At 38.0% G+C, this 144,179-nt stretch overlaps 1 protein-coding gene across 1 annotated transcript; it reads right to left on the bottom strand.

Moving 5' to 3' along the window:
- Positions 1 to 52,772: 52,772 nt before the first annotated feature.
- Positions 52,773 to 115,408, bottom strand: LOC149150692 (Tetratricopeptide repeat (TPR)-like superfamily protein). The gene is made up of 4 exons (XM_089439121.1): positions 115,178 to 115,408; positions 53,831 to 53,964; positions 53,485 to 53,731; positions 52,773 to 53,146 (listed from the first exon to the last, which is right to left on the bottom strand). Exons 1-4 carry the CDS (start codon positions 115,290 to 115,292, stop codon positions 52,923 to 52,925), a joined length of 720 nt encoding a protein of 239 aa, XP_089295247.1. The 5' UTR covers positions 115,293 to 115,408; the 3' UTR covers positions 52,773 to 52,922.
- Positions 115,409 to 144,179: the final 28,771 nt, after the last annotated feature.

Raw genomic sequence — 144,179 nt, 5'->3', positions numbered from 1 at the left:
CATTAAATATATTATGTGTGTGTGTGTGTTTATTTTATTTTCATGTTTTTTTAATATATATATGTGTGTGTTTTTTGATCATTATATATATATATATAGGTTTAAAAAAAACTTTTATTTATTTATTTTTAGGATTGAATTTCCATATTTTTATGGGCTATTTTGGTTATTTAAAAAAAAATGTTTATTATTATTTTTGGAGTTGTTTTATAGAATTTTTGAGTTTCACGTAGATTTCTGCCCGAATCCGATGAAAAAAAGTTAGTCAAATCTTGATTCTGTTGTTTAAACTGGTTTTTTTAACTGCATATATGGATTCAACACCTTGAAAAGTCTTTGGGGCACTTCAATTGTATAGAGTTGAATAGTTGAACTTGTGATTTCAGTGAATCCCTGTTAGATTCTAGGCAAATTAGATCAGAAAATAAATTGAAAAACTTTTCAAAATGTCACACTTAAAGACAACTCGATTATTTTTTTTTTTGTAATAATTTTTTTTTATTAATTTATCTTTTTTCAATGTTTTAATTTTATTCTAACTTATTATTGGTTTATCCTTATTTAGTTTTTTTATTTTTTGTTTTGTTTTTTTTATTTATTTATTTTTTGTTGTAGAGATGTGTCGATGTTCGACTAGCAAACTAACCCGAATACATGTCAATTTGATAGTTGATTTTTCATTTTTCGTTACAATGAATCAAGTTCGCCTCCACTAGTGTAATGTTATTATTTTATTGTATTTTTAAGTTTTCAAAAAAAAAACAATGCCAAGATGCCCCCACTATGTGTCTATTTGATAATTGATTTTTAAGTTTTCATTGCAATGTACCAAGTTGTCTTAGCTATTTTTAAAAGAACTATATTTTTAGTATTTATAATCTCTTTGATTAGAGATTTATTTTTAAAGTTTTTTTTAGTCATCATATTTTATCTCTAAATATGTTGAAAATCTAAGGTTTGTTATAGTCATGATATTTGTTTTTAATTTCTTAGCAAAAATTTAAAGGTTTTTCGTTGTCATAATATTTTATCTTTAACACCATGGTTGAAAAATGCGAAAATTTTAATGTTTTTTAGAGTCATGATATTTATCTTTAATGTCATTGTTGAAAATTTTAGGTTTTTTGGAGTCGTGATATTTTACCTTTAACATATTATTGAAAACTATTGGAATTTTAATGGTTTTTGGAGTCATGATATATTTCTAATGTTATTACTAAAAAATGTTGGAATTTTAGCCCAAAAGAATGTTGATGCCAACATCAACACTTTTTTTTTCTGGGTATTTTCATGTTTATTGCACAAATATTTTAGTTTTTAATTTCATTGTAAAAAAAATAAAATTTTAAAAAAAAAAAAAAATTTGATGCAACATCAACACTTTGTTTCAAGTGTTTTTTTTTCATGTTTTTTGCAAAAAAAATTGGTTTTTCACTGTTATTTTTAAAAAATGTTGAAATTTTACCCAAAAGAATGTTCCAACATCAACACTCTATGTTTTCGGACTATTTATTCATGTTTTTGGGGGTTTTATAAAGTTCTCGTTTTGAGGTTATAGTTCTCATTAAGTCAGTAGCTTTGTTTCATACAATTCAAGGGTGTTCTCATAAGAATCAATGGACTCACTATGATAGAAGAACCCATCTCCTTATCATCATAAGTAATCTCCTCTTGTCCTACCCCTGTCATCTCTACCATATTAGCCAAGCATGAGTGATTAGGTTCCTAAGGTCCCTTGTAGTTGAAGCAAAGATTTTTCCCTCCTTAATTCATTTTTGTTGTTGTTTGAACCCTTGCACAAGAAGCATCATTGCCTTTACTAACACCATTGAAGGATCAGATGAACAAACTTACATCCTCATTAGTTCCTCCTTGGTCAAATGTGTCAAATGTCTTTTGAATAGTGTCATGTTATGCTCAACCAACATGTATCCTAGTTCTTAAGAAACTAGTGAGACAATACGTTTCTACCTCAAATGGCCAACAAATTGGATTGTCACTGCTTATAAATGGCATTGTTGAGAAATGTAACTAGTTTTGGTCTACATAATTGTTGTACTCATTTCAATATGTATCATATGTAACAAACAATAAAAAAAAAAAATTTATTATTATTTAAAGCATTAGATGAAATTTCAACATAAAAGCGGCCTCCTAAGGAAAAATAATAAAATGATATGAAAATAATAAAATAAGAGTTGAATTTTTGAGGTAAAAGAAGAAATATACTTTTTTATTGTCTTTTTTGGCTTATCTCCTTATATGTTTACTCAAATTTCAAGTGTAGACACTCGTTGGATGCAGAATTAAATTTTTCTTCCAACAAATACCAACTATGCATGCTTTTGAGAAGACCCGCATTGATAAAAATTGAAGATACATTAAAAAAGTGTGTTGAACATGCTTTTTTAATGTTTCTTAATTTTTTTTTTATCAATGTGGGTCTTCTCAAAACTATGCATAATGGGTACTCGTTGGATGAAAATTTTAGTTCCACATCCAATGAGTGTATACACTTGAAATTTGAGTAAACCTATAACGAGATAATCCAAAAATACAATTAGAAAAAGTAGTTTTTTATATTTCCTCTCCAAAATTTCTACATGTACCTCTTTTTAAATTTAAAGGATTTTGATTGGTTTACATATTATGTACGTGAAAATTTCATGGGCACTTTTAGGATGAAATTTCCTCTAATGCATGGGTTTCATGCTCATTATTGATGGTCTTCTAGGTAAAAACATGTTCTTCGTATTTCTAGGGTCTGTTAGGTCTTATGATTTATTGTCATGAGCCAATGGAGTCACCATCATGTTTATAAGACCCCCCCAAACAATTTGTAATTGTAAAAAGAATTATTTTTGAGTCTAGAAAGTCCTATAATATCCAAGAGTACAAGTTGGACCTAGGATCATCAAGTTGGCCTAAAGGAGGGAATTCGACCCCTTGAAAAGGCTATATGAAGGAGAAGTTCGACTTCATGTGACACACACTCACTCACAAGTTCAATCTATAAGAAAGAGTTCGATCTATAGCTGAGTAGTTGTAAGAAGGAGAGCGAAGGTCAAGGAGAATGAAGAAGACCATAATTTCTTGGTTTTTGGCTCTATCTCTCTCTCATGTGTGAAATTCTATGGTTTCTAGGTTGTTGAAAGAGGCCAAAGTTGTAGGATCAAGTTGCAATAGGACGAAGTGTAACATCTTTGTAACTGGGAGGAAGGAAACTCTATCTAAACCTCGTTGACCTTAGGAAGATTTGTCTTGCTCTTGGAAGGTCTGAGGAGGAGGCTAATCTAGGGTTTCTTCAGGAACTGCCAGGCGGAAATTGCAGGTCGAAGTTGCGGATCGAGTAGCAGTATTGTAGCTAGTAGGACGAAGTTGCAATGTGTAGCATTTTGGTGCAGATTCAAGGAAGTAATTGAAGAAGGGATGACTCGTTACCAGGAGAAGGACTTGAGCTAGGGATTGGGTCTTTGCATCTCATTTGAAGCAGATTCTAAGAAGAGAATAATTTCTGGCTTTTCCCCCCTAGATGGGTTTTTCCCTGGCTAAGAGCCTACTTTCGGTCCTCTTTTTGTTGTTGTTATTATTCTTGATATTATTTGGTGAAATATCTAACTAAAGAATATAAAGAAATAACTAACGATTCACAAGCACTATTGAGGTTAAGGAAAATAAGATATAATAGTTGTCGCTTTACATTTTCTAACATGGTATCAGAGCCAAGGTGAACAAGGAAGGAAACTGGAAGGACACTACAAAGGATTGTTGATCAAAAGATAGGAAGCTCTCAAACCCTGAAAGAAGACTACAAGAAAAATTGTCTCTTGAGGGATCTGGTTAAAGGCTCGTTGGTGGAATACCCTTCTAATCCAAGGTTTCTACATTGAATAAGATCAAGAATACATCAATTTTCAAGGAGGGTGTTGATTTCGCAAAAAGGAATTCTATTTGCAAGGAATCAATCTTGGAAGTTGTTGGTGGATAAATCCTAGGGAACATATTTCAAGGACATCATCAAGAATCAAGAAGGTTGAAGACATCATCAAGAAGAATCACAATCTCAAGTAAGTAACATATTATTGCACTATGTTTGAATCTTCAAGTCATATCGGTTCTTTCTGCAAGGGCTTCGAACTATCTAGCATGGAAGAAAATATTTGACTTGATACTCAGAGAACAAGAAGTAATGTGATATGTTATTGGAGAAATTATTGAACCCGAGAAAGATAAGACACGAGAACTAGAAAAGTGCAAGAATGGGAAAGTAAGATCTCAAAGGACCATAGTTGAATCAATTAAGGATTCTCTTATTCCATTTGTTGCAAATTTGAAGACTTCGAAGGCTATGTATGATAAGCTAGTGATTTTATATTCGATAAGTACAACAGGTCAAAAGATGTCATTGAGGAATAAGTTGTACAAAATGAAAAAGTCAAAGGATGAGTATGTGGCATCCTTCCTCATGAGAGTCTCCCAACTAAGAGACCATTTGTAAGGACTTGGGGAACCTATTACTGATTTGGAAGTAACCATTTGTGTACTGAATGGATTGCCACCAGAATGGAGCAAATTTGCAACAAGCATATACTCCAAGAAGGATTCAACTCCCTTTGAAGAGTTGTGGGCGTAGTGCATATTGGAAGAATCAAGGATCAAGGTCAAGGATAATATTGGATCAAATGAGCAATCTCCATCCTTTCTAGCCCAAGTCAAGCCCAAGTCAAGAAGTTGAAGAAGGAAGAATTTGGCAAGTCCAAGAATAAAGATATGTCCAAAGTGAAATGTTTTAGATGCAATGAATTTGGACACTTTAAGAGGGATTGTCCAAACAAGAAGAACAACAAGAGAAAGGAAAGGAGTGAAGCTCATGTAGCTGAGGCAGTGGGAGAAACTGAGAAGGCAAAGAAGGAAGAAGTGAAGGATCTTTACTACTAAAGAAGGTTCATTGATTTTCAGGTTCTTTATGAAGACTAATCTTTCTTTTAGGATAGTATGTTTTGCATAACATCATAGAAAGAAGCATATGATAGTAGCATGTCTAGAATTTACATGATTAAGTTTCTTTGTAGAGATCATCTAGATAGATGAATAGATAGACCATTTTCACATTAATCATCCAGGCATTATCTAAAATTATGTTATAAGAATTCATCTTTCTTAGGTGGATCATCATGATCCTGGAAGAACCATAATTATGAAAGGTTCTTGGAAGAAGCACTACGAAAAAGGTTAGTAGACATTCCATGTAACGTGGAATCAATACTGGTAAATGGATGAAAGAATGCAATGGGTTAGGATGCATGTTCTTTGTGAGATATATGGATAGCTAGATGATCATATGAAAACATAGGAATGCATGTTGGACATAAAACTTTGGATAAGATTCATATGTGTAGAATCTTGTGGAAAGAAAGTTTGTCATAAAATATGCTTAGGTATATGGATATATGATGCTTGAAAAGAATAGGATTTGACTTAAGGATGTAAAATAATTTGAAACTTTCTCTAGAATATGATAATGATTGACATCATGTATAGTCTCCAGAAGAAAAATTGTAACTTGGTAATCAAGTTTGATTCTTGGCACTCTAATGCATGAAGTTAGTTTCAAGTGGAGATGTTGATGAGGATGTTGATGAGAAGGTCACCATGGTGAGGTAAGTAAATTTTTTATCATTTGGTTATCTGGTTAACATATTATTTTGGCTACTGGGTAGAATGTTGCAGGGATACATGATGACAGTTGAGGCAAGTTCACCTGTATGGATAAAAATGAAGGATATTGAGGGAAGGCTCGATATCGAGTACCTGGAAATTGTGAAGGTAGCTATGCGAGAAGATAACCTGAAGGCCAAAGGAAGATCACTTTCAAGAAGAAGCTATGATCAACTTCAAGTTTGAAAAGGCTCAATGTAATGCATTCATATCAAAGAAGAAAGTGATAAGCAAAGAAGAATGACCTGCAACCTATCACAAGATTGAAGAGAGAAGATGGCTCCATGATACCTTGAAAGAAAGAAAGCTCGATGATGCAGAAGAAAGAGGAGTCGGGGCAGATATGGAGAATTGGTAGTTGATACTCTTATGAAGAAAAGTTGTAAGGCTTGTGATGATGACTTCCCAAATAGAAATGAATTCTATATCTCCTCTAATTTTGAAAAGAAGTAAAAGAAGTCTCCTTGTATAGGAGCAAGGTTATATTCTCAATATTAAGGAGAATAGGGATGTCCTCTCGATTTGAGAGGGAGTGATGTTAAATGTCACATGGGCATTGTCTCCTTCACGTGTCATGCACTTGACCAACACTAACAAAGGTAAGTCTAAGTGAAGGTCATGAAGAAAGAATGGCAGAGGATTGGATAAGCATTTGTCGTTTCCTTGAAGATATTACATCCAAGAAAGGAAAGGTACTGACACTCATCGAGGATGGGACATATATCCAAAAGAATAGTGTTTGATGAGGACCGATATTCTTTGAGGACTAAAGTATGGAGATTCAATAAAGAATAGTCCTAAAAGGACATACCTTGTAGACATCTAGATGGGGTATGTACCTTGTAGAAATAGTTTGGTATCACGTGTAAAGCCTCCCAGCATAATTCTCTTGGTTAAAGTAAGAGGTTTGTCCAGTTAAGCCTCAGGGACAGTGTTAGTCACAATGATGATGCTTACAGTATGGCTTATCAATCTAACTCTTCTTGAGAACTCTTCAATTTGAGATATGATGTTCTATTGGTTGTACAATTATGAATACCTCCCTAGCTAAGAGGGAGTGTTGAGAAATGTAACTAGTTTCGGTCTTCATTATTGTTGTACTCATTTCAATATGTATCTTATTTAACAGAACAAAAAAAAAAGTTATGATTATTAAAGCATGGGTTTCATTTAAAAGAAAACAAAATTAAAAAAAAAAAAAAAAAAATAAAAATAAAAAAATTAAAAATAATAATAATAATAATAATTATGATTATTAAAGCATGGGTTTTCATACTCTTTATTGATGGTTTCTTCTAGGTAAAACCATGTTCTTTGTGCTTCTAGGATATATTAGGTCTTACGATTTATTTCCATGTATCAACAGAGTAAACATCATGTTTATAAGACCCTTCCAGGAAATTTGTAATTGTAAAATATTTTTTTTAGTCTAGAAAGTCTTGGAATCTCCAAGAGTACAAGTCGGCCTTGGGATCATCAAGTCGGTCTAAAGGAGGGAATTCGACCCCCTGAGAAGGTTGTATGAAGGAACAGTTTGACTTCATTTGACACACACTCACTCACAAGTTCGATCTACAAGAAAGAGTTTTATCTATAGTTGGGTAGTTGCAAGAAGGACAGCAAATGTCAAGAGAAGGAAGAAGAACGAAATTTCTTGGTTTTTTTGGCTTTATGTCTCTCACATGTGTGAAATTCTAGGTTTCTGGGTTGCAGAAAGAGATCAAAGTTGCAAGATCGAGTTGCAGTAGCACAAAGTGTAGCATATTGTAGCTAGGAAGGAAACTCTATCTAGACCTCGTTGACCTTAGAAGAGTTGTATTTCTCTTGGAAGGTAACAGGAGGATGCTAATCTAGGGTTTATTCAGGAGCTTCAAGCCAAAATTGTAGGGTCGAAGTTGTAGATCAAGTAGCAGTATTGTAGCTAGCAGTTCGAAGTTGTAGTGTGTAGCAGTTTGGTTCAGATTCAAGGAATGACTTGAAGAAGGGATGACTTGGTACCGAGAGAAGGACTTGACCTAGGGATTGGGTCTTTGTATCTCATTTGAAGCAAATTCTAAAAGAAAGATTGGGTTTTTTGGTTTTGGAGGGGTTTGCCCCGACTAAGAGCCTATATCTATGTCCTCTTTTGTTGTTGTTATTATTCTTGATATTGTTTGATGAAATATATAACTAAAAATTCGCAAACACTATCAAGTTAAGGAAAATAAGATATAATAGTTGTCGCTTTACATTTTCTAACAGGCACCACAGTCTCCCATAATTAAAGACAAAATAGTTTGCATGTTTGTTTTGACATTGTTTGGATGATGTTCCTTAATGTTGAAGAAGCATTGGAACATTTGAAGGATCAAATCATTGCACTCTAGATCAAGCATGATGTCATATGATTTGACTCCAACCATGACTTCTAAAATATTGAGCCTCTTTCCAAAGGTAGGACCCACGGTGTTATCCAACTCCTAAAAGCTTTCTACTATCAGCGGGAAAACTTTCCTCATAATGTCATCATTGTAAGGAGGTATAGGTGAGGTTAATCTTATGATCTCACTAATACAAGAGGTAACTATAAGACTTACCCCTTCACAAGGATGCTACAAGAACTTGTGCTATATCAAAGCAAGAATTTATTTTTAGGGTCCAATTTAAACTCCTCCAATCTAATTGGCTCTCCTTGGAAACATGTGAGTCTAATTCCTTTAATTTGAGAAGGGATTTCATTGTCACCTTCATGATCTTCAAATCTGACCCAAGTGCAAAGGGAAAATTTCCTATTTATTGTTCCTTATGTAGATCCCTTGGCTACTCCAACTGTAGAATAGCATGGAATCCCCTTGGGAAGGGTCTATTGTTCTGCCTTTTTCTCTAGTGTATAAAAGAAATGCAGTCCAAAGAACCAAATGATGCACTATTGTGTTGGTTCATGGGGATCTTACAAACTCCATTATTCACTAATCATCAACCCTAACACACGAGTACATGTACAATGTGAAACATCTATGCTACTCAACTCTGCCACAAACCCTAGAAACATACACATACATACATAAACATATACTTTGAATCAACAACAACCACAAAAAAAAACCAACAAGACATAGTCTCATCATTAGCATGGCAATGCTCTCACAATGTGCAAGACTCATGCATGAAAACCTTAGTAATGTGCAAACCATAACCAAAAAACTCACTGAAAAAACCCTTTCTCAAGAAAATACAAGGTTCGTAACCACACCTCTTCCAAACAACCTACACATCAAACAACTCATGAATACACCCTAACTGTCATAATATTACATTACAAGGCTATGGAGGAAATACATCAACAATATATATGTGGCATACCCTATACAAAGGCTACCACCCCCTTGAAAATACAACAACAACACCATACATTAATAGCAGTTATATTATTTAACTTTATCTCAATGCAACCATATAAGCTCTACCTAAATCCACAACACAAATCCAACGTGAACTGCTACAAATTGATTTGTTAATTGGTGGCACATAATCTTGAACAATGCATAGACCTTCATTCACTAAACCATATGCACAAGAGTATACTTTGATCCAATAAACTCAATAGTTTTAACATTAGCAGTGTACTTAGCTCAATCTCATACACAGTCACAAAAAAGCACAACAGTCCTTGCACTATTACTCGCACCAGGTGATCATCACACTAGTTGTTAAGGCTCTTACACTTTGTTAGACTCTGATATCTACCTTGTATCTAAACTCTGGTTGATTCGTAGCAACCCTGTAATCCATAAACTGGTGTGTTCATGCACAACAATATACAACACTCCATTTTATTCTAATGTGAAAAAGTCTCTTTCACAGATTTGCAACCATCAATCCATATTCATCGAATGCACACCTTTGGTCAATCCATAACATGGAATTTTCTTCGTACTTTCAAAGCCTTTAATCAGCGATCCAACATTCTTTGTTAAATGCAATCAGCAATCGATCCTCCTGTGAAAATTCTATCACAGTTACTGATTATTAATCTTCCATCTTTGCAAATTGTTTGTGTTTTGTAAATTACTTACAACAAATTACTAAATTAAAACACAGTTGCAATTTAACGAGTAAATAATCACAAGAACTAGGAAAATAGCACACATAAAATTTTGACATTGATATTTTTTTACAAATTGCCTTTGGAAAATCCTTGAAGGGAAAACTAGTTTTGCAGATGAGGTTTTACTATTTCTTCAGCAAATCAAGGATTACATAAACTGCTTGATTGACACTAGAAAATATCTTGTAATTATTTTCTCCGTTTCCATTGACCAAATTGAAATGGGAAATCCAAAATTTCCATTTGTAAATAAACTTTGCCTCTCCTAGGGAAATTCACACTTCCTCGTGCAACTTGCACTAACTATCTTAAAAAAAAAAAAAGATTTGGCATCCAAAAACTCATACTGTCTTTGGAAATCAATCTCACGAGTAAATATTGCCTCCAAAAACTTGTTAAACCAACTCACATTGCCTCCCGGGATTTTTTCCAACAACTGGCAACTGAAATGAGCCTTTGGCTAGTCGCACTGCATGTTTCAGCCTTCCTTCTGCAGAATAATTTGACCTCTTCCTTGCTCTTGGAAAACTGGAATCACTGTGAAAAAATTCTCTAAAATTCTTTACTCAATTTCTCCTACTGAAACCCCACAACCAGTGTCTCACACACTATCATTGCGCCCTTTTTGTTACTACAGATATGCTTGTTCGAATGATCTCCAAAGGTCCCATCGATCTCCTCTTATAATCTCTCATTGACAAATCAACAACCACAATCAAACTCCAATCAATGGTTAAAGATCACATCAACTTCTAAAAACATTTTCTAGAAGTATCTAGAGAAAAATTGATTTGTCTCAATCCATCCCGAGTAATTAGCACATTTCCTTAAGTTAGACTTAGGAAAATAATTAAAATTGGTTAATTAAATCTAACTAAGACATTTCACTTATTGGTATTCGAGATAATTAATCATATTCTATTCCTTAGTCTCATAGACACCATCTGAGGCTCGAACACATGTCTGACCGAGCTATAAAAACTAACACCTCCTATGCATTACTTATCAAACCAGACCATCTCTCCAAATCATGGATTGTCTGGGCTTGGAAAATTCCTTACCCAACGACACAAATGAAATTCAACTCTCGTTGACAAGTGACTTGTCCTTTATGAAAATGATGACTTTGAGCTCTGGCTATGGCTCCAAAGATGACCATGTTGCGTTTTGATCTTGGTGATCCACTTGAATGGTCAAAGGACATGACTTCACAATCCAATCTTCTCATTCGACCCAAATATTGGTTCTCTTCTATTCAATTTATCCCTAGCCCAAGTGTGTCGTGCTCACACTCATTTGATTGAAGCTCGACTTTGATCCAATTATAAACATTACGACTCCCGGTCAACATACATGTGATAGGAATGTGTCATGGTCCATACCCTCAGTCAGATCATTCATGTCAAGTTCTAAACTCGACCCGATCAATTATAAACTTTTCTTAAGTGATCAGATCCAATTATGGAAAATTATCAGCCTAGTAGACATAAATTATGCCCTGATGTCAGAATTTTTCTCCCTATTAAACAATCTCAACTTGGCCCTCTTACCTCTCAAACTAGCATGGGTTCCTAAGAGGAAACTACTAGGTTAAGGTCAATGGTGGAGGCTTAGCCCACTGTCACCACAGCGAACTCTCCTTGCTCTTTACAAACTTTCACCGATGGGAGGAGTCCCAGTAGTGTAGGTATCACTTGTAAAGTATATGTCAATGGATAGGTGAGAAGTGACCCTGAAAACCCATTCCCAAGGATGGAATGAAGAATGGAACTTGCTTGCTCTTTAAGCAAGGGACTTTGTCCACCAAGGGTAAGAGGTAAGGATTTGAGGGTTGGGGGAGAAAGGATAGGCTTATAAACAAGGTTCTCAATCCATATAATCCTTGGGAAACTTGGATTCCCAAATGGTCCTTGAAAAATAATTTTTATTGAGAAGTGGGACCACACGGGGCCAAGTGGACCCAGCCCAGGTTCGGGGATGGAAGCAACAACCAATGATGCTCCTATCCTAGACAAGATGAGGGGAAAGGATCAAACAATAATAGTTACTTCAAAATTTTTAATTGATCCTATTGAGGTCTAGCCTTGGGGATGCCTATGAAAAATTCGATCCTAGAGCTAGGGCTTGGGATTCCGAAGATTCCACCGTTAGAATTTCCTTAAGTTTGGAGGAGAGGGAGGGGACCCACCATCGCAGTAGCCTATAGGAGATTAAAGTTTTTCCTTAGTTCAATTCTCGGGAAATCAATGCCCTAGGTAACCTAATGGGGTTAGACTTGGGGAAAAAGGGGAAAAAGAGGCTTTAAATGATCACCGTGTTAAGGGACCAGTGCCTAATTCACTCAGGGATATGGATTCAAGAACGGTGATGACTAAGAACTTGGTTTCTTGATCAAGGAGGCCCGAAATTCAACTTCATCCGATGTTGAGAGAAAGAAAAGAAAAGTGTCCTTCTATCTTGATATGTTCTTACTCGTTGATATGTCCTTCTATCTTGATATGTCGAATTTCAAATTATGATACTTATTCTTGATATGTCCATCTATCTTGATAGTTTGACGAATGGTTATTCATGCCAATGCATTACAAGATATGGTCAGATTCATTTCTTCTTTCTCTAGCCTTTTTCCTGGTGTGTATCCTCTTCTTTTGATGTTTCTTGTTCATTTTCTTCTTCCTCTTCACAATCTATGTAAAAGAATTTCTTTTTAGCACACTTATGTCCTTTAGTGTATTTGTTATCACAATTGTAACAAATCCCTTTTGCTCTTTTTTCTTCCAATTGTTGTGGTGTCAACCTTGTAGTTTGTGGAAGGCTAGGAGCAACAACACTTCCATCTTTATAATTGTGATTGGTAGGCTTCCTTGTTGCCATAATTTTGCTTTCAATTTTTCTTTCCAACATGAATGTCTTCTCCAATGAATCAGGTTCCCAAAGGCAAACATCATGTTGGATGTTATCTTTTAATGTCCCTATGAACACATCAATCTTATGCTCCTCTAGAATACATTTTACCCTTATATTTAATTTTTGTAAGTCCTCAATGTGCTCCACCATTTAACCTTTTTGTTTCAGATTTATCAATTGGCTAAAAAAGGTGTTTCTTTTTTTATCCTTATAATGTGCTATTATTTCAACCATAAAAATTTCCCAAGTGACAATTTGTTTACAAGAGCAAAGCCATCGATACCATACAAACTGATTGGGTTCCAAATATAAAGTCGCAATGTGTACCTTTTATGTGTTTTTGCACATTATGGAGATCGAAATATTGCTCCATCTGTAGTATCCATGTTACGGGATCCTTGCCATCAAACTTCTTCATATCAATCTTTGGAACATGGTGGGTCTTCAATCCAACATTAGAGTCTATGAAATCATGACTAACATTTCTTTTGTTCTCATCATGAGTTTCCTCTACTACCTTTTTGCCATTAAGAAGCATTTCTTGTAGCAACTTTGCCAAACCTCCTTTCAAACCTTCCATGTCTTTCTTCAAATATTCAATGTTTACTTCTAAACCATCCATCTTAGCTTCCACGTCATTCTTTAAACCATCCATCTTAGCTTCCACGCCTTTCTTTAAACCATCAATCTTAGCTTCCATGCCTTTCTTTAAACCATCCATCTTAACTTCTGCTACTTTTTGTAAGAGTGAAATTTGTTGCACTTGGTCTCATAATTTTGATATATCATGTTGCATTTCTTTCTCTTTCTCATAAGTCATGCTAGAGCTTTCAGGTTGCTTACTAGGTGTTTCCATTTTCTTTGTTCGTGGCATCAATTAATGATAATTATGATTCACTATGTCCTTTGAATTACCTTCAAACTAATTTGTCAAACCAAACTTATGCAAAAATTTAAAAAACTACACACCTTTTTTGACTTTGTAGGAGTTTGATATTGAATCTATTGTATCTCTGTAATTTTGGATCTCCAAGGTTTGAAATTTCTTCTTATGGTATCCCTTTGAGTCCTCGTTCCAACCCCTCGAGTATGATAAATATTGGATTCTCCATGAAAGAGTTATTCCAAATCTCTGACGATGGCCTGATTATAGACTGGTTCAGTAGAGTGAACTTGTACGAAGTTACGTGTGTCAATGTTTCAACCTACGTACCTAAAACCAATATACCGAAAACTACAGTCTGTCATCTTTCTATACATTTTTACGAAATTTCAGTCTAATGATTAGAGAGAAAGTTATGATGATTTTCCCTAGGTCACCTGTTTGAAATGTAATTCGGGACCCTGCGAAAATCCTACTTTCCTTGGATCATATCTCCAAAAATATAGCAAGACAAGATCTGAAATTCATATCCGAATTTCATCAGGATTTTGGCTCAAATGGGTTTTAATTTTAGCTTCTGAAACATCGTAGAAAAAAAAAGTTACAAGGAAAATTTCATGATGACCTGTTTGAAGCAGCGAACCCCTAGAATCCAAAGCTCTGATACAAATTGTTATGCAACCAACTCACAAAATAGAAGAAAAGATAGATCAACAACTTCAAAATCAGCCTCCTCAAGGGGGCAACCTCGTTTACATTACACAAATGAACAATTCTTTGGTGATACAAATGACAAGACCTCCTTTCTATATATAGGAGTCTAAGGGGTCACAATATAGTCAAAGCTGACATAACAATAATAATGTAAGGGCACAACAATAACAATAATGGGATTCTATGGGGCACAATAATAACAATATGGGTACAAAATGGGCACAACAATAAAAATAAGGGGATACAATGACAATAATAATAAGGGAATACACGAGTATTATAGGGACCTAACAAGATTTCACCATAATTCACAATCGAACTTTTCAAAATTGATCACCCTCGGATCGATCTGAAATAAAACCCTCATGCTAGTTGGATGCATAACTCTAATATGATTGGAATATTCTGAAATATAATATAAATTTTTTTGCATAATTTAACTTCAAAAAATTAAGCTGTAAATTTCTTTAATCAAACTGCGCAATTTACACCATGGAATTGTCAACAAAACAAATAAATTTGCAATATGTAAAACCCATAATGTTGCAACTCAAAATAAACAAGAGGCACATGCAGCAAATCTCAACCTTATTATATTAAATATGGATCTATAAGTACATGCCAAATATTGCGTCAATACTAATTATGGTCGCCCAAAAAACTATAACTAGAGTTGATAAATGCACCTGTGAATTTTGAATGAATTCACCAAGGGTTGGTAGAGATGGGTTCGCATACGATCTCACCAATTCTTATATAAGAAATTCCCAAGGCATTTTGTCTTGGGCATAATGAACCTGTGAGGACAACTTCTCCAATCTTCACAAAGACAAATTATTAACTCTAGATAATCCAATAGGCTAGCTCCCCCACCCTTTTTAAGATTTGATGGATCTCTCTTCAACCTTCTAGACGTGAAATTTCCTTGAACTGCAACAACTAGAAATTTATTCTTCTAACTAATTAATTATGCAGTTTATTTGTTATGGAAAATAATGAATAAATCACACTGCAATTATTCATAATAAAATTACACTAGAAAATAAAATGGAACTGATAAAATAGATGCACACACAAAATAAAAATGACACCAATATTTTTGGACTAATGTCCCAAAAAAAAAATTGAAGGGAAAACTGATGCAGAAGATGAGGGTTTATTTTTATTATTATGCAGCAGTGAAATCATAGTACAATAATCTGGATGGCAATCTGGCTATCCTCCAAAATAATTTGGCCAAAATATTTGTGAGACAATTTGTCTCACCCGACAATTGATCATGGTCCAAATATGACACAAACTAGGCCACTCGTATTGCCCCTGCATCAGCCTCTGTGCAGTGCTTATGCAGGCTCTACTCGCACTGCCTGTGGAACTGCCTGAATCTGTTATTATTCCTAACTCTGCCTTTGGAGATGACTCGCTTGGCCTCCTGGAAATTTTCCCGACCACTAGAAAATAAATCGACCTCCTCTTCAGCCAAATCGAACTGCCCTCTAAAGCTTTTTTGTTGCCCATGCACGACCTCACAGGGGAAATAATGTGGCCCTTTTTTATTGACTCTCCGACATTGGAACTCCACGAGAAATCACCCTCAATCACTAATCTATAGCTTGAACTCTCTCTTGTTGAATCTTTGAACTAGATAGCTCAATCTGCCTAGGGAAATTACTCTCCCTTCTAACTTGATGTGTCTATCCCCAACCCCATTGACCTGCTCTTATAATATCTCATGGATTACCAACAACCATGATTAAATCATTATCAATGGCTAAGATCATCTCAAACTCAATCCGTGTGAGTTTGTAGAGATTTCTCATCTTTCCTTAATTAATTCCTATTAATTAACCAATTTTCCTAAGTTTGGCTTAGGAAAAATTTAAATGATGACTAATTAATTTAATTAGGGTGTTTCCTAAGCTTATCTCGCGAAACATTTTCTGGGATTTGAAGATCTCATGTTCTTAGCCTCTCTAACACAAATCAAGACTAGAACACATGTATGATGCTACAAAAAACTAACACTCCCTCTTAGAGAGAGGTGTTTTCTCCCATAACATCTTCTCTTACGTTATTGATGTCTGACACCTATAAGAACCTGTCATTGGCCATCAAGCTATTGCGCATACGCTGATTCATGTGCTAACCCTGTAGCCGAACCATCCTGCATCTGCACTGTTGCTAACATTGCACTATGCCACCCTGCATTGTTGCCAACATTGTTTGTGTTGCACCTGATCTCATGTTGCTTCTACCACTGCAACCACTGCAACTGAGAATGATCTAAAGATCCATGTTGTCCTTGTAATGGCTCTACAACTGTCTCCTAAGTCTGTGACGACAACTAGTTTGTGCAATTGTCTACTAAGTAACTGCATGTGCCTTGACTGGTTTTGCGCCCTGATAGTAACTGACTGCAACTGTCCCTCAAGGTCTGATTGCACCTACTGACATTGATCCTCCTACTACTGAAACATTGTGGGCCCCTGTAGCCAAAGGTAACTATCCATATGATGAGTATGTTGCCACTGTTGCTGCTCTGAACTAGAATTCTGAAGCACTATGCTCCTCCTCCATTTGGAGGTATAGATTCAATCAATGCAAACTCCTCCAACCTAGAATTTAACTCGTCAATTTCTACCGAAGTTGTTTTTGTTGCCTCCCCTTATTATCCTTCTTTTTCTTGAGATCCAGGGGATCAAAAATATGCTCAAAAATCAAAGTGCTCAAATTCTCCTGAAACTAGTGCCAAATCATAGATCTCGTCGTTTTGATTCCAACGATGCTTGAATCGCCTCAATCCGACATCGTATGAGGAAGTTATCGCGTTCTGAAGTTTTTGACAAACAACTAAAAAAGTCAACTTGCAGAGTTGACTAGATAGTGTACAGCTGCTATGTGGAAATTTGTATGGTGGCATCATGTTGATGTAAGCAAATTAATTGGGTGGTATGGTGGTCAAATGGACCAATCCTGAGCTAACATGTGGCAGATGATAGTTGGACGGTGGTGGGTGAATAGAGTTTGGACACTTGGGCCAATGAGCGGGTGACACATGGCCCAATCACAAGGGGCACCACGTGACACCCCAGATTGGACCAAAATTTGTTGGGATCGACTGATTAAAATTCAACAGGGATCGACCCCATAACCTCTCAACTATGAAACAGACGACATACAACTGTGCCACGGCGGTTCTTATTACAACTACTCAACCAAATTTAATTTAGAGTGTTAGTGGTTGGCGGTTTGCAGGAGGGGGAGTGGGGGTCTGGTTGGCGTGCCAACCCAAATTTATATGACGTTATGTGACTTCAGGCATTAGATGGGAGGGGCGGGGTGCATGGCACATATCCCACGCCCCAACCCATGGTTTTATAATCCAAAACAATCGACATCAGAAACTTAAAAGGGGCGGGCGCATGGCACCTTGTGTAACAGCCTTAGTGAAAATTCAATGTAATAAAAGTTAATAAAGGCAAACATAATAACCACAGTTGATGAAACACTTATTCCAAGCTGAATGTTGGGAAAAAACATCCTAGTGTGGGTGTTCATCAATTTATTATGGCTAAGGAAATTGGCAAAGGAAATGTTAAGGTTTTATAAAGGCCAAATGACATTTTTGGCACATTTATTTATGAAAATAATGGAAATTAGGAGAAAAGGAAGGTGAAAGGTCACAGGTTGCATGTTAGGAGGAAAATGAAGAAAATAAAGGCCTAATTGATAAAAAGGCTGATGAAGATGAGTTTGTAACCTCTTGTCAGTGAAGTTTTGGAGCTCTCTCATTATTCTCTCTCCCTCTCTCACTCTTGGACACTTAGAGTTTTCTTGGAGCATTTTGGCATTGGATCAATAAAGACAAAAAAGGCAAGAGGAATCAGAGATCAAGCAAGGAAGAGCAGGATCAAGCAGCTACAACAATATTCTTTGCAAGTATCGATTTGCATGTGTGTTTTCATTGCTAGATTTGGCATGCATGGTATTACATGCGGTCCTTTTGTTGTTATGGCATGGGTTTCGCCAGGCGTGATAGTGTGATGGGGTTCTCATGTTTTGGTTGATTTGGATTTTCAGATGCATTTGAAGCTAAGTGAGGTGGATCTTCGAATGGTAGAACACATGGCCTAGTAACCCTTGAACCAGATTGTGGGTTGCAGTAAAGCCGGATTTTGTGTTGCCTCGATGGGCCTAAGAATCATTGTCGGTGAATAAATGGATATACAATAAAGCCAAGAGGTGGTTTTCTCTCAATTGGGCCTAGTAAGTTTGGATATGTGGTAAATCCTGGAGAGTGGGTCTTGGTTTAGGGCCTAGTGATCCAGTGTGGATTACAGTAAAGCCTGAGAGACTAGGAGATAGGAAAATTATTCACGATGTAGGTGGATAAATTTGGTGGCATCCATGCTTGTTTGGCCTAGTGATCGGGTGGAAATCATGGTAAAACCTGTTATTACATGTTTATTGTGTTGACCTAGTGATATGGGATGGATTACGATAAATCCTGGTTTCTATTGGTGAGGGTGAGGTGGTTTAGCCGCGAGATTCCCTGGTTGGTTCTTTTGGTTTGAGTCTCACATTCATGCTTGGAATATGGCACGAGGATGAATGGTTGAAGAGAGATTTAACTAAGCCATTCTATGGTCGGGTGGAACATGGTAGTCCCATCCTGGGTTTGGATTTTGCATCATCAATATGAGGTGATTTATTCTTGTATTTCTATGAGTATTATACTGGTTTATATGTGGATCATATGGTTGTGATTTCATTGGTATTTCTGTTGTTATTATGTTGGTTATGTATGAGTTTATGACAATGGCTATGTATGGCTTTCATCATATTTTTACTTGTAAATGAATGGACAATGTATCTATGACCTAATAGATGAAAACACAACAAATTATATGAGGGAACAATGGTTCTTAGTGATTCTCAGATAAGTATGAGATCCCTATGCTTAAATATGTTGTTTACACCTGTACATTACATATTTGTGACATGTTTGATGAAATGTTTGTCATGGCTAGTAGAGGTCCGGTTAAGGGCTTGTTCAAATATTTACATTTGCATCATTGTTTTCTTGTTATCTTACTATTTTGAAGGTGTCTTTTAATTCTGGGCAGTGACATGGGCTTTGGCCCTAAAAAAGTGGCTCAAATCCTGGGGATGTTGGCATTCCTTGTCATAAGTGTCCAGAGCCTTCTGAATGTTGGCAGACCTATAACATGAGAGCATCCAGAGGTCAAGTGGTTAAAAACTTCAATGGGACCTAGGGGCTAACTACTTGAGTGGTTGGAATGGTTCCTATGAGTCTTGAAGTTGATGTGCAAGGTTTGTATGTTGTGTTTCCGTCAATTCCACTTCCTTAAGGTCACATGGGAGGTTTAATCTAATCATAGTAGCCTCTCGTCACATGTTTACCCTGGTTGGCCAGTTACTTGGGTGGATGTGGGAAGAGGGTGTTACAGAGTGGTATAAGAACATGGTTCACCCCTCAGAATGGATGGGTGGTGTGTTGGTCATGCATTCATGTCGTTTGCATGTGTGATTAATCATCCTTGTGGTCTATGTGTTTGTTACATATGCATTGTGTCAGTCATGGTTGTAGTGATGTCGCCATGTGGAAGAGGATGTTCTTGTTATGAAGTATGTCGTCATGAGTGTATGATTGGTTACATGTTGTTATGCTTGCGTATTGTCAGTGTACGTCGGTATGGTTGTTGTTGTCATGCATGAGGTCATCGTATGTGTAGTTGATATGGTCATGCATTGATGACTGGACTCTAGCTAGATTGATGGTTACATGGTTATATGCTTATGTATCATATGCCTATATGTCGTTATGATTATGTTTTGCATGTATCACGTTGATTTGATGATCTTGCAGATGAGATATCCTTCCCGTATTTTGCTAAGGTACATTGGTTTTTTGTAATTTGGTTTAGCTGACATAGTATGCCTTGCAGGAAAGAGATCAAAATGACTAGAAAGATGGTAGACTACAAAGACTCTCCCTATGAATCAGATGAGCAGTGTGGTGTTGGGCACTCTTCTGATTTGGCAGACACATTGAGAAGCTTGAAGAAGGAAATAAGGAGTTGTAAGGCAGACAATGACAGGATTATACAGGCACAAGAGAAACATGCAGAGGTTAATGTTATACTTCTTCAAAGTTTGTTAGAATTGCAGTGACAAGGGCCACTTCAAATCATCCACGGACATGAGGAAAAAACTAATGGGGCATATAGCAGTAGGTCTCACGGTGGTTACATTTCGGACAGAGACGACACTATTAAAGATGACAGGTTGTTGGATACTCTGGACAGGAGAGGATATGGATACAGGTACTATTCTAGTTCTAGTTCTGATAGGCATCATGATTGTCAGCGTTATCATCCTTACAAGAGAAGTGATAGAGGATACTTGCTAAATTAGTTTAAGAAAACAAAGCCACCTACTTTTGATGGATATGTGAAAAATCCAAAAGACGCAGAGGGTTGGATACTTGGGATGAAGAAGTTATATGAGTTGTGTAATTACATAGATAATATGAAGGCCAGAGTAGCTATCTTCAACCTGAGAGGTAAGGAAAACATCTAGTGGGAAGATGGGAAGCAGGTTAGAGACATCAAGACTGATGACTTGAGTTAGCATGAGTCCAACAGGATTTTCAGGAAGAAGCACTTGTCAGAAAGGTACTACGACAGTAAGGCCAAAGAATTCTATGAGCTAAAGATGGGGTTAATGACATATGAAGAGTACACGACCAAGTTTCTGGAGCAAATGAGGTATGTACCATATATTAAAGATGAGAAGGCTGAAGTTCATCAATTTGTTAGTGGATTGCCATTAACATTTAGAGATCAGATTGAATATGATGAGCCTTGGTCACTTGAGGAATTTATTGGGAAATTGAAGCATTGCTATGAAAAGTCAAAGCATAAGAATGAATCTCAACAAGGATGGAAATGGAAAGACAAAGGTAAAGGTAAATGGCAGCGAAAATATAAATGCCTCAAAATGCAGACAAGAAATAAAATGTGGCACCACAAAAGAGGTTTAATGCAACTAGACAAGGACATGAGTCACAGCAGCAACAACATAGAGGTGAGGGTACTGGTCGGTTGGAGTGTTGGACATGCGGAAAGGAGCATCTTAAGAGAGATTACCCATAGAATCAGGGTGGTAGGCCTCAGATATATAGTGCGTAGGAAGCACCAACTATTGGGGATGTTGGTCAAAGCATTCCTCGTATTTATGCAACATTGGATAACAAACAAGCAGACCATCAGACATCGATCATTGAGATGGACTGTAAGCTTTGTGATCAGGTTAATTCTATTTTAATTGACCCAGGATCTAATTATAGCTATGTCAGTCCTGACTGGTGGATAAGTGTGGTTTGAGTAAGGAATTAAATGCAGAATCTTGGTTAGTGAAGTTGGCTACAAGTACAAAGAAGCGAATTCATCGTTGGGTAAGTGTTGGGCCGCCAAATTAACATACACTTTCACTCCATTTCACCTTTATCCTCATTTTGTCACCTCATTTCATCACATTATCATTATATTTCCATTACCATATGGGTTCATATTTTCATTTTCCAAAGTTATTCATTTTATGTATTTAAAGTGAATTTATGATTAAAAATTAGAAAAATAACATGTATTTGCTTATACTTAAAGGTGGAATGAGTTTGGTGACATGTGTAGGTGATTTGGAAGGTTTCAAGACACTCTTATGTGGCCTCCAACACTCAAATTCGAATTCTCTTGAAGATTTGAAGGAGATTTGGGATAGGGATCAAGCATATCTCACGGAGAAAAATCATGGCTAAAGGAATATATGTCTCATATTGGTTGTAACCATATGAAGGATTTGTGGATCTAGGAGGGATTAGTGGATCAACATTAATGAGTTAGTTGCTTATGTTTTTGTATAAATAGGGATACCTTCTCCATTCCAAAGAGAGGACTCTTGGAGCATGTATCCTAACGTATGATGGAATAGAATAAAGTTTTATTTCTACAATTTTAGATATAAATTGTCTTAATGTAGTATATGAATTTATAGAATAGTTTGTCACTTTGTTCTTAAGAGAATTGAGCTTACTTTAAAAGGATCAAAAAACATTTTATTTCATTATAGATTTTATTTTCATTTAATTACTTAGATGTTTGAAGATTTTTCATTATTAATGAATGAATTTTAGTTTAAATCTTATCAGCATATGAAAGGACAAACAAGGGTCTAAGTTAAACTCTCTTCCATTTGATATGAGTAATAATTGAAATTCATTCTCTTTTTCTAGTTTCAAGTGATTTTTTGAATTTCCAATTTTTCAACAATGGCATTAATGATGAATGAATTTGTAATGAAGAACAACAAGGAAATCCTTAGTTAGGAGTCTCTCCTATTATTTGTTTATGCATCTTAAACTATTGTCCTTTAGTGGTTTTTTATTTCTGTTCATGAAATAGTATTCTAGAAGAAGAAATCTGGTTCTCCTAAGTTAGAAGTCACTTCTCCTGCTTATTACATAATGAATTAGAAATTACTTAGTTAAATTTTATATTTGTAATATGCACTTCTAATTAATTTGCAATTACATTCCCTTCAGTTTCCATAACTTATCTTCTAAGGCTGATTATAGTTGCATTTGAGATCCCATATATTTTGGTTTGCTTCTAAGTTTTACGAAACCCACTGGTTGACAATTAAATAATAAAGATTTAACAGACAATTAAATCACCCATCTTGTGCATTTGATTTGAATCGTATGTCTACCACAACACATTTGAATGTATTACCGTTGGGATCATACATTATGTTTTTGGGCATGCATTGGTTGTTTCTTCATAGAACCAAGGCGGATTGTTGTGACAAAGCAATTGAATGTGTGGATGACAATGGGGAACCAAGAGTCTTGCAAGGAAAGAAGAAAGGCACATCAGTGAGGATTGTGACAGCTATGCAGACAAACAACAGTCAGAGAAAATGGTGTGTGTTATTCGCAGTGCACATTTCTAGTGACAAGGGTAAAGAAGTTGAGGATGCAGATGTTTTGAGAAAGTACCCAGTTCTACAGTAGTTTCAGGATGTGTTTCTCGAGGAGATTTCAGATTTTCCACCTCACAAGAAAGTAGACTTTTCTATTGAGTTAATGCCAAGGGCAGCTCCAACATCAAAAGCACCTTACAGGATGAGCACACCTGCGTTGGCAGAGTTGAAGTTGCAGTTGAAGGAGATGTTGGACAAATGATATATTAGGCCAAGTGTATCACCTTGGTGCACACCAGTAGTGTCTGTGAAGAAGAAAGATGGTACTCTCAGATTGTGCATTGATTACAGGCAGTTGAACAAAGTGACCATCAAGAATAGGTACTCGTTACCGAGGATTGATTATTTGTTTGAGCAGCTAAAGGGAGCAGCAATGTTCTTGAAGATTGATTTGAGATCCGGATATCACCAGATACACATCAAAGAGGAGGACATTTACAAGACAGCTTTCCGGACTAGGTATGGGCATTATGAGGTTGTTGTAGTTCCATTTGGTTTGACTAATGCCCCAACGACATTTATGTGCTTGATGAATAGTGTGTTGTGTACGTACTTAGATAAGTTTGTTATTGTGTTCATTGATGACATATTCGTATATTCTAAAAGTGAGGAAGAGCATGTCGAGCATTTAGCAATAGTGTTGAGGTTGTTGAGAGAGCATTAGTTGTATGCTAAGATCAGCAAGTGTAGTTTCTTTCAAACTGAGGTACACTACTTGAGACATGTTGTTTCCAAGGAGGGCATAGCAATGAATCCAGAAAATATAAAGGCCATCATGGAGTGGGTAGCTCCTATAAATGTGGATGTGATGAGATTTTAATGGGGTTGGTTGGCTATTACAAGAGTTTCATCAGGAACTTCTCGCATATTGCTTATCCTATTACATCATTGCAGAGGAAAGGTAAGAAGTTTGACTGGAATGAAGAGTGTGAAGCCAGTTTTGAGCATCTTAAACAGATGTTGACACATGCACCAGTGTTACAGATTGCAGATCTAGACAAAGAGTTTGTATAATGCACAGATGCTTGCAAGAGAGGACTTGGTGGAGTCCTTATGCAGGATGGATAGGTGGTATGCTATGAGTCGCGAAAACTAAACGAGCACGAGAAGAACTATCCAACGCATGATCTTGAGTTAGCAGCGATCATACATGCATTGAAGATGTGAAGGCACTATCTTCTTGGCAAGAGGTTTGTATTGATGAGTGATCATATTGGGTTGAGATATTTGTTTGACCAACCGAATCTGAATGTTAGGCAAGCTAGATGGTTGGTCACGATCAGTGAATTTGACTTCGAGATCAGGTACATCAAAGGAAATGAGAACATGGTGGAAGCATTAGGGGAGTTTTGAGGTCTAAAATGGGTCTCCTAAGGAAATTATAAATTAATAGTCGAAATGATAAAATAAGATTAGATTACATCATCAAATTTTAGAGGGAAAAAAGAAAAACTTATTTTTTCAACTTATCTCCCTATGGGTTTACTCAAATTTCGAGTGGGAACACTTGTTGGATGAATAATTTTCTTCCTCAGCCAAGCAGTGTCCATGTTGAGTACTTTCGATGGACCCTATACACGAAAAATGAGAAATACATTAAAAACATGATTGCAATCACGTTTTTCATATATTTCTCATTTTTTGTGTAGCAGAGTCCATCAAAAGTATGCAACATGGGTACTCTTTGGATGAGGAATTAAATTTTGCATCCAACGAATACTCCCGCTCAAAATTTGAGTAAAACCTTAGGGATATAAGTTGAAAATACGACTTGAAAAAATAGTTTTATTATTTTATTAATTTTTAATATTTTTACCGTTTTACTCTAAAAATGGTGAATCATCCCCCATGGTTGACATCATCATCTTGAATCTTATAGGTTTTTATAAAGTTTATTTTGGTTGTACAGTTTTATTAGGAGGCCCATTTTAAACCTCAAAATTCCCCTAATGATTCTCTTAGCAAGCAGGTATAGGTAATAACTTAACAACTATGAGCTCCTATGGGACAGACTTACATGATAGGATCTTGCAAGCAGGTGAGCAGGATTTCAATTATATGGAGATTATGCACAAGTTGCAGCAAAGTACTGGTATAGGTACAAGTATTGGTTTTGGTGGTAGTATAGGTACAGGTGATAGTACAGGTACAGGTAGTGGTACACGTGCAAGTGCACAAGATGTGGACTATTGTCTTACAGCGGAGGGATTGGTGATATTTAGAGATAGGATATATGTGTCAGGCATTAGTGATCTCAAGAAGGTGATCTTGAGAGAGTTTCACGCGAAACCATATTCGGGTCACCTAGACTGTCAGAAAACATTGACAGCAGTGAAAAAATTATATTATTGGCCAAATATGAAGGGGGGCATAGCAGAGTTTGTGGCTAGGTGTTTCGATTGTCAACATGTGAACGCAGAGTGTAAACATCTACATAGAATGCTACCACTGATTGCGATTCCAGAGTGGAAATGGGACGTCATTTCCATGGAATTTATCACACGGTTGCCAAGGACAGTGAGAACTCATGATTCCATCATGGTTTTTGTGGACAGGTTGACAAAGGTTGCGCACTTCATTCTAGTGAAGTCTACATTTTCAGTTAGCAATGTGGCATAGGTATTCATTAGAGATGTGATCAAGTTGCATGGAGTTCTAAAGAATATTGTGTCAGACAAGGATGTAAAGTTCACTTCCAAGTTTTGGAAGGAGTTGTTTGCAGGTTTGGGCACAAATTTGGCCTTCAATACAACTTATCATCTGCAAACAGATGGACAAGCAGAGAGGGTCAACAAGATATTGGAAGACATGTTGAAGATGTATGTGATGCATCAACAACGAAAGTGGGAAGAGTATCTTCCACTGTAAAGTTCTCTTACAACAATGAATATCATGAATCTTTGAGGATGACTCTGTTTGAGGCATTGTATGGGTGGAGTTGTAATAATCCTATCAGCTGGAGTGATCCAATTAACAGGGTGTTGATTAGACCAAACATGTTGGCGAACATAGAACAGGAAATGCAAGTAATCAAGGAAAACCTAAAGGAAACACGGGATAGGCAGAAGAACTATGCAGATCGAAACAGGTTGTTCAAGGATTTCCAAGCTGGGGAGCAAATGTACTTGCACATCAAACCGAAGAAGAGTTCGTTGCGGACTGGATCATGTGCCAGGATGGCACCACAGTTTTGTGGACCCTTCAGTATTGTTGAGAGGATTGGGCCAGTAGCCTATCATCTTACACTGCCTTCGACAATGAAAGTCCATAATGTTTTCCATGTGTCATTGCTTAAGAAGTATGTTAAAGATGTTGACCATGTGATTGACTGGTCTGTATTGCAGGTGGAACCAGATGGAGAATTCCAGTCGAAGCCTCAGTGTATATTGCAGAAAAAAGTGTTCATGCTCCGGAACCAAGCAATCGAGCAGGTTAAAATGCAGTGAAATCAGTTTGAGCCCAATGAAGCTCCATGGGAGATGGCAAATCAGATGTGGGCTATGTATCCTTCATTGTTTATCGGTTGAGGCAAAGCAGTTTTGGTATGGTGTTTTGGTATATGTACATATGTATATGGATGTAAAAACCGCCACAAGCTATGTATAAAGCTCCAATAAGCGGTATGGGTGTCATTTCACTATGATGTTATGCTTGTTATGTGCCATGTTGGTTTGCTTTTCAACAAGGTGATCATTGTAAATACTACATGGAGCTACATTATAAAGCTCCATGGGAAGTATGTTTTCTTTTCAGCGGTTTTGCTGAAGTATAGGTGTGGTTGAACACCAAGGACGGTGTCCCCCAAGGGGGAGGGTTCTATAACATCTCTGGTGAAAATTCCATGTAATAAAATTTAATAAAAGAAAAAATAATAATCACGGTTGATGGGACACTTATTCCAAGTTGAATGTTGGGCAAGACAGCCTAGTGTGGGTGTTCGTCTGTTTATTATGGCCAGGTTGGCAAAGACAATTAACTAAGACTTTGAAACACAAAATGACATTTTGGCACATTTATTTATGAAAATAAAGGAAATTAGGAAAAAAGGAAGGTGAAAGGTCACAGGTTGCATGTGAGGAGGAAAATGAAGGAAAGTAATGTAAAATGAAAAAAATAAAAAAATAGAGGCCTAATTGATAAAAAGGCTTCTGAGGATCAGTTTTCAACCTTTTGTCAGTTCAGTTTTGGAGCTCTCTCATTATTCTCTCTCTCTCTCTCTCACTCTTGGACACTTAGAGTTTTCTTGGAGCATTTTGGCATTGGATCAAGAAAGGCAAAGAAGGCAAGAGGAAGCAAAGATCAAACAATGAAGAGCAGAATCAAGCAACTACAACGATATTCTTTGCGGGTATCGATTTGCATGTGTGTTTTCCTTGCTAGATTTGGCATGCATGGTATTGCATGTGGTTCTTTTGCTGTCATAGCATGGGTTTTTCCAGGTGTGATAGTGTTTTCGGCCTAGCCTTGCCATTTCCAGATAGCCATGGTGTGATGGGGATCTCATGTTTTGGTTGAGCTGGATCGCCGAATGGATTTGAAGCTGAGTGAGGTGGATCTTTGAATGGTAGAACACATGACCTAGTAACCCCTGAACCAGACTGTGGATTGCGGTAAAGTCGTATTTTGTGTTGCCTTGGTGGGCCTGGAAATCCTTGTTGGTGAATGGCAGGATATATGGTAAAGCCAAGAGGTGGTTTGCTCTCCATTGGGCCTAGTAATCCCAGGATGGGATATGCGGTAAAGCCTGGAGAGTGGGTCTCGGTTTAGGGCCTAGTGATCTAGTGTGGATTGTGGCAAAGCCTGAGAGACTAGAAGACATGAAAATTCTTCATGGTGTAGGTGGAGAAATCCATTGGCATCCATACTTGTTTTGCCTAGTGATCAAGTGGAGATCATGGTAAAGCCTGTTATCACATTTTTATTGTGTTGGCCTAGTGATCTAGGATGGATTACGATAAATCATGGTTTCTATTGGTGAGGGTGAGGTAGTTTAGCCTTGGGATGCCCTGGTTGGTTCTTTTGGTTTGAGTCTCACATTCATGCTTGGAATGTGGCAGGAGGGTGAATGGTTGAAGAGAGATTTGGCTCAACCATTCTATGGTTGGGTGGAACAATGGTAGTCCCATCTCGAGTTTGGATTTTGCATCATCAATATGAGGTGATTTATCTTTGTATTTCTATGAGTATTATACTGGTCTATACATGAATCATATGGTTGTGATTTCATTGTTATTTTTATGTTTCTATTATGTTGGTTATATATGAGTTTATGACAATAGCTATGTATGGATTTCATCATGTGTTTACTTGTAAATGAATGGACAATGTATCTATTACCTAATAGATAATAATGCAGCGAATGATATGAGATAACAATAGTTTTTAGATATCCTCAGATAAGTATGAGATCCCTATGCTTAAATCTGTTGTTTACACCTGTAGATTACATATTTGTGATATGCTTAACAAAATTCATGTCATGGCTAGTAGGGGTCCAGTTAAGGGCTTATTCAAATATTTTCATTTGCATCATTGTTTCCTTGTTATCTTATTGTTGTGAAGGTGTCACTTAATTCTAGGCAGTAACCTGGGCTCTAGGCCTGAAAAAAGTGGCTCAAATGCCAGGGACACTAGGACAACACTGAGCAAAATAGTCCCTAGATGTTGGCATGCCTTGTCATGAGAGCGTTCACAGCCTCCTGGACGCTGGCAGGCCTATAGCATGGGAGCATCCAGAGGTCAAGTGGTTAAAAACTTCAGTGGGATTCAGGGGCTAGCTACCTGAGAGGATGGAATGGTTCTTAAGAGTCCTGTAGTTGATGTGGAAGGTATGTATGTTGTGTTTTTGTCGATTCCACTTCCTTAAGGTCACATGGGAGGTTGAATCTAATCATAGTAGCCTCTCGTCACATGTTTACCCTGGTTGCTCGGTTACTTGGGTAGATGTGGGAGGAGGGCGTTACACCTTGTCCACACCCAACCCACAGTCTCATTAAAGTCGCATGACCAGGAGTGGGGGTCTGCGGCACGTGGCCTTTGGATCACGCCCCATGGTCACATTTCTTGCCATACGACCGACTCGGGGGCGAAAGAATAGTCGTGCGTCCCTATTGGCGTGATTCACTATCCGACAATTTGCATTAAAATTCATGGGTTTCGGGCCAAATGCGCCACTTGGATTTGTGAAATTGTCACCTTGCAATGCCACCAAAGTTGAATATCATTGCCAATTTGGACACAAGGATGAATTTGTAGAACATTGAGCAGAGAAATGAAGAAAGAGGCCTAACTTGGACATTTTTCATCCTTTTTTAGCCCAAGAAGAGCTTACACAGAGGTTTTTGTGTATTCTGGACATAATGCAATGTTATTTTTACAATTTGAGCCTTCTATGTTGATGTGATTACACATTTGAACATATAATTTAAAGGGCCAACATTGGAAGCTAGACCCAGAGATGTATCCCAGGAAGGGTGAACTCCGTCGTCAAATTGTTGTTTTGTAATGCTGCTTGTTGTCTATTTTCAACTATTAAAATCTACAAAATTTAACTTATTTTGTGTGCTTTTGCAATATTGGTTCATTGCCCATAAAACATAAACTAGCTTGCAAACTTGACATGAAACCTTCAATTTTAATTTCAGATCAGTTTGATATCAGAGCATAGTTGTTGTGAAGGTTTGAAAATTTTTGCAAGTGTTTTCATTGAATGATTACATGGTCTAAATTGAAAAGAGGAAAAGGAGTTCTTGAAGAACCAAACCCTCAAATTGGTTCAAGGAGGTCAAAAACTCCACAAAATCCACCAGTTATGGCACATGAAGAAAGACAAGAGCTGATGTCTTAGGATGAGAGAGTTTTTAAAAAGGCTTTATATGACATGTCTGAGATGGTGAAAGTGTTGTACAATGAGAGGACAACAAGTTTGCAAGGAGAAAGTTCTAATCAACCAAAAATTAATGGTGATAATGGGAAAAATCCTCCACCTCCACCTTGACCTTCACCTCCTTCTTCACCTCCTTCATCTTATAGACCTTCTCCTCCTCCATCTCCAAAAGGACATGCCAAGTCTCCTTTGATTAAGCTTGATGTTAAGTTTGAATTGCTTATGTACCAGCCTAGATCCATCTTAACTATGGATCTATCAAACCTCTTTTTGAGTGCAAAACTTGAGGAAAGGTTTGCACCTCGAGAGATTTGATCCCTTTGGACGCTTGATAGATCTAGAGTTAAGATGGATCTATGATGGTTTCAATAGTGTGCGACCAAAAAAAATCTAACGAACATATGATTAATTTTATCAATAATATGTAAATTCATCTGATATTAATATAATCATTTTAAATATGCTAAATATGTCTGAGATTAATCTAGTCATTTTAATTTTAAATTTACTTACTTAGCTCAGTTTGTTGAAATTATAAATATTGTTAATAAATTTAATGATCAAATACAAATTTTGAATATAAATTGACAATGTAATAGTGTTGAATGATAGAAAATGTGAATAATAAGAATATAGTCAATTATAAATGGTATTCATTGTGATTACTCTGAAACTATTTTCTTCTACCATTCTTATTGTCACCCTTGTTACTTTTGTCATCTTTTTATATTGATTATATGAAAATGACAGGTTAAATCGTAAATCATTTAAATCTTTCGCTCGAGCTATTGTAGTAAATATCATACCTTGTATCTCTTTCTCTCAAATATTAATAGGTTGAATTACTATAACACAAAATTCAATGTACATTGTTAATATTTTTTTGTTCTTACATTGAAATCAATGCACAATGTTAATCCAATCACTTGAAAATTAATGTATCATCATACATCCAATTATATCAAATCAAAAATCAACATCTACAATGAAATCAATGCATCTAATGCAACCAATCAAATAAGATTAGAAAACAACGTTTACACTAAAATAAATGCATCTAATGCAAGCTATCAAATAGGATTAGAAATCAACATTTACACTCAAATCAATGCATCGAGTGCAAGTAAGCAAATAGGATTATAAACCAGCATCTACACTAAAATCGATGCATCTAGTGCAAACAATGAAATGAGATTAGAAATCACCATCTACAATTAAATCAATTCATTTAGTGCAAGCAATAAAATGGGATTAGAAATCATCTACATTGAAATCAATTGCATCTAATGCAAGCAATCAAATAGGATTAAAAATCACCATCTACACTGAAATCAATGCATTTAGTGCAAATAATCAAATTGGATTAGAAATCATCTACATTGAAATCAATGCATCTAGTGCAAGCAATCAAATATCATTAGAAATCAACATCTACACTAAAATCAATACATCTAGTGCGAGCAATCAAATAGGATTAGAAATCATCATCTACACCGAAACCAATCCATCTAATGCAAGAAATTTTCTTCCCTCTCTCCCCCCTCCATCTATATCTATATCTCCCTCCATATCTCTTTTGTCTCTCTATCTCATCCCCCCAAACACACACGCTCTCTCACTCCATATCTATCAATCTATCTGTCCGTCCCTCCCTCTCTTCATCTATCTCTTCTTCCCTCTCTTCACTTTCCATGTATATCTCTATATCACCCCCAAAACATACACTCCCTTTCTCCAATCTATCTATCTATCCCTCCCTCCTCCTCTCCCTTTCTCTCTCTCTCTCTCTCTCTCTCTCTTCCCCTTCTCACCCTCTCCCCCACTTCTATCTCTCTCCCTCTCTCTCCATATTCCTTATCACTCCCTCTCTCTCTCTCTATCCACCTTTATCTCTCTATTTCTTTCTTCTTACTTCCCTCTCTCTCCCCCTCCAACTCCATATTTCTTTCCCTCCCTCTCTCCACTCTCTCGCATCCTCTCTCTCTTCCTTCATCTCTCTCTCTTCACCTTCCAACTATGTTACTATATCCCTTCCTCTCTCCTTCTCTCCCACATTCTCTCCCCCTTTCCTTCTTTGTCTCTTTATCTCACCCCCAAACATAAACACTCTCTCTCCATCTTTCCCTTGTCATTCCCTCTCTCTTTCCACTTCTCACTCTCTATGTATTTCTTCTTGCTCCCCTCTCCCTCCCTCCAACTCCATCTCACTATCCCTCCCTCTCTCCTCTCACTCAAGTCCGCTCTCTCGTACTTCCTCTCTCCCCCTTTCTCTTCTACCTCCCTCTCTCTTCCCCCATCACTCACTCTCTCTCTCTCTCCAAGTATGTTACTATATCCCTCCCTCTCTCCTTCTCTCTCCTTCTTGCCCCCCTTCTCTAGATCTCTATCTCTCCTTCGTTGTCTCTTTATCTCACCCCTAAACATACACTCTCTCTCTCTTCATCTCTCCCAAGTCACTCCCTCTCTCTCTCCACTTCTCACTCTCTATGTCTTTCTTCTTCCCTCCCTCTCTCCTCTCTCTCCCTTTCTCCCCTACCTCTCGCTCTCTTCCCCCATCTCTCTCTCTTTGCCCTCTAATCCTCTCGCTATCTCCCTCCCTCTTTCCTTCTCCCTTCCCTCCCCACGCCCTCCCTCTTCCATCTTTCTGTCTCCATCTCCCTATGTTACCCTTCTTTGCCTCTCTCACTCCTCTCTCTCTCTCTTCATTCCTCCTCTCCGCTCTCCTTCAATTTATCTCCATCTCTCCCTTGTAACTTCCCCCATCTCTCCACCTCTATCATTCTCTGTCTTTGTTCTTCCCTCCCATATATATCTAGAGTTAATATATATCATGATATATTAATATATATTATAATATGACAAATTTAATATTGTATTAACCCAAAGTTATTAAATTTAATATTATTAATATTATAATTTATTAATATGAATATTAGATTTAATAATATTTTAATATTAATATTGGGGTTAATAATGTTTTTTTTCATAGTATTAATAATAATTTGGCACATAGACCTCACCTACATAAAACATTTTCTTTGAGTTTTCTTAAATATTAAAAAGTTTATGAAGTAAATACAAAAAGAGGTTATATTTATTTACCATACCTCTAGTTTATTTATATTTTTATTTATTTACCATACCTATATTTTCAGTGTTTGTAAACATTTTTATATTTTAAATTTATATTGAGTTTATACATAATAATAATTAGATTGATAGATTGATAAGGCCGACACTAGATTAAAAATGTTAAATGTTAAACATTACATGTTTACTTTTATGTTTACATTTTTACATGAGATCTACCCCCATATTGGGTTGTAGAGCGCCTCTTGGTGCAACAATGGGGAAGTAAATGCTAAAAAGTTGGATAATTAGGTTCATCAAATTGACGTATATTGCAGAATTAAAAAGATTGACGTTGATGTTACAAAGATCCAAGTTGTTTCTCTGTGTTTGGAAAGTGCAACCCTCATCTGGTGGGAGGCCGAAACTCAAGAAGACTTGAAGAAAAGTGGTAAAATTATCTCTTCTTGGAATGATTTTATAATTGCATTGAGAAGGCAATTTTATCCATTAGCTTACATGCAAAAACAATTATGGATTGGCAAAATTTTAGACAAGCTAAGGGTTAGAGTGTTCAAATTTACACACAAGAATTTAGAAGAAGAGTTTTAATCTTGGGTGTTGATTTGTCTTCACAAAATACTTTCTTTAAATACATAAGTGGATTGCACAGTTATTTGAGACATACTATACTTATGTTTAATCCCACCAATCTAGATGAGGTATGTGTTCAGACAATTCATTTAGAATCAAGGGGCAAGAATATTCCTCAGGAGACTAGCAAAAAACTTTCCAAATCTGGAGACAAAAGAAAGGGGAAGTTTAAAGGCAGAGGCAAAAATAATGCTATAGTTAGGAAAGAGGGAGAGGTTTACCTATAAACATTGTTCAAAAGAAGACCATGATGAAGACCACTATTGGAAATTACATCCAAAAATGAGACCAAAGAAGTTCAATAACAAGGGGAAACAAAAGAATGTTGCTACAACTCAATAAGATCTAGGATCTAATTCAGGTGATAAAACCAAAATCACAGCCATGGGAATGAAAGGTATAACTTCTAATGCAAGTACTAGAACTAGTAAACCTATTGAATCCCCTTTTTCATATCAAGGCCATTACAAAACATATAGAAGTTGATGTTTGATAGTGGATCCCTTGTCAAGCTTATCTCTAAAGCAATTATCAAGAAACTTAATCTAGAAACTACACCACATACTAAACCTTACCCTTTGGGTTGGGTATGTGATGCCAAATTACAAGTGACAAGAAAATGCAAACTCAAATTCGCCACCACTGCTAATTTTATAGATGAGGTAGAGTTTGATCTTGTACCACTTGATATTTATGGGATTGTTTTAGGGAGTCCATACTTGTATGACTAGAAAGTTATATTCTATCTTCATGACAAGAAATATCATCTTTTAAAAGATGGAGTTGCATAGATTGTTAGAGCACATCGCAAGAAGATGAATTTATCTCTTGTTAGTGTTGCTCAAATGAAAAGGCTTGTAAATTTTAGTAAGAATTTTGTGTTGTTGATGGTTAAAACTAAAGATACTATTGAATCTGAAGCTTTCCCAAGATGTGATTCTAAACTCAAACATGAATTGGTTGAAGGTGTTAACACTTATGACAAGAAGTTTCAGGAACCTGCAGGGTTGCTGCCAAAAAGAGCAATCTAACATGAGATTCACTTGCAATAGGATGCACCACTTCCAAATATTGGCATGTATAGAATGTTAGTTTGGAGAATGCAGAGATCAAGAAGCAAATTCAAGAGTTTCTTGACAAAGGGGTCATCAGGTCTAGCACATCTCCTTGTGGGTCTCCTATTGTTTTGGTTCCAAAGAAAGATGGTACATTGTGCATGTGTATGGATTTCCGAGCTTTGAACAAGATCACAGTAAAGAATCATTCTCGTGTTCCTCACATTGATGATTTGCTAGATCAATTAAAGAAAGTTGTTTACTTTACTAAGTTAGATTTGAATAGCGATTATCATCAGATAAGGATTGTTGAAGATGATATTTGGAAAACTACTTTCAAGACACAACAAGGGTTGTTTGAATGGTTAGTTATGTTGTTTGGTCTTTGCAATGCACCTACAACATTCATGAGAGTTATGAATTATGTGTTGCGACCATTCCTCGATGATTTTGTCATAGTCTACTTAGATGATATTCTGATTTTTAGTAAGACTCGTGAAGAGCATGTTAAGCATGTGAAACAAGTTTTAGGTGTCTTGAAAATGAGAAATTTTATCTGCAGATGTCTAAATGTGAATTTGGGAAAGCCTCTTCGGTTTATTTATGGTCATATTGTAGGAGGGGGTGGATTGAAGATTGATCTCTCAAACGTTGATGTCATTGTGAATTGGCCTAAACCCATCAATGTAACAAAAGTTAGGAACTTTTTTGGAGCAGCCCAATATTGGAGAAAATTTATTGCTAACTTCTCACTCATTGCAGCACCATTACATGCTTTGACAAGTGTGAAACAGAGCTTTCAGTGGGGAGGCAAGCAACGGAAAGTCTTCGACACATTAAAAGAGAAAATCAGCGCAACACTAGTTCTAGCACTTCTAGATCTAAAGCAGCCATTTGAAATTCAAAACGATGAAAGCGAATATGCTATGGGAACAGTATTGATGCAACATGGTAAGTCGATATGTTATCATTCTAAAACATTTACCAATGAAGTAATTAACTATCCAACTTATGATAAAGAGTTGTATGCTTTGGTACAAAGCGTGGAGAAATGAAAGAATTATTTGATGGGTAAAGAAACGAATATTCATACTGACCATCAACCTTTGCAATATTTACAATCGCAAATGAAGCGAACAACAAGCTAGACATTTCATGTGGATGGGATTCCTACCACAATTTCATTTGGTAATCAGGTATAAGAAAAGTATATACAACAAAGTTGCATATATGTTATCAAGGCCTATTGTTAATGCATCTGTTATTCTTAAGCATAACTCAATCATGCATGAAAGTTATATTGAATAGTATGCTAAAGATGAACATTTTAAAGATGTTTATGCAACTTTGAATCAAGACAATCATGTTGAGGAGTTGGATTATCATGTTCATAAAAAGTTATAATCTTGGCAAGTTGCGTGTTTGATCTGAATTTGAAACTACTTGTAAATGGTTTGCAAAGTATTCAATTTAGATATATACATGTTTAAAAGATGTCCATGTCTTGCAGAAAGAAAACAAATGAAAATTTCAGCTGTTCATGACCCATTTAAGTATAGCAGATTTATTTCCTTTTACTGTTTAACACACTAAAACGAATTTTTTCTGCAAAATAAATCAACCACAGCTGCAAAAGAAGTTGGTGAAGCAGTTCACCCCTCCTGGGCTACGTCTGCTAGGTCCAAGGCTCCCAAATGGGCCTGTCCTTGTTTTAATTAAATGCTCAAATTGAATATACAGCTGAATAGAAGCATCTACAGGTGGAATAGATGGTAAAAACGGATTCAGAACACTTGAATCCTTCAGGATTGACTACTGGTTCACCTCCAATGGATACCTGCAACCCTATACAGTTCTCCCAATACTGGGCCCTGGTGGCTCCTAGAACTTCCACGGCTCCAAAACCTCTGCAAATGACCTCAGATGGCTGTAAGACCTGCACCAATGGCTTCAGAAGGTCGAAGATACCCAAAATCAAAAAAAAATTCGTCCAAAACCACCTTTCCTAGCCAAAGTTATGGCCATTTACTCCCCACTGCCAGTTGCCCTTGAAAAACTCCAGTTAACTTTAGTTGGAGCCAGTTAAGCCCGCCAAATATGGCGGGTCCGCCCAAATTTGGCGCTCCGCCAAAATTTCCGCCAGTCTAACTGCTTGTGATTAATGCGCATGTGACCAAAAATTCCGGCGGTGGTTATTTGCATTGGATTTCGCGCCAGCAGTTAAGGGTTTAGGCCCACGGTTCCGGGGCTGGGTCGTATGGCATGGGGGCTGGCCCTTAGGGGCTGGCCCCGTTCAGGTCCCGCCCAAATGAAGTTTAAACTTCATAAAGAGATTCTACCGCTTTCATGTCAAGTCTTCTTGTTGTGGCCCAATGGTAAGGTCTGATGCTTGTGGCAAGGAGGTCGTGTGTTCAAACCTCTCCGCTGCCAACAAAATTTTAAACATGCGCTCAGCTTTGCTGACGTCACCCTTGGGCCACGTGGCGCCCTCCGGGCTTGCCACGTGGCAGCTTGCCATTTGTTGTTCAACGTACATTTGCTGATGTCATCCAGGCCACGTGGCTGCCTCCGAGCCTGCCACGTGGCAACCTGTGATTGGCTGCCCAAAAAGGAATATTCTTTAAAAAAAAAATTGAAAAATTCAAAATTTCAATGTTACTGAGAAATTCTTCTTTTTGCCATAACTTTCTCATACGGCGACCGTTTTTCGAACCATTTGCGGCGCCGAAATTAGGAAGACGGGCACTTTCCAGTCATTCGACTTTGAACTAGTTCTAAGCATTTTAAATTTTGAGCATTTTACGACACTTAGGACATGAGCACCTAATCACGCCTCCCCATTGGGAAGCTTTTGGACCCCAAAAGCTTTCAACTACCTGTTAGGAGGTGAGGGTACAACTCCCTCACTCTGTCCACCTCCATCCACTTTGCCTTGTTCGGTTTGCTGCCTTTGAAACCAACCCGCACATAATCTACATTGCCCCTCCTTAAAGTGTGTGTCCTTTTGTCAAGGATTGTATCTTCTTTCAGCTCATCTAAGAATTCTGGAGAGAAATCTTCTATAGATGGCAGCTGAACAACACTTTCATGATCAGCAATCAAAGGAGGTTCATACAAACGTAAGTTCTCCACATTGACAACAGAATACATTTGCATGTAGGAAGGCAAATCTAATTGAAAAGCATTATTTCCAACCTTCTTGAGGATTTTGAATGGACCATAACGAATAGGCTTCAGCTTTTTACCTTCTCCTTGCATCCTTTCCTTACTAATGTACAACCATACCTCATCCCCTTCTTGAAACTTGTGATCGACTCTATGCTTGTCGTGTCTTTCATTGTACTTGCCTTGACTCTTCTCAAGTTGTTCTTGAATTTGCTGATGTATTTGTTGAATTCTTTCAATGAATGAACGAGCTTTGTCAATATCACTATGTCCCTCAATGGCAACATCTTTCTCAAGAATGAAATCAAGAGGTGATTTTGGCAAGTAACCAAAACAAGCTTCAAACGGTGAGGTGTTTGTGGAAGAGTGCTTGGCACGGTTGTAAGCATGTTGTATGTAGTGCAAATGTTCATCCCAAAGCTTGGGATGCTTGCTGCAATATCCTCTCAAGAGGTGCACAATGGTTCTGTTCACAACTTCAGTTTGTCCATCTGTTTGCGGATGGAAAGCAGTACTTTTCTTCAACTTTGTGTCCATCATCTCCCATAGGTTGGACCAAAAATTCCCCACAAATCTGGAATCCCTGTCACTAATAATGGAAGTAGGCAAACCAAAGTGAATCCATACATGATGAAAAAATAATTCAGCAGTTTGTTCAACAGTTATAGTTTCTTACAAGGCATAAGTATACACATTTTGCTGAAACGATCAACTACTACATATAAATAATCATGCTGCTTTCTAGATTTTGGCAAACCTCCTACAAAATCCATAGAAATGCTCTTCCATGGTCTAGAAGGTACCGGCAAAGGAGTATACAAGCCAAGCTTCCTATTACTAGGCTTGCTTGTAGCACATAATGAACAACCTCTTATGAACCTTGAAACAGAATCTACCATGCGAGGCCAATAGCAATACCTCTGTAGATGTGAAACTGTTTTGCTCACCCCAAAATGGCCAACAACAAGAGAAGAATGAGCTTCTCTTATGACATTTATTCTCTCCCCCTGTGGTATACACAACTTGCCCAAATGAAACAGCAAATTGTTATGCATGTGATAGTCATTTTCCTCTACATGATTCCCTTTACTCAAGTTAGCATACACATCTTTGAAGTCATCATCAGATGCATATTGTTCTATGTAACTATCATGTACAATGGAATCATTCTTAAGTAAAGTAACAGCACCAATAATAGGCCTTGAAATCATATCAGCAACTTTATTCAGAGTACCTTTCTTGTACCTTATTACCAAATGGAACTGTTGCAAGAAGCCCATCCATCTGAAGTGTCGTGACTGTTGTAACTTGCTTTGTGATTGCAAGTACTGTAAGGGTTGATGGTCGGTATGTATAACAGTTTCTTTGCCCATCAAATAGTGTTTCCACTTTTTGACGCTTTGTACCAATGCATACAACTCATTATCATATGTAGGATAATTTACAACAGCACCATTAAAAGTTTCAGAATGAAAAGCAATAGGCTTACCATGTTGTAGAAGAACTGCACCCATGGCATAATCACTAGCATCGGTTTGTATCTCAAATGGCTGTCTCAAATCTGGTAATGCAAGGACCGGAGCTGAACTAATCTTCTCTTTCAAAGATTCGAAAGCTTTTTGTTGCTTGCCTCCCCATTGGAAAGCATGCTTCACACTTGTCACTGCATGCATAGGAGCTGCTATAAAAGAGAAGTTAGAGATAAACTTCCTCCAATATTGAGCTGCACCCAAAAAACTTCTTACCTCTGTTATGGATTTGGGAGTAGGCCAATTCACAATAGCCTCTATTTTAGCAGGATCTATTCTCAAAGAACCTCCTCCTACTATGTGTCCCAAATAAACCAAAGAAGTCTTTCCAAATTCACACTTTGACATTTTAAGAAATAACTGATTCTTCTTCAAAACATCAAGTACTTTCCTAACATGCATGACATGCTCTTCTCTAGACTTGCTGAAAATTAAGATGTCATCTAAGTAGACAATAACGAAATCATCAAGAAAAGGACGCAAGACATCATCCATTACCCGCATGAAAGTTGCAGGTGCATTGCACAAACCAAACGACATTACAAGCCACTCAAAGAGTCCTTGTTTGGTTTTAAATGTTGTCTTCCAAATGTCACTTTCTTCAATTCTTACTTGATGATATCCACTACGCAAGTCTAACTTAGTGAAATATCGAGCATCTTTCAGCTGGTCTAGCAAATCATCTATCCTTGGGAGTGGGTAACAATTCTTTACCGTTATCTTGTTCAAGGCCCTGAAATCAACACACATACGCCAAGTCCCATCTTTCTTTGGAATCAATACAATCGGTGACCCACATGGCGAAGTACTTGGCCTTATGAAACCCTTGTCCAACAAGTCCTTGATTTGCTTCTTTATTTCAGCATTCTCCATAATAGACATGTGGTACATGCCTATGTTTGGAAGAGGACAATCTGGATGCAAATGGATTTCATGTTGAATCTCCCTCTTAGGAGGCAAACTTGTTGGCTCCTCAAACATCTCATGATATGAATCAACTACATCATACAGATCTGATTTAAGTTTTGGATCACAATTGTCAAATGACTCATGATTCACATCAACCTTGGGCTTAATCATAAGAAGAACAAAATTCTTACTTGAATTGACCAGCCTTTTTACCTGTCCTGCATTCACCATCGCTACATTTGTCTTCTTGCGATGAGCTCTAACAATGAACTCCTTGCCATCTTTGAAAAGATGATATTTGTTTTCATGGCGATGAAAGATAGCTTTCCTGTCAAACAAGTAAGGACTTCCCAAAACAATTCTTGCTATATCAAAAGGTACCACATCAAGTTCAACTGTGTCAATAAAATGTGCAGTAATTGCAAAGCGCAATGTGCACTTTCTTGAAACTTGTAAATTTGCATCCTTGCAAATCCATCCAAGTGGATATGGCTTCGGATGTGGAACGGTCTCAAGTTTAAGCTGCTTGACCAAGCCCTCTGATATAAGGTTTGCTTGTGACCCACTATCAAAAAGTGTGTCAATTTTAGTATGTTTTGAAATCACCCTCACATGAAACAGTTCAATTCTTTCTTCCTCATTAGGAGCTTGTACATGACAGTTTGAGGTACTAGTGCTGGTTGAGTTTCAATTTCTTTTCCCTTCAAGTTTTTCAAACCCATGGCTGCAATTTTGGTTTCATCACCTGAATCATCCCCTAAATCCTGTGGTGTAGATGTAGTAGCAGCAGTTTTCTGTTTCCCTTTGGATTTGTTAAATTGAGGTCTTTTTTCAGGATGTAATTTCCAACAGTTTTTCTCTTCATGGCCTGGTTTAGAACAATGTTTACAGATCACTTTCTCACTCTCCTGTTTGACAGATGCATTCTTTTTGCCCTTTCCCTTGGAGGTTTTCTCTTTGTTTCTCCCCTTGGGGGGCTTGTTTCTACCCTCTTCAAATATGTTTTTTCCCCTTGCCTCTAAATGTGTAGCTTGGACACAAACCTCGTCCAAGCTAGTAGGGTTAAACATCAAGATGGTGTGTCTAAGGTAGCTATGCAAGCCACCAATATATTTCAGCAAGGTTTCCTGGACCTGTAAATCTACCCCTAACAAGAGAGCTCTTCTCCTGAATTCTTGGGTGTAGTCTTGGACACTCTGACCCTTAAGTTGTCTGAAATTTTGCCAGTTCATAATGGCTTTCTGCATGTGAGCAAGAGGATAAAACTGTTTTTTAATGGCTAACAGAAATTCAGGCCATGTTAAGGTAACCTTACCAAATTTCTTGATCTCCTCTTTAGTCTTGGCCTCCCACCAAACCAATGTTGCTCCATCCATTCTCAAAGAAGCCAACTGAATCTTGGTGGCATCATCATGCATATTCTGGATCCTCAAGTAAAATTCCATCTGCCTAATCCAGTTGTCAAGCTTTTCTGCATTCACTTCACCATTAAACATAGGTAATTCGAATTTTACATCAAGCTTCAAAAAATGACTTTTTCCAGAGAATCTATGCTTATGCACAGAAGAAGAAGACGAGGATGAAGAGGATGAAGGTGACGATGGGGGTGGTGGATCACCATTTCCTCCATGTCTTTTCTTGGAATGATCATCATCCTTCTTACCTCCTGAAGAGCCCTCTCCTTCATGTGGATGTTTGGACCCTTCTCCAGCCAATTTCTCATTTCTTTCTTGGTACAATATCCTCACCATTTAAGTGAGGTCCAAGAAAGCCTTTCTAAAGACTCTTTCTTCTTCTTTTGGATCCATGTCTGCAGGAATTTCTCCTTCATGTGCAGACATTCTTGAAGCTTCTGCTGAGACTCTTGAGGGTGAAATTGAAGGTGGAGGTGATGGCTCTCTGGCCTTCCTTGACTGAGGATTCTCTCGTTCTCTAGTCAACTGTCCTTCCCCTCTTTTAAGTTTCAACCTGGTAAGCATCAATACTTGCAAGATAGTTAGAAGATCTTTGCACAAAAACAATCAAAAGACAACTACACCAGAGATTGACTGAAAGAGCATTTATCTACTTTGCAACTGTATAACAAGAGCATTTCGAAGGCTTCCTGGCTCGTTTCAGGATTTGTCTATAGTTTATTTGACTGCTTTTGATACAAAGAAACAACAACATAGCTCTGATACCAACTTGATCTGAATTTGAAACTACTTGTAAATGGTTTGCAAGGTATTCAATTCAGATATATACATGTTTAAAAGATGTCCATGTCTTGCAGAAAGAAAACAAATGAAAATTTCAGCTGTTCATGACCCATTTAAGTATAGCAGATTTATTTCCTTTTACTGTTTAACACACTAAAACGAATTTGTTCTGCAAAATAAATCAACCACAGATGCAAAAGAAGTTGGTGAAGCAGTTCACCCCTCCTGGGCTACGTCTGCTGGGTCCAAGGCTCCCAAATGGGCCTGTCCTTGTTTTAATTAAATGCTCAAATTGAATATACAGCTGAATAGAAGCATCTATAGGTGGAATAGATGGTAAAAACGGATTCAGAACACTTGAATCCTTCAGGATTGACTACTAGTTCACCTCCAATGGATACCTGCAACCCTATACAGTTCTCCCAATACTGGGCCCTGGTGGCTCCTAGAACTTCCACGGCTCCAAAACCTCTGCAAAGGACCTCAGATGGCTGTAAGACCTGCACCAATGGCTTCAGAAGGTTGAAGATACCCAAAATCAAAAAAAAAAAATCGTCCAAAACCGCCTTTCCTAGCCAAAATTATGGCCATTTACTCTCCACTGGCAGTTGCCCTTGAAAAACTCCAGTTAACTTTAGTTGGAGCCACTTAAGCCCGCCAAATATGGAGGGTCCGTCCAAATTTGGCGCTCCGCCAAAATTTCCGCCAGTCTAACTGCTTGTGATTAATGCGCATGTGACCAAAAATTCCGGCGGTGGTTATTTGCATTGGATTTCGTGCCAACAGTTAGCCCACGGTTCCGGGGCTGGGTCGTATGGCATGGGGGCTAACCCTTAGGGGCTGGCCCCGTTCAGGTCCCGCCCAAATGAAGTTTAAACTTCATAAAGAGATTCTACCGCTTTCATGTCAAGTCTTCTTGTTGTGGCCCAATGGTAAGGTCTGATGCTTGTGGCAAGGAGGTCGTGTGTTCAAACCTCTCCGCTGCCAACAAAATTTTAAACATGCGCTCAGCTTTGCTGACATCACCCTTGGGCCACGTGGCACCCTCCGGGCTTGCCACGTGGTAGCTTGCCATTTGTTGTTCAACGTACATTTGTTGATGTCATCCAGGCCACGTGGCTGCCTCCGAGCCTACCACGTGGCAACCTGTGATTGGCTGCCCAAAAAGGAATATTCCCTGAAATATTCTGTGGAATATTCTTTTTTAAATTTTTTTTGAAAAATTCAAAATTTCAATGTTACTGATAAATTCTTCCTTTTGCCATAACTTTCTCATACGGCGACCGTTTTTCGAACCGTTTGCGGCGCCGGAAGCAGGAAGACGAGCACTTTCCAATCTTTCGACTTTGAACCAGTTCTGAGCATTTTAAATTTTGAGCATTTTACGACACTTAGGACATGAGCACCTGATCAGTGTTCCATGTGGTGAAAGAGTCAATGTGATAAGGCAATCCCATACTTCTCTTATTGTTGGCCACTTTGGTGTAGGAAAAACAATTGCTCAAATTCAAAGGTATTTTTATTGGCCTCACATGAATGAAATTGTTTCAAAATATGTGAGAGGATGTTCCATGTGTGCTACTAGCAAGCCAAGCAATAGGAAATTGGGTTTGTACACTCCACTTCCTATTCCTTCTCATCCTTGGGAAAGTATTTCTATGGATTTTGTTGGGGGACTACCAATGTCTAGGAAATGTCATGATTATCTATATGTTGTTGTGGATTGTTTCAGCAAAATGTGTGTTGATGCCATGTAAGAAACAAGTTACAGCTGAACAGACCGCAAAGGTGTTCTTACAAAATGTATGGGTTCACTTTGGGTTACCCACTTCTATTATTTATGATCAAGATTCTCGATTTTTCAGGAAGTTTTGGTCAAGTTTATGGGAACTCATGGACACAAAGTTGAAGAAGAGCACCACATTTCATCCACAAACCGACAACCAGACAAAAGTAGTGAACAAAACAATAGTACATCTCCTTCGAGGATATTTTGGTAAGCATCCTAAACTTTGGGATGAGCATTTGCATTACATCCAACATGTTTACAATCATTTCAAGCATTCATCTACACAAGTATCTCCATTTGAAGCTTGTTTGGGTTATTTGCCAAAGTCTCCTTTGGATTTCATCTTTGGTAAATATATTGCAGTAGATGGACATAGTGATGTGGACAAAGCCAAGCATTTCATTGAACAAATTTAGCTAGTGCATCAAAGAGTACAAGAACAGCTAGAGAAAAGCAAAGCCAAGTACAAAGCAAGACATGACAAGCATTGAGTTGATCATGATTTCCAAGTGGGAGATCAAGTTTGGTTGTACATCAGCAAGGAAAGACTACAAGGTGAAGGTAAAAATCTCAAGCCAATCAGATATGGTCCTTTCAAAATCTTGGAGAAGATTGGTAACAATGCTTTCCAATTAGATTTGCCACCTTACATGCAAATTTATTCTGTTGTGAATGTGGAAAACTTGAGATTGTATGAGCCTCCAATGATTGATGATCAAGAAGAGAATGTTTAGATTCCATCTATAGAATATTTTTCTCCTAAATATTTAAATGAGTTGCAGGAAGACTCAATTCTTGACAAGAGGATAAGGACTTCACGTAGAGGCAATGTGGAGTATCTTCGAGTGGAGCTCAAAGGTACCAATCAAAGCAAGGTGGACTGGATTGGGAAAGTGAGGGAGTTGTACCCTCGCTGATACTTTTGGTGGTCCAAAAGCTTCCAATGAGGAGTAATGTTCCAGGGGATCAAAAATATGCTCAAAAATCAAAGTGTTTAAATTCTTTCGAAACCAGCGCCAAATCATAGATCTCATCGTTTTGATTCCAACGACGCTTGAATTTCCTCAATCTGAAATCGTATGAGGAAGTTATTGCATTTTGAATTTTTTGACAAACAACAAAAAAGTCAACTTGCAAGGTTGACTAGACAGTGTACAATTGCCATGTGGTAATTCGTACGATGATGTCAGCAAGTTGACTAGGCAGTACGGTGGTCGAATGGACCAATCCTAGGATGACACGTGGAAATTGATGGTTGGATGGTGGTGGGAAAAAAGAGTTTGGACACTTGGGCCAAGGAGCAGATGACACATGGCCCAATCATGTGGTGCCACATGGCATCCTAGATTGGACCAAAATTTGTTGGGCTCGACCGATTAACACTCCATAGGAATCGACCCCATAACCTCTCAACTATGAAACCAATGCCATGCCACTGTGCCATGGTGGTTGTTATTATAACTACTCAACCAACTTTTATTTAAAGTGTTAGCGATTGGCGATTTAGGGGGGGGCATCTCGCCCGACCGACCCAGCCCTAAGTTATATGGTGTTATGTGACCATAAGCATCAGACAAGAGGGGCAAGTCACCTGGCCCACGTCCCAACCCGTGGTTTTATCATCCAACACGATCGACGTCGGAAACTTCAGAGGAGCGGGCATGTGGCACCTGCCTGCGCCCAGCCTACAGTCTCATTAAAGTCACATGACCAGGAGCGGAGGCCGGCGGGCACATGACCTCTAGCCTATGCCCCATGGTCACATTACTTGCCATATGACCGAACCGGGGGTAGAAGAATAGGGGCACAACCCTATTACCGCGATTAACTGTCCAACAATTTGCACCAAAATCAACAGGTTTCGAGGCCGAACACGCCACCTGGATTTGCAAAATTATCACCTTGCAATACTGCGAAAGTCGAATTTCATTGCCAGATTTGACATAGGGATGAATTTGTAGAATAATTAACAGAGAAACAAAGGAGGCCCAACTTGGCCATTTTTCAGTCTTTTTTAGCCCAAAAAGAGCCTACACAGGGGCTTTTGGGTGTTCTAGACACAATTAGTGTTATTTTTGCAATTTGAGCCTTGTATGTTGATGTAATTACACATTTGAGCATATAATTTAAAGGGACAACATTGGAAGCTGGACTTGGAGACGTAGCCTGGAAGGGGTGAACTCCGTCATCAAATTGTTATTTTGTGATGTTTGTTGTCTATTTTTCACTGTTAAAATCTGCAAAATTTAACTTAGTTTGTGTACTTTTGCAATGTCGATCCATTACCCATAAGACATAAACTAGCTTGCAAACTTTACATGAAACCTTCAATTTTAATTTCAGATCATCTTGGGACACTGAGAGTTGTAGTGATCGAACTCACCACACCTGAAGCATTAAATATTCAACAGATCTTTCTTCTTCTTCTCTCCTCCCTTTGAGTTATGTCCCTGACTAGGACCTTTCTTCACCTTTCCCTTATTGGCAAGGGCTACATTCTCCTCCTCCTTCTCAACCTTCGGCTCTTTGTTACTGTTGTTGGTAGTACCCTGTACAAGACTGAGTCATAGCTCCTACTATGTGAAATCACTCCATAGATGTTCCCAATCAGGAATTTTGTCTCATCCAGTAATTCCCTGAATGAATGTGGCCCACTCTTTGGTAAACCCATTTAGTGTTATTCACACAAGTTCACTATCCTCTGGTTTCTCTCTTACAGCTACTAGCTCATCTTGGACATCTCAAATTTTGGTGAGATACGAAGTTACGCCTTCACCCTTCATCATCTTTGTGGTCCTTAGCTTCTCCTTGAGAACCATTTTCCGATTCTCCGATGGATCCTAGTATAACTTCAAAATGTCAACCAACATGTCCTGTGATTGCTTTTTCTACAATATGTGAAACAATATGAACTCAGAGTCCATCCAAGACCATCCTCTTTGCTTTGACCATATCCTTCCTATACTCGTGGAATGAGATAGGGTCTACCAGTACAACTACAATTGTTGTCACGAACTCCTTTAGGCCATGCTCATCCAATAGGAATAGCATCATAGCCTTCCAGATACCAAAGTTCAATGCTCTGTCAAGTCTATCCTGATCTTTGAGACTTGCTGCGACCATCTCTGCAAAACTCAAAAACTAGGAAAATAAACCAGGAAACTCCCTCTTTCATGCGGCCCTGTTGTTGCTACTTGCACTCCTTAAGGAATGTGCAGATCTACTCCTATTTACCTCTGGAAGTCTTTCTCCATCACTCACACTGCCTACTACCTCAACTGGACAACTCACTCAACCTCTCAAAAGTCCTCTAGAATCTGGCACACGATCCACTGCCCTTGAAGCTTACATTGGTTGACTAGCAAAACTGCTACAACCTTCTACCTCTGGAAATTTCGGATTTCCTCCTAAAAACTGGATTTGGAAACCCTCTGAGAAATTATCAAAATTCCTCTTCCTATGTGTGCTTTTCTCTTCTACCCGACGCTGATCTGCTGCTCCAAACCAACTGCACCCAGATTTGTTTAACGAACTGACTAATCTACTCATCAAAACACTCTATCCGGAAAATCCACAACTTGCAAATCTTTGTTCCTGGGGCTAATCAAATTTTCCTCCACCTGCAACTAGAAAATTGAGCCCTCTACCTCTGCAAATTCGCACTTCCTGGTGGTCTGCGCAGATTTAAGAAATTCTACTCAGCACTCCCTCTGAACCTGCAAAATTTTCTCCTTCTCACTACTAAGCCTCTCATTAGATCTTCAATGCTCTGATACCATGTGAAATTTCCTTGCACTGCAACAACTGGGAATTTATTCTTCTAACTGATTAATTATGTACTTTATTTGTTACAACAAATAATGAATAAATCACACTACAATTCTTCACAATAAAATTAAGCTGCAAAAAATACACTGGAACTGAAAAAAATAGATGCACACACATAATAAAAATGACACCAATATTTTTGGACTATTATCCCTGAAAAAACCCTGAAGGGAAAACCGATGCAGCAGATGAGGGTTTATTTTTATTATTATGCAAAGGTAAAATTTGAGTAGAATAAGTTGGATTCCAATCTGGCTATCCTCTAGCAAAATAATCTAGCCAAAATATTTGTGAGACAATTTATCTCGCCTGACAATTGATCCCACTCCAAATCTGGCTCAAACTGGGCCGCTCAAATTGCCTCTGCGTCAACGTTTGTGCAGTCTCTACTCGCACTACCTGTGGAACTGCCTGGAATTTGTCATTCTACCTAATTCTGCCTTTGGAGATAACTTGCTTGGCCTCCTGGAAATTTTCCCGACCACTAGCAACTGAATCAACCTCCTCTTACGCTAAAGCAAACTGCCCTCTTAAGCTTTTACACTGCCCTTGTGCAACCTCACTGGGGAAATAATGCAGACCTCCTACCGTTGACTCTCTAGCACTGGAACTCCATTGGAAATCACTGTTGCTACTCTCTCAATCACTGATCTCTAGCTCAAACTCTCTCTTGTTGAATCTCTACACTAGATAGCTCAATCTGCCCAAGGAACTCGCTCTCCCTTCTCACTTGATGTGTCCATCGACCTACTTTTATAATCTCTCGTTGGATCACCAACGGCCATGATTAAATCATTATCAGCAACTAAGATCATCTCAAACTCAATCTATGTAAGTTTCTAGAGATTTCTCACATTTCCTTAATTAAATCATATTAATTAGCCAATTTTCCTAAGTTAGACTTAGGAAAATTTTAAATGATAGCTAATTAATTTAATTAAGGTGTTTCGCAAGCTTATGTTGCGAAACCTTCTCTGGGTTTTGAAAATCTCATGTTCTTATCCTCTCTGACACAAATCGAAACTAGAACACTTATTTGATGCTACAAAAAAACTAACACTAGAAGCACTTTATTTTATTATTTTGATTTCATTCTAGAAACTTCTCCCTTTGCACTTTATTTTATTTTTATTCTAGAGGCTTCTCTCCTTTATTTGATTTAAGTGACTTTTTATTTTTATTAAAATCACTTTTAATCCTGGAAAATGGTAAATCTACATCCATAATTTCTCCAGCGACTGAAAATCATTTTTCATCATCCCATCCTGTAGATATCTTCATCCCCGTTCCAACAAGCTATTACACTTAGGTGTTTCTCCAAATAATGTGCTCCAAATAGCACCTTTAGCGTAGTTAATTAAAATATGCTCAATAATAACCTCATTTTACGAGAATCATCAGAATGCAACGGAACCAAAACCGAACTGTGCAAAACTGACCCTGATGATGAAATATGGCAAGTGAACCTCGTCGGACCCCATAAAACTCCTCCAAAAGCCTCCAGACCCACCATTGATGTAATCTCGCTTCTGTGAGTCATGACCTATCTGTCACCAACCCTAGGGGTCCATCCTAACCACATCATAAAACCAAAAATGGGTATATTACAAGCACTGGGAATAAGGCGCTTAAAATTTGTAAGCAATCATTTTTATACAAAAAGGTTTGTCGTTTTCTCCTTAAAGCACTCTTAAGAATTTAAGAAGTATAGCTAATCTCAGTAGTATGGTAATATAGATGCCAAATTTTGTATCCTCATCTAGCTACTTAATATCTCAATGACCAACTCAAGCTACATGCAAGACAATGATGTACCTAAATATAGAAACTACTTTTAGTATTAGAAAGGAAAAACTATAAATGGGTGAAACAATATATTGTCTCCCTAACACATCTAGGATGCATGTTTTTTTAACATGATTTCTTTTATTCCAAATGCATGTTTCGGTGAATGTCCGCTTAAATTTGTGGTTTCAAAGATAGTTTTTACTCACAAAATTCTTCTTATTTTAGGCCTCCGAAAGAAATCGGATATTTATTACCTTTAGGATCCTTTCTTGTTAGATGTCGGTCCCGAGTAAAACAATACCTATGCTTTCTTGAGATGGACCAAGTCACCAAACAAACCCATATTGCCTCTGATGGTTTTGAAGATTCAAAAGAAATGCAATCAATGTCATGCCCATTTCTTGTTTCATTCTTCAAGAACAAGCCTCCAAAATGAAAGCACCTGTAGTTATATGGGGTGGCAAGTGCATGGGGGGGGTTACCATTGGCCCCAAAGGGACAACTGATGCCTTTTCTGGGGACTGGGTATTGTTTCAAATAATAGAACATAGACATATGCATTGTGGCAAGGACTCCTCATTGCCATGGACATAGGTGTGCATTTGATCAAAGTGAACAAAGACTCCACGGTGATTATGAATTGTATGGTTAAAAAGACTTTGCAAGGAAACAAATCTTCTTGCCTCAATCCCAGATTGAAGCAAGAAGGTTATTTCTTTGATATACAATACCAACATGTACTTCAAGAACAGAACAACGAAACAGATGGGAGGGCAATGGCAGGATCAAGCCAAAATGAGGGGGGAATTCTGGTTAATGATGTATTAACCCATCAAACAATCCCTTAACTATTGATTTGCACATCAATATGTATAGTGATGGTCTACTGTCATGTGGCAAGTACCATTGGAACTGTCACTCTTCACATAGCATATAATCTTATTTAGTCCTCTGTGCTCACATTCTCTCAACCCTATTGTCACATGCTTTTTTCCCACTCTTCTTTTCCCCCAAGGCTCGATGTGGGATAAATTGATAATGGATTTAAATTTGGATAGACATTGAGGGCTTCCGAAACTTCTTAACCAGGCTATTATTTTCTCTGCTCTTTGTTTTCTCTTTGGCTTTAGTCAGGGTGATAGGAACCTGCCAAGGAAACAGTCCCCCCTGAGGAGCATTGATCTATTTTATGTCATTGTTTTGTGTGGAAGCTTCAGGAAAGCTCAATTTGTGGATTCTGGGGCTGGCCATTCACTGAATTGGATCATGAAGCGGTGTTTTCTGATTAGTATTCAGACACAAAGGAGTTTTCATGGCTCTCTAGAGGTGAGGAATTCGATGGTTCTATAGAGTCTAGACAGGCCAAGTAATTTCTTCACAAGTCAATAGATGGATTCCAGGGATTTGCAAGAGATTCACAGAGCACTACAAAGCCATGAAGAGGACATCCATTGCAATAAGGCCTCTCTCTTCCGTCTTGCCACCCAAATACATGAACTTGAGAATCAAATTGTAGCACAAGTAGCAGAAATCAAAGGAGCTCAAGTGACACTAAAGCAATAGTTGGCAATCGTAGAAGCTGAATGCAATATTCTCCGGAACTTAATGTTTGCAAAGTTGACTAGGCAATGGACTCAAATCTAAAAACATCATCGAATTTGTCCAGAGCAGGGGTAAAAGAGGAAGAATCTGTGCACTAATTCAATGAGGAAATGGAGCCTGTGAGCCAGGAAGGTGAACCAGCCAGTATAAGGTTTGGAGGATGCTGCTAGTCACTATGCTCAAGGCTGATTTAAATTTTTTTTAGGACTTTAAAAATTCTAGGCATTTACTACAGAATATATAGCATAAAGAAGCACTGGATAATTTTGCATAAGGATAAGGCCACCCTTTGTTTTGTGCCTGTAACAAGTTTTAGCATGGACAGTGTATTCACTTCAACATTTTTACTGTAGCTTTAATATGATGTAATCTCCACTGTAGCATTTGCTGCCTTTTCTATACAATTTACCCAGTTACCGTTTTTTTAAAAGCACCTACAGTTATAAACAAAAAAGTCAAAGAAATAACTTCCAATAGCCTATGTCATATCCGAAAATATTTTCAATCCAAAGCCACTTACATAGACATGAAGGAATTTTTCTTTTCTAATGGAAACCACCCAATTTTTGGCTGAAGCAAGCACAAAATTCCTACGTTATGTCATGTGGGAGGTCTCCAGGTAGATGAGAAAGGTGCAAGCACTAAACACTGGGAATCGAACCTAGTCTAGTTGAGGGAAACACCCATTGATTTACTGCTGACCTACAGCCCAACTGATGTGATTGAAGATATTAATAAGCACAATTACTTCATTTGATTCATAAGCCCCATCACTTTGGTTCATAGTCTCAAATTTTATCCATCGTAATCCTTATAAAATTTTTGAGGTAATCACTTTAGGGAAAGACTAAAAGTATAGGCAATTTTTATATGAGACCAAACGGGCATTCTCTCCATTGATGTTTTTACTGTCTGACAACCATAATCCTTCAAGAAAGAAAATGATCATCATTTGCACTAAATTAAGAAAATATGTCATATGTTTTATAAAATATATTTTCATGTGAAAGGAGGGCAAATACCTTTATACAATTTTCATAGAAGCAAAATTATATAAATGATTTGATTAGTACTGTCATCATCTACATCCCAATATACCTCTGCCTTCATCTGAAAGAGTTTGATTTGTACAAAGCTTCTGAAGGTCTATGTAGCCAATGATGGTGTCTTCAAATTTTGCACCCTCCAAATTAGCATCAACAAATGTAGACCCTGACAGCACTGTATTTCTAAAAACTGCACCTTGCATATTAGCTTTCCCAAAATTTACTCGATCAATAACTGCATTCGAGAAGTCCACCCCTGCAAATGTTTAACAATAATTTTTTGATAAAGATGGTCAACATAATTGTAGTAGCTGCATCAATATAAAAGTAAATATTAATTTTTTTTTCTTTTTTTTGAGAAAACAATGGTTGTTACTTAATTGCATTCAGTGCTGCAATAAGGTCCAGATAGGAAATCAATAGATACATTTTAAACATCTTGTACTAGCAGAAAACCCGTGGCTTTGATCTTCATACTTACCTTGTCAGAGTACAGCTTATGAAAAGTAGAGGCAGTACTTACAGTTACTTCAAAATTTAAGCAAATGTGTGTAGTTAATATAAATATTTAACATGACACATGATGAGAATTACCTTTGAAGCTAGCCCCCACAGCATAAGCTTTTGACATTATGACCTCTGACATATCAGCACCATCAAATTTTGCATCTGACATAAGAGCAGCTGCGAGTGATTTGCCTCTCAGATTACTCTTTTCATTTGTGAAGTCGCAAGAGCGAAGATCAATGGGCTTATCATAAACACCATTTGCCTGACCAATAGTGTTTCCCACAAAAGCCTTTTCACACCTATTTGGATCATTTGACAATGGTGGTAACCTCTGAAAATGCAATGCAGGTAAAAATTAAGCTAAATACATATACATTCACAAAGACTCTTGTACAAGTTCCAAAAAAATGTGTTTGAGAAAAAGATCCACCGGAGTTGATGTTGCAGCAAATGTAGGGTAGGTAGCTGTTACTGCCCATACAGCACAAAGACCACAGGCAATGCTTTTGAATCTCTCTACTGGAGAGGTTTTAACTTGAATAGACACATTGTCATTGCTGCCATCTGCATGCATATCCAACGGAAAATATTATTACAACTACAAGTATAACTGAAATTATTGAAAAGTTCCTCTAGTTCAGAAAAATATTTCTGCAATGGCATTCTTTCACAAAGAAATGAGAAATATTTTGGGATAGCAATATGGTATATTTTATGAGGCAAGAAACCCAGGTTGGGTACAAAGGAAAAGTTCTCACCAAAGCAACTGATAGCATGCAATAATTACTAACAAGGTTTTTCAAAATTTTATGATATGTTTGAAAATTATTAGAGAAATTTACATGATCTTGAGCTCTGGTAGTGATATGAAAGAGAAGCATGAGCAATAACCAAAGCATCCACATACAAACTGAAACAGGCGATTAGCACATCACTATCAGTTTTCAAGGGAACTTACATCTCCAACTAATAAGGAAACCCGAAACTGGCTATTCAGGGGAGACAAGTCAGTTATGTTTAAGGCTGAACACAAGTATGCAAAAATGAGGCAGAGATTAAAAGATTGAACTTTATCTCAGATGTATACTCTCCTTTCACTAAATAGTAAAAGGTTTCATCACTACATGGCTCAGGGAAATTTTGCACCAAGTTCTAAAGGATTTAAGGCAACAATGGCAAAGATATAGTCACATAGGAGATGCATTGGCTTCTATACTTCCCTTTTGGCAACTTTTTTTTTTTGAGAAATACATCTTACAGAATCTCTTTGCTAAGCTGCTGTGCTATCAGGGGTGTTTCTATGCCATCAAAATTATCCAAGACTTGCACCTGCCTTCATCCACACTCACTTGGGGATTTCCAAACCCAGGTCCCCATGTTAATACAAACCCAATCAGTTTGCTGCTTGACACTAGACCACACTTCTGTTGGACCCTCTTTCAATTTACTAAAAAGCTCTCATCATTACACAGCTCAGGAAATTTTTCATCAAGTGCCAGAGGATTAAGGCAAGAACAGAAAAGACACAGGAGATGCATTGGCTGTTTCTGATAAGGATATCAAAAACAGGCTACTCATTGGAGACAAAACAATTATGTTTAAGGGTGATCATGTACAGAAAAATAAGCAGAGACTAGATAAGATTGGATCTTTACCTCAGTGCATACTTCCTTTCTCTAATTACTAAAAAGGTTTCAAACTTTCATCATCAAACAACTCAGAGGTTTTGCATTAAGTGCTAAAAGATTAAGGCACAAACAGAAAATACACCGGAGATGATGCATTGGCTCATATGGCTAAAACAAGTACACAACACAAAATGTTTTTTTAACACAAATCACCTGTCACCTATAGAATACAAGGTACAGAACTCCAGAAACAGGGTAGTTTGGGTGCAGGTAAGCTATATATATATATATGAAATACATAAAGACTCGAGAAATAATCAGCATCATCCATGCAAATTGAAGTTTGAACATACTGAAAACATCAATGAAGAGAACACTAGCCATCAGAATCATGATCTAAAGAGTTCAGGTCCTCATCTCCATCATTTTTGTCATCATAATAATCAGCTAAACTTGAACAACATCAATGGTCAAGTTTAAGATGCCATCTCCATTAGACTCCTCAAACTAGGATTCACATCCAATTCCTTATAGGGCCTTTCTCTGTAGTGGGGATCTTTACATGAGAGCAGTCGAAGACTAGAATGGATCAACACCAAATTCTCTGCTCTCTTTGATGCCAGTGGATTTATTTTCACATTATGAGTAGAGTACATGCTCCAATTCCTCCAACAAGCAATGGAATTCACCACTTGGGAAAGTAGAAGTAGGGGAAAGTAAATGTATAGCAAACTGTTGTATCTTGGGGCGTGTTGGGCCATGAAGAAACCACCGACCAGTAGGATCCCTCAAGCTCATCTCTACATTTCTTCCCTTGGACCTATTACCTCCTAGGGAGGTACCCTAGTACTTTTCATGGCAATGCCATTGTAAGTCCAATGAAATGCAAGTCCCAAAGCCCTATAGGCCATAAAATGATTATGTATATGGTATTCTAGGCCTTCTGTGGTCAGCCATGCCCAGTCCCTTTAGTCTCCACTCTCAAGTCCTTTCATCCTGGATAGGCTTGAAGACCTTGAGATGGATCTATTGGGACACATGGTTTATGGGAGCCATTGATTTTGTAGGGGTGATCACCCTATATAGGGATTGTCTAGCCCATGTTTTGAGTGCGCCTGTCTTTTCCACATGACCATGTGTCACAAAATCTGTATGCATCACCTTTAACGTGGTACAATATAATTTAATTTCTCCACATGGTAGTCTCGTAGCTCACAACATTCTATGTTTTAAGGGGAACCACACAAATTCCAATGCACAGGTTCCTGGGGTCCTGTTGCATCCATTTTTTCAACACTCCAAGGAAGAAGGATCCGGAAGCTTGAAGGAACCTTTTCATAATTTAGAATCATCAGCGATCCGCTTTCTTATGTCATTGTAAACCCATTCTGCAAGTTTGGAAAGTAAATGATGCTAGTAAGTCTATGTATTTATTTAACAATCTAAGTAAGCCTATTATGTTGACGACGAATTTCATCCTAAGAGGTTTTTCGTTTCAATGATTCATCTATGTTTCTAAACACAAATGATCGGCAGAGTTTTTCCCTCCAGCCTCACCCCAAAGCTAAGGTGGAATTTATCGTCAAAGCTTTAAGTGAGTCCTAGTGTTTTAGTCGAGTCTATTGTAAAAGTGATTTGAGAATAATTTAAGCTATTTGGCTAAATTATTTTATTACAGATCACTTGGTCTATTAGATCATATTGTGTCGCAGAATTGGGTGTGTATTTTGAGAGTCTATAACGAACAGGTATTCCCCCTTTGAGGGTTGAATTTGTAAAATCTTATGTAAAAAATATTTTAGTGCATGGTCTCTCATACTTAGACACCATGGCTAAAATATTTGAAAGTGGAAAAATAATTAATCCCCTCAAGTGTCAATTAATTAATTTTTTGGCAAAATTAAAATTAATTCCTAAGCCAGAAAATTAATTAATGACTCGACCAAGTGGAAAAATTCGTGGGTCTAAAATAAATTAATTTTTGGAGGTCTCCCACCAAAGGAATATTGGATATTTCAAGAAAAAATAAAATTGGACACTTGGACCTTGGTGGTTAAATCAAAATCATTTTTTTGAGGAAATTAGCTCAAAATAATTACTTTTGAACTAATAAAAAATGGTTTTAATGAGAAATTCGAAAATTCCTCAAAAATAAATATTTTCGACGGCAGAGATTAAAAGATCATCAAAGATTTATCGATAGTCGAGATTATTTTGACGGAAATCAAGCCAACTAGCCGTTATTTTCCACTTGGAGGAATTTCTCTATAAATAGAAGGCATTTTGCTTCTATTTTCATCTTGATCTTGAGCTCTACTCCGATGTAACTTTGTAAAAGCTAGTGTAAATCCACTGTCCCGCCGAAAATATTTTGATTATCATAATAAAAGACTTTGGGGTGCAGTTCATGGTGTCCTTGTCTCGTTGATTTGTGGTATGTGCTGGGTACGTGCATTCCTATATTGTGCTTAAAATATTAATTAAATCGTTATTTCATTGTAGATGATAGGAACATTCTATTGGTAAGTTTTGGACTTATCTTAGGTGATCCGATTCATTGTATGTTCTAACAGTTTCTTCTTGAGAAAATATATAGAGTTTGCAGGTTCCCCAACCCTTGGGCTCCAAGTTCACAAACTATGGGCACAAGCTAACTATGTTTGGATTCTAAATATTTTATGTGATTTTCTAACTTCGCTAAGGTTGTGGTTTAACATTTATTTTTCGAAATACATCTAGCTATTGTCAAGATCTATAAAAATTCTATTCTTCAATATTTCTCTAAGCATTTTACATTTGTATATTTTGTATAATAATTCTTGTAAATTATTTTATTTTCTAACCCTTGTTTTGCAGCTGGGGTTTTTTGCAGTGTTCCACGGGGTCGCGTCCCCCCCCCAGGGTTCGAGTTTCCTAGCTACCCCCGCTTCGGGGACTTGGGGACGAGAGGGGGTCATTTCCCCATGCTCCCAAAAAGCAGGGTACACAAGGAAACTTGCCAGGGGGTCATTTCCCCCAGTTTAGGGGTCATTTCCGAAAAAGAGAGTCGTGGGGGGGTTGTTTCTGTTGCCCAAATTCGATTGTTTTTAATGATTTTTGTTTTAGATCATAATTTTAAATTTTTTTAATTTGTTATGGATACGACCAAGGGTTTTAGGCTTAGTTTTTTCATTGTATTTTGATTTTCTAACCCATTGCTGCCTGACACCCTCACTCCATTCTAGTTTCTAACCCACTACTGGATGTTGCCAGCACCATCAAAACCCGTGGACGCCTCCACTGCTGGACCGTTATTCTGGACGCCATCGCTGCTGGACAGTCGCCCTAGACGTGGACATTGGACGCTTGAAGCCACTGTCAATGTTGCACCATGCACGCCTTCTCCATCCAACACCACCGCGACTTGTGCCGCAGGAAGCCCCCTTCATTCTCGAACCGCGACTTTGATAGTCTGGTTTGCAGGCCCCATCGACAGTGCAGTTTGCACAGTAACTTCAAACTTGTAAGTACCCTGTTTTTTAATTTTTTTCCCACTGTTGTTTTTTAAATTTTTTCATTTTTTTTGTAAATTGTAAATTTTTTTAATTTTTCTCAGTTGTGTGTCTATTGTGTGCCTGTAGGCTGTGTTTTTTAAAAAATTTCAATTTTTTTTTTTAAAACTTGATTGTGTTTTTTTTTTTAAAGTTGAAACTTGACTGTGTTTTTTTCATTTTACTTTTTTTGTAAATTGTAATTTTTTTTCATTTTTCTCAGTTTTCTGTTCATTGTGTGCCTGTAGGCTGTGTTTTTTCAATTTTTTTCAATTTTTTTTTTTTAACTTGACTGTGTTTTTTTTTTAAAGTTGAAACTTGACTTTGTTTTTTTCATTTTTTTTGTTAATTTTAATTTTTTTTTTATTTTTTAGTGTTCACTATGTATTAATTTTATTTTTTTTCTTGTAAATTAATAACAAAAAAAAAAAATCAATGTTGAATGTGTGTGCACTGTGTTGTTAGTATTAATCAGCCTGTGTAATGTTTTTAAATTTTTTTATTTTCACTACAGGTTGCAACCTACAGGCTACAAGTTACATTCAACTTACAACTATGAGTCAGAGTCAAACTTCTTCTAGGAACAGAGGGAACAGTGACAGCAGCTACAGTGGTAGTGAGCCACATGATGCACAAGAAGAAATTGAAAGCAATCACAAGAGGGCAAGAAACCAGAATAGGCCTTTGCATGGGGTAGATTTTGAAGGCCCACCAAGAGATCTGGAAAAATTTGTGAAGGGGACATTTAATCCTCTAAAACCGCTTCTAATCTATGTAACCAGACTTCCGAAAATAAATCCAAAAGTTGGTGGTGGCTCACGTGATTGGGTTTGCAATATTTGTGGGCATCACTTTGTTGGTAGCTATACCAAGGTGAAGCAACACATTTTGGCTATTGCAGGTAAAGGAGTCAATATGTGTCCCTCAAAGAACTTGAATTCAGCTCAAAGAGAGCAACTTTGGAGGTTAGAAAGGGCAGCCACTAGAAAATGATTGTTTTCTAGCAAACATGATCCATCCACAAATATTCCTCCATCCAGTGGTTCATCAAAAAAGACAAAGGTTTCTATTGGGGCATCTCGTTCTTGTGCAATGGGTGCTACAGTTTCTGGGATGTACAATGTTCTAGATCGAGATGACATAGATGATGCAATTGGCAAATTTCTTTTTGCTAATGGAATTCCCTTCCATGTTGTTCATCCTCCTTATTACAAGGAAATGGTCCAAGCAATTGCAAGAATAGGGCCTTCATATGTACCACCCAGAGAACATAAGCTACGAACAACAATTTTAGATAGACAATTGTCTAAAATTAATGTGCAAAAAGAGAGAATGAGACAAACATGGTTGAGGTTTGGTTGCTCTATTGTTATGGATGGATGGACTGACATCCAAAAATGCCCACTAATCAACATCATAGTGACATCTTCAGAAGGTCCATTCTTTCTTAAAGTTGTTCACTGTTTTGGAAAGCACAAAGATGCATCTTTCCAATTTGAGCTTCTTTGAGAAGCTATAGAGGATGTTGGGCCTAATAGTGTGGTGCAGGTTGTGACAGATGCATCAGCAGTTTGTAGATCAGCTGGGTTATTGATTCAAAGTAGGTATTTTTTGGCCTCCTTGTTGTGTGCATGCACTCAATAATGCACTGAAGGACATTGGCAAGATTCAGTTGATATCAGACTTAGTGACAGCTGCAAGAGAAGTTTGTAGATCAGCTGAATTATTGATTCAAAGTAGGTATCAACATATTTTTTGGACTCTTTGTTGTGTGCATGCACTCAATAATGCACTAAAAGACATTGGCAAGATTCAGTGGATATCAGACTTGGTGACAGCTGCAAGAGATGAGCAGATGTTTATCTGCAACCACCACACCTCTTTGGCCATGTACAGGGCTCACACGAGGAAGGAATTCTTCAAGCCCACTGATACTAGATATGCTAGCTATTTTATCTTATTGGAGAGGATGCTAGAGGTACAAGCACCTCTACAATCCTTGGTTGTGAGTTTAGAGTGGGGAAGGTGGTCAGAATCAAAGACAGACACAGGGAAGAAGGTCAGGCTTCAGGTGTTGGACAATGATTGGTGGACAGATTGTTCTTATTTGGTGTCATTCTTGGGCCCTATTGTGGAGGTCATTCGTTACACTAATTCAGATGCTCCTAGTCTTGGAGAAATCTATGAGACCTTTGATAGCATGTTGGGTCGTGTGAAGGCAACCATTCAGCAGAGGGAGCCCTCATTAGAGTTCTATACATCCTAGATTCAACCCATCATTCAGCGTAGGTGGGATCGCATGAACACACCTTTACACATGGCAGCATATGCATTAAACCCAAAATGGTATGTTGAAACACCTGGGAGGGTGCCTCCTATTGATGATCCTGAGGTAAAGAATGGCTTCCTAGATGCAATTGCAAAGATGTACAATGAGAAGGAGGGGGCAAGATTTCGAAGACAGTTTTTTCAGTTTGCATCTCTTAGTGGCCCCTTCAACACACGTGTTGCTCGAGCAGATCGCATAGATCTAGCCCAAGATGACCCGATTGGTTGGTGGAGGATGCATGGGGATGGTGCTCCAGAGCTCAAACATCTAGCTATGCGTTTGTTGCCTCAAATTGCTAGTTTGTTGTCTCAGATTGCTAGTTCCTCTGTAGCAGAGAGGAATTGGTCCACATATAGCTTCATCCCACTCTATCAAGAGGAACAAGCTTACCTCTAAAAGAGTGGAGAAGTTAGTTGTTGTGCACAGTGCCCTACGTCTTGAGCATAGGAAGACACCTGATTATTTGAAGGGACCAACAACAAGATGGAATGTTGATCTAGAGGATGATGCACAGGTAGATATGGAGGAGAGACTTGATGAGAGACAGATGGGGTTGGTTGGTGTGCCACTTAGCATGTTTGAGAATGCTACTTATTCAGATTCAGATGGTGATATGGTTGATCTTGATTTATTCATGCAGCAACTGGATGCAGAGACTAGCAAGGCATTACCTTGAGCAAAATTGTGCTCGTTTATTTTTTGATATGTTGATGTTCTAACTTATGTTATTCTGACCCTATAAAATTTTGACTCTTGATGTATCAGAGTTGACTTTTATAATTTTATTTCAATATTCAATATTCAATGTTCATAGTAGGAACCTGGAAGTGGAACATCAAGATTCAACATGGTTTAATGATTAATCATAATGTATGATGTATGATGTAATTGTTGATGTATTATGTATGATTATAATTTATATCAATGATCATGATTTGCAGCTTTTCATTTTAAATTTGTTTCAGTTATAAACTTATATGATTCATTGATTTATAAATTATATGTTATATTTATAAGTTTTTAAGACCCTGACGACCCCCCACGTTTCCTAAAAATTGGTGGGGAGATTTTGCATAGGCCGCTCCTGCGTATCCTCCCTCCCTCGCCTCCTCGTCCCAGAAACTTGGTGGAACATTGGTTTTTTGGGGTTTTGGGAATTTTGAATTTTTGTATATATTTTTGGGCACTTGTAAATATATTTGTGCAGGTGAGATCTAAGGAAATTAGCTGGATTAGAGCTAGATCTAGGCCCTTGAGGGTAAGATCTAGTCTCTAGAATTTTTGTGGGGCTAGACAGTGGCGCGAGTGCAGGAAGAAGCCCGAATACGGGCAGTCCTGCGAGTACAGGCATCAGCATGAGTATGGGTAGAAGCGTGAGTACAGGCAGTTGCGCGAGTGCAAACAAGAAGAGTTGTCAAGGTTGCTTTTGGAGGAAGGGAAATTCCCTTAGATAATTCTAGCCAAATTTTCTTGTTGTGGATTTCCAGTTTCAGGCATTCCAGATTGTTCTCAGAATTTCACTGTTGCTTAATAATAAAAACCCTTAGTTGTTGCACCAGTTTTTCCAAGTTGGTTTATGTGTGTGTGTGTGCTAGATTTTCTCAGCTCCAACGCTATTTCTTTTCCACAGAAATTTATTTGTGAAGGTTGCAGTGTGTTTAATTCGATGTTTCTGTAGCAATAAACTGAATAATTAATTTATTAGTTAGAATAATTAATACCAGTTGTTGTAGTAGGATTTCAGTAGTGAAATTTTCACATGGTATCAAAGCGTGAGTGATCAGCCGAGAAGCTTAGAAGTGGAGAAGGGAATTTCATTGTTTAGTGGAAGCAGCAGGCCAAAATTCTCAAACGCTGCACAGTACCCAGATTGGCAGTTTGAATTACTGGGCAGGGGTTTGATTTTTAGTTGCAGGCATGCAGAAAATTCGAAGTTGTCGGAGATAGTGATTCCAATAGTCAGAGGGAGAAGCAGCAACTCAGATTTTCACTGAGCACATTCCTTGGTTGGACGCACAGGGTTTTGCAGTTTTTGAATCCACGTCGAGTGGAAAGAGAAAAGCACACATAGAGAAAGGAATTTCCAGATTTGTCAAAGGGTTTCCAGATCTAGTTTTCTAGAGGAGATCCTAGATTTCCAGCTACAGCAGGCAATGTGGGTTTGCCAAAGATGCTAGTTCAAGTTGTTGGAATTGTCGTTCGTGTGTCAGTTTCTGCAAGAGGACATTCGGAAAGGTTAAGCGAGTAGTCTCAAAGAGCAGCGAAAGACAAAGCTAGGTAGATAGTGTTGATCTCTAGTAGCATCGGATCTGCTCTAAGCCTCAAAATTTAGAAGGATGCTAGGACACATGCATTCCCGAATACCCAAAACGAGAGTTTTATTAAAATAATTAATTATTTTTAATGGATGCCTAAGTCTAAAATTAGAAAATTAAAATAATTTAATTAAACCGGGGGTGAAACTTCAAGAAGACAAGGATCAAGTCAAAATGATCTGAGCCATTAATTAGAATCTAATCTGGGTTGTTGATTGATCAACGAGAAGATTATAAGGACTTCGATGGGCATTTGGAAAACACACCAGGCAAATACTTAGTTGCCCAAGTAGATTGATTTTCTCACTGGCTGAAGTTCGGCAAGAGGAAATCGAATTAGAGGGTGAGTTGCAGGTGAGAGAGAGAGGGTATCAGCAATAGTCAAGAGTGCAAGAAACGACAGGAAGAGGCAACGCAGAAGAGGGACGCAGATCTCCCACGCAAAGGTAGTGACGCAGGGACAACACAGTCACTGCGCAGAGGGTGACGCAGTGTGGCTAGTGTGAGGGCAACAGGTCCTCTCAGGTGTCAGAAATTCACTGTGGAGTGGAGAAATTTGTTTGTAAAATTTCTCTCAATGATTCTTCTTCTATTCTGCTATCCGTAGATTGTACATGAGATTTTGTTGAAGAATAATAAAAGAAACCCTCATTTGTTGCACAGATTTTCCCACACTGGGTTTTTCCGGGGACAATTGTCCAAAAACAACTGTGTTATTAATGTGCTAGTATTTTCATTACATTTATTTTCCGTAGTAATTAATTTGTGAAGACTGCAGTGTATATATTTTGATATTTGTCGTAGACAACTGCAAAGAATTTTTTCAGTAAATTAACAAATAGAAGAAATATTATCAATTGTTGCAGTAGGATTTGGAATTTCCAGATTTTCACATGGTATCAGAGCAAAGGTAAAACAAAAGAGCAGAATGGAAGAGCCCAGCTTTGAAGAGAAGGGGGGAGATCGAATTGTTGCATAGGCAGCAGATCGAATCCCCAGAGGGATTGCGCAGTCCAACCCAGGAGGGCAAGATTCTCAAGGAAAATCTCTCTCTAAGTGAGTTGATAGAGAGGTAAGATTTCCAGTTCGTCATTTGTCAATGGCAAAGGGAGCAGCGCAGCAACAGATCTAGCACTGAGCAGTCTTCAAGTGGGATGTAGTTTTTTGTAGCAGTTGTTGGGGCAGAAAAACGTCAAGAGAAGGAGAATAGCACGAAACAACATGGATAGTCAAGATCTATTATCTTCCAGATTGAAAGAAGAATTCGCATATTTGTCAGTTTCAACATCAGCAGGTGTTTGGTATATTGATAGCGGGGCTTCAGCTCACATGACTAGAGTATGAGAGTACTTCTCTAGCTATCAAGAAGAGCATATGGACTTCCAGATCACTATGGGAAACAAAACAAAGTGTACTCCAATAGGGAGAGGCACCATAGCGTTTCAGACGAAAGCAAGAACCAGCATAAGAGCCACTAATGTGTTGCATGTGTCGGGGTTAGGAATGAATCTGATTTCAGTGTCCCAATTACAGGACAAGGGGTACAATGTATACTTCATTGGAAGGAAAGTGTATGTCAAACATCCTAGCTAGAAGAAGAAGAGACAAATTGGAGCTTGAAGCAACAGATTGTATAGATTGCAACTCGAATCTCCAATGGCACTAATAGGCAGTAATCATAATGGGGAAAAGGAACTGAATGAACTATGGCACAGGCGAATGGGACACTTACACCATGGAGCACTAAGGATGCTCAGAGAGACTGTTACAGGTATTCCAGTTCTTAGTACTAAGCATGATGATGTATGCAGAGGATGCATACTAGGGAAATATGCTAAGGCAACTTTTCCCAAAAGTGACAACAAAGCAAGAAGCGTGTTGGGATTGATACACTCAGATATTTGTGGCCCGATGTCCACAAAAGCTCTTAGCGATGGAGAGTATTTTGTCACCTTTATTGATGATCACTCTAGAAAAACCTCGATCTATTTCTTAAAGACCAAGGATGAGATCTTTGGTCGGTTTAGAGATTTTAAGGCTCTCGTAGAAAACGTGATAAGGAAAAAGATAAAGGTATTGCGTTCAGATAGTGGTGGAGAATATACAAATAAAAACTTCACAGATTTCTGCGCAAAGGAGGGCATCAAAAGAGAGTGGACAGCTCCATACAATCCACAGCAGAATGGAGTATTAGAGCGAAAGAATAGAACAATTATCGAGGCAACAAAAGCTATGTTATATGACCAAGACTTGCCTAGATTCTTATGGGCAAAGGCATGCAACACAATGGTGTATATCCAAAATAGAACTCGTCATAGAGCATTGGGGAAGAAAACGCCTGAAGGAGTCTTCACAGGGAAAAAGTTGGAGGTGAGTCATCTCAGGATATTCAGAAGTGTGGCATATTGTCACATTCCAGACGAGAAGCGTAGTAAGCTGGATCAGACTGCAGAAAAGGGGTACCTCGTAGGGTATAGTGAGACCTCAAAAGCATACAGAATCTACATTCCAAGCAATAGGAAAATTGTAGTAAGACGAGATGCAAAGTTCATGGAAGATAGAGCTTTCAGAAAATCTCGAGAGATGCCAGCAGAAGATCAGTCAGCAGATGTTCCATTAGTCCAACAGCAGCAGGGGCAGCAGGAAGGACAAGCAGGAGGACAGATATCAGGATCGAGTACCGTAACCAGCACCAGTATTTCCTCAGGAGTAGGAGATCCAGGCAGTTCTCAACAGATGGAACAGCAGGAACAGGAGGAGGATTTGATTGAGCCTCCCACCACCAGTGGTAGAACCAACAGGGAAGTACGACAGACGCTGAGGGACGCAGAGGAGTTTGTTGGAGCTCCTAGAACCGACAAGAGGTAGCGTAGACAACCTAACAGGTACCAAGCCTTGGTAGCATAGGTTGAAGAACCCTCCAGTTTTTAGGAAGCCGTACAACACCAAGTTTGGGTGGATGCCATGGTAGAAGAGTATAGTTCTATCATGACGAATGATGTCTGGTAAGTGGTACCTAGACCAAAGGATAGATTAGTTGTAGGATCAAGATGGATCTACAAGATCAAGTATGCTGCAAATGGCAGTATAGAGAAGTACAAGGCTAGGTTTGTGGCTAAGGGGTACGCACAAAATGAAGGAATAAACTATGAGGAGGCCTTCGCCCCAATAGCTAGATATACCTCTATCAAATCTGTTATATCCTTAGAAACTCAAATGGGATGGGAGATTCACCAGATGGATGTCAAGACAACATTCTTGAACGGGGTGATATAAGAAGAGGTGAATATAGAACAGCTCAAAGGCTTCGAGACTCATGAAAAGAGAACTCATGTATGTAGGTTAAAGAAAGCCCTATATGGGCTCAAGTAGGCACCCAGAGCATGGTTGGCCAAATTGATAGTTACTTGCAGCAGTTGGGATTCATCAAGAGCGATGTTGATCCCAATCTCTCCTATCTAATGGTGGAGAATTAGCCACTTATTATGGCATTATATGTGGATGACTTATTTCTAACAGGGTCATCTAGGCTCATAAAGGATTGCAAGAAGAATCTTGAAGCAGAATTGGACATGAAGGATATGGAGTTGATGCATTATTTTCTAGGGTTGGAAGTTTAGCAGAAGAATGGGGACATCTTCCTTGGGCAAGGAAGATATGCTACAGAGGTTCTGAAGAGATTCAGAATGCAGAATTGTCGAACCATGGCTACACCTATGATCACCAACTGGAAGAAAATAGATGTATCAAGAGACAAGGAAGTGGAGCCCACCTTGTACAAACAGTTCATTGGGTTGCTCATGTATTTGGTCAACACTAGACCAAACATTTGTTTCGCTGTCAACACCCTTAGTCAGTTCATGATGGAACCGAAAAGGGTACATTGGGCAACAGCTAGGCACATTCTTAGATATGTGCATGGAACAGTCGGATATGGGTTAAAATACACTCGAGGAGATGACATCGGATTGAGCGGATTCACAGATACAGATTGGGCGGGTAGTTTAGAAGACCGGAAAAGTACCTCTGGATATTTCTTCAGCGTTGGATTAGGAATAATTTCTTGGTGCAGCAGGAAGCAGAAGTCGGTAGCTCTGAGCTCAACAGAAGCAGAATATATGGCGGCCAACATAGCTACGTGCGAAGCTATATGGCTTAGAAAACTGCTTGTGAGTTTGTTCAGGAAGAGGATAGAAGTGACCAGTATTTTTTGCGATAATCAGAGTTGTATCAAACTCTCTGAGAATCCAGTATTTCATGATCAGTGGAAACAAATCGATATCAGATGTCACTTTATCAAAGATTGTGTTCAACGTGGGGCAGTATAGTTGCAGTATGTCCCCACAGGAGATCAGGTAGCAAACGTACTCACAAAGGCTCTAGGAAGAGCTAAGTTCATCCAGTTCAGGGAGCATATGGGTATGGTCAAGAACCCATTTCAATAGCAGAAACAGACAGTTTTTCAGTTGCAGCAACACCAGATGAGAGGGAGTTGCAGTGCAGATGCAGTAGTTGGTAGCACTATGCAGGGACAACAAAGGGAGGTATCGTTAATCAAGCATTTGCTTGCTTCCCGTTGGCTTCCATCCCACAACCTACTCTGGAGACTAGTTCCAAAACAATTAAGAGAAAGGTCACACCTAGAATAGGCATTTAACTTAAAATCAACCAAGACTTTGCATTTCACCTAGCTGTTAGAATTTTCATAGCATATAGGTTAGTGATGCATCCAAGCAGCAATTGTTCATCCAATTACTTGGTCTTAAATTAATCTAAAAGCAAGTTAGTTGACTGCATAAGGCACTAGTCTCATTAATAATTAAATCTAATCCTTTGAAACTTGCTAAAATTAACCAAGTAGCTAGGCCACTCAATCGTGTCCCCAGACTTGTTGGTTGCCAACTTGTCTTTCATCTTCACATCTCCATAGAGACTACCCCTCATAGCCTGTTGTTGGGACTCTGGGAGACAACTAGAATGGAGAGGTCGGGGATCAGAGTGACAGCTCTCGACCTGAGTCATTGTTGTAGTGCCCGTACAATCTTAGCGACAACAGGGCCAAAATTCAACAAGGGCTTATTTTGTTCAGCATGATGTATACTTGACATGCCATGTTGAAATTTTGGCAAAAGAAGGCTTTTATTCAAGCAAAATTCAACAAGTAAAGGGGGACGTAAGCATAGTAATGCATGAGCAAAAGGCGTCAAAGTATATTTATGTTGCATGTTGAGACATTTTACTTTTGCATGTCATGTATAGAGCCTCCTATTGCACATGCCAACCTCCTAGATCCCAAGAGTAGCAAAACATTGGAGTTCCAACACCCATCCGAGAAAAAAATGGCACTTTACAACCCACACATGCAGGTTACTAAAAGAACCCTATAGGTAAGCACCGTAGCTCTAAATTGAGCAAGAAAGCTCATTGGAATCCTTGTGATGTGTCCTACCTCCCTCAACCAAAACATTGGACACATCTAGTTGGGAAGCTTAGCATGGCAAAGTCTGACCTTCTTTACTTTAGAAAAATCTTTTATTCTACTTTTCTAGTAGCGACAACTACTTTGTGTGGAACCCCTCTCCTTGGTAACTTTGTTTCCAACATTGTGGTGCCTCCCTCAGTGTTGGTCATGCCCCCCAGTGATCTTGGAGTTTGTGTGAATTCCATGGGAGCTAAATTGGATCTTGGTTGTAGATCTCTCCCTCTTCCCTCCAAGAGCAATAAGATTTCTTTTAGAGATTTGTGTAGAATGTCTCAAGTTCTTCTAATCATCTACTAGTCCAGGGCTCTAGAAATTTCAATTTTGTTAGGGAATGATGTTGTCTCTTTGACAACCCTTTACAACGAAACTACGCTTGGATGTAATTCAAAATTCTTTTGCCACACCTTATCAATCTACACAACTAGATATCAATGGCCTAGCTCTATAAGTTAAAAGATGAGGCTTTTATTTTCCCCTATGCTTGGTATTTTCATTGTAGTGTTCCAACTTGAAGAAGACAAGGATTTGATATTAAAATCAGGTTCCTATTTTGGGGTGAATCTGGATTATGCATGAAACCCTAGACCCCATCCTTAAACCCATTAACAACTTCTCTATTCTCAACTCCGCTTTGGGTTAAATTGTTGATTCTACCTGTGCATCTTTGGGGTTTATCCTCCCTCCAAGAGAAATCTAAGTTAAAAGATGAAGTTTTTATTTGCCCCTATGCTAAGGGGATTTTCATTGTAGTGTTCCAACTTGAAGAAGACAAGAATTTGATATTAAAATCAGGTTCCCATTTTGGGGTGACTCTGGATTATGCATGAAACCCTGGACCCCATCCTTAAACTCATTGACAAATTCTCTGTCCTCAACTCCACTTTGGGTTAGACTGTTAATTCTATCTCCGCATCTTTGGGGTTTATCCTCCCTCCAAGCCATTAGCAAGCTCTTGGAAAATTCCACTATAGAAGAGGAAAAAAAGGAATACAATATCACTACATATGCTTGAATTTGTGTTGAAATGGCCTTTAGCAAAGGGTTTCCTACAGAAATAAACTTGATAAATGAAAACTATTCCTGGTCTCAAAAGTTGAATTACATAAATGTTTCTTTTCACTGCAAAGTCTATTTTGAAAGAACAATTGGGAACACATTGCCAAAAAAGGACCAGGCAAGCTAGGAAGCATCAACATAAATCAACCTCTTGAGTTAGTGCCAATACAAAACATCAAGTGATTTGCAAGGATGAGATAGATGACTTGGCCCTGCCCATGGATGAGCCAAAAAATAGTGACATTCCTACTAATAGGCAAGATGTGGAAACATAGGATTCCGTGAAGAGGAAAATACTATTGCCCCAGATTTAGACCAAGAAGCATTAAAAGAGGAAAATGCAATACCATATGAATCAATGATAGAGGAATCTATTATTCCCCTAGTCCCTCTAGGTTTGGAGCAGGGAACATAGAGTCAGTGAAGTCCACAACCATCGGCAAGTTGGGCATGTCAAGCTGAAGAAGTCAAGGCACTAGAGAAAGAAAAAGCAAAACCATCAGATCAAGACAATTTAGAAAAGGCCAAAATAACAAAGACTCCAACAAATGAAACACAAGTTTTGGTGGTACTAGGAAAGTAGAAGAAGCCTCCATCAACAACCCAACCAATGGTCACAAGGAATTGGGCCCACAATCCAATACAATCATGCATTTTTTTTGTCTAATGTTATGCAAGCAATTTGTGTGAATATATTCATGTAAGAAATTTTGGAAGTTATCTTTTTTGGGTAACTAACAAACTAGGCTACTAGGTTCTAAATTGAGGCTATTAAGCCTCAATAATCAAAAATTTGTTATACCTTGTTAAAGGTTAAAGGAATCAGCCTGATGTTGTTGGGAAAAATACTGAGGGGTTGAATCAGTGTTTTAAAAACTCACAATAATAATTTTCTTTTTTGAAATATGTATGCGAATTTACTGAATCCAACTCGCGCATGTACGCGGCTGTTGTAAAAGAAACTAGCGTATGCTTAGAAAACTTGTAAGACAGCTAATTCTTTATCTGTTAAATTTAAACCAGAATGTAAGAGATTTATTAGGCTTTTGATAAGCAGTAAGCAGGTGTAGTAAGAACAAAATAAAGTATCACACATAAGCAACACATATGAACACCAAGATTTAAGGTGGAAACCCAATGTGGGAGAAAACTATCGCTGATGTCGTCTCAATCTTCAAACTTATTAATATCAAAAACTTCTTACATTCTTGTACTAGTGCAGACTCATGCCAGTACGCAGGCACCCACCTGCTGAAGGCTACAACCTTCACACGCTCTCCAGCGCCTACTAGAAGGGAGCTCCAACCCCCTGATCTCATTATTAGCTACTACTGGTAGGAAGCTTCAATTTCCTCACTGAAGGCTCCAACCCTCAGCAACATCCGTGGACCACGTTTCATAAATTTTCACACTGGATCCACCTGCTTTAATACATCACAACTTGTATATCAACTGAAGAAAACACCAACTTAATTCAAACAAAACAGTGAGATCACTGTAACCAGAACACAGAACTGAACTCAGAATACTGCATCAACACACAGAATCAACTGCAACCCTGATCATTCATATGCCAACATGTATACGCTACTTCACTTAAGGCAACCTGCACTTTTCTGTAGAGCAACCTGGGTACAGATCTCAATATACTAAAATCTTGTAATTTTGAATTAGACACAAAGTTCACTAGAGTTATTCTCAAATTTTCTATTAGCTTACAAAACCCTCATACAGTTAGTAGCATCAATAATCTTTTCAACCAATCAACATGTAACCAAATTCAACTTCATCATTCAATCAGTTCTACTTCAGACATTATCACTCAACCTAGATCAACATGAGGACATCATTGACAGACAGTAAAGATACAGAAGTACTGATCAAGTTGATCAGTCATTTATGAACAAAAACCCTTCCTTTATGTACGTGACTTTGAAGAAACGAACCTGCGTGTATACACGACTTAACTGAGACCAACCTGCGTACAGATCTACAAATTTTGACCTAAAATTGCGCAGCTCTTCAGAACTTCAGAAAGACCCAAATCATAATATTCAGAGATAAAAACATGCGTCAATACTTAGATCTAGTTAATCCATGAGCAAATCATACAATGGAAATTCATTTCAGGTCTCATGATCCTGATCCATCATTGTATTCATCGGTGCATAACTATTTCAGATCTATGTGTCAACTATGGCCCTTACAATGTAAATTTACTTCAAATTGAAGTATTCATCAAAAACCCTTTCACATACACACTTGGAACTTTGATCTTCACCTCCTTATATAGTTAGCGCCTTAGCCAACACCATGAGTCAAAACTACACTAGTGTCAGTAGTAATCTTGGACGGGATCAAGTAACCGTTATTGCGCTCAATATTGTGGGCTAATACCATGGTAAGGACCCTTGGTATTCTTAAATTAGTGCGCCAACATGTACGCAACTTTTCTTCTTTGTACCTGCATGTATACGTGACTTGGCCTTGATGAACCCGCATATAGATCTTCAAATATTCACCTTTATCAAACTTTTGATTCTGATCTGTAAACCTTTGTCCCATCATTCTGTTATTTTGTTCCATCACTCTGTCACCTCTGAACTGGCCTGTGGATTCATCTAGTTACCATATACTTGTTCTATTACAAGTGAGTTGCCATCAAGGACAACACATGCATCATAATGCCAACAATCTCCCCCTTTGGACTTGATGGCAACCATGTTGGTGTTGATCACCTCAACCTGTAGAAACCTATTAGATACATCAAATAACCGTTATTTAAACAACAAGATACTCTTCCCCTTTGACATCAAGGGCAAAGGGCGGACCAAAGTTCCCCCTTTTGGATCTGATTTGCACTATACTGTCCATGCTCCCCCTGAGCACATGCTGAATCTTCAAAAAAAAATTCAAATGAAGAACATGACTCTATAACTCAATTGAGTATGACCTTCCTATCATCAAGGACTCATACTTACATCAATCACCCAACCAAGTGGGGATACATATTTGACTCAACCACCCAAACAAGTGGGATTACATCTTTGACACTACCACCCAACCTTTGGATTACATATTTGACATGACCTCAAAAGTCCATACATGACTGAATATGACAATTATTACATCATAGGTCTCCACATGACCTTTACCTCAAATGAAATTAATAACTGAGACCAAAATATCTTAATAGTAGCATAATTCAGCAACCATAATGCCAACAATGCATTATATTCTGCAAGGCTAATGCTCCCCCTGAACCTGTGCTACACTCATACTTACATCAATCACCCAACCAAGTGGGGATACATATTTGACTCAACCACCCAAACAAGTGGGATTACATTTTTGACACTACCACCCAACCTTTGGATTACATATTTGACATGACCTCAAAAGTCCATACATGACTGAATATGACAATTATTACATCATAGGTCTCCACATGACCTTTACATCAAATGAAATTAATAACTGAGACCAAAATATCTTAATAGTAGCATAATTCAGCAACCATAATGCCAACAATGCATTATATTCTGCAAGGCTAATGCTCCCCCTGAACCTGTGCTACATGTTCATTGTCAACAACTCATTCATCAAAGCATCTTCATCAATGAGAAAAACATGACTCAATACCATATCAGCAGACTGTACCCATCAAAACCAGACCAAGAAAAAACAAATCATAGCTGTCAGTAGCATGTCAAAGGCTAATCTCGAGTCAGTCCCACTGTTTTTCTATCAGAGAAAAACATACGCGACTATACTTCATGAAACCTGCATACAGAAAGAAACCCTCTGAATTTTCACCTGTAGACTGAGCCGACGAAATTTAACAGCAAAATGAGGCAGAGACAACTCCCAATTTCTGTCTGAGATATTCAAATGCTTCTTTGGGAGAGGTTTAGTAAATATATCAGCAACTTGTTATTTGGAGGGAACATACTCCAATTTAAATTTTTGCTCAAGCATGTGTTCTCGTAGAAAGTGATACTTAATTGGAATATGCTTGGTCTTGGAGTGCATAACATGATTTTTCAAAATACTAATAGCACTTGTATTATCACATAGGATGGAGATGGGTGGAGAACATTTGATTTGTATATCTTGTAATGTTTGCATCATCCATAGAAGTTGTGTGCAACAAGATGCAGCAGCCACATATTCTTCTTTCATTGTAGATAAGGCAATGGAACTTTGTTTCTTGCTGAACCAAGATACCAATCAGGGCCCCATGTAAAATGCACCTCCACTAGTGTTTTTCCGGTCATCAACGTTTCCAACACAATCCGCATCTGTGTATGAATGAAGGGTAAGATCTGCATCTTTAGGATACCATAGACCAAAGTCTTGGGTTCCTTTGAGATATTTGAATATTCTCTCTACAGCCTGAAGATGTGATTCCTTTGGATTGGCTTGGAAACGTCCAACAATCCCAACTGCATGCATGATATTTGGTTTGGTACCTGTTAGATAAAGCAGACTTCTAATCATAGACCTGTACTCTGGTTGGTTTACTGTGAGCAAATCATCATTAGAACTGAGGCTACAGCCTCTCATCATGGGAGTACATATAGGTTTGCAATCTTACATCCTATACTTCTTCAGAATTTGCTTGAGATATTTTGTTTGTGAAAGAAAGTGCCATATTTTGCTTGTTGCATTTGTAGACCAAGAAAATAGGTTAGTTCCCCAAGTAAAGACATTTCAAATTCTTGCTGCATAACAAAACCAAAGTTTTGACTCATAGAGTCTTCATTACTGCCAAAGATGATATCATCAACATAAACAACAATAATTAACAATTTATCATCCTCAATTTTTGTGTACAAGATGTTGTCTGCGGATCCTTTTGTGAGCCTTGTTGTTGAAGATAATTGTCAAGACGATAATACCATGCCCACGGAGCTTGTTTTAGCCCATATAAAGCCTTTTTGAGTTTGCATACAAGGTTTTCATCATTCCCCAAAATGAATCCTTCTAGTTGTTCAATATATACTTCTTCTTCTAGATCTCCATTAAGGAAAGCGGAATTTACATCCATTTGATAAACTTTGAAATGTCGAAAACTTGAAAATGCAAGAAACATTCTTATGGCTTCAAGTCTAGCTACTGGTGCAAATGTTTCTTCAAAGTCTATACCTTCTTGTTGAGCATAACCTTTACAAACAAGTCTAGCTTTGTTCCTAATGACCTCTCCATTTTCATTCAACTTATTTTTGAATATCCATTTTGTCCCAATAACATTTTTATCATGAGGCCTTGGAACCAATTCCCAAGTATCATTCTTTTCAATTTGATCAAGTTCTTCATCCATGGCCTTAACCCAACATTCATCTTTACTAGCTTGATTTACATTTTGTGGTTCAATGGTGGATAATAAAGCTAGATAACTAGGAGATCCTACAAGGGTTCTTCTTGTTTGTACCCCAGATTCCTTTTCTCCTAGAATTTGAGTTTTTGGATGATTCTTTTGAACATACCTGGATGGAGCCTTTTCTTTGTCTGATGTGTCTTCTTCTGCTGCTTCATTAGTTTCTTCTTCTATATCATTGTGATTTGATGTGGGAAAGCATTCATCATCATCATCTTTTTTTGATGTTACCTTTTTGGGATCTGTGCATGCTTCATCAATGCATTCAACAATTTTCCGAAGTCTCTTATTGTAACATTTGTATCCTTTGCTTCTAGATGAGTAAACAAGAAGTATTCCTTCATCTGCTCTACCTTCAAACTTACCAAGTTTTTCATCATTATTTTTTATGAAACATTTGTTTCCAAAAACTCTAAAATGCTTTACAGTGGGAGGCTTGCCATACCAAAGTTCATACAGAGTTTTATCACTATTCACACAAACATGAGCCTTGTTGAGAATATTTACTGCGGTATGTGCAGCTTTACCCCAAAAGGTGTCTGGAATTCCAGACTCATCAAGCATAGCACGAGCCATTTGTTGAATAGTTCTATTCATTCTTTCCTCCACGCCATTTTGTTGAGGAGTTCTAGCTACAGAAATTTGTCTTTTTATGCCATGTTGTTCACAAAAATCAAAGATCAGATCTAAGACATTTGATTTTTATATCTAATTCATTTTCAACTAATGCTTTGAAGACTTTAAAGTTATCAAATGCTGCATCTTTGTGTTTCAATAAACCGATCCAGCACATTCTAGAAAAGTCATCAAATGATAAGATATAGTATTGTTCTCCACGAGATGACTTTTTCCTTACTAGTCCACACAAATCAGTGTGTATAAGTTCAAGAGGCTTACTTGTTGATTCTTCTTTGGCAATGAATTGAACTCTGGTTTGCTTACCGAATTAACATGACTTACATATGGTACTTTATGGTAGGGTGATGTTGGGTAGATCACGAATAGCTTTGAGCCTGCTTGATTTGCTTATTTGAGAGAAGCTTAGATGTCCCAACCTTCTATGCCATAACTAATTTTCCTCTGCCTTGCCTAGGTAACATTGTTCTTGGCCACCTTTCAATATATACAAATTGCTCAGGGTTCTTGTTCCTTTTATTATGGTCTTTCCTGTGTCAAGTTCACAAACCACACATTCTTTTGATCAGAATACCACCACATTTGCTTGGTCACACATTTGGCTAACACTCAACAAGTTATGCTTTAATCCACCAACATACATACTATTACCAACTTTAACCTTTCCTTTTAGAAAAACAGAACCTTTACCCTCAATGGCAACAGGTGAGTCATTTCCAAAAGTGACATTCTTTTCTTTCTCTAAAGCATTGTATGAAATAAGTTTATTTTTATCACATGTCATGTGTTTTGAGCATCCGCTATCAATGTACCATTGATTTTCTTGTCCTTCTGCAAACAATGTTATGCCACAACTTTCAAACTGTAACTCCTTCCTTTTCCATACCTTAGAATTTGTTGATATTTGCTCTTTTTGAGATGTTGGCTATAATTTTCTCCTGCATTCAGATTCTTCATGTTCAAAGTTATTGCAAAATGAGCATTCAGTTTCATCTTTAAGAGGTGAGAAGTTATTAGAAGTGTTCTTCTTGACTCCCATCTCATTCCTTTGTTTTCTTGCTTCTCTAGTCATGATGGTTTTGTATGCAACACATTGAGCAGCCTTATAACCAAAATTATGACATGAGAAACATTGTCCATTAAAGAAGAAATTTATGTGATCATAGAATCTTTTGGTGTTGTTTACCTTTTGACTGGTGCTTCTATTGTTGTTCATCCTTGGATTAGAGTGAACATGATTTACCTGTGGAATGCCTTTATTCTTTTGCTGAGGACTGAAACTTTGCTAACTGGTTTTTGCTGCATTTAGCTTTCGGTGGTGGCTGAAGACTTTTTTGTTTGAGATGTTTCTCCAATGTATCCAAGACCTCTGAACCTTCCGGTGCCCAGTTGAAGTTTCTTTACAAAGTTCACCTCATCTTCTTCTGATATATATCCTGATTCCTTGTGTTCTTCCTTTTCTTTTCCTTTTGCAGATGCTTTAAATGCAGCTTCTCTGACTTCTGAGGGACCTCCTTTCCTCATTTCAAAAGCAGTCAAGATCCCGTGAAGTTGAACAACAGTAAGAGTTTGTAGATCCTGCTTCTCTTCAATGGCAGACACTTTTGACTCGAATTTAGGAGTTAGAGATCTTAAGATTTTCTCTACTAAAGTGGTGTCATTTATTTCTTCACCCAGATTTTTCATGCAATTTACAATCTCATCTATACGTAGAAAGAAACTAGCAATACTTTCATCATTATGCATTTTGAGAGTTTCATATTGAATTCTGAGAGTTTGGAGTTTAGCACTTTTTACCTTGGTATCACCTTCATATCTTTGAATGATTTTGTCCCATATTTCTTTTGTTGTGTTTAATTGCATAACTTTGACAAATTATGATTCTGTCAGACTTCCCAATAATGCATTGACAACTTTGGCATTGGTTTCATACATCTTCTTTTGTGTTGCATTTGTGGGAACTATGACTGGATATTGGTACAAGGGACTGAAGATAGGATCTGGTTCTTGTATTCCAATATATTAAATTATTTTCGTTGAAGAGTGGTGGTCTGATAGAAGTCCGTCTTGATTGCTCATCTTGGGATATCTTCCTTCAAGCGATCAAGCTTCTTTTGAAGGACCTGCTCTGATTCCAATTGTTGGGAAAAATACTGAGGGGGAGTGAATCAGTGTTTTAAAAAATCACAATAATAATTTTCTTTTCTGAAATATGTACGCGACTTTACTGAATCCAACTTGCGTATGTACGCGATTGTTGTAAAAGAAACTAGCGTATGCTTAGTAAACTTGTAAGACAGTTAATTCTTTATCTGTTAAACTTAAACCAGAATGTAAGATATTTATCAGGGATTTGATAAGCAGTAAGCAGGTGCAGTAAGAACAGAATAAAATATCACACATAAGCAAAAAACATGAACACCAGGATTTAAGGTGGAAACCCAATGTGGGAGAAAACCACCGCTGTTGTCGTCTCAGTCTTCAAACTTATTAATATCAAAAACTTCTTACATTCTTGCACTGGTGCAGACTCATGCCAGTACGCAGGCACCCACCTACTGAAGGCTACAACCTTCACTTGTTCTCCAACTACTACTGGCAGGAAGCTTCCACTTCTGCACTAAAGGCTCCAACCCTCAGCAACATCCGTGGACCACGTTTCATAAATTTTCACACTAGATCCACCTGCTTTAATACATCACAACTTATAGATCAACTGAAGCAAACACCTACTTAATTCAAACAAAATAGTGAGATCATTGTAACCAGAGCACAGAATTGAACTCATAATATTGCATCAACACACAAAATCAACTGCAACCTTGATCATTCATGTGCCAACATGTATACGCTACTTCACTTAAGGCAACCCACGTGTATACACGCTTTTCTGTAGAGCAACCTGCATACAAATCTCAATATACTAAAAACTTGTAATTCTGAATCAGACACAAAGTTTACCAGAGCTATTCTGAAATTTTTTGTTAGCTTACAAAACCCTCATACAGTTAGCAACATCAATAATCTTTTCAACTGATCAACATGTAATCAAATTCAACTTCATCATTCAATCAGTTCTACTTCAGATACTATCATTCAACCCAGATCAACATGAGGACATCATTGACAGACAACAAAGATACAGCAGCACTGATCAGGTTGATCAGTCATTTATGAACAAAAACCCTTCCTTTATGTACGTGACTTTGAAGAAACGAACCCGTGTGTATATGCGACTTAACTGAGACCAACCTGCGTACAGATCTGCAAATTTTGACCTAAAATTGCGCAGCTCTTTAGAACTTCAGAAAGACCCAGATCATAATATTCAGAGATAAAAGAATGCGTCAATACTTAGATCTAGTCAATCCATGAGCAGATCATACAATGGAAAGTCATTTCAGGTCTCATGATCCTGATCCATCATTGTATTCATCGGTGCATAATTATTTCAGATCTATGTGTCAACTATGGCCCTTACAATGCAAATATACTTCAGATTGAAGTATTCATCAAAAACCCTTTCACATGCACACTTAGCACTTTGATCTTCACCTCCTTATATAGTTAGAGCCTTATCCAATACCATGAGTCAAAACCACACTAGTGACGGTGGTAATCTTAGTCGAGATCAAGTAATCGTTATTGCGCTCAATATTGTGCGCTAATACCATGGTAAGGACCCTTGGTATTCTTAAATTAGTGCGGCAACATGTACGCGACTTTGCTTCTTTGTACCTACGTGTATACGCGACTTGGCCTTGACAAACCCACGTATAGATCTTCAAATATTCACCTTTATCAAACTTCTAATTCTGATTTGTAAACCTTTGTCCCATCATTCTGTTATTCTGTTCCATCACTCTGTCACCTCTGAACTGACCTGTGGATTCATCTAGTTACCATATACTTGTTCTGTTACAAGTAAATTGCCATCAAGGAAAACACATGCATCTTAATGCCAACAGATGTAATACGTTCTTTACTTCAGCACAACCTTTTTCTAATGAATACAAATTTTGTTTTGGTTTTAAAAAAAAAAACTACTAAGCCTAAGTGGTGTGTTGAAATTGACCATGTCAACCTCAATAAGTGTGCCCTACTATGAGAGAGGGTAACCTCTTTCATAAATGTGCACCCATTAGTGTTCATCAATGAGAGGAATAACTCCACTAATCCACTTATCCACTAGGATATAACAACCATCATAAATGCCCCATGCTCATGAAGTAATGTGTCATGCATCACGTGTAATCACCATCATTAAAGCATTCCATTACTTTAGCAATAAAGCACTGACCTAGAAAATTGTGCCAGTCATGGAAGAGAATAACAAAGCAAAAATGGTGAAGACGGTTCATAAAAAAATACCCTCGTGAAGATCACCATCACAGATGCAACCTCTTTCAAAATATACAATGGTTACACTTGCTAAACCATGTTGAAGGGAGAAGAACGTGAACAACTAGGGAGAATGTGTAGAATGGTTTCAGGTGGAATTTTACTTTTTCTCATTTCCTTGCTTTCTTGGAATGGCCCTTCGATTGGGGGCACTTGGCTAGTAGGAGGTACTTGCAATGTTTTATGGCACATGGCTCAGTTGTCTGCTATTAGCTTTCTGTGGAAATGCAAGTGCAAGGCTACTTTATATGGAAAATCCTCTCCCCCTCTTAGCTTAGGGGAAATGAGGATTTTAAAGCAATCATTGGCTTTTCTTGTTAAATTCAAATTCAGTTTCTTCCATAAGATGTTGAATTCCTTTCTACTAGGGCACAAGCTCATATGATAGCATTTATGGGTAGGAGTTTCCATGTAAACCTATTTTAAGATCATTGTAACTCTCTTTGTTCCATGAAGTAATAATCTATGATGCATTTTTTTTAAGTAAAAAATAATAGAAACTTATATTATTTAGAGATAAAGTTAAATTGGCATATATGTTATGTCAATCTTATCGAATATAGTTTCCTTCTTCTTCTAGACCTCATTTGGACAATCATTCCCACTCATATGAAAGTGGATCTCCCTACAGATATAGGTGGTTATAACTCATAGTTTCATCCTTCTTCCCATCAATGACAAATTTTTGTTATTCATTATTTGAATCTAAAATCACAATGTTTGTGAACTGCCAAAGCACCTTACTCTTTAATAAACTACTTAGAATACATGATGTTGATCTAAAGATCTAGTCCCCAATTCAATCTACAAGTCAACACCCTAAGTAAATCTACCAAATAGATTTAACTTGTCCAGAGTGCATCTAACTGACAGCCTCCAAAAGACTTGTAGATGACAAGCTAGGTCCAAATAGCGCTATTTCCAAATTGGAGAACTAAGAAATTAGGATGATCAAAGAGCTAAGCATTCCAAGAAGAGGTGGTTTCCAGATTCCAGAGACATTGTTACAACACTTAAGCACAAGTGAGCATAGCTCAACATATATAGAAGCATAGGAAACCAAAAGATTTTCATTCATTAGACATATGTCTCATTATCTTCACATTGATATAGATCAATACATTCCCGGATGCGGGTGATAATTACGGACAGTAAGGTGGCAGCCAACTAGGTTGGTGTGTGGCGAGACCACACGGCCTCCCGCAGGTTGGCACAGAGGTCCAACAATGGCATTTACAATCGCCATAAATGCACCTTATGCGAGCGCTGCTTCCAATATGTTAACCGCCATCAACCTCAGCTCAGTGCAAACATGAATTCTCGGGAAACTTTCACCTCTGCTTCTACCTATCAACCTCTGCCACTGCAATGCCTCTGCCCTCAAGCCGCGACTGTACCCAGCTCCCGCACCACCACAGGGAGACGCTACCACCTCCTGTGCTGCATTAATTTCGGCCAGGGCATCCACTTCACCCATAGCCTGGATTGTCATACTATCTTCCCTTCGGCCCTGGCTGCTCACCACTCTGTTGAGCAGTCCACAAGCTCCATTGTGTCGTTGCACCCCATTGTGCCCAATTCTGGAAGAAATTCGCATATGCCTGCAGACAGTATGGTGCGACACCATATGCGCAGCCGCAGGGGCGGGAGTCGAGGGAGCCTGAGTCGCCCCCAACACTCTCCTGCTTCGGATACCACTTCCTCTCTGGCTGAGCAAATCCCTGGATGTTACCCAAATACGCGCAGTGGAAGAGGTCGCCTCCACTCGGTGGCCTCTGCCTCGCCTCCCAGCAGCCTCCCTTCCATTTCTGCCTCGTCTCTCAGAGGCACTCCACCCATTCCTCAACTGCATTCCCAGAATGCCCAATTCACCTTCCGCTCTACCCTGAACAAGCCCCTCATCATAGCCACCATAACCATTCTCTTTCACGAGGCGGAGCAGACCATTGAGGAACAAGCCACTGAGGTTGGTGGATGCACTAATGTAATTAAGGAGCAAGGAACGACGGAGGGTAGCACCAGGGCAATTGAGGTCTCGAACATTGCTGGAGATGGGCGCACCACAGCAGGGTGCAGCCACACCAAAGCCATACCGAAACTGGCTCAGACAAGCATTCAAGGAGCAAGGGAGCGGAACCAGGAGCAGAAGACAAGACGTGCAGGGAAGGAGGTGAATTGGGTCATGGATTAATATTGTTGTCTCGTCGAGGAAGAACACCAGGCATTGCAGGCTAGCAACACGGAGACCTTGCTTCTGGCAAGTGGCGACATGGAGGAGTACAGGTGCTTCATCGTGGAGGAACACCCTCCGTCTCCGCCACGTCCCTAGTCTACCACCCTGTTGCCGCGTGTCCGCCTCATTGTCTGCCACCTTGCTGCCACTCAGCACGCCACGCGTCCGCCACACAGTCTACCACTTAGCTTGCCACATGTCTAAGGTTCTTTGGGACTCTGTTTTATCGGTGAAAAAACTATGAGTTTTTGGCTCTTTAGTTGGTTTTTTTCCCGTTTTTGTCCCATTAGATACAATGATAACAAACTGGATGCTTTGCTGGTTTCCCTTGAGTGGGCAGCAAGCTAATTCTCTGAACTCTTTTCTGTTACGAACTGGTTTCCCTCATGGGCAGTTCAGATCCAGACTTTGCTGGTTGTTGCAGTTCCTCTGGCATAGTTAAGTATAGGCTCTGGCCTCAGTGTATGATATCCTTTTTTCATTAATAGAATTAGTATAACTTAGAAAAAAAAGATATAGATCAATACATAAGGTAGGAAGCCAAAAGATTTTCATTCATTAAACATATGCTTCATTATCTTCACATTGATATAGATCAATCCACAAGGCCATCTTATATAGCACCAAGATGTAACCAACTCCCCTAAAGTGAGAAAGAAGAGTACCTCTTAGATTGGTTAGAGCTCGTAACAAACTCCTTGAATTCTACCCTATTTTGTGCGCTTCTGAATTACATTAGTCAAACCAACTAACTAGTCAAATACCTAGCTGACCAATTAATAGACATCTCACTCAACTAATTGTCAACTAGTTGCAATGTCCTCTATGAATTGAGGTCGAAAGGAACTCATTAGCCTATCTATCCCCTAGGCTATAGTCCACCAAAAAAGGAGAAAACCCCAAAATAACCATTACTGGGCAAGTTTTGGGGCAACTGCGCTTAAAAAAACCCGAAGTTGGGGTTTAGAGTAAGGTTTACTCAATCACTTAAGAAAGATGAAGCCCCTCTAGAAATCTATAAATGAAGAAGGATTGAAGTCATTTTGGAGCATCAAGTGTGGATCATCTCATTCTGTTTTGAGCATTAGCTCTTAGGGTTTTAAGACCCCTATTTCATCTTGTCAATTCTGGTGGTGAAAGATTTCACCCTAGTTGACACATTTTTATTTTCCTTCATTGTTCTGGCACAAAATAAAACACTCAAGGAGGACAACGAATTTTTTGATAATCTATCTCTGTTTGGAACAACGAATCAGGTGGGGACAATCTCGGTTTGGGCAACGAAGTTCCTTGGGGTTTGGTTCTTGGTTACTTGTCACTTGGGTTTGGGCATAGAGACATCTGGAGGAGGTAGCAAATTCTGTTTAGCACAGCGAAACCCCTGAAGAGACACCGAGACCCTATTCTTACCTCGATTTTGATCATAGGAAATTTTGTTAGGACAATGTGACCCTGAATGTGGTTTCTAAAGAAGCATTGATCAACTCCTCTTACCATTCCATGTGGCACAAGGACGAATTTTCTCTGAAGACAGAGGGATTTCCGGGATAGATGCCACAACACTAATTCGACTGGAGGAGCAAAGCCTGGATGGATTTGTTGTTCTTGTCGTAGGCACAGGCAATAGCTCCAGGAGCCAGTACATGAAACATTCAAATTTGTTAAGGCGTGATTCTGTACAACATTACAGCGGTCAATCGTGACGTATCGAATTTGTAATTCAATCCGGAGATGTTAAAATTGGAAACTAGGGCCAAATTCCACCTTGGGGCAGCTCATATGATGGAGATGATTATTGCATTGGACTCCTCTTTTCGAGAGGTCCAATTTTGATATAATGATCATCTCATTCGGAAAAGAAGAAGTGGATTTTTGAATTTATTCTCTTTCATGCACAAGTTGTCAAGGTCGGCCTCAGTCAGATGTAGGCTCAAGAAGCCCAATGGATGTGTCGCCTCACCCTCAACGAATTGTATAAATAGGAGTGACCTCTCTTCTCATTTGGACATCACTCACACACATCATTCTTCTCTCTCTCTTCTCTTGATTGGTTCATACAGAGCTTGGGCAACCCCTTTCTCTCCCATGTGGCATAGAAGGATGAAATTTCAGAAGTCAAACTGCAAGCCGAAATTTTAGAGTGCAGACCAGCGTTGACCAAGGGTTGTTTGACTGTCTTTGACTGTGTTTTTCTGGGCAAAATTCCGATCTCTTGAGGCCGCATTCTCTGGCACAGAAATCGAGGCAATTAAGGTTGTTTGACCTGCGTTGACCGCAGGGCTGACTCAAGTTTGACCATGGTTGACTGAATTTTTGTGGACTATTTTGGTTTGAATTTGACCCTTCTGGAAGGCCGAATTGGACTATTGTTCACCGAGCTGCTTGGGGAAGTTTTGTTCCTGATTTGACCAGCGTTGACGTTCTAGTTAGGGTGGAAGTTGACCACTGATTTTGACAAGGTTGTTTTGACTGTGTGAATTTGATCTATGTACTCTCTCGCTATTGAACTATTGAATAATAATAAGAAGATTTGATCAAAGGGTTTTCCCCACAATGGGGTTTTTCCTTGGCATCCGCCAAATCTTGTGTCCTCTTTCCTTAGCTTGTCTTCTGCACATGTTTTTATGTTCTTTCTGCATTTATTGTCAATGTGATTAAGTTAATGTGATTGCAAATGGAAATAATTGGAAATTGTCATTGGGATGATAAGGAACATTGACGTAAATTGTATTAAGCATAGAACATACCACTGTTATCTAAAATTAACAAGAGATCTGTGGAATCCACAACTATTAGCGTTCGAAGAAATCTGCATTGAATCAAATCGGTGGCATCCTAGGCGAACCAAGGGTTTGAGTCGCAGCGATTTGACTCACAGCTCGTTAGAAAGTTCCAAAGCGTTTAGGAGGCATAAGGCCCACAAGTCAGGGACGATTTTATTTATTTTTGTGAACATTATTATGTCATAGGGGTAGCGTAATGGACCATAGAGCTCGAAAAAAGCAAGGAGTCGTGTAAAGAGCGTCGGGGAATTAAATATACTTTAAGGTTCGTGTACAAGTTCATGTAAGAGAAAGTCAGTTCGTGCATTGCAAATTTCATCCACTACAAGCTTCATTCTCCGTCGGAGGAAGCCTATGTGAAATTTGGTATCAGAGTCAGCAACGTCTGGTTGTACCGGGTAATTCTGCAAACAACTTTATACTCTTTTCTCGTAAGAATGGAAGCAAATAGAAGATCAGTCTCATTCTGAGAGGTCAAAGAAAATGAAAATGCAGAAGATCATCTTAGTATTCAAACTCTATTTAATAATGCATCTACTACAGTCTTAAATTTTGCTAAGTTAGAAATAATTGAAACTCAGCCTTCTGCCAGGTGGAAACTTCAGTTAATAAGTCCTTCCGAAGTTTATTCAAACTTAAGCATGTTCCACCTTAAGGCTATTACTCGAGTCTCTGTTAAAGAGTGTGTCTCTCAAGTCCAAGAAAATTCTGAGTGTATTCAAACTATACCTTTATTAGATCCCAAGGAGTTACAAGAAGAAGCCAAAAAGCATAATACATACTATATCCATCTTGGCTGCATCCGAGTGGGTATTTCTGCCTTGACTCACAAGGACCTCAATACTTTTGTTTTGGCTACAATCAAAGATCTTACCCATAATAAGTATACTGACTCACTCCTAGGTGGTATTGTTGCCGCTTTATCAAATGGCCCAGTATGGTTTGATTGTTATCCAAATTTTTTTAGTCTATGTTTCTAATGACAATATTAAAGATATCCTCCAGCTCCAGATTAAAACCTCAGGCTTTGATGTGAAGAGGCGAAGGACAAACATATCCATTCATACCCGAGGTTGTTTTCGACATACTAATACTCTTTATCCTGTAGTTCTACATTCCCCAAGTCATGAGTCCAAATCAAGTGTTGTCATAACAAATGCTCAAAACCAAAAAATAGAACATCAAACCATTCAATGGGAAGAATTGAGTTTTCCTAAAAACTGGGTTGTAGATATCCCCAGATCTCCTCAGATCCAAAACATTACTACAACACAGATCCAGGAAACTTTCTCCTCTGCAATCTTGTCATTCCCTTGCAGGTCCACCATACCCTGACAAAAAATTGCAGCAGCAGTTAGTGAATATAAAGAAACTCTTCCCTGTACAGCTGAAACCTCGGTCTCAGCTTCAAACTCCATCTCTACAGATTGTATACATGTTTCTTTATTTGAATTAGCACAAGTTTTGCAATTTCCTGAGTTAGAGGTTAAATGTCCATCTTGCCAATCCCTTGTAAGTTTAAAAGCCCTTGCCTATATGAGCACCCATAAGAATCATAATCCTAGAACTGGTGAAGCTCCATCCTCTCTTTTAAACAACTCATGTCCAAATCCATATTTCCTTTCCCCGTGACACTGTTTGTTTCATCCATGAATTGCCTTCTTTGGAAAATGAGGATCCTAGATTAACTGAAATGTTTCGCAAAATGAGGCCCCTTGATATGCCCAGGTATGGACTTGGATACCTTGAACAAATGGATGAGCTTATCCCTACCTGCCAATTCAAAAGCCCAGTACTTGAGGATTGTAAGAGACCGTCAAAACCAAAAATGTATAAGTTTTTCACATTGATGGAAGGATGCTCCAAATACTGAGTAGAGTCTAGCTGGATGAAATGTATGTTCAATTGGTATCTTTTACCCATCTAGACTCCACTGAATTTAACATCGGCATGCCTTTCGCTAAAAAGCAAAATCTCTCCCAACAATGGAAAAAATACATGGATCAAACAGATTCATGGATATCTTTTATGAATGGAAAAAACAACAAGAAGATTCAGATGTTCAAATGATGACAAAATCTTCACAGAAGCATCAGTGGATAGCCTCTAATGGATCCAAGGTTGAATCTTCCACCACATTTCCACCTTTCAGAAGTATCATACTACAAGAGAAAGATAAACAGGCAAAAGTGGTGAGCTCCAGTATTGCAGCAATAATGCTGCAACTCCTGGGACTCCCTTCTTTACTTTTATCAACCCGGTAGTTCGTAACAAACTTGGAAGCAATGGTGTTGTATGCACAAGTACTAGCTCTTGCCGCAGCTATCACTTGGTCAGCTCGCACAAGTCCGTTAGGAGCTTAAGCCAACTTCTATGAGCTCTGAAAAGAAGCTTTTAACTGATGGACGAAAGCTAACTCAAAGAAGGTTGATCTACTTGCAGAAAGAAACTGGAAAGCTGAAAAGAAACATAAACCCTAGCAAACCCTAATTTTACCAGCAATCCCTACCGATGCAAGAAAGAAGATGCAAGCTACTGAAAGAAATGCCATTGACTTCTAGGAAGGTAAATACATGTATCTAAGCTACTTCTACAGTAACATCTGAAAAGAACATCTTTTTGTATTTTTGAATAAGTTGCCAGAATTATCATGCATGCGATTTGACTGTTTTGACTGTGCAGAGGTGGATTGGCGAGAGGAAATGCTTGGAGGAGGTCGGGAAGGTTCAGAGAGGGCCTAAGGGGTCCCTAACACCCTTCCAGAGAGTTTCACAGAGTTTGGCTATCAAGAAACCTCATTCGTGAGCTTCTACAGGAAGTCTGCAGGGGTTCTACAAGATGTTTTGGAATTTCTACAGGATGTCTGTAATTTTTCTACAAGATGTTCAGAAATGGGATTTTGGAGGATGGATGGAGGAAGAAAGATGAAGGAGTGGGTATGGAGGTGAGATAGGGGTGTGAGGATGTCCAGGACTTGGGGAATGGAGCTGATGGGTGGCAAGGATGGTGGGATTTGTTCAAGAAGCAGTGGAGCAATGTTGCACAAGGATATGGGGAATTAGGGCAAAGTGAGCAAATGGCAAACGTGAGGCAAGAATCCGCGTTAGGGGATGGAGCAGATGGGATTGATGGAGTACAGGTAGATGGAGAGGTATTACAGGCGCTCTGCAAGTTATCTTTCGAATTAGACAAATGAAGACTTGGAAAATCAAGAAGCTAATTACTTTGACCTAATCTGACCTAGATAACAGCAAAGAAATGGAACAGAAGTCTATTTGCAATGAAACCATGTGAAATAACTATGCAACGAAGCAATCAAGAATCTAAACATGTAACCAACTTCTGCAAATAAAAATCGAACACTAATGATTGCATGGTGAAGCAAAGTCAGTATTTTTGGTGGCAGCAAGGTCACCTTCATCCCAGCACCTGATCCCACTGAGGGAGAGGTGAAATCAGAGGTGCTTGATGGCCCTTTTTCTGAATATCTTCCCTATTAATAACCTATCAAATCAATCTGAACATAAAAATCGTTTTTAATCATCAAAAGCAATCTAAATAACAAAGCAAGATTTAAATCTAAATAGCAGATTTTATTCTAAGAATGCAGCAAAAACACATAAAAGTAAACAAAGGAGGTACTGGGCACTTGAGATGGGCCCAACCCCAAGAGCTACAGCCTCCTAAGAGAGATTTAGAGCTGGTGCAAAGCTGGATTCATCTTTATTGATCAAAAGAATAGTTACATTCCAAAAACTGTCCACAAGGAAAAGCTTTAAAATGTGCTGAAATGCAAAGCTAACTTACTGCCTAAAAATGACTAAAAGAATCACTAAAATCGAACTACAAACTAGCTAACTTCTGCCTACAAAGTGACTAACTGAAATGAGGCCCTAAGCCCTCTTATTTATACAAATTGAGGACCCCAACAGCCCTCCTAAACTTTAGGAACTCAGCTGCCAAAACTTGTAGTTAACAGCACTTTTACTAGCACTTGCTCGGCTGCCCTTGTGATAATCGATTTGGTGGCCCTTGAACTCCGAGCTGATGGTGGAGAATTCGAGGTAAGGGCCCATAAATGAAGGGGAGACCTTCCTAAAAATCCTCTCCACGAATTTCGCTGCCAAGTGCTCATTTAAACCTTTGATTTTGTCTCCAAATTGACCAAAAAGACTGCATAAAGCACACATTAGACTTGTTGGCATAATGACTAACCCAATTCACTCTATTAGCATAAATATAATCAAAAACATGCAATAAACTAATGAGAATGGTGGATTAAGTCGAATTAGGAGGCTAAATGAGCCCATATAATTATCCATTTTTGGGGCTCATCATCACCCCCTACTGAAAGTGTTGCTCATCCTCTGAGCAACTAATCTATCTCCCCATCTTTGATGGCCCTAGTGGCCTCCCTGTCATGCCAAGCTTCTGAAGTGATGTCCTCTTCTCGGTCATGAAACCATGCTTTTCTCTCTGCTTCTTCCCACTGCCTGTGCTCCTTTTCCTAGAGAATTCTCAGCTTCTTGTAGAACTGTCTCAGCATCCTGTAGAGAGGCCTTGTGTCCAACATTTTCATTCTTTCTCTCCAGGTGGATGTCTTCGGGCTTCCCCGTTCATAGGTGATGGATGCCTTTGAGGGAGACTTTTCCTTTTGTGTAGCTGAGGTGTCTACAATTGTAATTGGCTCTTTTGACTGTGGTTGGGGTCTGCCAGTTTTTACCTGCATGCTCCTTCTTGCCTTAAAATACATGGGAGGCTCCCTCTTTCGCTTCCCTTTCTGATTTGGAGATGTGCTTAGGGTGGCCAGCACAGCTGTTGCCTCCCTGGCTAAAATCTCAGGCGATTTTTCCTTCTGTTGCCCTGTTTCTAGACTTCCTGTAGAAAGTCCTGTGCTAACTGTTTTCTGGCTTCCTGTAGAAACGGTTTTCATGCTTCCTGTAGAAACTGTTTCAACTGTTTTGGTCTGCTTGGCTGGATGTGGCTCTTCCTCCTTTTTTCCCTCTTCTTTTGTCTTCTCTGCCTCTGTTAGCTTGCTTCCTCACACTCTGTTTTGGCTTTCTTCTCATCTTGTTTAGCTTTTGCCTTCTCTGCTGTAGTCTTTTTCTTTTCTGTTCTTCCTTTGTTTTGCCCTCTGCTTGAATGATTTGTGCTCCCTCATCATTGGTTTTTTCACATTCTTCAGGCTTGATTCTTCCCTAGAATTGCATCGCTTCTTTTGCATAAACATGCAACAAATAAAACTGTTTGTTTTCTTCTTCTCTTGAAGCCAAAAATTTTGCAAAAACCCATGTTTTCTTCTAAAAAGACAGCTCATTGCCCCTCTTGTAAACTTGTTACTGCTCCTGGAATGTTTGTGTTTTTCACAACAACAACTTCCAATTTTTTCTCTCTTCAAACTTTTCCAACCTGAATTTGCTTCTTAGTTTTTTGAAAAGAAATCAATTTTTTATTTTTTTATTTTTTTTTTTTTTTTTTTTTTTTTTTTTTTTTTTTTACAGATCAGAGAACAAATAACATAGTTTTTTCTTTCAGAAAGTGGACAGTCTTGCAAATTCATTCTTTCACATAGGCTTAGTTCCTATGGTTGCATCTCTCTTTTCAGAAGAATGTGAGAAAGAAAAAAACATATTTTGGATGCAGAGCAGGAAAACGGAGAGACTGTGAATAACCCAAAGAAGGAAAAAAACACGGGCAGTCTTTTAAGCTTCACTTTCTTTTCTTTCAACCCAATATTGTGTCTTTAATCCTCCACCTTATATAAATATCATATGCAGAGCAGTTTCCTGAGCCTACCTCTTTTCAAGCTCCAAACTTGATGAAGAAAAACTCGGGCTTCTCTGCTTCGGAAGGATATACTGTACTTCCTATAGAATATCTTCCTGTAGAACGCCCCTGCGCCTCTGAGCGAGCCCGATACGCAGCAGAATCTCGAAGACAAGTAGAAAAACCGGTGGAGGATGACTAGTTAATCATTTGGTGCATACTTCAGTTGAGGATGTTGCAAGTGCAAATGAATAGCAGTTTGTGAGTTTCAGCCGAGCATTTAATTGCTGCGTGATTCGTGGTGAGGTGGCAAAAATGTGCGCTGGCCCATGCAGACGGCAGTGCTGTCACGAAACATCATGTTTCCTACCTGTGATCACTCCCATCAATTACGTTGAAGGCTAAACAGTCACCACTACCCATTTCCAGATTTCCTCCTGAGATGGCTGAGCACACGTGTCGTTTTGACCCACCGAGCGCTGTTTGAACTGGATGAGGGTGGCCAGTTAGCTGGCCACCGATTTTTTTAATCCCAACCATCTCATTGCTCATGCAGTTTCCAAATTACATTCATGCAATCAGAGGAATGAGTTTTAGTCACGTACCTAGAAGTCGAATGGTTGCTGTGAGGTGCAGTGGCCTTTCATTTGCTGCATGCATTAGTTTTGTGGTTGCATGATGGCTTGGTTGTTGATTCATGGTTGTTTGTCTTGTGCAGGTATCCTCTGGTCGGATCTACGCTGCAGGAATTTGTTTCCACGTTCAGATCTGCACCCTCAAGCTGTTGATGTCGAATTTTCACAGGACCGAAACTTGTTTTCGCCATTGCTCCCGAACGATAGATCAGATCGATCTGAAACTTGTTGAGCATGTTCCTATCATCATTATGCACCTCCCATAGCAAAATTGCGATCAATGAATGCACAAATTTCGAGAAAAATGGAAAATGGCTGAAGATTACAGAGATCAATTTCTCGGAAACCATGCATCGGAATCCGCTGAAACTGCTTGGGTAGGCTACTATCACCCATGTGCATCTCCCCATGAAACAGGTTTTGAAACGGATGCACGGATATGGAGAAAATGCAAAAATCGCTGAAGGTGATGGAGGCTGATTTCTTGGAAACCGTGCACCAGAATTGGCTGAAATTGCTCGAGCATGTTGCCATCGTCCCTATACAACTCCCCCTGTAACAGTTTTGCAAATGGATGCACGGTTTTCAAGCTAGGGAAAAAACAAATTCTGTTCTATGTATTTTTGCTTCAAAGCATTCTGCAAGTTTTTGCATGGTAAAAAAAAATGAGCTTGGGCTGTGATGCAGGCATGGAGATGATAGAGGAGTTTGAAGATTGTAGGAGGACTTCTGAACCCTTGAGGAAGCTATCATGTTCGCCAAACTACCTTTTTGAAATCCATTTCTAGCTTCCTGTAGAAATCCTGTAATTTCTACAGGAACTTCCTGTAGAACACACAGTTTTGAGGAAAGAAGCACAATGAGATGGAAAAAATGATGGAGAAGGGTGAGGGATGGAAACATGGATGCTTGCAGGCCTCATGGACAGATTCCCGGCCTTCAGGTCCTCTTCAGAGATCAATTTTGGCTTGTTTGTAGGCTTCCTGTAGAAGACACAGAACTTCCTGTAGAAGGCACAAAACTCTCTCTGTCTTTGTTTTGAGCGATCCCCCTGACCTGCAATGTCCTTCTTGCAACCTGCAATTATTCAATGGAAATTAGGTTTATTTTTCTTTTTCTTTTTCTCTTTTTTTGAAAAACAACTAGGGTGCCTTATGGAGGTTTTCACCCTAATTGCCTGCCCTGGGCGCCTCCATGGGAGGTTTTCACCCAGGGATCTTATTCCCTTTCTATTTCCTCTTCTTTCCAACCCATTGACCGCCTCATGGAGGTTTTCAATCAATGAGCCAATCTAAGGCGCCCCCGAGGAGGTTTTCACCTTAGATTTTTATTTTCCTCTTATTTTCATTTTTTTATCTTTTTTTCTCTTTTTTTTTTTTTTTTTTTTTTTACCCTACCCTACTTGAAAAACAAAATCATTTTCAAGTATACGAATACTTCCAATGGAGCCATGTGCACATCGAGATTAGAGACAAAATGATGTGGCGGCTTGAGATGCATGCTTTGACAGCTATCCGGATTTCAGAGACCAAATGATTTGACTTTGGAGGGATCAAACATAGCTAAGGAAGAGAGTACTGCTGCAACTTAGTGACCGTCTGAAACCATATTTCAATATAGCTCTGATATCCTTGGTCCTCTTGTTGATCTGGATCATTCTTCATGTCACCTTCTATCATGACCTTCTCATCTTCCTCTTTTTGCTGATCTTTCTCTTGAATACATGGAAGATTTGATGGTAACCATGAGAGAGCTTTCTCGATCTCTGATTCTGATCTCTTCTCTTCATCAAGTGCAGCCCATGGTTCTTTGATCTCCTCTCTTGAATCTTCTTTTGCCTTCGGTCCTTCAATGTTGTCAATATAATTTCTGTTTTGCAACACTCTTCCTGAGCTATGGTGAAGATCATTGAGCTCAAGAGGAGTCATTTGGACATGTTGTGTCTCAGCATTGCAATTGTGTTGAGCTACTCCAATGGGCAGGTTTGGGAATGGTGGTACGGGTAGTTGAGTGGGGGTGTATATTTGAGATGGATGTGGATGGGGTTGTGGTTGGGCAGGTGGTGGAGGAAAATGAGCGGGAGGAGAGTTGTACTGGGGCCTCCACCCCTGATGAGGTGCATTCCACTAAGGTTGTGGCTAAGCATAAGAATGAAACGAATGAGCAACTGGAGAAGCAAGGTATTGAGGAGGATACGACCAAGGAGGGGGTGTGGACCAGGAAGAATTAGCAGGGGGACCCCAAGAAGGCATGGAAGTGGCTTGATAAGGGTTATAATGGGTCTGGGATGTCCCTTGCATTCCCTCCTGGTAGGGTATGGGTCCATGTGGCCTCCTTTGGTTCATATAATAGAGTGATTCAGTGGCTCCTTTGGCTCTCTGATATGCAGCTTTAAGTCCAGGCAAGGAAGGGCACTGATTCGTAGGATGGTATTCTTCACAGACGAAACACACTTCTAGGGAGTGCATTGGACATTCGTTCCTAGGATGCTTTCTAGTGCACCTAGGACAAAAGATGACCAAAGCCCTCTTGGCTTCCTCTTGCTTCCTTTGGATCTGTAAGGTATCCAGTTGCATGGCAAGAAACTGCCTCATATCGCTCTTGAAATCTTCCATCTGATTTGCAAATTCGTTCTTGGACAAGGTACTGCTCCCAACATTTCTATTTGCAGCCATTTGCTCCAGAGGAATGTTTTCTTCTTCTTCTTCCCTCGGGGTTCTTCAAATATGTCTTGCTATCCACCTAAGGGTTCTTTAATCACAGCCATCGAAGAAGAGAGAAGGTTGGTTGTGTGAAGCAGTGGGCGCGTTGTGCAATCATTTTTCTGAATTATCTATACTCCTACAAGGCATGAAAGGAAATCTTTTTGGTTGTTTTTTGCTTCTTCTTTTTTCTGCTTGTACCTACAAAACTAAAATAGATTGAACTGCAACTAACTATCTTGCTGAAATGAAAATGCGGAATTGAAATGAAAGCAGGAAAGGACTAATCTATTTTGCTCAAATGAAATTGCAAGAATGAAATGCTAGGCTACGCTTGCGGAATTGAAATGCTAATCTACGCTTGCAGAAATGAAATTGCGGAATTGAAATGCTAATCTATGAAAGCGGGAAATGCTAATCTACTTTTGCAGAAACGAAATTGCATAATGGAAATGAAATAAACTACTTAGCAGAAGGTTGTAGTGGAAAATAGAAAAAAAGCAGCAATCACAAATACTCTGATGCTTCTCCCCGGCAATGGCGCCAAAAAGAGTGGTGAGCTCCAGTATTGCAGCAATAATGCTGCAACTCCTAGGACTCCCTTCTTTACTTTTATCAACCCGGTAGTTTGTAACAAACTTGGAAGCGACGGTGCTGTACGCACAAGTACTAGCTCTTGCCGCAGCTATCACTTGGTTAGCTGGCACAAGTCCGCTAGGAGCTTAAGCCAACTTCTATGAGCTCTGAGAAGAAGCTTTTTAACTGATGGACGAAAGCTAACTCAAAGAAGGTTGATCTACTTGCAGAAAGAAACTAAAAAGCTAAAAGAAAACGTAAACCCTAGCAAACCCTAATTTTACCAGCGATCCCTACCGATGCAAGAAAGAGGATGCAAGCTACTGAAAGAAATGCCATTGACTTCTAGGAAGGTAAATACATGTATCTAAGCTACTTCTACAGTGACATCTGAAAAAACATCTTTTTGTATTTTTGAATAAGTTGCCAGAATTATCATGCATGAGATTTGACTGTTTTGACTGTGCAGAGGTGGATTGGCGAGAGGAAATGCTTGAAGGAGGTGGGAAGGTTCAGAGAGGGCCTAAGGGGTCCCTAACACCCTTCCAGAGAGTTTCACATAGTTTGGCTATCAAGAAACCTCATTCGTGAGCTTCTACAGGAAGTCTGTAGGGGTTCTACAGGATGTTCTGGAATTTCTACAGGACGTCTGTAATTTTTCTACAGGATGTTTAGAAATGGGATTTTAGAAGATGGATGGAGGAAGAAAGATGAAGGAGTAGGTATGGAGGTGAGATAGGGGTGTGAGGATGTCCAGGACTTGGAGAATGGAGCTGATGGGTGCCAAGGATGGTGGGATTTGTTCAAGAAGCAGTGGAGCAATGTTGCACAAGGATATGGGGAATTAGGGCAAAGTGAGCAAATGGCAAACGTGAGGCAAGAATCCGCGTTAGGGGATGGAGCAGATGGGATTGATGGAGTACAAGTAGATGGAGAGGTATTACAGGCGCTCTGCAAGTTATCTTTCGAATTAAACAAATGAAGAGTTGGAAAATCAAGAAGCTAATTACTTTGACCTAATCTGACCTAGATAACAGCAAAGAAATGGAACAGAAGTCTATTTGCAATGAAACCATGTGAAATAACTATGCAACGAAGCAATCAAGAATCTGAATATGTAACCAACTTCTGCAAATAAAAATCGAACACTAATGATTGCATGGTGAAGAAAAGTCAGTATTTTTGGTGGCAGCAAGGTCACCTTGATCCCAACTCCTGATCCCACTGAGGGAGAGGTGAAATCAGAGGTGTTTGATGGCCCTTTTTCTGAAGATCTTCCCTATTAATAACCTATCAAATCAATCTGAACATAAAAATCGTTTTTAATCATCAAAAGCAATCTAAATAACAAAGCAAGATTTAAATCTAAATAGCAGATTTTATTCTAATAATGCAGCAAAAACACATAAAAGTAAACAAAGGAGGTATTGGGCACTTGAGATGGGCCCAACCCCAAGAGCTACAGCCTCCTAAGAGAGATTTAGAGCTGGTGCAAAGCTGGATTCATCTTTATTGATCAAAAGAATAGTTACATTCCAAAAACTGTCCACAAGGAAAAGCTTGAAAATGTGCTGAAATGCAAAGCTAACTTACTGCCTAAAAAATTACTAAAAGAATCACTAAAATCGAACTACAAACTAGCTAACTTCTGCCTACAAAGTGACTAACTGAAATGAGGCCCTAAGCCCTCTTATTTATACAAATTGAGGACCCCAACAGCCCTCCTAAACTTTAGGAACTCAGCTGCCAAAACTTGTAGTTAACAGCACTTTTACTAGCACTTGCTCGGCTGCCCTTGTGATAGTCGATTTGGTGGCCCTTAAACTCCAAGCTGATGGTGGAGAATTAGAGGTAAGTGCCCATAAATGAAGGGGACACCTTCCTAAAAATCCTCTCCACGAATTTCGCTGCCAAGTGCTCATTTAAACCTTTGATTTTGTCTCCAAATTGACCAAAAAGACTGCATAAAGCACACATTAGACTTGTTGGCATAATGACTAACCCAATTCACTCTATTAGCATAAATATAATAAAAAACATGCAATAAACTAATGAGAATGGTGGATTAAGTCGAATTAGGAGGCTAAATGAGCCCATATAATTATCCATTTTTGGGGCTCATCAAAAAGCTACTCCCCTTGTCCTAAAAGATGATACTGCTACAGGTACAGATAACAAAATCCAACAAATTGGTGAACAGTTAAATTGGATAAATACAACACTTAAGGGATTAGTTGTGAATTCTTCTGTACATAATGCACAAAAGGAACGAGTTGATTCACTACAGGTTTTTGTACATAGCATCACAAGTAGTCTAAATGATTTCCAGTTTTCCATGTCATCAATTGAAGGAATTGTCAAAGAAGAAAAACAAGTCACCAAACTTATGTCAGAAAAAATAGAAAGACGGTATGATGATACAGAAAGAGGTGTCAATAAGGGTCTCTCCTCAAGAAAAAATTCAGGAATTGGCATCAAAGTTTGATGAGCTGAATTTGACTAATAAAGATAAGAAGATTCCTTCTTCCTTTTTATTCAGCCATCCTGTTACCATACATCAACCACAAAAGACCATAGAAAAAATCCCAGCCTTATTTCCCAAAGAAAAAATGGATACAGAAGAAAGCTCCTTTGAAACAGGAGAACATTCTCATTCACTTCCAGTCTATGAGCCATTACCTAGCCAATTTACAAGATATCCTGCTCCTGATCTTAGTGGTAAGGGTAAAATGCCAGAAGCTCAAACCTACTTCTATGATGCCCACAAAGAATGGAATATTGATAATCTGAGTACCGGTCAAATTAGACAAATGATTGATCAGATGTATACCGAATATAAGCTAATGTGCATGAAAGGAAAAGGGGAAGTAGAAGCATGCAAAACACTCATACAATGCTTCATAGGCACACTACAAAGATGGTGGGAACTTGGGAAGTAGAATCTTCCCCTGCTCTTGTTGATAAAATGGTTGATGAAACTATTAAGATGAGGTAGAAGATATAGTCATGAATCCAGATGGCACAACACAAAATAACATGATAGGTGGATTGACTTCCATGATACTTGAACATTGGTGTGGTGCAGATACTGAAATTTCTGATAAACATTCTATGGTCCTGATGAATCTGAAATGCAAAAAGATGTCTCAATATGATGATTTCCATAGAGATTGGGTACAAAGAATTTATGAAGTTAAAGATAGCAAAAATCTCCTCTGGAAACAAGTATATCTTGTTGCACTCCCACATAAATTTGTTGAGTACCTAAAGATCCAAGAAGTCTTCCAAAATCCCTATGAGTCATACACATGGGGAGAAATATATAGTATTATAACAAAAACTTTGGTTAGCCTTTGCATAAACATGAGAGTGAACAAATCAATCCAAAAACTCTCAAGGCTGCCTGATAGCAAGTCAATATGCAATAAGTATGGCCTTCTCTTAGATGATCTAGTTGTACATAGAAGAAAGGCAAGAAAGGCGATAAAGAAAATACCAAAAAGAAAAAAAGATTTAGATACTCCTAGAAAGCCATAAGCTACAAAGCACAAAAGAAACCTTTTAAAGTGAATTACAGAAGGGTCCAGCGAACCCATTATTACAACCCAACAGACATTCATCTCCGAACACATAAACAGCAAGCTTGGAATAAGCTTACTTGTTGGCTTTGCGAGAACCAAGGACACACTTCCAACAAGTGTCCTCAAGGAGAAAGCTCTAAACTTCACAAAGGAAAGAAATCACAAGAAGTGGCCAAAAAAATTCAGCATGAAAAGTCCCAAAAAAGAAAAATGAAGTTGCTTGTTCAAATACAGTGCCTCAGATGTGGTTCTAAGAATCACAGAACAAAAAATTGTCCAAACATTACTTTTCGAGATGAGGTACACCTATTAGAACAAGATTGTTGTGATTCCACTAAGACTTCTAGTTTCAGTCTTTCTGAATCTGATTCAATTAATGATGATGCAGTCTTTGTAGCCCATGAATGTAATTGCACAGATTCTGAAAATTGCCACTGCAGTACTACAGAAATTGATTCAGAATATTCTTCTGAAGATGAAGCAGCACCACTCCCTAAACTAAAAGTATGTATGGCCCATTCAGCAGAAGATGAGGATGCAAAAGTCTTAGCTGGAATTAAAACTCACCCTAAAGGAGAAATGAAAGAAAAATTGATGGAGCCCACGGGGCTTTGGATTGACTGTGAATGGGTGCACTGTTAAGGCACTCCTTGCGATAGGTCATTGGTTCAAATCCCCCGTGGGTGCTTACCTACCAAAAAAATAAAGAAAAATTGATGGAAACTTTTCTACAAACCATGCTTAAAAATCAGGGATTATCGTCATCCTCGGCCCAGAAAGTTACTACTCCTAAATGTCTTTTTGTTGATGCTTCATATGAACAAAACACTAAGTCCTTTCAAAAGCATCACCAACAAGATAAGCAAAGAACACTTACTTTAAGTGAACTCAGCCATGAGATTCAACACCTCAAAAAAGAAATTGTTGGACTAAAAACTCAGATTACTGTATTAGAAAATGGAAAGGGGAAGAATAGTGAAAACATTTCATTAGCATCCAGTCCAGTGGCACCTCCTATCAAAAATCCAAAGATTGAAATTTTTGAAACAAAATCAAATGATTTCATGGGTCTGAATGCTATGAGGATAATGGCAGTACAACACCAGCAATATCATGTGATGCTGAAGATTAGAATCCAAAATGAAATCTTCCATTTGAAGACCCTGCTTGACACTGGTGAAGATATAAATGTGTTAAATAAAAAATCTATTCCAGCCAAATATTGGGTCAAAGCACGCAGAGAAGTCATAGGTCTAGGAGCACAAAAATTTAATCTCCAATATGAAATTCCAAAGGCCACCATTTGTTTTGAAGAATATTGCATGAATGTCAAATTTGCAGTAGGAGACATCCCAGTCGGATGTATACTTGGAAATCCATTTTTAGCAGCAGTCGAACCCCATGGTTCAGCAAGACTTGATAATGGGAGGTCTGGTTATTTCATTTCTATACCAAATTCTGATGGTTATTTGCAGGCCATTACATTACCTTTTGTATCCACTCCTAGAATCTCTACAATGATCCAGGCTATGCAAGAGCTAAACCAATCTGATCTCAAATTAGAAGAGCTCAAAGAGTTAAAAATGAGCCTCAGGATTGAAGAAAGGTTGAAACAACCTGAAGTAAAAAAGAAAATCAACGAATTAAGGCACCAATTAGAACAAGAATGTTGTGCAGAAGAACCTAATGCTTTCTGGCACCAAAAACAATATTTCATAGAATTGCCCTATAAGCCAGATTATATAGGAAGACCTTGCAAGAACCGCGCCATACCTATGAATGAAGAATACAGGAAACTCTACCAGAAAGAGATTCAGAACCTATTGGAAAGGAAGCTCATCAGAGAATCAAATAGTCCATGGAATTGCTATGGGTTTTATGTTAATAAACACTCAGAACAGATCAGAGGAATTCCAAGATTGGTTATAAGTTATTGCCCACTCAACAATGTATTAGCAAATGACACGTATCCTATCCCACATAAGGGGAATCTCATATCAAGGATTGCAGCAGGAGCAAAAATCTTTTCCAAATTTGATATAAAATCAGGGTTTTGGCAGGTTTCTATAAAAGAAGCAGACAGATTCAAAATAACTTTCAACATCCCTTCAGGACATTATGAGTGGAATGTCATGCCTTTGGATTAAAACATGCACCATCCAAATTCCAAAGGGTAATGGACCAAGTGTTCAGACCTTATTTTGATTGGTTGATTGTGTACATAGATGATGTCTTGATTTTTTCAAAATCATTAGATGAGCATTTTAAACATGTATATAAGTTCAAACAGATAGTTAAATTTAATGGCTTAGGGCTAAGCAAAAAGAAAATGGAGATATTTCAAACCAAGATAAGATTTCTTGGTCATGTCATAGAGAATGGACAAATCTCTTTGCAACAGAATGCTGTAGCATTTGCATATAAAATTCAGGACAAAACTCAGCTACAAAGATTCCTAGGGTGCTTAAACTATCTCTGTAATTTCTATCAAAATTGTGCTCAAGACAGAAAAAATTTGAATCGAAGGTTGCAGAAAAATCCCAGCCCGTGGACAAAAGCACACACAGAAGTTGTTCGCAAGATCAAAGCGAAAGTTCGGGTACTCCCTATCCTGTATCTCTCTGATGACAATATACCCAAGATAATGAAAACTGATGCCAGTAATATTGGATGGGGCAGGGTGCTAAAACAATGGGTTATAATATAGACTGCCCAGAATTATATTTTTAATTGTGGATTGGATATACCTTTTTTGTGATGGTGGGTTGGATTCGATCTGCCCAATAACAATTTGTTAAAATTATATGGTGGGAAAAATCGTATAGCATCTTGGTTCCGTTAATGAATTGGTGATCATCACATGAGGAACTGTAGAAATATATTGAGAATTTTAATTCCAGTACTGATTATTGTTCCTTGTATTATTTGTTTGTGTACCATATATTGAATTTGTATTGGAACCCTAGGGCAAGCTAGGGCAAGATTGGCTTAAGATCATTACACTACCTCCAAAATATCTAGAGGTGTGATAAACTTGCTTAACCTGCTATCCCAACATAATTTACCCACTAAGATATGAGCTCCCCAAATGAAAGGAAAACCCCAAGTTCTGGATTTCATCATCCATCCACCATCTAGCAATATCAAATCTCCAAACTTCTCATCTAGTGACTTCCATTGTTTTAGTCTCCACCATGTTTACAACGAATGCACATCTTTAACATTGAAAGGAAATCTACAATCATTCATATGAAACTGCAATACCCAAGAAAATGAAATGAAATTCAAATCAGTGGACAAGAAGCAGGGAGCGTAACATAGGTGGCAATCATTCAATCAGCTTCTTCATTCCTTATAATCTTATCTCTTTACTAATCTATGTCTCACGTAAAAATAGGAGAGGCAAAAACAAGCAAGTACAAATCACAGTGCACACTCTATCCCCCATTCTTAAATAGCAATTTCATTACCTTAAGTTTATACGTTACAACAACTAGAAACCATTGATCAACTTCAAGAAACTAGTACCCAACTGTAAAGTAACTATTATCTATTGAGCAACTGAATACCTAACAACAGTTGGGTTGCTTTAACATGAAATACAGCTCCCAAATGTTTATTTTCACGATTGTTGCTCACATCCAAATTACTATTGCATAATTACTCAACGATCTACTATTGCATAACTACTCAACGATCTACAATATTTCTCAACTGTTTATTTTCTGGTAAGCTAATCATCATCTTCAGAGTTGCTTTGACTCTTCTCATTCCTCCCATATACCTTTTAGTAATCTAGATCACTTAAATTTTCATCTGTATAGGAGCCATTAGAGCCTGCTCAAACGTGATTTTAGCTCAGTCTAGGTTTTGTAACACCATATGCCCTGCTGAATCGTGTAGCTCGGAAGGATTTTCTATCGCCCATCTCAGCATATTGCTCTTACTATTGACTTGCCAGTTAGAGCTTCACATTGAAATGGGGCATCTGACATTGCTATACCTCCAAAAATTTTGGCAGGATACAAACCTCCTAGATATAAAGGGAAATCCTTTTTCTTTACCCTTTTGGTACAACCTCTGTAAAACTTAGCCTGTGTGAAGATCCAAGCCTGACTACCATGATGGTTAATGTCATATTCAATGCAATTAGGGTTTCAGGAAGGCAGCCTTGGCTAAAGGCTTCATGTTTAGTTAGATGATTTTGCCAGCTGGGTTTGAGCATATTCAATTGGCTATTAACAAACCCATCTGGCAAAAGCCTTCTAACCATGCTTGAATCCCAATCAAAGCTACCATGCATATCTTAATTTAATATAAACAAAGGGGCATTCAGCCAAAATTCCTGTAAAGCAAGTCTACCCCCACTATCTCTAAAATCATTAATGCTGCTTCCTGCCATTGGTTCCTAGAATTGAGTTTCAGTTCAGAGTGCTAATGTGAAATTTCCCAGCCAGAAAACAAAATATAGTGAAACATGTTAGGTTCCTATACCAATAGGTGTCATATTTCATGATTGACTGTGGAAATGCCAAATATGATCATCCTTTCCATGCTGCAAAGGTTCCATATTTTCAAAAATCAAAAATAAAAAAAAAATGTAAAGAGGGTATGCCCTAAAGGAATAATCAAAGGGCAAAAAGAATGAATTGGTCAAGAAAAAAACAAAGAAAATGAACCCCAAAGAAAGACCAGGAAAGTGGCTAGTCAAAATGCCACCACTGTCCTATTTTTTGCAAAACAAGTTCAGAATGTGCAATCACTGACTTCTGTCACACTTGATGGATGGCCCAACAGCTCAATCTTGGCCAGTCCATGTTTAAATTTCTTGTGTTAGCATTAGAGAATAAGTTCTGCTCAAACAGTATAAGCTTGGCAGATCAGTAGTCAGGTAGAGAAGCAAGGGTGCTCAACAGCTAAATCTGAGCCCCTGGAAGAGATAAGGGCAGACTTAGATAGGAGGACAGTTGAAAGAAAACAAAAGAGAAAGGGTTTGCTAGTTCAAATGCACCCAATCAAAGGAAGAAAAAATGTTAGGTGTATTAGGCTGGGTAGGTAGGTAGATGTTGCAGAAGCAGGTTGGTGATCAGTTTTGTCTTGTTGAATTTGATTTATCTCATGGATATCACAAATACCATGGCAAGGTGATTGCAGTTCAGGTGGAGCATGACTAATTTCCCCTCTCATTTCCCCATGAACACTTACTAACATCCCTTCAAGGACATTGGGATCTGCTCAATGGTCCTAATTCATTTCATTTTATGAGAAATACTAAGTGGAACTCTGTGTTTACTTAGCCAAAACAAGCCACATTTCTTGTGTAAAAATAATCATTCCATTACACTTTCATTTCCCTAAAAACCTAAGTTTTTACCTTATAAACTTAGCCTTTTCCATCTACAAAACCATATTAACACTCTAACTCTATTATATAGCTCCCTTTTTAACTTTTCCCCACTCCTATTATACATAAAATAACGTAAAAATCCCTAAAAATCTAAATATCCCAACCCCCGGCTTAATATAGCCATACACCATAAAGTTTCGGGAATTATAGGTTCACTTGGAACCTTATAATAACCCTAGCCGCGTACATATCCTATGGAATTTAATTAACACTTGGTCAATTAAATAACCAACCCGCAAACCCGAAATTGCAATACACTGTAATACTTCGCAAAAACATTAAAAAGCGATGGAATATTATGGCGGGCCCCGTACATTACCCCTCCGCCAGTTTACCGTGCCACCAGCCGTCAGATCTGATCCCCCAGATCGGACGGTCCTCATCCATATCGCGAGCCCCCATATGCCGAACGATAGCGTCCGGGGGATGGGCGGTATTTCCGCCGTACGCGAGACACGCGTCAGGCGCCCGGTGTGATCGTTGCCCCCTCTGACAAAACCACTATCACCCAAAGGCGGTGCGGGGGCCAAACCGCTTACCGCCTATGCCCCCGCCCCGCTGACGTCACCCGCTCGTCACCCTCGCGTCATTGCCCACGTCATCCGCCACCCCGCCTCTGTACCATCCGCCGTGTCCGCCACGTCACTGCCAAGTCGACCTCCGTACCCCCCGCTATACGACAAAATCATGACGTCATGCTGACGTCACTCGACCAAAGCGCGCCAAAAGCCCGCCAAACTCAAAATTTTTGTCAAAAAGCCGTTAAAACGTCATTTTTGCCCATTTCATTTTGTTTGGTCTGCGCGTTACTTGCATGGTTTTCAACGACCAAAAGGCCATTGTTACTGCACAGTCCACCAACCAGGCAATTCAACTCCGTTGCTCGGTCCCTCAGCTCGCTCTGCCACCTACATTGTGCACCCGGCGTCCATAAAACAGGTATTTACCCAAATTCTTCTCCCAAACCGTGTTTTTCCGAGTTTTTATCCAAAAATTGCCCGTAGAACCAGATTTTAAACTAAAGACACAGTGTTGCCCCTAACCTTTGCAATTTAACCTCTGATTTGGCCCATTTTTCCCAAAGAAAACCTGTGGACTGTGTTCCCTCTGCAAAACCACCCATCGAGCTGAAATTAAGATTATTACCGCCTGCAATTTCCACAGAAAGCTCCAGAAACCGATATTTTACCTACTATTACTGTGAAAGCTCCAAATTTTAAATTAAATAATCACAGAGGATTGAAAAATGGAAACTCCTGTTGCCCTCAATGTTGCCCCCTTGAATGCACCACACAAGGAGCTGGAATGGTTGCCCTTAGCTGATAGGGACTTCCAAATACAAGACCTAAGGGGTATCAAAGACCATCTACAAACATTTTGTGAAATCAGGAACAGCTACCTAAACAAGACTGACCTCTATGGCATCTGGCAGTCCAATCTGCCCAGATATTATCTCCCATCAGTCAATATATTTCCAGATATAATCTGACTGTGTTGTGCTAACTATGAGCCCACTCAAAGAGCAATCATGTCCCCAAATGGCACTGTCCTGTTCTATATCACTCCTGACTCAATCAATGAGATGTTGCATTTCAAGCCCAATCAGCCTCTGGCTCCCCTGTCTATGAAAAATTTGCTAGACCAAGGCTCCAAACTATCCTCTGCAGAGATAGGCCGAATTGCCAATTTATTCATGAGACCAGACTCCCAGCCCAGAGACTCACCTCCTTATCACCAGGTCTATTTCAATGAAGTTGGGAGAACTGTCATTGACATGATATCATATGTCCTCGGCTTTAGAACCAGTGAGTATGTTGATGAGACCATTCTTGCCCTGATGTCTATATTTATTCCAGGACACCCTCCTGCCATCAAGTATGACTTTGCTACCTTCATTAGCAACAAAATCCATGAACAATTCATGAGCCTAAATAGGGAAGGAGTTTTCAAGTATACAGCCTATATCTATCATCTGTTTTTATACTATCAAACAGATAGTTTTCAGTTCCCTGTCAAGAAATTGGATGCAAAAGGAGAAAGGAGATCTGTTATATTTTGGACCCCAGTCTTCCATGTAGTCCATAAATCTCCTTATACTTATTGTGAGTTCATTGATCTATTCATATATCCAGTTTCATCTCTGCTGATGACAAGTCCCCCTCCCAGACTCACAGCTGAAATGCAGAAAATCTTGCAGCTGTCCAAAAGCTATAAAATAGGTGATTGGTACTTTTACCAAAATCACACAGAAATCAGGATTTATGGCTGTGAATTGTGCCCCTACAAGCTGCCAAGATATGTGCCTATGAGATTATTTGCCCTTGAATACTTTAGGCAGTTTATTAGCTCAGATTTGACTCATTTTTATGAAGCCAAGAAAAAGGCTCGGCTGAAGCTAAGAAACCAACTAGGCCCCCTCATCATTAACAAAAAGGAAGGGTGGAAAGATGCTGAACAGATATTAAGTGAGCAGCTGAAACTAAAGAGGAGTTTTTGGTGGGTACCCTATGACCCACAGGGATTTATCCATGATAGAAAGACAAAATATAGGCTATCAGGTTATGAACATTGTAAAATCCCTGATATAGAACAGTATGCTAACCAAGATGAATGGATAGAAGGCACATTGGTAGAAGAGATTACTGAGGAAGAGAAAATGGAGCAGGCAATGAAAAACCTTGAAAAAACTCTTGACCTGGACTCTTTTGGACAGGTCTCTTTCAAATTGCCTCAACACATTGGAGCGGGCACATCCTCTGCTACAACTGCACAACAACCTGCCCAAGAAGATACTCAACCTGCAGGGACATCCAAAGGCAAAGAAGTGATGCATTCAGAACAACAAGAAGTCACAGATCAGCCTACATCATCACAGCAGCAAGGCCAAGGGCAAATTCCTCCTGCCCAAACCAACGCACCGGAAATACCAGCATTGCAGACTCCTCTCAATGAAGAGAAAGGAAGAAAAAGAGACCGAGAAGAGGCCACACCCATAAGTGGGCCAGCAGAACAGCCAGAAGCAAAGAGGCAGAGAGTGGATCCTCTACCTGAAGAGGAAGTTATTGAGGAGATTATTGAGAGTCCAAGAAGTGAAAGGGCAGCCAGCCCATTAATTTCCCTAGAGACAGAATCACCTACCAGTTCTCATGGACAGCAATCGGGAAAACAGCCCATTATGGAGATTTCATCAGCACGGCCACAAAGCAAACAAAGTTCAGATATCAAGAGGCCATTCATGGAGATCAAGGCACAAAATGAGCCAATAAGAATGCAGCTTTACGATCAGTTCCTCAAAATGACTCCGGCCAAGCAGCAGAGATTGATGTTTGCCTATGATATCAAGGAAGGGAAATTAATCTTGAGTCATTTCAAGCCCACAGTGCAGCAGCCACAGTCAGCTGCCGATTATATTAGAACAAATCTAGAGGCTCTGGCCAAAGACATTCACCCTTTGGACCAGGTAGAGTTGCACAAACAAACAGGTGAAATGGTTTATTCCACTTTGGCAGACAAGGCCATACAAGCTCAGCAATTGCAGAATTCACTGAACAATACATCTGCTCAATTAGAGTTGGAAAGGGTATCCTCTTTGGCCAAGGACAACAGGATAAAGTCCTTGGAAGAAATCATCATTGAGCTGGGACATAATCCCAAGGATCCCAAGGCAATAAAAGCACTCATAAAGAAAAAGGAGGATGACATAGCTGCCCTCAAGAAGCAGTTAAGACTGCCAGTTACTATGCATCCGCAGACCACAGAGATGGTGAAAGAAAAAGAAGAAGACATGATGGAGCTGTTAATTAAAATGAATGAAAGACTGGCAGAAACAGAGAAGGCTTTGGAGAAAGCATTGCAGGAAAAACAGGGAGAGTTGGCCTCTCAGCCGGCTCAAACAGCACCAATAGCCACAACTGCTCCTCCTGCAGCAACAACATCAGTCCCTCCCACTGCCCCAGCATCAACAACAGGTACCTCAGCCACAGATACTTCAGCAGCAGCAGCAACAACAGTGCCAGATACCAGCATGAGCATGGAGAAGATGATGGAGGAAATAAAGGCCTTGGAACTCCAAATGGCAGAGTTAAAGGAAGCCAAAGAAAAACTAGCCAAGTTGGAGGTAAGCTATGATAAATCAAAGATAACAGTGGCTGAGAAAACAAGAGAGGTAAAGGCCTTGGAAAACAAGGTAAAATCTTTAGAGAAAGACCTGACTCTGCATAAAACTCTGTCAGAAATCAAGACAATTTTGTGGACTAAAATTGGCCAGTCCATCACCGATCAATGGAGATCAATTCAAACAATTCATGAGCAAATTGAATTGATAGAAATAGCCCGAGTGGAGACTCAAAAGGCCAAAGCATTATTAAGAAACATGCCAGAACAGGCCAATAGATTAATCCATTTTTTGAATACTCATACCAGAGAGCAACTAGCAGCTCTAGATATTCAGGACAGAACAGGTGCAATTTTGACAATTAAAAAGGTGCTGACCATGAAGAGTTTTGTGCAAAATCTGGAGAGAAAATGTCAAGAAATGCAGGTAGAAATAAATGCATTTACAGAAAATTTTATAGCCTTGCAGCAAAGGGGTCTACCCAGCTTGTTAACCAGCAATCAGAGACTGTTGACACATGAACAGTATGCTCACAGGGTAAACACATATGTTGCAAATCAGATTACAGCATCATCGAGCACTTCAGAAGACATAGTGCCTCCCTCTGGACAAAGCTTGTATGACAAGTTGGAAAATCTGTTCTATATTGAACATGAAATAACACATCTTTTTGAAGTCCCACCCAATTTCTACAGGTACACTGAAGCTGATGAAATATTGATAAAACTACAAAGACACCAGTTGCCAACAGACCAATGGTGGCAGAGCATGTTGGAGGTTTTACCAAGGTAGTTTTGGTGCTTGTTCTTTTTTGATCATCTGCATATAATCAAAATTCAAATGTACGGGCCACCTGTCAGAAAATGAAAATAACCAAGGAAGGAATTCACGTTGAATGCGTTAAGGCAGAATCAAGCACAGATGACAGGGCCGTGACAGCAATACAGGAACGCAAATTGAAGAGACAGCTACCAGCCGACTTATTCAGTCAAAAAGTCAAATACAGCAGACCACCTAAGGCAGCCAGTACAGCGGAAGTTACTTCTACATTGATTACGCTCTGTTTTCAATGTTATTTATTGCCTTTGAAGAAGTAGATGGATAAATTTATTGCTTGATATTTTCCCTATGAGATATTTTGTAACTCTTTTTGTATAAATACCTCCCCTAGAAATGTATTGGGGGTTGGTTGGTGAATATCATTCTGGACCTGCGCTGTAAATTTTGAGAACTCTTCTGAATAAAGATTGTTGGAGTGCTTTACTGATGAACTTGCTGGTTGTGGGATCAATGGCAAAAGAATATGTTGCAGAATTCTCGTGTTACCTCATGGATCAATAAGTCTTTTTTAACTCTTGTTTATCGTTCCTATGTTTTATATATCATCTATATATCATATTCTGAATTGCAGGAAAAAAGAATAGCCCAGAATTTACTTTACTGTACTCTGTGTTCAATTCCTGTCAATTTTTGTGTTTTCTTCAGGACTAGCATAGGCAGGAATTCTTGACTGCTCCTGTCTCCCTGGTTCTTACACTCTAAATATAATTAAGGAATTCTTAACTGCTCTTTGGTAATATTTATTCATTTTCCCCCTGTTAGCATAATGAAAGATTCTTGATTGCCTTTCATTCCCTGACTTCATTTCATCTCATTACAGCTTGAAAATTGTTCTATGTTTAATTATCTTGCTCTGTAATTCCTCCTTTGCCTAAGAAACCATACCCAGAAATTCATTCTCACTGACTCCATTAACCCAATGGTCTGAACTTCTCTTATATTGCAGCCCTGTTCTATTGAATGTCACCTTCCAAACATCAAACAAATACTTGAGCCTCATAACTAGCCTAACATATAGCAAAACCAAGCTAAATCATAAAGAGAGAGCCCTCTCTGGTTGCAGATTGGCTAGAATCTGCAGCTAAAAGACTGGTTAGTGGTTACCTCGGCCGTATTCCCTCCTTAGAATTTTCCTGGGGAACAACCTGAGTGATAACAAAACACATCACTGGTCTCTCACCATCTGGACACCGTTTTACGAGGAGCATTGGTCATCTTGCTTTTGTGTTGAATTAAACGCATCTCAGCTCATATGAACAAAAGCAAAGTGTATTAGTAAACTCACCTGAACAACGAATGAGAGAATGAATTCCATGGGAGCTAAATTGGATCTTGGTAGTAGATCCATCCCTCTTCCCCTCCAAGAGCAATCTAGGTAAGGTTTGTTTTAGAGATAGTGTGTAGAATGTCTCAAGTTCTTTTAATCATCTGATGGTCCGGGGCTCCAGCAATTTCAATTTCATTAGGGAATGAGAGAAGCCCTTTATAACAAAACTACACTTGGATGTCAATTCAATTCTATGGTATTTTGCCACACCTTGTCAATCCACACTAGATATCAATGCCCTAGCTCTCTAAGTTGAAACATGAAGCTTCTATTTACCCCTGTGCTAAGGGGCTTTTCATTCTAGTATTCCAACTTGAAGAAGACAGGAATTTGATATTAAAATCAAGTTCCTATTTGTGGGGTGAGTCTGGATTATGCATAAACCCTGGACCCCATCCTTAAACCCATTGACATATTCTCTGTCCTCAGCATCATTTTGGGTCAGACTTCTGAATCCACCTCTGCATCTTTGGGGTTTAACGAATATCCTCTCTCCAAGCCATTAGCAATGCTCATCGAAAATTCCACTGTAGAAGGGGAAACAAACGAATACAATATCACTATATATGCTTGATTCGTGTTGAAATGGATTTTAGCAAAGGGTTTCCTGCTGAAATAAACTTGATAGGTGAAAACTATTCCTAGTCTCAAAAGTTGGAATACAAAATGTTTCTTTTCACTGCAGAGTCTATTTTGAAATAGAAAATTTGGCAACACATTGCCAAAAAGGCCAAGGCAAGCTAGGAAACATCAACATAAGTCAGCCTCGTGGGTTAGTGCCAATACAAAACATCAAGTGATTTGAAAGGATAAGACAGATGACTTGGAGCTCCCCAGGAATGAGCCAAAAATAGGAACATCCCTACTAATAAGCAAGATGTGGAACCATAGGATTTAGTGAAGAGGAAACTACCATTCCCCCAGACTTGGACCAAGAAGCATCAAAAGAGGAAAATGCAATACCATATGAATCAATGGCAGAAGAATCTATTATTCCCCTAGTCTCTCTTTGTTTGGAGCAGGGAACATAGAGGCAGTTAAATCCACAACCATTGGCAAGTTGGGCATGTCAAGCTGAAGAAGTTGAGGCACTGGAGAAAGAAAAAGCAAAACCATCAAATCATGACAATTTAGAAAAAGGCCAAAATAGCAAAGAATCCAACAAATGAAAAAGAAGTTTGGATGGTGGTAGGAAAGAAGAAGAAGCCTCCATCAACAACCCAACCAATGGTGACAAGAAGTTGGGCCACAATCCAATATAATTATGTATTGCTTTTGTCTAGTGTTATGCAAGCAATTTATGCAAATATATTCGTGTAAGCAATTTTGGAAGCTATCTTTTTTTTGGATAACTAACAAACTAAGCTAGTAGATTTTAATTGGATCTATTAAGCCCCAACAATAAAAAATTTGGTGTACCTTGTTAAAGGTTAAAAGAATCAGCCTGATGTAATACGCTCCTTACTTCAGCACACAGCCTTTTTCGAACGAATACAAATTTTGTTTTGGTTCAAAAAAAAATACTAAGCCTAATTGGTGTGTTGAAATTGACCATGTCGACCTCAATAAGTGTGCCCTACTATGATAGAGTGTAACCCCTTTCATGAATGTGCCCCCACTAGTGCTCATCAATGAGTGGAATAACTCCACTGATCCACATAGCTAATAGGATATGACAACCATCATAATGCCCCATGCCCATGCAGTAATGTGTCATGCATCAAGTATAATTACCATCATTAAAGCATTCCATTGCTTTAGCAATAGAGCACTGACCTAGGAAATTGTGCCCATCGTGGAACAAAATAATTTTAACAAAGCAAAAATGGTAAACTTTAAGACGGTTCATAAAAAAATACCTCCGTGCAGATCACCTTCACAAATGCAACCTCTTTCCAAATCTACAATCTTTACAACTGCAAAACCATGCTAAAGGGAGAAGAACTTGAACAACAAGGGAAAATCTTTAGAATGATTTTAGATGGAATTTCACTTTTTCTCATTGCCTTGCTTTCTTGGAAAGGCCCTTCGATTGGGGACACTTGGCTAGTAGGAGGTACTTGCAGTGTTTTATGGCACATGGCTCGGATGTCTGATATTAGCCTTTTGTGGAAATGCAGGTGCAAGGCTATTTTCATGAAAAAACCTCTCCCCCTCCTAGCTTAGGGGTAATGAGGATTTTAAAGCAAGTATTGGCTTTTCTTGTTAAATTCAAATTCAGTTTCTTCCATAAAGATCTTGAATTCATTTCTGTTAGGGCACAAGCTCATATGCTAGCAACTATGGGTAGGAATTTCCATGTAATCCTATTTTAAGACCATTGTAACTCTCTTTGTTCTATGATGTAACTCTTTGTTCCATGAAGTAATAATAGATGATGCATTATTTTTAAGTAACAGATAATAGAAACTTGTAATATATAGAGATAAAGTTAAAATGGCAGATATGTTACGTCAGTCTTATCAAATACAGTTTTCATCTTATTCTAGATCTCATTTGGACAATCAATCCCACTCATATGAAAGCGAATCTCCCTCGAGATATAGGTGGTTATAAACTTATAACTCATATAGTTTCATCCTTCTTCCCATCAATGACAATTTTTTGTTGTTCATAATTTGAATCTAAAACCACAATGTTTGTAAACCGCCAAAGCACCTTACTCTTCAATAAAGTTTCCATATCTTGTACCCATATTCCATAATTATGTCCATTCAAAACCATGGACTCTTGCTTAGAACACATGACGTTGGTCTAAAGATCTAGTCCCCAATTCAATCTACAAGTCAAAACCCTATGTAAATCTACCAAATAGATTCGACTTGTCAAGAGTGCATCCAACTGACAGACTCCAAAACACTTGTGGATGACAAGCTAGGTCCAAACAGCTCTGATTCCATATTCGAGAGCTAAGAAATTAGGATGATCAAAGAGCTAAGCATTCCAAGAAGAGGTGGTATCTAGAGACATTGGTACAACACTTAAGCACAAGTGAGCATAGCTCAATGTATATATAAGCATAGGAAACCAAAAGATTTCCATATTAAACATAAGTCTCATTATCTTCACATTGATATAGATCAACCCATAAGGCCATCTTATATAGCACCAAGATGTAACCAACTCCCCTAAAGTGGGAAAGATGAGGACATCTTAGATTGGTTAGGGCTTATAACAGACTCCTTGAATTCTACCTTATTTTGTGCACTTGTGAATTACATTAGTCAAACTGTCAAACTGATTGACTAATTAAATACCTAGTTGACCAATTAATGGACCGTTCAATCAAAAATCGATTGTCAACTAACTATCTCCAAAAGATCTAGGGTGTGATAAATTTGCTTAACCTGCTATTCCAACGTAATTTGGCCACTAAGAGATGAGCTCTCCGTATGAAAGGAAAACCCCAAGTTATGGATTTCATCATCCATCCACCATGTAGCAATATCAACTCTCCATACTTCTCATCTAGTGACTTCCATTGCTTTAATCTCCGTCATGTTTACATCTGGTGCAAATCTTTAGCATTTAAAGGAAATCTACCATCATTCATATGATACTGCAATTCCCAAAAAATAATGAAACGAAATTCAAATCAGAAGACAAGAAGCACGGAACATAACATAGGTGGCGATCATTCAATCATCTCTTCGTTCCTTATCATCTTATCTCTTTACTATTTAGCAAAAAGCAAGTACAAATCAGATTGCACACTTCACCCCCACATTCTTAAATAGCAATTTCGTTCCCTTAAGTTTGTACGTTAGAACAACTCGTAACCGTACTTCAAGTAACTATTATTTATTGAGCAACTGAATACGTAACAACAGTTGAGTTGCTTTAGCATGAAATACAGACTCCCAAATGTTTCTTTTCATGAATGTCGCTCACATCCGAATTACTATTGCATAATTCCTTGACCGTCTACAATTAGCTGTAACTGCTTATTTGCTGGTAAGCTAATCGTCGTCTTCGGAGTTGCTTTGACTCTTTTCATTCCTTCCAGATGTCTTTTAGTAATTTAGAGCACTTAAATTTTCATCTGTAGATGAGTCATTAGAGCCTGCTCAAACGTGATTTTAGCTCAGGCTACATTTCGTAACACCATATGCCCTGCTGAATCGTGTAGCTCGGAAGGATTTTCCATGGCCCATCTCAACATATTGCTCTTACTATTGACTTGTCAGTTAGCGTTTCCAGTTGAAATGGGCCATCTGACATTGCTAGACCTCTAAAACTTTTGGCGGGATAAAAACCTCCCAGCAACAAAGGGCAATCCTTTTTCTTTACCTTTTTTGTACAACCTGTGTGAAGATCCAAGACTGACTACCATCATGGTTAATGTCAGATTAAATGCAATTAGGGTTTCGGGAAGGCAGCCTTGCAAGAGCTTCATGTTGGTGGTAGTCTATCTGTTATACGTTTGGAGGTTTTTCCTAACATATTTTCTATTCTAATTTGCCCAGAATTCAGTAGTAGAGATTTATAGGAATTACAAGTTTGAGTGGGGAACTCTGAACACCTCGGTTTTTCAGATCAAAAACCAATTTGAAACAACAAAGATCAAAAATTTGACAAAAACAATATTCACCAAGATTCCAGCCAATATCTCCAAAACATATAATCGTTAGACAACGCCTTCATGTTGTTTACATGACTTTTCTCAGTTGGGTTTGAGCATATTCAATTGGCTATTAACAAACCCATCTGGCAAAAGCCTTCCAACCATGCTTGAAACCCAACGAAAGCTGTCATCCATATCACAATTTAAGATAAACAAAGGGGCATTCAGCCAAACTTCCTGAACAGCAAGTCTACCCCACTATCTCTAAAATCATTAAATGCTGCTCCCTGCAATTGATTCCTAGAATTGAGTTTCAGTTCAAAGTGTTAATGTGAAATTCCCCAACCAGAAAACAAAAGATAGTGAAACACATCCCTAATCTCTCACCATCTGGACACCGTTTTGCGAGGAGCATTGGTGATATTGCGTTTGTATTGAATTAAATGCATCTCAGCTCATATGAACAAATGCTAAGAGTAGTAGTGAACTCACCTGAACAACGAATACGAGAATGAATATGGTTGAAGCAAATGCTTCTGGGCTTTATTGTGTTTATGTCGACCATGGAATGCCCAACAAATTTGAATGAGAGTGAAGACATCGCCATTCCCACACAGGTGCAATTCAGGACTGAAGGAAATCAAATCGTGGAATTACATCCTCATCCTTATCCTTTCCATGATCCGCAGCTTTCAGTATTAATCTCGTTTCAAAGTATAGTTTCTTAGCGTCGTGATCTACGTGTCATGCCTTCCCTGGTTCTTATCCAGTGACACCATCCATATCGTGCTTCCAATCCGCATTCATATGATTATCAATCTAGTGCGACACCTTGCTTATTGATAATTTTCATTATTTTTTTCAATGGAACATATATTTCTCAAAATGGGCAATAAGCATATATCCAAATATTTTCCCACAGGGGATTCTTTTCCCGGCTTTAAAATTACAATCTGATAAATTTTAATAAGGTTACTGTATTACAAAAGAATCCACCAAGTGAATATAAAAATTAAACTCCACACCAATATAGCAATTAGTAAAATTAAATAAAAAAATATTAGTGATCAAGGGATAAATCCTACATTAATTAACTAAATAAAATTGGATTAATAAATTATAAACCAATTTATGTGCTAAGCAGTTAAATAGCAATTTCACATTAGTTCTAAGGATTAGTTCAATTGGTTTAGTTCCCTTTGCTAAAGCACCTATTAATGAGAGGTCAATTCTCCTCGATATCCTCAACGTTAGGCTTTGTTAATAAGCCAACGGGATGTAATCCCTTTAGAGGATCTCCCCGGAAATTCCCTAAGGGAAAAAATAATTAAATTTCATGTTAAATAATATAAATATGTAAAATTAAAATTAACTTTTCAATTATTTATATTAGATAATTAATAAACATGAAATTCTCTTTATATTTTATTTTATTTTGGACAATATTAAAAATATAATTTAGATTGTAATTTTATTTTATTATAATTCGCATGTTTATAAATAATGCATGGTAGAGATACAAATAATAAGAGAAAAAACAATAATAAAAAAATATATATATAGCAACAATGTACGTAAACCATACACACCATGATCTACTATGGAAAATCTTAATCAAGGAAAACTAGTCAACAATGGATGTATTATTATCTCATGGCTTAAACAAATGGCATGCATTGACTTATAAGCACCAACTAGTCAACAATAGATCTATTATTATTTCACGGTTTAAACAAATGGCATGTCTTTACTTATAAGCACCAAGTCGCCCAACATCTTGTGCCTACCAAGTGAGCCCTCCACCCAACTTAAACATATTACAATGGAGAATCCTCAAGCCTTTTAAAGGATTCATCACATCTAATCCATAGGCCAACAAAACCATGTTCCTAAAACCACCACTATGGAGCTAACAACTTTGACTCTTTCATTAAGTCAAGTTTAACCTAACACTCCCCCCTTTAAACTTGACTAGGGAAATCTATATGCTCTCCCCCTATCAACTATGTCTACTTGAAGAATTTATCGACAGGGGTACACATGCCTAGCCAAGTCTTATAGTCGTATGCCCATATACATATAATTTACAAATTTCATCTCTAAAGTTTTTTTCTTGTTATTGCTATCCAGCACTTATGTTTCCATTCTCTCGTGTTTACTTGCCTACTCATGTTAGGTGCTCTCCTCACTAGATCTCGCTTTTGGGGTTGCATCTCACCCTACTATACCTCTAATTCCTAGCATGTAAATAAATTGTGTTACAATACCATGGGTTATGAATATCATGTACCCAAACAACCATAACTCATTTAACTCATTCCATAACCTTCCAAAAGTTACATGAAGAAGTCAAAAAATTATATGCATTTTGTTTTAATTTGATTTGTTTTCACATCAAGCAATCTCCCACTTGAGACCAAATAGAAGCGTGAGCAAATATTTTTGTTATTACTTCTGTCTCCTTGCCAATAGTGCTTTGATAAGATTCCTTTCATCATGTTTGCATCACCCCACCCAAGGTTTTGAAAACCTTCTGCTTATCCCTTGAAAAAAAAAAATTTAACATATCAATTGGATTATCTTCAGTGTGTATTTTCTCCAACTATAGTAGTCTGTCATTTAACACTTGACAAATCCAATGATATCTCACATCAATGTGATTTGTCTTAGAATGATATGATGGTTTTTTCATTAAATGAATGGCACTTTAATTAATGCAACACATATTTGTCTTTTTTATTCCCATCTTTCCTAAGAATTGTTACATCCACAACATCTATTTGTGTGCTTCCATGGCAGCTATGTATTCTACCTCTATTATGGAGAGGGATACTACATTATGTAGTCCACACACCCAAGACATTGTTGCACCTACAAAAGTATATAAATAACCAGTAGTGGACTTTTTGGTGTCCACGTCTCCAACCATATTTGCATCTATATAACCTTCAAGCATAACATTATTATTATTACCAAAACATAAACAATAATGATTAGTACCCTTGAGATATCTTAAAATCCACTTTACCACTTCTCAATGTTGTCTATATGGATTTGCAAGGAATTTGCTTACTACTCTTGCTACATGTACAATATCTTGTCGGAGACATACCATGGCATACATCAAGTTGTCAACTGTTGAAGCATATGGGATTTTACTCATTTCCTCTTTCTTCTTGTCATCACAAGGGCACAAATCAACATTGAGCTTGAAATAGGATGCTAACAGTGTACCAAGTACTTTGGCATCCTTCATGTTGAACCTATTTAACACCTTCTCAATATATTTTTCTTGTGACGACCACAATCATTTGTTATTTTTGTCAAGCATGATCCTCATGTCTAATATTTGTTGTGTTGGACCCAAATCCTTCATTGCAAATTGACTAGCTAGATACTTCTTCAACCTATTGATCATGCTCTTATCATGTCCAACAATTAGCATGCCATGCACATATAATAATAGTGTGATGTACTTTTCTTGGTCATACCTCTTGAAGTAGACACAATGATCAACCTCTACCCTTGTAAAACCATTCTTCAACATAAATTAATCAATTTCTTGTATCATTGGTGATCCGTAAACTGTCGTGGATATTCCACTGGACAGTTCGTCACAACAAATCTGATAAAATTATATTAAAAATCTGAGATTCTACACTATTACAATTTTATCAAATTTCTAGATCTATAAAATTCATTGTAATTAGTGCATGCATGTAAAAGTAAATCAAGTAGAAAATTATAGAATGACAAAATAAGTTCACATACACCTAATACACAAGATATGCTCTCTGGGAAACCCTTTCGGGAGAAAACCCAGCTGGAAGGTGAGGTCACTTCGCTCTCTTTCTCTGTCTGGAAATATGGCTGTAGATACAAAGAAGTAATTTTTGTGGCCCGTGGGCTGCTACAGTGCACAAATCCTCTCTCTGTGATCTACCTCCTATCTCTCCTAGTTATCTTTGCTCAACTATGGAACAAAATGCTCTCAAAAGAATGGAATGCCTCTTTCTCCTAGTGGCCCGGTTATAACACAACCTGATAGCCTACTAGTGGTTAAGTTTGACTACATCAACTCTTAACTATAGTTACAAAATAGACTCTTCTAGAGCCTTTTACATCACAAACACGTGGCTAGCCCCTTTCCCATGAATAATGGGGGCTAGCGCGGCATCCTCTTGAACTATAGGTGTGAAAACATGAAGGTTAACTTCTGAGTGGCATAAATTTTGCATACGGACTCTGATTGACACGATTCTTGTGCCGTTGGAAAGCTCTCTGTGTGTATAATAGCATAAAAAAGTGCTACAGTACAGTAGCAAATTTTATCCCCAAAAAATGTCATTTGATGCCTCAAAACGCTCCTGGAAGGTTTCGAACCTCATTTTTCCAAACTGGGTCCCGCTAGTAAAAATGGTCCCATGAGCTGATTCCTTCCGCTCCAAATGCATCGAGATGGATGGAAAACAATATAATGATCCAATTCGGATCACACCTCCCCATTTTGGGAGGCTTTTGGTCCCCAAAAGCTTTTACTAAATGAGGTGAGGAAATTTTTCCTCCACCTTCTCTCTAGTGTACCATTTAGCTTTGCCTGGAAGTTGTCCCTTCAACCCAATCTGCCAAAGGTTTTGTTGCCCTTGTCTTGTAGTTCTGGACCTCTTCTGCAAAACTGTATCTTCTGTTAACTCTGCCTGAGCGTTTAGTGCCAAATCCTCCATAGAAGGTAGGACATGTTCCTCTTCCTGATCTAGCATGGAAGGCTCATAGAGTTTCAAATTCTCTACATTTACAACTAAGTAAATGCACATATATGGTGGTAAAATGAGTCGATAGGAATTATCACCCACCTTTTCCAGTATCTCAAAGGGACCATACCTTAGAGCCTTAATTTTATTAACAGGACCATGCAGTCTCTCCTTATTCAACTGTAGCCATACTCTATCTCCCACCTTGAATGATTTCTCTATTCTATGCTGATCATGTTTGGCCTTATACTTCACCTCGACTTCTGCAGTGTTTCATGTACCTGTAGATGAATCTTCCTTATCTTCTCTATAAATTTTTCAGCCCTCAAAGTATCTCTTGTAATGTCTTCCTTCACTCCTCCTTGCTGCCCATATGCAACATCCAAAGCAAGTTTCAAATGGGTACTTTCCTGTAGAAGTGTGGACCACTCTGTTATAAGAAAGTTTTATATTTACCTTATTTTCATCCCAGGTCTTTGGATGCTTCTGGTTGTAACCCCTCAGAAGCTGCACCAAAGACCAGTTGACTACTTTTGTCTTCCCATATGTCTATGGATGGAATGTTGTAGATATCTTCAACTTTGTGTCCATCTTCTCCCACAATGTAGTCCAGAGTGCACTGATAAATCTTGTATCCATGTCTGAAATGATGCTCCTTGGTATCCCAAAGTGTACCCCGACCTGTCCAAAGAACAAGTTTGTTGCTTCTTGTCCACTGATGGTCTTTTTGCATGGCATCAGAACACACATCTTATTGAACTTGTCAACTACCATGAATAGGTAGTCATGTCCCTTCCTGGTTGTTGGTAAACCTCCCACAAAGTCCATGGAAATTCTTTCCCAAGGACAAGTAGGTACAAGTAAGGGATGATATAGACCTTGTTTCCTATTATTAGGCTTGTTGGTACAACAAAGCATGCATCCTCTTATGAACTTAGCTACCTTTTCTTGCATCTTGGGCTAATAAACATACATCTGCAAGTTAGCCACGGTCTTCCCTACACTAAAGTGCCATGTAACCTTGGAGGTGTGAGCCTCTCTAATCAGCTTCAAATGCTCACCTTTAAGAACACATAACTTATCCAACCTATAGAGTAACCCATCCTGGAGATGGTAGTCAATGGTGTTGTCGACATCATGCACATGAATCTGACTTTGCAACTGCTGATACACCTCCTTGAAGTCCTCATCTTTTGAATATGCCTCTTTGTATGCATCATGGGTGAATGGCTCTATGTGCATAAGAGTCTCCAAAGTTGTAATCTTTGATGTAGGTGGCCTTGAAAGCATATCGACCAACTTGTTTGTGTTGCCCTTCTTATACTTGATCACCAAATGAAACTGTTGTAAAACCCCATCCACTTGTAGTGCTTGGTTTGTTGTAGCTTATTTGGGGACTGCAGGTACTGTAATGGTTGGTGACATGTGTGGATTATTGTCTCCTTTCCCATCAGATAGTGCTTCCACTTCTTCACAACCTACACCATGGCATAGAGCTTCTTGTCGTAGGTAGGCTAGTTAATAATTGCCCCATGAAATACTTCAAAATGGTAGCAAACGGGCCTTCCTCCTTGCATCAAGATAGCTCCCATAACATACCCACTCGCATATTTCTCCACTTCTCCCATAGCCTACCCACTCGCATCTTTCTCCACTTCAAAGGGTCGTTGTAAGTTTGGTAATTCCAGAACTAGTGCTTCACTAATATTCTTCTTTAACTCATCAAAAGCCTTATGTTTCCATTTTCCCCACTGGAAACTCTTGCCACTTGTTGTTATGGTGTGGAGCGGTGCTGCTACCACTGAAAACAAGGCTATGAATTTCCTCAAGTACTGCGTTTCTCCAGTGAAACTCCTAACCTCAATAACATTAGTAGGCACTAACCATTTCATGATGGCCTCCATATTGGAAGGATCGATAATTCTCCTCCACCAATCACATATCCCAAATACACCAAGGATTGTTGTGCAAACTCGCACTTCTTGAGATTTTCTAGCAGTTGGTGCTTCTCCAATGTTTCTAGAACCTACGTCAAATGTGAAATATGTTCCTCCCTGGTAGCAATATATACCATTATATCATCCAAATAGACAATAACAAATGAATCTATAAAATGGCATAGTACATCATTCAATAATCTCATAAATGTAGTTGGTGCATTACATAGGCCAAATGGCATAACTAACCACTCATACAAACCTTGCTTGGTTTTGAAAGCGGTCTTCCATGTATCTTCTTCTTTGACTTGAACCTGGTGATATCTAGACTTCATGTCCAGTTTGGTGAAATACTTTGCTTGATGCAACTGATCTAGCATATTGTCTATCCTAGGTAAGGGGTATCTGTTCTTGAGCGTGATTATTCAACACCCTGTAACCTATACACATCCACCAAGTCCCATCCTTCTTTGACACAATGATGATGGATGACCCACATGGTGATGTACTCGATCGAATGACATCCTGTTCCAGCAGCTGCTGCAACTATTTCTTCACCTCATTTTCTTCTATAACAGGCTACCTGTACAACCCAATATTTGGCAATGGGGAGTCTGGCAATAGCTCGATCTCGTGCTCCACTTCTCTCTTAGGGGATAGCCCTTTAGGCTTTCGGAACACATCCTTGTATGCGTGTAACAACTCCTACAATTGTTGTTTTTGTTTCTTAGTACACCTCTCTAGGATGCCTTGCCTCATATTTACTCCTCTACAGACTAACTTTCTCTTAAAAGCAATAAAACATAATTCTTGTTGTAACTGATCAATTTCTTGGCTTGGTTTGCACTTAACAATGAAATTTTCGACTTGCCTTTGTGCGCATTGACGATGAACAATTTTCCATCCTTGATGATTCGGTACTAGTTATCTCTCCTCATGAATATTGCATCACGCATGTACATGTATGGACTCACAAACACGACTCCATGTACATTAAGGGGAACCACATCCAGATCTACTTCATCAATAAAATCAATCTTCGTCAAACAAAGCATCAATCTTCGTCAAACAAAGCATCAATATTCATCTTCTTGACCTGTATCTTTACATGGAAGAGTTTGGTCATTTCTTTCTCTTCATGTTGCTAAAGGCTACTTAGATTCACCTCCTTTTGCTCTAATGTACAGACGGTCTTCTCATCCACGTCCCAACTACTTTCAACTTGGTTGCTCGAATTAGTGGCCATGAGATTCTTCTTCTTATTATCTCTCTTCTTGTTCTTCGAGTTTAGCTCTAGATGCAACTTCCAGTACTTCTCCTCTGTATGGACATCAATGTTGCAATGGTTGTAGCAGTTGCTAGGATCTTTGCACAGGTGTGTTGTGGCTGTCATCTTTTTATCTTCCCCCCTTTTTTCTTCTTTTGCCCCTCCTTAGAAGCGTCTTGTTGCTCCTTTTTCTTTGATCCACTTGATTGCGCTCTTTTCAGGCCTATGTTCTTTAGGTACTTTGCCTATACACAATCCTCGTCCACCGTTTTGGACTTGAACAACATCACCTTCTCACGCAGATGACGGTGCAGACCCCCCAAATACTTGAGGAGTACATCTGGGTTCCTTGGAGAGATACCCAACATTATAGCCATCTTTATGAATTCTTTGGTGTACTCCTACACGCTTTGGCCTAACTTTTGCCTGAAGTAATGCCACCGGATCTATTGTTTTTTCACGTACCCAATGGGATAAAGTTGTGACTTAATGAGGGTTTTGAAATCCTCTCACTTAGTCACTAGAGTTTCTCCCTCCAACCTCAGGGTTTCTGTGTGCCTCTCCCACTAAGTCAGTGCATGTCCCTCCAATTTTAGACGCGCGGATGAGATCTTTTGCCCTTCCTAATCTGATGGACATTGAAATAAACTTCCAGTTGTTGCAACTAGTGGTTCAGCTTCAGAGCGTCGATCTCACCATTGTATGGCTTGATATCAACTTTTGCTTCCACTTTAAATAGGGATTGGTTCACGACACTTGAACTAGGTTGATCTTTTCTAGGTTCTTTCTTTGGTTGGTTATCTGTGCCTTCACGATCTCCCAATCCCCCTTCTGATTTGTCCTCTGCATTCAAACCCCCTTATTCTCCAAATATCTCTAGCTTATTGCTTAGGGCCTCCAAGAGGAGGTTTACATTGCAGTTTATATCTGCGACTTGTTCTTTGAGCCACGGAAACCTCACCTCTGCAAGATCACGAGGTTTATTTACAGTTTCGTCGCCCATGATTAGGGTTTTACAATTTTCGGCCTCGTTGATCTAGATCTCTGTAATCCCCAAAAAATTCCCAAAGAAACCCGCTCTGATACCAAATTATTCATAAACTGTCGTGGATATTCCACTAAACAGTTCGTCACAACAAATCTGATAATATTATATTTAAAATATGAGATTCTACACTATTACAATTTTATTTAATTTCTAGATCTATAAAATTAACTGTAATTAGTGCATGCATGTAAAAGTAAATCAAGCAGAAAAGTAGAGAATGAAAAAATATGATCATACACACGTAATATACAAGATATTCTCTTTGGGAAACCCTTTCGGGAGAAAACCCAAATGGAAGGTGAGGTCGCTTCACTCTCTTTCTTTGTCTAGAAATACGGCTGCAGATACAAATAAGTAATGTCTATGGCGAGTGGGCTGCTACACTACACAAATATTATCTATGTACTCTACCTCCTATCACTCCTATATATCTTTGCTCAACTATGGAACAAAATTCTCTCAAAAGAATGGAATTCCTCTTCCTCCCATTAGCTCGGTTATAACATAGCCCGATAGCCTACTAGTGGTTAAGTTTGACTACATCAACTCTTAACTACAGTTACAAAATATACTCTTCTAGAGTCTTTTACATCACAAACACATGGCTAGCCCCTTTTCCATGAATAATGGGGGCTGGTGTGACATCCTCCCAAACTATAGGTGTGAAAACAGGAAGGTCAACCTCTGAGTGGCATAGCATTTACATACAGACTATGATTGACATGATTCTTGCACTGTTGGAAAGCTCTTTGTGTGTATAATAACATGAAAAGGTGTTATGATAAAGTGATAAAGTTTTACCTCCAAAAACATCATTTTATGCCTCAAAACGCTCCTAGAAGGTTTCATACCCCGTTTTGCCAAACTGGGTCCCGCTAGTAAAAATGGTCCTGTAAGCTGATTCCTCCAATTTTTCCACTCCAAATGTATCGAGATGGATGAAAAACAATATAATGATCCAATTCAGATCAATTGGTGGGGTTCTTGTTTAAACCTATAGTGGCTCTTCTTCAACTTACAAACTAGGTTCTCTTTATCTTTTACTTTGGATCTTTTTGGTTGCTCCATATAAATCCCTTTCAATTCTCCATGAAGGAAGGTTGTCTTATGTCTAACTATTTACATTCCAAATAAAAAGAAACAACAAGACCAAGAATAACTCTTATGGCTGACATCTTAACAATAGGTGAAAAAAATGTAGAAAAGTCTATACCTTCTTTTTTAGGAAAATCCCTTCACGACCAACCTTGCTTTGTATCTTTTCTTCTTTCCTTCACCCTCATGTTAATCATGTATACCCATTTGTTTTGTACGACATTTTTTCCTTTAGAGGCTTTACTAACTCCCAAGTTTTGTTTTTAAACACGGAGTCCATTTGTTCCTCCATTATTTTCTTTCACTCTTTATTATTCTCCACATTACAAGTCTTATGAAAACAATGAGGTTCACCTTCATCAGTTAAGAAAATATAGTTTGAAGGTGGATAACTTTGTGAGAGATTATGAGGCCTAGTAGACCTATGAACCAACTTTGGTGGTGTGTTTTCTAGTTAGATCCCTTGTAATGGCTACTGCAAGGTTTATTCATCCTATTGTCTATCATTTTCCACTTGTTTTCCACCAGGACCTTGAATTCCTTTCCCAATTTCTTGCAAAGGTTAGATATTTTCTTGTTCTTTTGCAAACATGTTAGCAATTTTCTTGACCTCCTTATCACCTATAAACGTTTTATACATCTATGAATCATTAAACATGACATCTTGCTTCTAACAACTTTGTGTTTAACTGGATCCCATAGATGTTAACCAAACTCATGATCCTCAAATCCCAAAAAAGTACATTTTATTGATTTATCATCAACTTAGTTCTATGTTCTTTGAGAATATGCGTAAATGCTTCACATCCAAAAATTTGCAAGTGAGAATAGATTAACTACTTACTAGTCTAGAATTTTTCATGAATGCCACCATTTAGGGATGTAGTAGGTGATTGATTGATGAGGTAACAATTTTTCCTTACTACTTCTACCTAGAAGGTTTTTTCCAATCCAGAGTTTGACAACATACTCACCTTCTCCAAGATAATGCAATTCATCCTTTTTGCAACACAATTATTTTGAGGAGTACTAGGAACAATCTTCTCATGTTTTATGTTGAACCTATTACAATAAGCCTTGAATGTATTAGAGTAATACTCTTCACCATTATATGTCCTCAAACACTTGAATAGTTTACTAGTCACTATTTCAAAAACAACATGAAAATTTTGAAATATTTCAAACACATTCCATTTTGTTTGCATGGGGTAGGCCCAAACCTTCCTGGATGCATCATCTATGAATGTGACAAAATATGAGGCTCCTCCTAAAGACTTAACATTTATTGTTCCAAACACATTGGAGTGTGTCAATTCTAGTAGATGTGTTTTCCTTTCATGGCCACTTCTCATAAATGAAATTCTTTGTTACTTGCCATATACACAATGCTCACAAAGTTTAAGTTCATAGGATTTCAAACCTAGAAGTAGATTTTTCCAACAAGGATTTTTAGGCCCTTTTTCCTCATGTGACCCAAGCGCTTATGCCATAAATATGTTGAGATTCCTTCTTTTGCAGCAACAACCAAATCTAATATTTTTGTCATTTTGCTATGTATACAAGGTTCCTACCTTCAATCCTCTATCCATATCCAATGACTCTGTACTAATTTTCTAGCCACATTTACTAAAGCTTTTAGAGAAACCTTCATCATGTAATTGTCCCACAAAGATCAAGCTCATATACATCTAAAAAATATTCCTAACGTGTTTCATCTATGAAATTTCTGCTATCCAAAAGGTGTTATTAACCTAGTTTATTAACCTAGTTTATTATTCTTATTACTTATACATGACACATTTAAATATTCATCTAAAAGTAATGAATAAAAACATAAATAATACCATTCACCAAACAAAATTGCAACAAAATAAACAAGAAATCAATCACAAAATTGACACGGATATTTTTGGACAAATGTCCCTGGAAAAACCCCAATGTCAAGAAAACCAATCTTCATTGTGAGCATTTTATTATTATCTTCAACAAAATTTCTAATTGGAAATTACATAAATTGCCTATTTGGTTTTGGCAAAGCTTTGACAAAAATGCATCTTCACTTATGCAAGCAACTTGGCCCTCCTATACGACACTCTTTACCAATAAATTCGGGCTTGAGGAATTCAACCTCCATTAGCAACTCACATTACTGCAGAGAAATATCGATCTCCACTAGCAAATTGGCCTCCTCTAAAAATTTTGCCTTTTCTCCTGCAAATTGACCTCTCTAGAAAATTGACCTCCTCTAAAAATCGAACCTTTTCTCTTTTAAATTGACCTCTCTCTAGAAAATTGGCCTCCTCCTAAAGCTCATGATCTTCTCTAGAAAACTTTGCCTCCTACAAGATAATCCAACCCTTACATAACCTACCTCTAAAACTTAGAAGTTGGAAGAATAGACTCCATAAAATTCCTTCCCAATCACTACTACTTTGGTATCTCAATGAAAACTCACCCAACTCAAATGATCTCTAATGCTACCCATCGATTCCCTTTATAATCTCTCATTCACAAATGAATGGCCATGATTAGAAGTTATCTTGATCCAATCGATGGCCAAGATCAACTTAGAAAATTTCTTGAAGCTTCTAGAGGTAAATCGATCTTATCTCCACTAATTTCAATTAATTAACCACTTTTCCTGGGTTTTTAACTTAGGAAATATTTAAAAAATCACTAATTGAGTTAATTAAGATATTTTTATTAGATTAAACTTAGGAAAAATTACATGGTCTTGGAGATAATTAATTCCTTTGTGTTCTTATCCTCCATGGCACCTCTCAAGGTTAGAACACATATCCAAGCTATAATATTTAACACTCCCTCTTAGCAAGGAAGGTGTTTGCCATAACACCCAACTTGTCCCTAAAGAAAACAAACTTTCATTTATTCAAGGCCTTCGCTAGAATGTCTGCCACCTTATGATTTGTAGGCACATACTATAGTTGAACTAATCCACTATACACAATCCCTCATGAAATGGTACTGCATGTCAATATGTTTTGACTGATCATGAAATATTGGATCCTCATATAGCTTGATGCAAGTATTATTATCACAGAGAATGGTGGTCAAATCTATCCTCTGACCAAACAGTACCACTAGCAACTTCTGAAACCATATGGACTTGCATGTTACCATGTTCACTATCATGTGATCTGTTTATTTAGAGCTTAATGCAACATATTTCTACTTCTGGTTGTAGTAAGAGATAACCTGTGATCCCATGTTGAAGCAACACCCTAAAGTTGTTTTCTGGTCCAATGCATTACCTGTCCAGTCTGCATCATTGTAGGAAATCAAACTGACTCAATCACCTTGAGTATATTTCAACCCATACTCAATTGTATCTCATAGATATTTCAACACATAATTAATTGTTTTCCAATGAACTCTCTTTAGTTCCACCACGAACTGACTAAGAGTATTGACTGCAAATCAAATGTTCAACCTTGTGTTGACGAGATACATGAGAGAGCCAATAAGTTGTCTATACAAGGTGGGGTCCACTGCCTCCCACTTTGATACATCAACCTTCCTCCAATTGGTTATCACAGGAGTAGACATGGTTCTATAGTCCAGCATCCTTAATTTCTTCATGATATCCAAAATATATCTCCCTCGACCAAGGAAAATTTCCCCATTTATCTACCACACCTCGAGTCCTAGAAAATAGTGCATCAATCCCATGTCCTTCATCTCGAACTCTACTGCTAAGACCTTCTTGCAATCTTCTATGAGCCCTACTGACCCAATCAAAAATAGATTATCCACATACAAAATGAGAATGAGTGGTTCACCTCCAACCATAGGATAGTATAGGTTTGAATCCACCTCACTCTTCATGAAGCCCATTTCCTACAAGTAGTTGTCAATATGACCATACCATGCTCTGAGAGATTGCTTATCTTCAACCTGCATACATGGGTTTCCCTCCCATGTGTCCCAAAACCCTTTGGCTATTCGATGTACACATCCTCTTGTATGACACCCAAACATGACTCCACATACATCAAGGGGAACCACATCTTGTTCTACTTCATCAATAAAATCAGCAAGTCTAATGGAACATATAATTTTGCACTATTTTGTTACATTTAGCTTTGCATCTTTATTTACCCATCCCAGTGGATATCGGTTTGGATGATCACAAACTTCCCATCCCAATTTCTTGACTAGCTCTGTTGCAATAGATTCGCCTGTGATCCTAAGTCAAACAAAGCATCAATCTTGGTCTTCTTTTCATGTATCTTTATATGGAAGAGTTTAGTCATGTCTTTCTCTTCCTATTGTTGAAGGCTGCTTAGATTCATCTCCTTCTACACTAATGTATAGACTATATTCTCATCCATGTCTGAGTTGCTTTCAACTTGGTTTCTAAAATCAGTGGCCATGGGATTCTTCTTCTTATTGTATTTCTTTTATTCTTTGGGTTAAGCTCTGGATTCAACTTCCAACACTTCTCCTTTGTATGGTCATCAATGTTGCACTGGTTGTAATGGTTTCTTGTATTTTTTCATTGGTGTGTTGTGGCTTTCATCTTTTTATCTTTCCCCCCTTTTTCCTTCTTCTTCCCCTCCTCAAAAGCGTCTTATTGCTCCTTTTTCTTCAATCCACTTGATTGTGCTTTCTTCACACGTATGTTCTCCAGGTACTATTCTTGTACACAAACCTCATGATCCACTGCATTGGGATTGAACAACATTACTTGCTCATACAGATGGTGGTGTAGACCCCCTAAATACTTGAGGAGTACACTTGGGTTCTTTGGGGAGATACTAATCATTATGGCCATATTTCTGAACTCTGTGGTGTACTCCCACAAGCTTTGCCCTGGATTTTTCTTGAAGTATTGCCGTCGGATCCACTATTCCTCTACTTACCCAATAGGGTAAAACTATGACTTAATGAGGGTTTTAAAATCCTCCCACTTTGTCATTGGAGGATCTCCCTCCAACCTCAGGGTCTCTGTGTGGCTTTCCCACAAAGTTAGGGCATCACCCTCTAATTTCAGCCACACAAATGAACTATTTTGTTCTTCCTAAGTTTGATAGACACTTAAATACACTTCAAGTTGTTTTAACCAATGATTTAGCTTCAGATCATTTATCTCATTGTGGTATGGCCTAATATCGACCTTCACTTCCATTTTGAACAAGGGTTGTGATTGATTCACGACACTCTAACTGGGTTGATCTTTTCCGGGTTCTTTCTTCAGATGGTTCTTTGTTTCTTCTCGATCTCTTGATCCTCCTTCTAATTTTTCCTCTACATTAGAACCCTCATCTTCTCTTAATATCCCAAGCTTATTTTCCAAGGCTACAATGAGGAGATTTACATTACGATTTATATATGTGACTTGTTGTTCCAGTCGTGAAAGCCTCTCCTTTGCAGGATCACGAGAGTTATTGATAGACGACCGTGATTAAGGTTTTATGCTTTTTGGCCCCGTTGATCTACATCCCCTATAAATATCCACAATATACCCAAAGAAACTTGTTGTGATACCAATCTGATCTGTAAATTGTCGTGGGTATTCCATTGGAAATTTCGTCACAATAGATTTCATAAAATTATATTTAGAATATGAAGTTCTACATTATTATAGTTTTATTAGATTTATGGATCTATTAGTTTACTATTAAAAATGCATGCATGAAAATTTAAAATTATGCAGAAAATAGAGAACACTGAAATAAAATGTCACACATGCATTTGACACAAGATATGACCTGGGAAACCCTATCGGGAGAAAAACCCAACTAGAAGGTGAGGTCGCTCTACTCCCTTTCTCTGAATAGAAAATGTTTGAGTAAAAATAAGTATTTCATGTGGCATGTGGGCTACTACAGTGCACAAATCCTCTCTATTTTCTCTACCTCCTATCCATATCGACTATTTTTTCTCATCTATGGAACAAATGCACTCAAAAGAATGGAACCCCTTTCCTCCTAGTGGTCTGGTTATAACACAACCTGAAAGCCAACTAGTGGTTAGGTTTGACTACCTCAACTCTTAACCATAGTTACAATATATAATCTTCTAGAGTCTTATACATCATAATCACGTGGCTAGCCCCTTTTTCATGAATAATGGGGGCTAATGTGGCATCCTCTCGAATTATGGTGGTGAAAACAAGAAGGTCAACTTTTGAGTGGCATAACTTTCGCATACACACTCTGACTAAAACGATTCTTGCATCGTTGGAAATGTCTCTTTGTATAGAATAGGAAAAACGGTGCTACAATGAAGCAACAAAGTTTTAACCCCAAAAAACATCATTTGATTCCTCAACATGCTCCTAGAAGGTTTCAAACCCCAATTTTCCAAACCGGGTCCTATTGATAAAAATGGTCCTGAGAGCTGATTCCTCCACTTTTTCCACTCTAAAAGCATTGAGATTGACGACAAACAATATAATGATCCAATCCAAATCAAAAAGTAAATATGAACACCTTACATAATATAACTCATTGATTAAAAGCATTAAAAATATCAATGACTAGATACATTTGGTGCATGTTATTGTTAGGATCACTCTTGCGATTCAATTATTATTAATTTTATATAAATAACACTTAAAATTATTTTTCAATACCTAATGGGATGTCTTAGATATCATCTCATGCATTGACTTTAACTTTGTTAATCTTCCTGTAAGAAAAAATAATAATGATAATTGATTAATATTTTTATTAGGTAAATATAGATAGGATATTAATTTAGTTAGACTAGTATATACATATAACATATAAACATGTTTAGAAACCCTATTCTTGTGTTATTGTAAATTCCTTCTATTACAAGTTTCATAGGTCATTTCCCTTATTCTATAAAATGGTTGTTATATTTTAAATATAACTAGATTGTTGGATTCATTGGAGTCTATAGATTCTTTCCATTATACCCTTCATAGTATTATACAAAAATCTCCCCTTGTCATTAACTATATTCTAATGCCACTCCTAATGAATTATGGACCAATTGATCATCATTTATATCATTCATAACTTTTTTCTCCTTAGAATTTCCTTCTATTACCTCATTTGTGCTCTCTGAACAATATTTTACATATGAACATGCAAATGTTTCAAAATCCTTAGCTATTATTTGTTCGCATTGGATCATCATATTATTTTTCATACATCTAAATGATTTCATGTGGAAAATTTGGTGGAATCAACTCATAGGGCCATTTTTACCAATAGGTCCCACTTTGGAGAATTAAGTTTAAAAACATTCCAGAGATATTGAGACATCAAATAAAGTTTTTTGGGGTGAAAAATCTTTCACTTACACCAAACCCCCTGACATTGTTATACACTTTGAGATGTTTCAAACGGTGTAAGAAAAACATTAATCAGACTCCATATGAAAAATTTATGCCACTTGAAAGTTAAACATCCCATTTTTCCACCATGGTTCTAGAGGATGCTACATCAACCCCCATTACTCATGCAAAAGGGGATATCCAAATGGGCACCATGAGGAAGACTCTAGAAGGGTCAAAGTTGTAACACTTATTAAGAGTTGGACTCACAATTGACTCCTAGTTGGCTATCATACTATGGTATAACCAAGCCACTCAGAAGGAAAAGTGGTTCCATTTAGTTTCGATTATATATTGCTTCATAGTAGAGTAGAGCAATAGAGAGTGGCAGTGAGAGTGCATAATGTAAGGGGTTTAGTGTATGTAGTATCTTATCAGGCCATAGATCCCAGATAACTCAATTAAGAGTGCCTTCTCCTTTGTAGTTTCATGATTTCCGTTCTAGACAAAAGAGAGCATAACACCACAAGGGTTTCTTAGAGCATATAATGTGTTCATTGTGGTTGTATTTTATTGTTCTCTATTCTCCACATTTTATTTATTACATGAATAAGCACAACAAAATAATTAATAAATTTGGAATCTACCGAAATTAACCCTCATAGTACAGATTTCAATCTATTTTTATCAGATTTGTTTTAATGAATTGTCCCATGGAATATCCATGGTAGTTTATGGATCAATTATTATGAAGAATTACATTGTAAATAAAAAGCAAAGACAATTTTCATTTTGATCACCTTTTGTTTTACCTTCCCATATTTGCAATATTTTCATAAAACTTTTGTATTAATTTTCACTCAAAGTATGTATAATCTTCAGAATTTTAATAAATTTTTCAACTTGCATGATACGTTTTAATCAATACACATTATTTAAACTCAAAAAAATAAAAATATTACCGGTATACTAAAAACTTAAGCATATTGCCTTTTATTTTCTTGGGATGTGGTTCCATCATGCTTATCACAATAATTTTTTTCCCCTAATCTTTTATCAGTCATGATCTATCCATAGAATACTTGCATAATGTAATATGAGAGTTATGAAATATGTTTTTTATTTTATTTTATTTTATTTTTAAAAGTTAAATAATTTTATCCTAAAACTATAATGATATATGTCCTTAAGGGTTCCCATGTTATTCCCTTCAGTGGGCCCTACTCAAGGAACTTATTGAACCCTGAAGGAATTCAAGGTTTCAAAACTTCAATAACCCTGCCTTATTCTATTTAGAAAATGTCATGGAATGGGAGGACAAAATTTTGCATCTTTAATACAATTTGAGTATCTTCAATAGTAACAAGGAATGAAATGATAATATCGACTATCGTCTTCTATCAACTAGGCTTCTATTTATGCTAGAAAGTCCTAACTAGCTAATGGGCCTATCAAATTTCAATTGATGTATTTGAGGCCAATTTTGGAGATGATGCGACTCTCTTTATATATCAAAATACTTGTTTTCATTATGACTAACACAAATATACTGGGATTTGTGTAGTTGGATATTATGAGATAATGAGATGATTGATTTATGAGGTGTGTCTTAGTCTGGTCATGGTTTTAATAAGTTCATGCATTTATAAAGGTGTATTAGCCCACTAATCATGTAGGTCAAATTTCAAGAGAAGTATTCAACAACATATACCCAAGATAAAAGGGCCATTGTGTACCCTCTTCAATCTCCAAGGCATGCCAAGCCTTCAAGGACTCAAGACACCAAATCAAGATCATCTTAGTTTGAATATTCGATTGAGGAAAACCAAACTAGAAGAGGATTTAACCCTAAAGACATGGGTCCCCAATTATAGGGATCCTAAATACATGAGCCCTTCAATCAAGGACTAATTGAAGGGTTTATTGATGAGTATTTTACATAAATAGGATCTAGGTGTTAGCCTTAGCTTAATCTTTCTATTTTGAGAATTGAGAAATCTATTTGGAGTTAGTGAATTCCAAATTTGGTGAGGGTAAATTTTTGTTATGGATTAATTTCTTAATGCATGAATGGTGTTTATACTCTTTCTCTAGGTAGTTTCATTAGGTTCATATAGAAGCCTTGAGTAGGCCCACTCAAGGCCGAACAAGGGACCTTTACATTATGCTATATTTTTCTTTTTCTAGTTGTCTTAAGTTAATCTTATCACTATTTTTTTGTTGTGCATTATTTCCTACAAGTATTCCTCATTTCCTATAGTAGTTTCCAACAAATGATTTAAAGTAGATTTAGTTATTTTATGACATTGACGAGGAGATTTTGTTAACTCTATTTTACAATGGTTTTCTCAACTTTACAACCAACATATTTGCATAGAGATAACTCTATTTTGCAATAGTTTTATCTTAGATTTATAGTTGGTCACTTTGAGAAGAGTTACAATGTTTTATAATAATTTCATTTCCATCTTTACAACATGTTCATTTGAGTAGAGTTAGTCAATTCATGTTGCATCATATGTAGGTGCTTTTAACTTTATTTTGCAGCCCCTTTCAATTTTTATTTTTCCAAATACACAATCATTTTGCAACATGTTATTTCCAACTTTCATTTGATCTATGTTCTTTAGAATTCAACCTTGGTTTAAGTAGTTCTTACATTCCTAGAGTTAACATGTCCACTTTCCAAGTGGATAATTTTCCTTATGTAGTTTGCACACATAGTGCATAGTACCTCACCAAAGTAGCACATTCTTGAGTTGATAATTTAAATTTAAGTTGAGGAGTTTAACATTCTTGTTGCAATTCTTTGGCCTATCACTTTTTGTGACCATTGTCGGGAGGTGCTAAAAATTTCATACATTACATCATTTGTCATGTAAGAAAAAAATCATCAAATTACATGCATTGACCTAATGCTTCAGATCGTATCATCATTTATTTTTTCATCTTTCTTGTTACTTTATGGGTGGAAAAATTGGAGGAATTAGTCTATAGGGCCCATTTTAGTGGTAGGTCCCAATTTAGAAAATTGGGGTCTTGAATCATTCAGAGCCATTTTAAGGCATCAAATGGCATTGTTTTAGGTTGAAGGGTTCAAAACAAATTTCCACACCCTCAACATTGATATACACATGGATAACTTTCCAATGGTGTGAGAATCACTTCAATCAGAGCTCATATGTGAAAGTTATGCCTCTTACAAGTTGACCTACCTTGTTGACCACCATTGTACAAGTAGATGCCACATTAGCCCCCCATCACTCACACATGTGGGGTAGCCATGTGTGGAATTTTGAGAAGATTTTAGAAGGTCCAAAATTTTATCACAATTCAGGGTTGAACAAGTCAAAACCATACCTCTATATAGTTGTCAGGCCATGTTAAATATCGAGGCACTAGGAGGAGAGGGGATTTCCATTCTTTAACACTGTATCTAGTTCCATAAGTGAGAAAAAACATCTAAGAGTGGTATTTTTTTAGCATAACAAAAGGAGGAGGATTTTGTAGCAACCCTTCAAGCCACAGTGTCAAAAGGTAACTCCATAGTGCTATGGAGTTCCCATTCCTTTACATGTGCATTTTTATAATTGAAGCAATGAGAGAAGAGGATAGGCCTCACCTTCTAGCCATATTTTCTCTTGTATTTGGTATTTTTTTTGGCGTTCATTTTTGTGGATAGTGTGTTCGTGTGCCTATTCTTGCCATTTCTTGTTTCAATTATTTCATAAAATCAAATAGAGCTAATATTTAATTAATATGGGATCTAAGGAACATTAATTTTCATGGTCTTCAATTTAAAAATATTATAACAATTGTTGTGATGAATTGTTACAATGGAATATCCATGGTAGCTTATGGATCATATAGGTATCAGATTAATTTTCTTTGGAGTATTTGCGGGAAGTTACATGATATAGGGATTGGCTTAAGAGAAAAGTCACAAAACCCGAGCGATAGTGGATGAGTCTGTTTAGAACAACCCTTAATATATTGTAGAAGAGATATTTGTGAGGTTGGAATAATAAATCACTAATATCTCTCGCAATATAGTCCTCCTCGTGGTGGCTCTAACAAGCAAACTTGGACAATATGGGGAGGTTGCATGCTGTAATTTAGACTTCATATCAAATTGGAATTTGAGAGAAAATGAACACCTAGAAAAGCAGTTGAGGAAAGAGCCCAAGAAAGAGTAGTTAAGTTTTAGTTCCATTGTGACAACCCTTCTTGCTTCCCTTCTTATAAGTGTCACTATGCATATTCGTTTAGGTGAAATTATGTGAAAATATAAAATATGGTTGAGTTGGAGGAGTGGAAACGTATTCAGAGACTAAGGAGGAGGAGTTGCTTGTGCTAAGTGTAAACCCAAGCCACTGCATTTATTTTACCACCTATCTCCCTGATGAATGAAATGGTTTGTTGGTGTTAGCATTGAAGTTGGGTACGGGCTTCCTAAGAGAAGGATAAGTCCATTTTGTCCCTGTTCTCATGGGATGTGTTGAGAAATTTAACATGCAAGAGAAGGGATGTGAAGAAAGTGGGGGGGAAGAGTGGTATTAGGGGGCCGATTGTCGGCATAACAAAAAAAAATCACTCCACCCTTAACAATATTAGCAAGGAGTGATTGGGAAGGGAGAGTGCCCATGCTTTTTTTCCCCACGACGTGAGTGAAGGGAAGCTAGGCTGTCTCATGAGAAAGCAGAGTGGTGAAATAAGAGCATATGCGTAGGAGTGAGAGCACTTGGGAACAACAACATTGCAGAATAACTTGGGTGGTGAGATTATGACATCATTCCCTGCATTCTAGAGAGACCCAAATTTGACCGAGAGGGCTTAGGGAAATACTAATTCACTCAGTGTTTGCCTTGGGGTTGAGAAAACACCCTTTAGAGTGAGATGAAGTTCCTTGACTGAGATAACCTTCCCTGAATCTTGGTTGAGTCCCCATGATTTATTTTTGAGAGACAGAGCGAGTCACCATGGTGTTCACTCCTTGGGAAATTAATAAACCACCTGAATAGTGGACTCCTCCTCTTAATTACATTTATAACTAATCATTGGTGTGAATACCCTTAAGCACTAAACTCCTCAGACTCTAAATCTGTCTCATGGGTGGTCAGCTATAAGAAAGACTGTAATACAACTTGCCTATGGTTGGGCAAAAAGTGGTTGACTCTTCTCTAGTTTCAAGCATATTTTTGTGAACGAGATAAGTGTAAATTTACTTTTTGTTAATGAAATGATATTGTTGTGTAGTATTTTATAACTAATTGAAATTCTGTAAATTTGCGGTAAAATTAATTTGGGGCCTTTAGAGCTGTTAAATATATGTTGGTAAATGTTTGAGAATAATCGTGAATACGATCATGGATTGTAACTTATGTTACAACAAGGAAGCTTAATGAGCCTTTGAGTTGTCATGGATCTGAGAATGATCTTTCATATTTAATTTCATGGTATCTAGTGATAATTACTTTCTCATGAGTACAATCATGGAATATGGACCCAATGCCATGGGACAATACATGGGTGCAAAAAAATTGTTTGACTTCTTTTATAATATTCCAGAGGCATGAAGAAATCAAAATATTTTATGTTTTATTTTACTTTGATTTTGTTTCATACCTAACATATTGGGAGAAGTTAAGGCATATTATGAATATGCTAAGAATTAACAAATATCATGGTTATATGATTTCTCTAGTCGTAGAATTCCTCTTTGGGTTACATGGAGATAAATGATGCTACTTCGATGCATGCAAGACAAATATAGTGCCTAAAGTAGTTATTTGTGTTTAACTAGAAGAACAAGTTATTAAGTTAACATAGTCCACGAGGAAGGATTTCCAATGGTGTTTATCAGAAATTTAAGCATAAAGTCAATAATGACACTTTCCTTCATTGGTGGGAATATTTCCTTTCCCCCCTAAATTTTTGTTGGGCTAAAGTTATTCAGTGTGTGAAAGAAGGTAGTATGCCCAAATGTAATTTTTGTGTCTTTACTTGGTAAGAATTGGAGAGGAAATTATAATTATGAGGTAAACTTTTAATTTATGGAAATGTGTTATTACTTACATTAACAAAAATATGTACATGCATATATTAATGTTTATAGGCCTATGTGATAAGTCTCCCAGCTTGAAAAATATTACTAAGTCTAAAACCAATGGAAGCAAGATATGTGTGGAAGCTAAGGAGTGTGCAGAAGCAAGGCATGTGTGGAAGCAAGGCATATGCAAAGCTAAAGTTTATGTGGAAGTAAAGCATATGGAGAGGTAAAAGGGTAAATTCCACTGCTCTCCACAAGGTGGAGTAAAAAATGAAATATTTAATTTATAATTATTTTGGGAAAGCGGTCCAAGTATTTAGACTTGGGCGCAAATGATAAATTATAAAGTGTGTGGTGAATAAATCAAGAAGATGTAATAAATTATTATTTATTTTCATTAGAATTTGACCCAATTATTTTAAGAGGATATGAAGAAATGGAATAATGCAATTATAGCAATAAAGTTAATAATTTCAGGTAAAGTATTTACCTAGTAAATATCATGATAATAAACATAGAGATGAGTTATGTGGAAATTGGGAAATGATTTACCCTATTTCCTTAATTTGGCATTGGGAATTGGGTATGTGATATAGTGATATTAGTGAAAAATGGTAGCACTCCCACAACCCGAGTGACATAAGGGGTTGTGAAGTGTTGCAAAGTGGTATCAGAGCTAGGTTCAATGCTTGGATTGGATGTCCTCAAGATCAGGTGAAATGAAAAGTGAAGGTTCTACACTAGACCTTTGGAGATAAAAATTTGAAGCTTTGTTACATAAGGTGAAATTTGAAGGGAGATTGTGTGTTATGTGCATTTTTTGATATCAGAAGTATGAAATGATAGGAATGGAAAAGTCTAATAAGTTAGTTTGTTTTCTAATTGAATTTTAAACTTGCAGATGTCATGATTGCTACTCTTGGTAAAAATGTTGATTTCAAACCTAATGATGATATGGTTATAAACATGTTGATATGCACCTTTTAATTTTTGTAATATATGGATGACATAGGTTTTAGATACGTGAAACAACAACAAACGACATGTTTTAGGCCAACGTGCATAGTATTGATATGACAAGGTAATAAGTTAATATATTTAATGTGTGATAAAACTAACAACTATGTGTGTGTGACAACACATAATAAGACCCAATTGCAGCAAGAAATAAAAGGATGGACAACATTGATACAACATAGTATGGACCGAGTCCATTAAGAGAAAGAAGGGGAAAGTTCCCATAATGGGACATAAATCTTCAGGAGCTTGAAAGCTGAGTTGAGGAGCTGCAAGGCAAAGAATGAAAGACTCGTTAGAAAGAAAAACGAATTGGAAAGGTTAAACACAATGTTGCTACAACACCTTTCATACATGCAAGGGTCGTTGAAATGTGCATCAAACTCTATGGATATAGAGAAAAGTCATGCTTACAAGGTTGGGAAGGAAAATCATAAGGCTGGAGAGAAAAGAAACCCAATTTCATGTTGGAAATGTGGATAGGAACATCTAAAGAAAGACTTCCCTAACAACCAACAAAAGAAGAAGAAAATTTCATGCAAACTCCAAGCACCTAAACCAACAACTTGTAATACAGAAAGAGATGAGGGAGCATCCCCTCAAGCTCTCTGAAATATTGAGAAAGTCCCCTTCTTGAATTATTTAGAGGGATACTAGAATTTTGAGGTTACTATAAACCTTGGAAACCATTGACTAAAATTTTGTGCATATGTTGGTGATGGACACACTGAACACAAGAACTCAAGGATTGAGTTTATTATGGACTAATGAATGAAGTATAGAGAGATTGTTTTACATGTCTTTGTTGTTATTGTTGGCTACAAATTTTCTTGTTGTTTTGTTCGCCGACTTTGAGCATGGCCATGTTGCTTTATATTTTGTGTCATGTGTTTCTATTGTGGTCTTTCTTTGTTTTTCATTCTTTCTCCCTACCCTTGTGGTTCGTTCTTGGTGGTTTTTGGGTGTGGGAAAGGAAAGAAAATGAGCTCTTGAGAAGAGCTAAATAAAACTCAATCAAAAGTGCAAGACCTTAATTAAACCATTTACATTAGATGAATGGAAATGGAAGGCAAAAGAAGATGAATAAACAATGAGGTTGACTAGGTGGGTCCACGTGAACGAAATGGACAATGACATGAAAACTATGAAAATAGCATAAGAAAGAAGTATCCTTAATCGAAATTGTGCATGGATAATATACGTGTGTGTGTGTGTGTGCATTCTATTGTAAATGAATACGAGGAATATGAGAAATTGAAACAAAGTTATAATGATGCCATTTGGTCTGAAAGGTCATTGGTTGAGAACCACCATAGTAGTAAAGATAAGTGGTTAATATTTAAAAATATGATTATTGTGTGGATGGTATGAAAATATAATTTTTACTTACCATGTTTTGGGTAAGATAGTGAAGTTATTCAATGGTTTCCATGCCGCGTGGATTATCCATTGGGAAAGTGTGCATGAATGACCTACTATTGATAATTATCATTATTAATATGTTATGTGTATTCTCCTGACATTTGTTGTGAGCATGAATGAAAATGACAAAGGCTGGAAATTGACAGCATATGAATGGCATGGATAAAGATATGATTGAAATGGATACCAATGAAAATGTCTTTATGAAGTTTTCATTGAAATTTATAAATAGTTGAATGGATGAATTTATAACTAATGTGTGAGGTTGAGATCATTTCAAAAAATGAAGTACTGCAATAACATGAATGTTATCATCTAGTTGGACCCTTCAAAAGGGTTCAATTGAAAGTGTTGGGAGTGACAACTAAGAAAATAAGGAAACAATAAGCTAAGGTAAAAATAGGTGAAGGAAAGGAATTCGGTAAAAATTCATTTCGTTGAATTTAAATACTATTGTTTCAAATTAATGCACGCATTGCATGGATACCAAGAAGGGGTATAGTGAAGGTGGGGAGCCTTCGATATGAAATATTACAATGAATTTTGTAATGTATGCTAAGTGAAATGGAGAATTAAAATGCTAATGAATTTAGAGATATGCATTTCTCATTTCTAACTTATTGGTTTACTGGAGTAAATGTTTAATTACATTGTGAAATGCTTGGAATAAATGTGATGCACATGTATAGTGTAATAACAATATCATTTCAATTCATTTGAATTTAGTTGAAGTGACATAATTATTACGAGTATAGGCCCCGAGGGTCAATTGGTCGAAGTCCCATTGCTAAAGCACCTTTCCATTGGAAGTTCACAGGTTCAATTATCCTCAATGCCCTTAGGGTTAGGCTCTGATTAATTTGGTTGGTAGGATGTGATCCCTTCAGGTGGATCTGCTCAGATTTTCCTCGAAAAAAAGAATTATTACGAGTATAATAATTTTGAGGTCACTTTAGGTTGTTGTGATTTTTTGCAATAAGGAGATTGAATATATATGTATATGTATATGTATACATATACATATACATATATATACATACATATATATGTGTGTGTGTATGTATATATATATATATATCTATATATATATATATATATATATATATATATATATATGTATACATACATATATATATACATATATATATGTATATATATATACACACACACATATATATAGAGATATATATATGTATATATATATATATATATATATATGTATGTATACATATACATATATATATATATATATATACATATACATATATATATATATATATATATGTATATGTATATATATGTATATATATATATACACACACACACACACACACACACACACACACACACACACACACACACATATATATATATATATATATATATATGCAATCTCCTTATTGCAAAAAATCACAACAACCTAAAGTGACTTCAAAATTATTATATATATATATATATATATATATATATATATATACACGTGCACTGACAAGCGTTGGATGATTGAAAGGTTAGGTTCTAGGAAGAGTGTTGGAATGGGGCGTGAGATCAAAACCACCATGACAGATCAACAACACCTTCAAAAGAGACCAATGACATGAGTAAAAGTCTTATTCCTATGAGATCAAGCTTCTGAGTAAAGCAAAGTTGGGCAATTAAATTTTTTAGTTTGAAATTTTTGAATATATCTCATGAAAATTAAATGTTGTGACAAAGGTGAAATAATGGAGATGAGAGCTCAGGAAGAAGAGTTTCATGATGACATAGAATCATGTGACACTCTTTTATCTCATGGGAGCCAATCATAATTGATACCTTGACTATAAGACTCCATGAGTAGTGCAATGGAGCACGCCATAAGGGTACTTAGCCATAAGACTCCATGCACATGTCATCAAAGCATGCCAGGAGGGTTCTTGGCCATAAGACTCTAATGACTACCCCATGTAACAAAACCTTGGGCTAGGTAGACTACCCAGAATAGGGGTTTCCTGGGCTTGAAGTTGTGATGAAAAGGAGGTGTGATGATATTCCCGTTGAAAGATTCTTACACTGATGGTAGATGATATGCCCATGCTCACTGGGAAGAGCAAGAGGGGAGGGATTGTTTGGAGCTATACAAAAAGCCGGTGTGGAGCATTATATCTACCACTGAGTGCTTCCCTTGCCAGTGAGACTACTCAATGAGCTGGAATTGAGGATGGAGTGATACGAAGAGACTGCATGGAGTAGTGTGACCGTCAATGAGTGCTTACTTCAATTGGTAATCCACTTATTGGGTTGGGTTTAAAGATGAAGCTAAAGAAGACGTGAAACTATGGAGCATATACACCACTCAGTAATTACAAAGCCAAGGAAGCAAAGAGTAACTATAGAGATAAGTATCAATTTGAAGAAATTCTCTACCGAAGTACGATTTAATTTAATTTAAAATTCTTATGATGAATCTCATAATATTCATATGCTTATGATGTAGGATAAATACCAAAATGTCTCGCACAAATACATGAAGTTGATTACAGAGAAAACATTATTAGCTTCAATTAGAGTACACTGCAACAACATATAGAGTTAAAAACTTTAGGAACTATGGTATTGTGATGATAGTGGAACCTTGTCATATGCATTGATCACCATGAGGTATTCCATGACACATGTGATGTGTTATTGAAGCAAGGAAGGGGTGTTCCTTGGTTGAGAAAATTCTTCCTGTGCGAGGAAGCCTTGCTTAGGGAAGGATCTCCTGAGGGACTGAGGAAGCAAAGAAGGGGATGTAGCAACTTGGAAGGTGAGTGACAGGGAAGAGGAATGGATTGCTTGAGGGACTGATGAAGCAAAGAACAAGATATTGGGATTTGGAAAGTGAACTAGATTCAAAGAATCATGTGCATACTCATTGGGATGAGAAATGCATTGGGTGTGTCCCAAAAAACAATGAGCGAAATTCATTCCTTGAAGGAGCCTAGAGTCTTAGTGCATTATGGATTGGAGACAAATTGGACTCCAGAATCAAGCAAGTCAATGTGCAACAGAAGCACGTTGGACTAGATGAAGCCACTTGAGAAATGACTAGTTAGATGAGGGTATCATACCCATTTTTTTTTTGTGTGTAAGTGAATGTAAAAGAGTTGTGTGTATATAAATATCATTGCTGAAATTTTGTGTTCTATGTATAGAACATTAAGGAGAATGTTCCTTTAAAGTGACAGGGTTCGTGACAACCCTTCTTGCTACCCTCTTGTAAATGTCACTATGCATATTTGTTCAGGTGAAATTATGTGAAAATATAAAATATGGTTGAACTATAGGAGTGGACACAGATTCAAAGACTAAGGAGGAGGAGTTTCTTGTGTGGAGTGTAAACAAAATCCAATGTATTTATTTTACCACCTATCTCCCTGATGAATTAAATTATCTACTAGTGCTATCATTGAAGTTGGGTATGAGTTTCCTTAGTGAAGTATGAGCCCATATTGTCCCTTTCTCATGGGACGTGTTGAGGAAGTCAACATGCAAGAGAAAGGATGTGAAGAAAGTAGAGGGGGGTAGAGTGGTATCAGGGGGCAATAGTTGACATAACAAAAAAAACAACTGCTCCATTCTTAACAATATTCACAAGGAGCAATTGGGCATGGAAA

Source organism: Pinus tabuliformis, chromosome 9 (genome assembly GCF_031772625.1).
Source record: "Pinus tabuliformis cultivar Carrire ecotype Pingquan chromosome 9, CPIR1, whole genome shotgun sequence".
NCBI classification, from domain to species: Eukaryota; Viridiplantae; Streptophyta; class Pinopsida; order Pinales; family Pinaceae; genus Pinus; species Pinus tabuliformis.
The sequence above is the reverse complement of the archived record's forward strand: the minus strand, read 5'-3'. Positions and strand labels throughout refer to the sequence as shown.

Excerpts from the sequence above, each read along its gene's own strand:
- LOC149150692 (XM_089439121.1), bottom strand. The coding sequence starts at position 115,292 with ATGGCGATGTCTTCACTCTCATTCAAATTTGTTGGGCATTCCATGGTC. Across the intron at positions 53,965-115,177 it reads TTCTCGTATTCGTTGTTCAG|ATGGCAGCAATGACAATGTG; the intron begins GTGAGTTCACTA and ends ATATGCATGCAG. Across the intron at positions 53,732-53,830 it reads TTGCTGCAACATCAACTCCG|AGGTTACCACCATTGTCAAA; the intron begins GTGGATCTTTTT and ends TTGCATTTTCAG.